This window comes from Enoplosus armatus, chromosome 8 (genome assembly GCF_043641665.1).
Source record: "Enoplosus armatus isolate fEnoArm2 chromosome 8, fEnoArm2.hap1, whole genome shotgun sequence".
Lineage (NCBI taxonomy): Eukaryota > Metazoa > Chordata > Actinopteri > Centrarchiformes > Enoplosidae > Enoplosus > Enoplosus armatus.
In genome coordinates this window covers 16,375,453-16,477,371 of record NC_092187.1, presented here as the reverse complement: position 1 = coordinate 16,477,371, position 101,919 = coordinate 16,375,453, and the positions used below count along the sequence as shown (strand labels likewise).

At 41.4% G+C, this 101,919-nt stretch overlaps 2 protein-coding genes across 5 annotated transcripts; one reads left to right on the top strand and one right to left on the bottom strand.

Annotated features, from left to right (window-relative positions):
• The first annotated feature begins 1,112 nt into the window (after nt 1-1,112).
• On the top strand, nt 1,113-52,913 carry LOC139288497 (dedicator of cytokinesis protein 3-like). The gene is made up of 54 exons (XM_070909802.1): nt 1,113-1,149; nt 8,391-8,474; nt 9,867-9,907; nt 11,817-11,872; nt 15,429-15,525; nt 17,030-17,178; nt 19,576-19,660; nt 20,910-20,951; nt 21,976-22,130; nt 22,315-22,396; nt 22,490-22,550; nt 22,638-22,785; nt 23,857-23,945; nt 25,411-25,536; nt 29,321-29,445; nt 29,587-29,749; nt 29,900-30,006; nt 32,707-32,878; nt 32,966-33,063; nt 33,550-33,633; nt 33,735-33,835; nt 33,964-34,045; nt 34,465-34,635; nt 35,298-35,490; nt 35,612-35,739; nt 35,972-36,118; nt 36,229-36,327; nt 36,437-36,531; nt 36,724-36,799; nt 36,947-37,047; nt 37,147-37,205; nt 37,340-37,488; nt 37,624-37,709; nt 37,824-37,850; nt 37,956-38,051; nt 38,153-38,213; nt 38,319-38,412; nt 40,947-41,095; nt 43,401-43,487; nt 43,749-43,853; nt 45,189-45,330; nt 45,791-45,957; nt 47,755-47,841; nt 47,993-48,172; nt 48,257-48,340; nt 48,449-48,565; nt 48,689-48,831; nt 49,444-49,579; nt 49,864-49,945; nt 50,229-50,344; nt 50,435-50,519; nt 50,606-50,728; nt 50,878-50,960; nt 52,305-52,913. The coding sequence occupies exons 1-54, from the start codon at nt 1,113-1,115 to the stop codon at nt 52,911-52,913; spliced, it is 6,261 nt and encodes a 2,086-aa protein (XP_070765903.1).
• A 5,294-nt stretch (nt 52,914-58,207) lies between these two features.
• Nucleotides 58,208-78,666, bottom strand: LOC139288616 (poly(rC)-binding protein 4-like). 4 transcript variants are annotated; one of them, XM_070909948.1, is made up of 13 exons: nt 78,481-78,666; nt 78,272-78,295; nt 76,914-76,946; nt 75,190-75,306; nt 70,864-70,995; nt 69,335-69,463; nt 68,010-68,105; nt 66,020-66,091; nt 63,941-63,982; nt 63,782-63,857; nt 63,219-63,268; nt 59,916-60,085; nt 58,208-58,553 (listed from the first exon to the last, which is right to left on the bottom strand). In XM_070909948.1, the coding sequence occupies exons 1-13, from the start codon at nt 78,586-78,588 to the stop codon at nt 58,208-58,210; spliced, it is 1,395 nt and encodes a 464-aa protein (XP_070766049.1). In that variant the 5' UTR covers nt 78,589-78,666. The 4 variants fall into 4 exon arrangements, with proteins under 4 accessions (XP_070766049.1, XP_070766050.1, XP_070766048.1 ...); XM_070909949.1 differs by having other exon boundaries at nt 63,941-63,997; nt 68,031-68,105; XM_070909947.1 differs by having other exon boundaries at nt 63,219-63,294; nt 63,778-63,857; nt 68,031-68,105.
• Between the last annotated feature and the right edge of the window lie 23,253 nt (nt 78,667-101,919).

Sequence of the window (101,919 nt, the reverse complement as noted above, 5' to 3'; positions counted from 1 at the left end):
TGTAGGTCTTGTGGGAAATCCACAGTTTGCCCAAACCCATCAGTCAAATTTCAAAAGGGAAAATCGGCCGTTAGGAATTAGTTGCATCTCATCTGTGTGGGAGCATGACCGCACTATGACAAAGCATCGCCTGGTAGTGGGTCCGTTTCTTTGAAATGACTCAACCGGGGGGTGCTTCCCCACATGGTCAGGCCCGATCTGTAACACCGGGGGCTACTTTATGGCCAACCGCCCCCCCCAAAGCAACACATTCAATCAAAAAAGACAGACTGCCAGCCAGCATCCAGCATCGTAGCGGGAGAAAATGCAGTTTGTGTTTGTGATGGATGCAACTGCCATGCAGGGAGAGAGAGAGAGAGAGGGAGAGAGAGAGAGGGAGAGAGAGAGGGCGAGTATATTTGCAAATGCTTGACACATCGGTGTTGACAAAACGAGTCATGTGACAACCATGAAGATGGCGCAGCTTATGGTATATTGCAGTTTTCTCAGTGTTTTCTTGCAGCAGCTCGACAGTTCGGACCGCTGAGACAATATCGCGACCTATTAGCTGCTAATCACCGAGCGCTTCAGCCCGTTCACGCTGGCCGAGCAGCCTATTGAGGATCAGCTGGACTCGAGCGCGATTGGCTGAAAATATAAGAAGAAAATAAAAAGGGGAAAAACAAAGAGAAAAACAAAGAAATGAAATGAATAAGCTTCGAAATGCGCTTCGTTCCGCTTGAAATGCGGCGGCAATAACACCTTTTGTGGAGACCAGAGACCAGCTCACCGTGTGCGTATACGAGCGCGCCTGCCTGCCTGCCTGAGTGTGTGTGTGTGTGTGTGTGTGTGTGTGTGTGTGTGCGTTATATTAGGTGGACACGGAGACTGCATCAGACTGGAGACACACGCCGGGACATAATAGAGCGGAGATATTGAGGCTTTGATGGTCCTTCCTCCCCCCTCTGCACACACACAAACGTCAGGATACCGATTCCAGTCGAGACATGTAGTCCCATGTATGAGCAGCCAGGATCATTTGTAGCCTTCAGCTCTCGTTTTTTTTTCCAGCAGCATCATCTCACGATATCGACATAATGTGGCTTGCTCTACCGGAGGGAAAATAACCAATTATGTGGATACCTACAGAAGAGGAGAAAATCGGAGTTGGTGAGTCAATTGCACCTTTTATTGTTAATTTACGACATTTGGCTTCCAGCTTTTTAATTGACTTGGATCGTACGGCGTTGTGATGGCAGTTTTTCTTGCGTAAGAAACACCCAATTTTGTTCATCGACACCCCGCATAGGCTGTGCAGCCCATTTCTCTCTTATTATGCCCATTACACCCAATGAAAAACACATACACTTATAATGGCTGATATACAAGGCCAGTGACTGCATAGAAAAGGGAAATTGCGTGGGATGATACAGCCTACAACCACCGCCACCTTAAAGATGCTATCGCAGTTTATACACAACCGCAGGCGGTGCTTTACACCAGGCTCCTACTCTTAGTTTTGTGGTTTTGTAGAAAAAAAAAAAGAAATGCGTCAGTGTAGCATTTTAGCCTTTTCTTCTTATGAGCATATCTGGAGGGGGGAGAGAGGAGAGAGGGGGGAAAAAAAACGCGATTCGTGTTGAAACCACGAGGGGGCATCGTGACTGCGTCCCTCCAACAGGTGTAGGCTGGAGTGAAGCTGGAGTCTACCTGTAGACAGAAAACTGCCCTGCTGCTGCTGCCGCTGCTGCTGCAACGACAGGGACTGCACTGTACCACACTGTACAGTTCCTCCCTGCATGTGTGCACTTTGACCCCCCAGAGAGAGGTGGAAGAGTCCAACGCAAGATCAGCATGTCTCCAGTCAGATTAGCCTTTAATGAAAAAAAAAAAAAGAAGCGAGCTGTATAGAGTCCAATGCCTAGAAGCTGCAGAAATAACGCCACAAGGTACCATACGGTCATTGTGAAGTGGCAGCTGAACCCCACAGCCACGGCAAAAGTGTCTATAGCGTATGATTATACTATAGAGGGTTTTCATTAGGGGGAGTGAGTCATGTCCAGATGCTCTACAGCTTGTTCCTTGCAGGGCTACTCGCACATGATACCTCCCCCCCCCCCCCCACCACCACCACCACCACATACACACACCCACACACATATACACTTTGTTTGGAGGCATTACATTTGTCATGATCGTTTCATAAAGACTGCAGGATGAGAGCCCCAATAGGCAATCCACCATAATATCGGCCCTTCAAGTGGCTGTACTGTAATCCTATGCATTTTATCGTTTGTTACCTTCATCCATCCGTCCATTTATCCACCATAGAATCACTGCAGGTCTTTTTTTTTTTTTTATTTTTTTACAAGCGCAAATATATTGGGGTGTTGTTTTTTTAAAACAGGGAGGGAGGCAGGAACGAGGTAGTTTTGTGTGGGGAAGCAACAGTTCGGCGCAGCCTCCGCATCAAGTCGGCGCGGAGTGACCTGGCGCTGTCCACGGTGCTGAAATGCGAGGACGCGGAGCCGCTGTGCACCTACACAGTACATACTGTACCTTGTTAAGGCAGCCCAAACTACTCAGTGTCCCCCCCTTCGCCTCATGTTGACACGCCAGATTCAATATTTCTCCAACATCATTGCAGATGAAGCCCACGCTGCTGGACCGCTACGTTAACCGGCAGCACGTAGCCTGTTATCACCTCTTCTGCTTGCCTCATCTGTATTATTAGTGGCACCATTTTGCATATTTCCCTATCCTATTTGCTCATTTTGCCTGTAAATTGCCTCTCTCGCCATTATCACCATACACCGATATGAAACCGAGTAGGCTTTTCTGTTCTCCTGTGTGATCTTAATGGGCTCCGTCTAAACAGGAAACAGTTGGAGGCCACCTCATGAAACGTTAATGCCCTTCTTAGAATCGCTGCCTATTCATTATTTTGTTCTTGGTTGTGTTTACGCAGGAAGTAATATTACTTGTGTAAATCACTTGTAGAGTGGCAGCAAAGGCCAGGAGTGAATGTGCTGTAGTGTGCTGCCCAGCTCTTTCCACTCTGGAGCCGCAACTGATGATTATTTTAATCACCAATTAATCTATAATGACTTGTTTTGTTCCTCAATTAATAATTCGTTTGTAAAATGTCAAAAGTATCCAAAAGAAAATACTCATTACACAATAAAAGATGAAAAATAAACTAATTGTGCGGTTGGAAATTATAGAATTTCATTTGTTAAATGACTAATATATTATCAAAATTATAACCATTAATTCATTTAATTCTCAATCCACTCTCCTTGAAATGGTTTGGTTCTGCAAGTTGAATCACCCCCCCCCCACCACCACTCTTATTTGCCAAAGGAGCCACTGATGGATTTCTCTCATATATACAGCAATATTGAGAGAATTTCGTAACCCTTTTATTGGAAAGAGCTCTGACTGTAAGTCTGTACCTGCCCACATGAGAGAGAGCGAAATGAATCAGCCGGCTTCATCTGTGGCCACATGGACGTGGCCCAGGCACAGAAACTACTGTAGCAGTGCATGAAATAATCAAGTAGACTAGGCCACCATTATCTGAAATGGACAGCGCTAGGATCAAACGTGCTCACGACAGAACAAAAGATAGAGCTAATGTTCAACTGAGAGCGGGATTAGAGAGATTAGTGTAGCCCAAAGTAGCATTTCACTGTGGTTTTAGCCATGGTTTTAACCCTTAATCTCATCCGCAGTGGAAAGTTGCTCAGCCTCATTTTGGTGAGCTCTTCTTCGATTCATCACAGGCTCTGGATCACGAAGCTCATTAGTACTGTAGTTTTACTGTACCTTAGCTGGCTTTAGCACATTAAATATACCCATTGTTGCATGTGTGATAGTCATGTATCATTGAAGAGTGCTTTATGATAAGATCATCATCTCGCAGCTACACAGACCCCTGCAGCTGGGTAGCATGCCTAGATTTCTGTGACACTGATTTGGGATCAGAAATGGTAAAATGCTTCTTTGCCTCTGTGGCAGAAATGCCTAGGATAGCAAGACTTCAGTGCAGTAATGTCTCTGCCTAAGTGAGTGTGCATTCAAGTCGTGCCGAACAACATGACTCAGTGGGCGAAGCCCAAAGAGCGTTGTGTAATTTTTAACTTAGCTAGATCTGGGACAGGACTACTCAAGCCAGGAAAGCAGGACCTTCATGGTCTGCATACTCACAGTGCATTACAGGAATGGTTTAAGCAGTTCAGCTTCAAATGCACCAGACACGATTTAGACTGGAGCTAAAAGGACTGAGGAAACCCAAGAAAGTGGGTTCATTTCAGTGCTGCAGTTTAGATGAGCACAGTGTCCTCTTTAATAGTTTCTCAGTACAGTCGGGCCATTAGCACCCAGTTGTTTAGAAAAAATAACAGAGAATTTATAAGCTATAATAGTGTTTACTGGTAGGTGTTTGATGACATCTCCCCGTTCTCTGCAGAATATTTCTCCCCTGTGGGCCGTTGTACAGTTAGCTACTGTATGAGTCTCTAAAGGTCATCAGGCCATGCATGCTGTGTTTTAAGCTTCACTATATTACATAGAGAGGAAAAACTCATTTCAAGACATGGCAGCATGTAATAATATTTACACTGGAGGGTGATTCTAGTCTCACTTCATCTGTTGTGAAAGAACAATATATATTTTTAAACATATTATAGCTTATTTATTGAATTTGGCTTGGCCATAAAAATGCACAAACTAATTATAATACAGAAATATCTGTTTTAATATTTCTCCTTTCAACTGAGCAAATTGCAGAGATGGGGAACAACAAAGTGAAAGATAGACGGGAAAGAGGTCAAAGGTCACCCTCAAACACACATTGTCTTAAGTACCCAATGTAGTGATTCTGTCTGGACATATTTGCATATTTTATCAGTGGTTTTGGTGTCAGTGCAGGAAAATTTGCAGATGTGACTCGAACACATTCAAAACTCTGAGTCTGCTAATGTGATGTGAGTGAATGCCTGTGATACATGACAAAACCTCTCAACATAGACACAATGTTTGTGGTGCTACAACTCTCTCTTTTAACACCGTGGAGAGCTCTGCATCACCACGTTTTTTCTGGGTTATTAGGCGCTGTTATGGAAAATCAACTCCAGCTTCTGTTCTCACTTCACGCCAACACAGAAATCTGGATTCTTAAGAGACTGTTTTCAGGCAATAAAAACTTTTGGTAGATTTCTGATGAATAAATCAACACAGGAAATAGAGAATGTTGTGTGCTCTGAGTTTATATTTTTGCCTGTTGACAATACATAGTAAATATCTACTTAGTGTATCTGCTCTATAATTAACTGTGAATCTGAGTCTTTAAATCTAGAGCATTTAAAGTAACCACACTTTTTACTTTATAATGAAACCTGCCTGGTTATAGGTTGTAGTTCTGCTTGTTTATCTTGTTTGGACTATAGGGCACTTCAAATGTTGTACTTCACTATATTTTACCAAGCTAGTTACTATGTAGAGGTGTGGGGCAACACAGTCAGTATCAAGTAATTACACTGAAAAATGAGCCAAAAACAACATTTCTATTGCCTGAAAATTTGCAGAGATTGTGTTAAAATCAGCCGATGATGATCACAGAAAGAAGTTTGATTTTAAAACGCACAAACTAAATTAAAGCAGACGTGTATTTTGGTGTGTGGAGTCCAACTGTGGAATTCACTGGGGGAATCATTTTAGATAATGTCCAAGTATTATTCAATAAAAAAAAAATGTGTACAGACCGAATCATTGAATGATGTGGGCTTGATGAGTAATATTTGTGTTTAGCCCTTGGTCATTGCGTGTATTTGTGCATCCAGGCACACACACACACACACACACACAAAAGGTTGTTTAAAGCACCGGCCGACCACATGTGGTAGGACATTTATGTTACTTGTTTTGAGAGATTTCTTTCTTTTCAAACCTTTTCAAACATGGAATTTGTATTGTGTTGTTTCAGATTGTAGCTACAAATACAAGTGAAATATCTATCTTAAACTGTCTTAAATCTATCTCAATTCATATTTTTGGAAAATCACAGTTTCTGTTAGTCTTTGTAAGAATGATTCATCTGTTTGCATGGCCTTGTTTTTGGCTTCTACATTTTCACTTTGCTTTAACTGCAACTGAAAATCACGACCAGATTACTCAAGGAATCCAGTCCCCATCATGTTGTTGTCTTACAGTGTACCTTGTTAAGGCAGCCCAAACTACTCAGTGTTCCCCCCTTCGCCTCATGTTGACACGCCAGGTTCAATATTTCTCCAACATCATTGCAGATGAAGCCCATGCTGCTGGACCGCTACGTTAACATGTCTACTGTAAGAGCTGCAGCTTCTCAGACATCAGTATCAGTTTTAACAACCCAGGGCCCAAAAATGAGGGGACCCCTGGAGTCTAGACCGAAGTGTGTTTTGTGGTCTTTATGTTAGGTTTTCACTTTTACTTCATACTGAATTTCTGAAACAAGGATTGGATTAAACCTACAAACCCCCAAACAAATAAAACATTCCTAAAAATAGGATGCTTGCTTTATTATCTGACACCAGCCGGAAGATTAAAATATGGCAATATGTTTTCTTTGCAGGCAGAACTGGCCTCAGTGGATGAGTGGGAAAAGTATATGACTGCCTTTTAAAAGCAGGCTAACCACACCAAACCTAAAATTTCAACCACAGATGTGTTAATGAGTAAATGAATACAGATGTTATGTTATGGATGGGTTGACATGTCTATTTGTAATACATGGAACAATGGAGGTGTGGTGAGGTGAGGGGAAAGTGGAGGACAGCAGGAGTCTCCTCCTGTGCTCAAGCCCCATGATTCCTACCAGTGAGTTACTAGTTACACAATAGCGGCCATAAGATGCCATGTGGACGATGAATGCCGCTAAATAGAGGGACAGTCTGGACTGATATACTGTTGCTGAGTAGAAATGTTTGCTTTTGCCAACATTTTCCACTGCCTGTCCCGTCAGCCCTTCCAACATCCTACGTTCAACATGTTGAAGTCTAAAGATGAATTTTTGTTGGTTAGGTTTTGAGGATATGCTAATGCTCTGCAGCTTTTAGGCACAATGAAAGAGTGTTTACAAAGCTTAGAGGTTTTTGTGAGGGAGGACTACGAAAATACGAGCCTGGGTGATGCGCCCATCTCTCTCGAACATGACAATCTCATCTTGTTCTGACGTGGCCTCCGCTAAAGAGTTTTCAAATGGTGTGAGTGCAGGTTTTTGCAATTCAAATGAAATAGGGGCCATTAAAGAATAGGACTCTCAAATAGGAGATACTTAGCCCTGGCTAGAAAAGGGCCGGAGGCAGACTGAAAAAGGTGACAAGGAGGCTCTTTAAGTCTATCCATCTCTCTCCCTCTAATACATGCCCAATACGCTTGACTTGAACTCTATAGTGCCATGCAGCATCCATAAGCTTGGCATTTTAAAACGGCCAGATCCCCGCAGCAGTTACAGTGAAGAAAGCCCTCCAGTTTGTGGATGATCTGTTGCCATAGTTACCCGAGCACAGGAACTGAGCACTTGTTACCCTCAAACAGGCAACGGAGCCGAGCCCAAGCCCCTCCTTCTCTTCCTCCCCCTCACTGGGTCCCCTGGCTAGTTCATTAGCATAATGATTCACACCAAACTCTCCTTGAAGGGCCACCATTTGTAGGTTTTTTAAAATCGTCAGTGGAGCCCTGTCATTATTAAACAAGTTTGTCTTTACCGAGGCTTGTGTACTGTATGTTACATGGCTCATATTGCAGTGCTGCACAGAGAAAAACAGGCTCCAGAGGCCATCCCATTGTGAAGGCCTTTACTGTGGCATCTATCCCCTAAGGAATAATCATCTTAATCAGAATTTGAGTCACAACATGTTTCTGTTTATGGTCAAAGACTGCAGGATGCTGCAAAAGCATGTGGCATGGAAGATTTATGCTAATACCGACTTATGATAAAGCAGCGTTTAGCCATACTACTTAACCGTTTGTGTGGGTTCTATTTTGGGAGACAGTTCAATTAACTTAACATTGCACAAAAATCAGGCCGCTTAAGAATTAATTGCCTATTAAAATGACTACCCACTTCAGGGTGGGAGCTTGTTTACAGTTTGCTAAGCAGTGGTTCCTGTGTGACACTGTGTTTAGATGTTTGCATTAAACAGCTTATTAAAAAGCCCTGCTACAACCCCAAAACACATGCTGTGTGGAGGCACAACAGCGTAGGGGATGTACCTTGTTTAATCAGAGGTCACCAAGATGAAACCAAGCATAGATCTCTATCCAGTAATTTCCCTTGACAGCCAGTGCTTGTATAAAACTCCTGTAAGGTCAAATATGTCTTCATCACTGTCTCATGATTTTTTTTTCTCTTCTCTTTTTCTGCACAGTGATCTGCAACTTCCGGTCACCAATATGTCAGGCCCTGGTCCTGGAGATTGGGGAAACTGTACAGATTCTGGAGAAGAGTGAAGGTAAAAGCAATCAGATCTCCTACAAATAAACAGAGGCACAATCATTGTTTGTAAATTAGAGCAGTTCCGTACTGCAGAAAGATATCAGGTATGTAAAGTGGACACGACTGTTGTGTGGTGAGTTCACACTCTACAGTTATTTAAAGGTATTTTTAGACTCAGCATTTAAATTTGACTACTTTTAGGCCAAATAAATAAAGAATTCTCTATTTCTCCACCAGGACCTTATTTCTAGCAGCATGGAAAGGGCTTCAAAACAGCCTTTACTGTAGCCCTTTATGTTGAGAAATATAATGTTAACACTTAATTTTACAGGTCCATAAGTTGCTAATAAATTCCCAGGAAGCTTCCTGTTAAGAACTATGAATGGTGGTACTAATTAAACGGAGGAATTTCCTTGAAAGAACTGAGACCTTAAATTATCACTGGAGCTAACTCAATGAATAAAATAGGAAAAATCCAAATAATTAAAATATTTTAGAGACTTTCTTTTTGGTGTCTGGGTCAGGGTGGCTGGTGGGACATTGACTCATGCCCTCAGTATTTCTAAAATCCTGGTTACAGCCCTGTTTTAACCACTGGTGTAGAGTAAACTGCACTTGATCGCAAAGTTTCAGGATGAACCAACAGAGGTCTTGAAACCCCTAAAACAAATTCTAAACTTTGACTTGTACCAACACCAGTCCTTATATACTGAGCTCATTTTATGAAACATTTAATGCAATCACATTACTTTGTCAGTACAGCCAAAGGTGTCTAGAAAGCCACTACTGGTTCCGTGATGTAGCCTAGCTAACTGCTAGCTAATGGAACCCCTGCTAACGTAACTGCTGCCACAGATCTATTTACTATTTAATTGGGGATAAATTAACTGACTACGAAGTATCCACGGCATCAGTTAAAATGGCATGTTTTGCTTTTGATTGTCAAGAAGACAGGCAAGCATATTTTTTTATCATTTTGTTCAAGCTGTTTTGTGGAAAACATACTGATACTTTCCCACAGACGGACCTGCTGCAGTGGTGCTTAGCTAGCTAGGCTAGGCTAGTCAAAGCTAATGCAAGTAGATAGCTATAGACGGTATGTTAAAACAACATAGTTTACTATTGTCAACAGGTAAACATGACTAAAATATATTTAAAAAACATTTGTAGCTCTCGTGATAAAATCAATGTTATAACAGCAGAGAATTTATTCACAATGACATTTAAAGTTAATTTGGGGTCTGGTAAAAACAAAAAAAAACTTGGCTGGGTTCACTTTGCCTTCAACTTCTTGTAGGATGTTATCAAGTAGCACAGCAAAATGGTGTAATGGCACATACTGCATACAATAACGTGTTTCATTGTGAGGTACTGAGGTTTTCTGATGTGCACTTTGCTCTTCATTCAGGTTGGTACAGAGGCTTTTCCACCAAGAAGCCTTCTATCAAGGTAATAATAACAGCATACACAAATCACTGTTTTGACACTGTGTTGATTCCTGCAGGCTACAAACAGTATTCTGCATTTAAATTAATTGAGAAATGACGAGTCACCAAAACATTCGTAAAACTGGTTGCATTGTGATACAAAGTGTTCTCCACATGAGGGTTTTTATCAAAGACCAATGAATTTTTGTGAATGATAATGTGATGTGAGAGATGTGCATCCCAGAAATAACTTCGTCTAGACAACAAAGACATTAATGACTGATTAACTTATTGAATAGAGCTTTGATTTGACAGAAATAGAAATCTCCTGACCTGAATTTCCAGAGGTGCTTTCATAAAGACACCGTTTTAACCAAGTTGTTCTGACTTCATAGCACAAAAGCACTGAATGTAGTGCCATGTTCAAGATGTTATTTACAAATGGTGAAAAAAATATAATAAAAGAGATACATTGTATCCATCACATGAGTATAATGCACATTTGGTATGAGGTACATGCCAGCCCTATCGTTTCTTTGAAATTGTAGTATGACACTGTGCAGTTTTCCCTCCTGTGCAGAATTCTTTGGAAAATCCAAATTTTGTTTTCCTTCCAGCCAGCAGATGGTGCAATTAGTAATCTGAAAACCAGTCTTTACACCAAAACAAGCAGTTTTTTGAAAGAATAAAATGCCAATTAAATTCTAATCCATGACACTAAAGAAATTGCATTTTTCAGCGACTTCAGGACACATGCAGCGCACACTTGTTGTGGTGTTATATCTTTCATCAAGGCAGAAAGAAAGTCAAGGTGGAAGGAGGGAGTGAGCGATTGAATCCAAACCTCTCAGTTCAGTCTGTTCATGCTGCATTATTATGATAAATCCTCTGCACAGTGCTCAGTAAGAAGAGACCATAGGTGCAGAGCTCAGAATAATACAACACCATCACGGCTGACAGAGATCAATACTCACTGCAGTAAGTGGTTGTTATATATGACTGACACATCTGCTTCCCATAGGATTGATTTTTCAGTAAAGACTGTTTATGACAGACTCCATCCTTGATAACCTGTAGCAGAGCCGGAGAGTCATTATACAAAGTCGGAGAACAAAAGATGTAAAGTTTGCACATCCACAATACAAATAGCAGTATCATCAGAAACACAAATACCAGATATATTATTAGAAGCATGAGAGCAGCAGGTAATTTCTGCTATTTCGTATGTCCACCCTGCTTTAAAATGAAATGCCAGGAGCTGAAGTGTTATGTGATGCTGCTGGGATGTTTTAAAGAAAGCACAAAAGCTGTCCAGTCCTGGTAAATGTAGGTGTTAGTGGCTACATGCTGTCCTTCTCTACTCTCATCAGCTATTTGCAGTTCTTACTAACACCCCTCCATTTTGTTATGTACTCCGCTGCCCACATTCATTCGCCCCCATACTCTCTCTCTGCTGAGAGAATTAGTTGTGCTCACTGTGGCCAATTCTTCACATCTGGCAGATTAGAATAAGAAAGATGAACTGCAAGGGTGGCAGTTGGCACCACTCAGTCTCTCATGCCCTTCCCATTGCTAAGCCAAGCCACAATAGGGCTCCTGCACATTGCTCTGCCTCTCTTCTCTGTTGTGTGTGCAAACACTATGGGCTTCACATCCTTTTCCCCTTTGCATGACAGAAAATGCACACAGCAAAGCAGAAATTGTCAGAATACAAATAAAGGAAGTTGCATATCCTTTAAAATATAATGTGTCGCCAGCAGAATTGTTAAATCTCTTTTTTTACAGTTGTGGCACTCAACACAGTTTAGGTTATTCTACCTAATAACACAAACGTAACACAATACTGTACATTTTAGTTACGTGTTGCAGGAGAATTAAGAACGTAATCCTGTCACACTCAGTAACATCTCTGCTCCCTCTTCTGTCCACAGGGTATTTTCCCAGTCAGCTATGTCCACTTGAAGAAATCCACAGTGACCAACAGAGGGTAAGTTGTATGATAAAGTGTTTTTATTTGAGCTTGCACAGCATCATAATTAGGGATGCACGCCACTTATCTAACATTTTTTCTTATTTTAGTTTGAACTTTTAGAACAAGTATGTACCCCATCCCAATACATCCACCAACATGCAATGAAAAATAGAACGGTTGCCAGAGTAGCAAATGATTGCCCATGCATGCCCAGATATACTGTCCACAATGTCCATATAGGCTGGTATCGTCTGAGTATGATTTAAAAGGTAGTTAAAATACCCTAAGCCACACTCAAGAGGGGCACATAAATCAAAATACACTACTTTACAAATGTACAGTATGAGTGAGATGAGGAGTACCTAATTTCCTCCAAATAAAGACAGGAAACCATGTCATTGAGTCACTTGAGCCAACCAGGAGGGGAGGTGTATTTCCATTCTCTCAAGATAACCCTTTTAGCTGTAACCACACAAAACATTAAAGCCTGCTGTGTCTCATATCTGACTCAACATTTAATCCCCAATCATCAATCAACAGCAAATATTCATAAATGTACTGCAGAGGGTCCACAAATATTTGGAAACTTAACAGGAGACAGGAATTCATACTAACCTCCACTATATATTCAGATCCAGTAACCAATACTCATTTGTCAGTGGAGCTCATAACAGTAATTTTTTTTAGATTTACAATTTTTGTTACTTGCCATGGCAAAACTTCCTGGAATCTAACACTGCACGGCATACAAAGCTATAAGAGAACAACGCATATCTTGTTGACAAAGTCTAAATATAAATACACGAAAAGACAGACTTGAGACTGTGTTGGTCGACATGTTTGGGGTGGACAATTTGTTGATATAGCAGTCCCTTTTAATATGTCTGACTGTATCAGGGCACTAGACTGTGAGCTGGGCTTGGATTGTTGGATTTACAGGATTTACATCAGTGTGCTGAAATATCTTAATTTGTGAGGTATTGAATTCTGCCATCAATCATAGCCAAGACTTACTTTTGTACTACCATTTTTACCACCTAATGTTCTGCATCATGATATACTTCAATGTCACAATATGAAACTAATGTGATTGCAGATTTTGTCCATATCGCCCACCCCTACGCCCAGTGTCAGTTACACCCAACAGGCACACTAAGATTAGGATGAAGGAACACCTTGTACATATATAAACATTACATTATCTGTGTCATTGACTGTTTAATATTATTAATTACTAGTTACATTTAGCAGCATATAGCATTTCATGTAGGAGCTCAAAATACTGGAGACCTGCTGTATACAACATCAGTAATGGTTCCTCTGTACAGATCCACCGGTACCAGACATTTATTAAGACATATTGGAGGATGATATGAGCAATGACGATAAAAAACAATTCTGTTTATTTTTTACTGGTCAGGAGCTCTCCTTCACTCGTAACACAGGGAGTGTGATGCACATTTATCAACTGATCAATGTAAGAGCATGACGATGTTTGTGACAATCCAATCTTCAAGAAAGTTATCGCCAGACAGCTGACGCATGCACGCACTCTCTCTCTCTCTCACACACACACACACACACACGTACACACAGCGGTCATCTACAGTTCCCGTCACAATGGCTGACCACGGCTGTAGAGGCCAGAATAAAGGCGAAGACAAAAACAGGCAGCAGAGCTCTTTATCAGCCTGAACTCATGGATGTTAAATCTGCAGGCTGGGATCTGTGGCTCAGTGTGGACTGGGAGTTTGCTGTTATATCACAACCCTCCAGTCTGAGCTGCCACATAGCAGGAGGACTCTCGTTTGCACTCAAACAATTAAAAGTGCAGACGTGGAAATTGACATTTTTATACTTCCTCGCCCCAGGAGTCGCACTCTGGGAAATCTGCTTTGCTGTCTCATGGAGTTAATGAGGTGACACACCTACTGCATATCTGTAGTTCTCCCAAAGTATCCCTGCCGCAGAAACTCACCCTGACTCATTGTGTAATGGATGGAGATGCTTCCCCTGTTGCAAAAACAATGATACAGTATTAAAGATAATTCTTTGCAGCATAGGTCAGAGCTTGGTGAGCAAAGTGCAAAGTGTCACAAGAGATCTAATGTGAATGTTTCCCTTTGAATGTGGTCACACAGGAAGGATGTGTGCTGTGGTTTTTACTGGAGTGCTCCACTCCAACTGCAGCCAAAGAAAATCTCATTACTCTTACAAGATATTACCTCTTTGTCATTTCATAGCAGATACTGCTTCAAAAAGATGGATTTAAGCAGTGACATACCTTTATGTGGTTTTGTATGTGTGTATATTTGTCAGTGTTGGGCAAGTTACTTGAAAATGTAATCTTTTACACATTACATATTAGTCACTTTTATAAGTAATTACATTGCTTTATTAATTACTCAACAGCAAAAATAACTTTTACATTACTCGTTACTTTACTTTTGTTCAGCCCAGCTCTGTAAAAAGTGCCTTTTAAACAACTCCAAAGCCTCCACATCCACATGTTATATCTTCTGTATTTAACATACTGTATGTAGACATAGAAAATGAGATGTTGTTGTTGTTTAACAAGCAGGCAGCCCATTGTTTTGAGATATTTACTGACCTTCAACAGCTAGCATAGCATTAGCCCCGGTGACTCCAACTGTGAACTAAACCTAAATGTCGTGTAATGTTAGCAAGCCAGTGACACAACATGTCAATAAGACAACTTTTGAGTTACCAGGGACAAAGTGCATTTTTCCTTTTTTGGTGGCGGCTAACTGCATCCCCACACATCCAGCCCCCACAGCAAGGTAGCATGTAGCTAACTACTGGTGTTACACCATATTCTGTCACTACTATTCTGTGTGTGTCCACAGGGGGAACTATTGTATGGATGTTACTTTGTACAAGTGGTGCTATGCTATTCTTTAAAACGAGTGAAAGAAGTACAAAGTACCTAACAATATTTACATGCTGCATAATTTTGTTCAATTTCTAGGCCAGTAGGGTCACACTTTCTGGTGACCTGTGTCAGAAACGTTCAATCTAATGGGCTTCTGTTGACCTGTACTGGGCACTTGGGACTTGCCATTTCTCTCACTGTCTCACCTAAATAACACAGAAAAATAAAAAATAAAATCCATCAGGGGTCAACAGTTCTGACACAGGTCATCAGAAAGCAGCCTCTAAATATTTTTGGGCTTTTATCCCTCATTTTTAAGACTGAATAACATTAATATCAACAACCACCTATACATAGTAACATCCATGTAACAGCACCCCTATGGACACACTTTATGATGGTCTCAGAATTTGGCGTAACATGTACCCCTACCAGTCTGTCCACCGAACACACAGATTTATATCTACCCTCCATCAAACTACCAGTAAGACAGCAAACAAATTGCTGAATGTTACTGGGATTATTAACTGTCATGTAATTATTAGCATTCATTTCACCACATACACTACAAATTACTTTTAAAAAATCACATTACTGGAATGCATTATAAAGTAATGCATTATCTCTGTGTGTGTCTTTATGTGCACTCACATTCATGTACATGTCTTTTTCCTTTAGGCTGTGCGAGACGGTGGTGCCCCTCGAGGACCCTATTATCACAGAGACCACCTCCACACTGCAGGAATGGGGTGTCTTGTGGAAGCAGCTCTATGTGGTCAGTGGCACTATATACCATTTCCAAGGGAATTGAGAGAAAAACGGCTTTTTCAAAAAGAAATTGCATCCATCGTTGTTTCATTTGCATCCTCCTCAGGGGATTCGATTGAATGGGCTTTTCCAGTATGTTTTTCCTCCCTGCACCTAATTCAACACCTGGTATAACCAGGTCGGCCAGAAAGAGTAGTGAATAGCCTGAGATACAGACCAAACATTCAGTGACAGCTCCTTTAGATATTTCCCCGTAGCATGTCGTTCTGACTGTCACCTTACATTTTCATGTACTATCTATGTAGGAACAGAAATGGTGGTTGGATGCAGATAATGGCCTACAGACCTGTCGTATGCAATTTCATGCTGTGTCATTCAGCCATGGATTGATCCTGGCCTGCCTCTCGTAGTTTCTGCATCATCTTTAAGATCCAGTACTGCTCACCACCTTCAGTCAGCTTTTACTTGCCGGGCAAAAGTGATTACTGGAAACCTAAAGCATCCTTAATCCTGCTACGTGTCGAGGGGGCAGGCAGAAGTGGTTGGTAGGGTTTTGAGTTTGGAGCTGAGTGGATACGTTGCAGAGCTGGCAGCGAGTTTTTACATAACCTCTCACTGAGGACTGCTCATGCTCTGAGCAACTAAGGAGCCCGAGGCATTGGTGTGGTGATGTAACTTCCTCTGAAGCTCGACTAATGTGAAGCGCTGATTTAACAGTGCTCGTTTTGGTGCTCACCCCCTGTGTGATATGGGCCATGTTGCCACAGTTGCATCCATAATAATAGGATGGAGCATTGGCTAGATGTTGATACATTTCACCTTATTGTTGCCAATTACAATTCATGGTATTACTTCTGGGAACAATGGCCTAAGCATAACTGTGTATTTGTCATAATGTATGTAATTAGTTCCGCAGAATAGACGTCCGAAAGGGCTCATCAACCCTGACAAAAATCTTTGTTTTTCAGCAGCTACCAGCCTTTGAGAACATGCAGTGTTTATCCTCATTAAATTTACATGGGCATTGTGGCGGCGCTTAATCTTTGCATTTGTGTAAACAAACCTGGGTGGTAATGTGGACTTGTCATACCATTAGGGAGAGAACAGAAAATTGCAGAATTAAAAGTGGTGTCCTTGGTCTACGAGAAATGGTGATGAAATTCATTACCGTGAGGAGGCCAAAGCAGACTTGCAATTTTTTTTTTGTTTCATTAGCAAAACCAGTGGGCTTTAAATCTCAGTAGCAACACATATTGTCCTGCTACATGCACAAGCTGGAAGAAGTGGCTAGACGGGGATTTTTGTCTTGATCATACTTTAACAGAATGTATGTCAGAGAACCACCTGCATGTAGACTGTTGTTTTTCTCAGTGTCCAGCTTTGTGGTTATAGAATGAAACAGATGACCTCAGGTAAATTCTGGAAAGAGTCTCATTAATAGTCTTTACATAAATGCTGCAGTAAAAGGAGATCACATATCCTAACTAAGTCTTTTTTGGATGCTTCAATAGAAACACAAGGTGGATCTGTTCCATAAGCTGCGCCATGTGATGAATGAGCTCATCGACCTGCGACGGCAGCTGATCCAGGGTCACCTCGCCCAGGACCAGACTCGTGAGATCAAGCGGCACATCACTGTGCGGCTTGACTGGGGCAATGAGTGAGTTACTCTTGTACTGAGTGCATTGTATCGAGACACAAACAGACGTTTGTTTTTAACTGTTGGCTACCAAAGAATACCATATTTCTTTGGCACTGGAAAGATTTACAACACTGGATGAGTGGGTGCATAATAGCATCCTCTATGATGTAATTTCATGGTCATTTAGCAGATGAGTCAATCTCAAGCGGCTTAAAGTCAATGCACATCCCCCTGGAGGAACTGTAAAGCCATATTCTTACGGTTGCCAGTTTCAAACTCCATCCAACTGAGCTGTGACAGGCATCCATAACAGAGATAAAGATGTGGGGGCTCCCGCTCGGCTGAGGAAGAGCTTTATGTGGAGGGGCCATCTGTCAGTTTAATATATGATTCATCACACAATTGCACATAAAAGTACACAGATATTCAACTTTGAACTGCATCCCTGCATTTGGTAAACATTAGTGTGTATCATGCTGGAACTATATGTGTTACGATATATGAACGACACTTAGAAGTGGAGCCTGAAATACACTGTATTTTGTTCACCATGCGTGTTGAGGTCAGTGCTCCCGTAGTGCACACTGACCTGAGAGCTGTAGTGATCTAATTTCATGGTCAAAAGATCACAGTGGCACTGGTCTTGCTCCATGATTTGAGGCTGAGCAATTTTGTGAAAGTGAATGGTTACAGTATGATATACAGCAGCATGAAGCAGAGGTGTGAGGCAACAAAGTACATTTACTTCAGTCCTGTACTTAACCTCTTTATTCCCACAGACTCTTTGCTGGGTCTTTTTAATACAAACCCATGTTGAGTGGTTAAGTACTGTTCAAAGCTGTAAATCCTCATTCCAACTGCAAGATCCCAGTGTTTCCAAAGATGCCAAAAATGTCTGACAGAGTTGTTGGAATAGAATAATGCGCAAGACTAATCATCCAGCAGCCATGAAAAATTGAGACTTCTGTTTGAATATTTCATTCAGTATCGCTGATACATCAAACTGTAGCTGGAAGCAAACTGATACAGAATACAGTTTATATGAACAGACGTTTAAGTGGTTAAGTACAGACACTTTTCCATTTTTGTGACATATTTTTACTCCACCACATTTCTGAGAGACATTTTGTGCTTATATTGTCAAAATTGTACCCGACTACATTCATCTGATAGCTAATTATTTTGCAAATCAAGGTTTCAGTGAAGAAAACATTTGATAATTTCATGATGCACTGCAGGAATTTGAACTGACTAACACTATCTAATGATGATGATGATAATAAGAAAAGTACGCATTATGCAGAATGGCCCCTTTCAGAATGATATATTATGTACATTACATCATTAATTATTGAAATGATGCATTAATGCATAAGCAGTATTTTAATGTTGTAGCTGGTCGAGGTGGAGCTACATTTAACAACTTTAAATACAGTTAGGTAGTTACTAAACAACAACATAGAACAGTTTGTGATATTTGATAAAGTAATACTGTGTTTTCTATGTAAAATCTTAAAGCAAAAGTTCTACATTTTGGGACAGACGCCACCATTAGCTACCACTATTTCTTGGCCCTGAGCAGTTGCCAGGCAACCAGCGGAGATCCCAGGAAGTTACTGTACTTAGCCAAGAGATAGTCTGGCACACAACCTCCCAGTAAAAAGCAAACTGTTGTTTTTACACTTAGGTTTTTGTACAGATTAAACAAACACGATATAACGTGTGAATCAGTGAGCTTTAGAGGTGCTGGTAGGCGGATTTTGTTACCTTTTGGACACAGCCAGGCTAGCTGTTTCATCCTGTTTCCATTCTTTTTGCTAAGCTAAGCTAACAGACTGTCACTTTATGTTTACCATACAAACATGAGAGTGGTATCAATCTTCTCATCTAACTCTCTGCCAGAAATCAAATAAACATATTCCCCAAAATGTCAAACTATTCCTTGAAAATGTAAACTACTAACTAAATAATTTACTTCATGTGTAAACTACAGATGTCAGATAAATGTAGTGGAGTGAAAAGTACAGTATTTTCCTCTGAAATGTACCACTATTGAGTATAAAGTAGCATGTAACAGAAATACTGTAATAATAATAATACTTATATGCAAGAACATCATATATATATATATATATATATATATATATATATATATATATATATATATATATATATATATATATATATATATATGTATACAGGCATGTTCATGAAGGGATGTTTGAAGATTTGATTTGGGATACATTACAAAGTTGAATGACACATGTTTGGACAATTATTAATATCTTAAAAAAATATAACTCCAAGTGAAAAAGAAGATTTTAGCTCAACATTTAAAACACTAAAAGTCTTTCTCATATTCCTTTCTTCACCGCTGTCTCCTTTGTGAAACACTTTTTATCCCTCTTTCACCAGGCACCTTGGCTTAGACCTTGTTCCCAGAAAGGAGTTTGAAATGGTGGATCCAGATCAGATTAGCACATCAGAGCTATACAAACTGGTATGTTGGGTGGGATTATTCTGGAACCAGTGCATGCTGTACAAATTCATTCCATGAATTATTAAGTACAATAAATTAATAAAGTGAATGTGTATTCTTTGTATTCTTAACACACTATGAGCTTCTTTTTTTTCATTGCACAGCCTTGTTTTACGTATAAGATATGTTGTTGGATGTGTAGGGATGTGTGAATGTACCGATTATCAAATCATCCATAAGAAGGTGACTCACAAGAGAGAGCACGATTCAGCTGTTGGAGCTGCCTCATGTGACCTGTTCTTTATGCTTATCTTACCGCCATATTGTGTGTGTCCCTTTCCTTGCATGCACGTGACTCTCACAAGCGTGATTGCCGGCGAGCGATGCAGATGTAATGCAAAGTGACAGGCCCAGGTGACGCTATGGGAAAATACATACAAATACATTTTTTATGGTCATTTTTTAAAATAAATTACATATTTTAGTCATGATTGCTTTAAACCACCCACCAGACTAGAGACATATTTCCATAAATAAATGATGCCTCAAATGTATTTTAGTGATATGGGACTTTCAAACTTATACACACACACACACACACACACACACACACACACACAGAGGAGACTTACTGAAGCAGATCCAATTTTAGAAATATGCGATTACAGCACAGATGTTATGAAATCTACTGCTGGAGACTGTTATCTAGGAGGGGGATCCTTTCTGGTCAGTAGTTGAAGCTCCATATGCTGATCAAAAACACTCTCCGACTGCCCTGCAGCCTCGCATTATCCCGTTGCCATGTTTCTCAGCTTTGCACGCAGAATGTTTCTGCACTAAATGCTCTGTCCAGAAACAACAGCGTAGCTCTTCCTTGCCAAAAAGCCTCCTGACTCTGTCGATGAAAGTGAGCTTGTTTTTGGCAGGGCACAGGGCCTTGGCACCTCTTCAGGTAGGGGAGTAGAGGAGTTCTTTTAGGCTGCTGAGCAGAGAGGTGTGTGTGGGCGATACTGGCTTTGTCCTCTCCTCTCCCACACGCTCACGTTTTGCCTCATGTGGGCTTCTTTTAGCGCTGCAGGAGCAGTAGTTTAGCCACTCGGCTACATACGTAGGTGAAAATGTTGTCAGATTTGAAGCATCGACAGAGGCATCGCTCAGGTAGTGTGTGTCTGAAGCTGCTATAAGGTAAATAAGTTCAATGCTGTGTGGGAAGAGTAAAGAATGGACCAACTGATCTGACATCTTTCCTTTGAACTTCGCTCTTTTTTAGCATGTATCCAGCAGACACTGTGGTCAGCAAAGCACAAACCAGGTATAGTCTTTTCAAAGCTGTTTGTTTACAAAATCATCATCACCTTTCATACTGTGCTCTCTTCAACTCTCATTTTATTTTTATTTTCCAAACACTCTGTACCAAATGAGTAACCTGAAGACACGGCACTCTGGCTGTGACACTATGGCACTATCTCTCTGTACTATTAGTTGCCTGTTGTCCTGGTGATCTATGAATTTCTCTAGTTGCACTGAGGATAAGAGCTTGTAGGGTTAAAAAAAACCTGTGATATGAAATTTAAATTACAAGGTGTCACTGCCTTAAAAGCCTGACACCAACGCAGCCAGAGCCTAGCCTGGCTTTGTTTGAAGGTAACAAAATATGCCGACAAGTACTAAAGCTCATTAATCAGCCTCCTGTAAAATCACTACGTGCCGTTTGTAGGCTTTGGCTTTTGTACGAATTAGACAAACAAGATATAACGTTAATTGCTGAACTTTAGAGGTGCTGGCACATGGTTGCCTTTAGACTGAGCAAAGCTAGCAGCTTCCTCCTCTTTCCAGTCTTTGTGCTAAGCTAAACTAACCAGCTGCTGGCAGATATCGATATTCTCATCTAACTCTCCCAACTTTCCCAAAATATGTATTCATTTAATAGGGACACTAACAGGGATCCTTTGCAACTGAGAAAAAAATGTACTATAAAATAGACATAATCACTGAAATCTGTTATGTTCACAATAGTTGCAGTTGTCATACATCATATAGATACAGAAGTTTACATCACAGGACTGCACCAAATACAGACCCACCAGAGCTGCAGTTTCCCATCATTCATTCATCATTTCATTATTTAGATGGCAACCTGTGTGTCTACTGAGTCTACTGTAAGTAGCATGTACAGAATGAAATACACTGTAGAGCATATATCAATGAATTATTCACCCCTTACTGTACCATCATTGATCTGTTAAATAAGCGTATCTATGTACAGTGGCAGGTACTTGGCCTTGCATGCAGTAAGATCCTGTCTTGTTAGCGGTCACTTTCTTTTTCGTTCCCAGGGTGACAGCACGAGACAGCGCCATGGTGACGGTTGCCGTGTCCCCGTGTCGCACCACCTTTTCATCAACCTGAAGAGCTTTACTTACAACAGCATCAGCGAGGATGCAGACGTCTTCTTCTTTCTGTACGACACCCGCGAGGCCAAACAGATCAGGTGCGCGGAGGAATCTCAGTGCACACCCAACAGCCCTGAATTATCCTACAGGGCGTGCTGTAATGCATGCAAGGGAAGAGGGACACAAACACACACGTCTACACACTGTCTCTGTCCAGCAGATTGACTGAGGCACTCTGTGGTTGACAAACACTCTGACACTGTGAACTGGCTTCTTTTGCAGTGAGAAGTTCATGGTGAAACTGAACAAAAATGGAGGACCAAAGAATCCAGAGAAGGTTGATCGTCTGTGTGCTCTCTTCACGGTAACACATTTTCCCTTCTAGACATGAATAAAATGATCTGTATTTCAACTCTTATAGGATTCCTTTAACATTTTTCATCCCATTTCTCTTCAGGACCTGAGCAGTAAAGACTTGAAGAGGGACCTATACATTGTTGCACACGTCATAAGAACTGGTAAATAAAGTACAGTGTGCAAAAACATACAAAACAGAGATTTTTGATTCATCAGTGGGGTTTTTTTCCTTTTCTTTTTTTTTCCAGGTCGTATGCTGCTGAACGACTCAAAGAAGGGCCCACCTCATGTGCAGTACAGACGACCTTATGGCTGCGCTGTTCTTGCCATGAGTGATGTTTTCCACACCATCACAGACCTCAAAGAGGAGAAGGACTTTGTGCTCAAAGTTTACACGTGAGTATACATGGGAACAAAAAAGGCATTTTAAAGTGTGAAACTTTATAATTTATAATATTATCATAAAATTGTCTGTATGCATTTCAGTTTCTCTGTCAGTGTAATTGCTTGGTAATTTCATGGCTTCTGTACTTTTGCAAATAAAGAGTCTATGCAGTGAGGCGGGAATGTGTGAATGTTCTGCAAATGTCTTGCATGACAACCTAGTGCTTCAGTTGTGTTGACGCCTGGTGCGTTTTGACCAGAATGATAATGAAGTGTCCTCTGGAAAATCAATAGCTGCTCACCCCGGGCCTGAGATAGGGCACTTGGCATGTTGTGAATCTGGCTGCTTCTGTTAGGCTTCGCCACAGAGAGCCACTCCTGTCCGCCGGCCAGCACAGCGAAGGAGGGAGACACAGAGAAGGAGAAGGGGAGAGACAGAGAGGGATGACACTTAGATAATTGAGCAAAGTTAGAGGACAAAGAAAAATAACACCAAGCTCAGCATTTTCTCTCGTCAGTCAACAGCTAGAACGTCTCCTTGTGTCTGTCCTCCTCAGCATCCGCTCCGGGTCAGAGGTCATTCATACGCTTCTTTGCCATCCTGTTGTGTTGCATCTTTTCTGTGTAGTATTTTCAGGATAACCACACAGCTCAGTGTGAAATAAAGATTTCAAGAATAGAAAGCTGTCGTTTTTTTGTTGTTGTTGGATTTCTCTGCTGAGGCGAAGAGCTCTTCCCTCTAAAAAGCAAGCAGTGATTCAGTGCTGAGCTGCCTCCAAACTGTCGGCTCCTATAACGCTCCAGTCTGTGCATTTCCCCATGCCATCCCAGGGGCCTACGGGCCCACAGTCATGAAAAAGGCTGGTAGAGAGCTGGCTGTCAGGTTTGCTTAGTGAGCTGTGCATTTGGGCTAATGTGCTGCTTGATAGCACCTCCCCCTGCTGCTACCTTTTCTCCAGGAGGAAATCGGCTCTGGGACACATGCTGTTCATGTAGTCCCCGTGCGCACAATCCTGATCCCTCCATCTGGACCCACTAATGGGTGCATTGTTAACAGCCCCACCCAACTGTCTTTCTCTCCAGATGCAACAATGAGAACGAGTGGTACCAGATACATGAGAACATCATCCGCAAGTCCAACACCAAGTACTCAGCTCCCAGCACCAACTATGGTAAATATGTTGTCTCTACAGATCTGTTCCCTGTTTGGTCTCCCCGGGGTTAGATTTGCACCTTTTTCCCTTTTGGTTGGACTTTAAAGAAAAAAAGGCAGGCCATGTTTGTTGCAGATGTTTTTATCCAAAGTTGCTCACTGTGAGTAAGAAGGTAGGAGGGGTCCAGGTCTTACTCAAGGACAATTGCCAACAGGTCATGTGACTGCTGATATACGTTGGCTCAAGAATAGGATATGTATCTAGACATACAGGCAGTTTGAGTTGCATTTTGCGATTTTGAGATTTCGACCTCCACCATGGAGATGAATGGAATTCAATTTGCTCAAAGCATTGAAAAATTACATTTGAAAATTCAACAGCAACATGTCTTTATGGACATAGTGTCATGGTGAACATGCTGTCTACAGTTTTTATAGGGGCCATTTCCTTGGTAAAAAAAGTAGTTCCAAAGAAAACTGTGGCCAGCAAGGTCTGTTGATTATTCTGAGAAAACAGGACATTGTTTCTGGAAAGACACGTTGCTATTGACTTAAAATAGAATGTATCAAACCAGAATGATCAACAATATCTTATAATAGAAGAGCAAGTGAACAAAATGTTTTTATAATATATATAATAACCTTTTAAGACATTCTTTGTGGTGATAAAGTGTTGGTCACTATGAATAGTGTTGGGTTGATATGAGAATATATACCAGAGATGATAAAAATGTATTAACTGTCCGCATCTTTAAGATTTCTCTATACTGTTTATACTGATGTAACTATTCCTTTAACATCTCTGGTTGTATTAGGTTATTGCTGGCAATGTTGTAAATTAATGAGCAGGACTGCTTTAATCGTTTGGTCTTTAAAATAGTTCCCAGAGTCTTCAAATTGCTTGTTTTGTCCATCCAAAACCCAAAGACATTCAGTTTTACATCACTGAAAACTTTGAAAACCAGCCAAATATTCACATTTGAGAAGCTGGAACCAGAGAATTTTATTTTTGTTTGGCTGTTATGAAAAGTCTTTGCTATTAAACAATCTTGCTGTGTGAAATTTACAAAATGGCCTCACTGTAAGCGTGAACTCTCCTCATTCACTGTTACTTGTCTTTTCATGAGCATCTCACAGTTTGATATATGACTCATGCCGCACAGAAATCTGTCACTAGATTTGTACCCATATTTTTTTCTTGCTTCTTTGCGTAATTCTACAACACCATTTCTCCTCCTTCCCTCTGTTCTCCTTGGCTCTGATCACGTCTCTCCATCCACTTTTCTGTCTGTCTTCTCCTCCCCCACATCCTGACTAATGTCCTTTAAATACCCCTCTGTCCCTCCCGTCTCCCTTCTTCTTCGTCTCTTCGCTTTCTTTCCTTCAATTCCACCATCCTCCCACAACCCCACACCTCTTCATTTGCCCTTTCCCCCCCATTTACGCACACACACATATGCCCCCACCCCTGTCCCCGTCCCCAGGCCTCATCATTTCTCTGCAGCTGCTGCGGGGTGAGCTGGAGCAGATCAGACGGGAGAACCAGGCTGTGTTCAACAGGGCCTTGGCACTCACGCGCAAACTGGGTTTCCCAGATGTCATCCTGCCAGGTAAGGAGGCAAAGAGCAGTGGGCAGTAGTGGGGACAGAGAGATTCAGGGAGGAGGTGGAGACCAGAGGCCAGATGGCTTGGAGGAATGAAAAGAGGGGAAGGTCACAGACCAGGGTACAGAGGATATAAGAAAAGCAAGGATGGGGGTTAAAGAGGGAACTGAAAGGAAATAGGATTACACAGATGTAGGAGAGAGCGGGGTGGGCTGTAGTGATGAGGAAATAGTCACATATAACTTGAATGGGTATAGGTATCTGTATTTTGCAGTGGTGGAAAGTAACTTAGTACATTTACTCAAGTACTGTACTTAAGTACAGTTTTGAAGTACTTGTACTTTACTTGAGTATTTCCATTTGATACTACTTTATACATCACTACAGAAACTCTACATTTGTCGGACAGCAATAGTTACTAGTTTCTTTTCAGATTAGGAATTTATGTTAAAAACATTGAATAAACTAGCATAGATAGCATTGAATAATACAATATTTGTGCCAAATGTGTACAATACTAGTGGCCTCTTGTCACATTTCAGATGTCTATTAGTTGTTTAAATTCCACCAAGGAGACATTTTCCCTCTAAACGTCTCAGATGGTCCATTTGATTAACAGTTTGAAGCCCAAAGAGGTGAATTATCCAGCATTTAATAAAACAAAGACTGGAGAAAAGTCCCAAAAAAGAACTGAAATTATTTCAGCAGAACTGTTTTTTCTTCTTTCCTACCTCCTTAATCATCACATGACCCATCAGATTTATCTTGTGACCCTTTGAGGGGATCTGACCCCTAGGTTGGGAACACTAAACCATTGTATATGATATGATAGTTAAAACTAGACACACTTTGACCAGCAACAACAGTAAAATGCCACTTTCTAATACAAATACAATCTAATAATGCAATAATGATGTATCAGTCACAGGGGGCAGTACTTTTTCTTTTGTTACTTTTCGTACATTTGGCTAGTTGTACTTCTGTTTTTTTACTCAGTAAGATTTTGAATGCAGGACTTTTACTTGTAATGGAGTATTCTAAAATTTTTGTATCGTTACCTTTACTTGAAGTAAAGGATCTGAGTACTTCTTCCACTACTGGTATTTTGGAGACTCTCAGTCCGTCACTCCGTATTTGCGTGATATCGGCATGTAGGTCAGGTACAGAGCAAAGTATGAAGAGCAGAGGTCTTCAAAGATAGAGAGATAGAAAAGGAGAGGTATGTGTTTATTTCGGTATATTTCATCAGCTAACATTGCTCTGCTTTGTGTCTACTGAGAATGTATGATCCTCCTCTCCTTTCCTCTCCTCTCCTCTCTTCTCTTCTCCTCTCCTCTCCTCTACTCTCTTCTCTTCTCTTCTCTTCTCTTCTCCTCTCCTCTCTTCTCCTCTCCTCTCTTCTCTCCTCTCCTCTCCTCTCTTCTCTTCTCTTCTCTTCTCTCCTCTCCTCTCCTCTCTTCTCTTCTCTTCTCTCCTCTCCTCTCCTCTCTTCTCTTCTCTTCTCTTCTCTTCTCTTCTCTTCTCTTCTCCTCTCTTCTCTTCTCTTCTCTTCTCTTCTCTCCTCTCCTCTCCTCTCTTCTCTTCTCTTTTCTTCTCTCCTCTCCTCTCCTCTCTTCTCTTCTCTTCTCTTCTCTTCTCTTCTCTTCTCTCCTCTCCTCTCCTCTCTTCTCTTCTCTCCTCTCTTCTCTTCTCTTCTCTCCTCTCCTCTCCTCTCCTCTCTTCTCTTCTCTTCTCTTCTCTTCTCTTCTCTTCTATTCTCTTCTCTTCTCTTCTCTTCTCTTTTCTTCTCTCCTCTCTTCTCCTCTCCTCTCTTCTCTTCTCTTCTCTTCTCTTCTCTTCTCTTCTCTTCTCCTCTCCTCTCCTCTCTTCTCTTCTCTTCTCTTCTCTTCTCTTCTATTCTCTTCTCTTCTCTTCTCTTCTCTTTTCTTCTCTCCTCTCTTCTCCTCTCCTCTCTTCTCTTCTCTTCTCTTCTCTTCTCTTCTCTTCTCTTCTCTTCTCTTCTATTCTCTTCTCTTCTCTTCTCTTCTCTTTTCTTCTCTTCTCTCCTCTCCTCTCCTCTCTTCTCTCTTCTCTTCTCTTCTCTTCTCTTCTCTTCTCTTCTCCTCTCCTCTCTTCTCTTCTCTTCTCTTCTCTTCTATTCTCTTCTCTTCTCTTCTCTTCTCTTCTCTTCTCTTCTCTTCTCTTCTCTTCTATTCTCTTCTCTTCTCTTCTCTTCTCTTTTCTTCTCTCCTCTCTTCTCCTCTCCTCTCTTCTCTCTCCTCTTCTCTTCTCTTCTCTTCTCTTCTCTCCTCTCTTCTCTTCTCTTCTCTTCTCTCTTCTCTTCTCTTCTCTTCTCTCTTCTCTTCTCTTCTCTTCTCCTCTCTTCTCCTCTCCTCTCCTCTCTTCTCCTCTCCTCTCCTCTCCTCCCTTCTCTTCTCAGGTCATTGTTTCTTCTCCTCCTTCTCTCCTCTTGTCTCCTCTCCAACTCCTTTCCAGTTAGCCTGAAATACCTCCCAGTATCACCCCTTGTGACTCATCCGTCCCCAAGGAAATGACTTGGATATAAATAACTATAATCTGATTTTATAAATAACTGCAATATCTTCCTCCACTGTTGCCACTGATATTTATTCCATTAAACACTGACCTCACAAAAGGTGCTGAGGCAGTCATGAGCTACGGTGTATTACAACTCAGCGGGGTCATTTCTCATTGACAAGAACAATGACGTGTGGTGCACATCTTAGTCCACACAGCAGCTTAATTTATGTTGACCACTCGCAGTTCATCTGTGGAGCAGAAGCTGACGTGCACATTATAACTTATTAACATCGCCAAGGCAGGAGACATGTTTGTTATCACAGTCTGGGAATTTCTGAGATGTCTTCGTCCTGTTGTCGAGGGTAACATTGAACCTCAAGCTAGAGAGGCTGAGACAACACTGTGGGGCAATGATTTTGCTCATGACGTCTTAGCTAGTGTGTCAAACTTAAGTGCTGATTTAGCGTTGCACTCCTATAACATTATCGGACTCATGATGGCCAGTAAAAAAAAAAAAAAAGAGTCAATATCGATGCAGCAGAACCAGAGATATTGTCTTTTTTTTTACTCCACACATTCCTCTTCCTTGTCAAAACCTGGCACCTACATTACCCACAATGCAACAAGACGGCAAACAGTTCTGTTGGAGATTTGGTTGTGATATGCTAGCAGCGGCTAATGTCTCGCGCTGCTAGCCTCAAGGAGAGATGAGGAGCGGGCTACAAAGGTCTGGTAACCTCATTTCTTTCTCCACACTGTGGATGTATTAAGAGAGCTGGATACAGGGCCCCCCTCATTCTGGGCCTTACTGCCAATTTCATCTATAAAACTGTTGACACCTGGAACTGCAAACAAAGTCAATAATTTTGTATCATGTTTTGTTTTTTTATCCATGGAAGTTTTATAATTGTAAAACTTTCCCAAAGCCTAGAAAAGCTGTTTTTATTCGTGTGACGTCATCCCAATTTAAAGTCTTTTGGCTGAGAGGGAACATGCGGGCCACAACACGGAAACAAACCTGGAAGATAGAAAACAGCAAGCAATTTTCATTCAATTCAACTTCTTATAATACATCCATGCTCCACACCCCCAGACTTTTTTCATTGTCAAACTGGTTGTTCCCAACTGACGTGCCACAAAAGGGAGCGAGCCACAAAAGGCTTTATATACGTTTTGTGTGCATTAGTAAGATATGTAAACAGACTCTGATATGTAAAATCAGTTTGTGTTAAGAGTTTTAATTAAAGTTTCTCCTGTGTCATTGTTCTAGGTGACACACGCAATGACCTGTATCTGACCCTGGAACGGGGGGAGTTTGAGAGGGGCGGCAAGAGCGTCCAGAAGAATATCGAAGTCACCCTCTATGTACTCTATGCCGACGGGGACACACTCAAAGTATGATTCATATGTCCATGAGTTATTATGTACTATATCATTAATATGTGAGTCATGATGAGTGTAACCTTCCTCCGATACATCCACACATTAATGCGATACGTCATTAAAGCCGATCTACCGTGCTCCTTTTCTTCTCAGGACTGCATCAGTTTGGGCAGCGGGGAGCCCAACACCACCGAATATCGCTCTTTTGTCCTTTACCACAACAACGGCCCTCGCTGGAGTGAGATGGTCAAGCTGCCCATTCCCATAGATCGTTTCAGGGGGTCCCACCTACGCTTTGAGTTCAGACACTGCTCCAGTGAGTCAGTAATGCAGCCCAGTGGCAGTCGTCCCCCATTGCATGAGTTTATTAGGACAGATTGGATCACGCTCTGAGTTATACAAGCATGGTTTGTGCTGTGTAGATACAGTATGATGATGCATGATATGATGATGTGCTTCCTTTCAGCTAAAGACAAAGGAGAGAAAAAACTGTTTGGTTTTGCCTTCACTCCTCTGATGAGAGAAGATGGGACCACACTGTCAGATGAGAGCCATGAGCTGTATGTGTACAAGGTATGCGCAGGTTTAACACTTTTTAGACGTATGGTGTATTGACTGCAAAAAACAACGCATAAAGTAATAAGTGTTGTTATTTAAAAATATTAACATTTTAAACATTTGTAACTGATGAAAGACACACTTTAACTCTGACATTTGTGTCTTTAGCTTTTAAATTAAAAGCTGAGTGCATTAAAGTGGCCTAGCTGAGTTTTTCTCTGTTGGTGGGGCGTCCCGTGCTGGGAGTCGGCTGCTGGCAGCTCTCTGTACGTTTTTATTGTATTTTGTCAGCAGTGGCCCCTGGGTCATGGTCTGCTCTGACTCTGACAACATGTAATGAAATGCACCATCCATTTTGTCTGTCTCTTTTTCACCAAAACAACACACAGTAGCTACTTTGTGATAGTCGAGCAGCCCTAAATTACCTCCGCTTTTAGGCCCTAAAACTCAGGAATGACCTCAGCAGTTGGATAGTTGTTGTTTAAGTATGATATAATTCACCAAGGAGCTTCAAAAGGATGTAATTAAGACGTGGAGATGTGGAGATTATAATGTACTGTATTTCAAGGCTGGTTATTTAACTAGCATCAATATACAGTGCATCCGGAAAGTATTCACGGCGCTTCACTTTTTCCACATTTTGTTATGTTACACCCTTATTCCAAAATGGATTAAATTAATTTTTTTTCCTCAAAATTCTACACACAACACCCCATAATGACAATGTGAAAAAAGTTTTTTTGAAATTTTTGCAAATTTATTAAAAATAAAAAACTAAGAAATCACATGTACATAAGTATTCACAGCCTTTGCCATGAAGCTCAAAATTGAGCTCAGGTGCATCCTGTTTCCACTGATCATCCTTGAGATGTTTCTGCAGCTTAATTGGAGTCCATCTGTGGTAAATTCAGTTGATTGGACATGATTTGGAAAGGCACACACCTGTCTATATAAGGTCCCACAGTTGACAGTGCATGTCAGAGCACAAACCAAGCATGAAGTCAAAGGAATTGTCTGTAGACCTCCGAGACAGGATTGTCTCGAGGCACAAATCTGGGGAAGGTTACAGAAAAGTTTCTGCTGCTTTGAAGGTCCCAATGAGCACAGTGGCCTCCATCATCCGTAAGTGGAAGAAGTTCGGAACCACCAGGACTCTTCCTAGAGCTGGCCGGCCATCTAAACTGAGTAATCGGGGGAGAAGGGCCTTAGTCAGGGAGGTGACCAAGAACCAGATGGTCACTCTGTCAGAGCTCCAGAGTTCCTCTGTGGAGAGAGGAGAACCTTCCAGAAGGACAACCATCTCTGCAGCAATCCACCAATCAGGCCTGTATGGTAGAGTGGCCAGACGGAAGCCACTCCTTAGTAAAAGGCACATAGCAGCCCGCCTGGAGTTTGCCAAAAGGCACCTGAAGGACTCTCAGACCATGAGAAACAAAATTCTCTGGTCTGATGAGACAAAGATTGAACTCTTTGGTGTGAATGCCAGGCGTCACGTTTGGAGGAAACCAGGCACCGCTCATCACCAGGCCAATACCATCCCTACAGTGAAGCATGGTGGTGGCAGCATCATGCTGTGGGGATGTTTTTCAGCGGCAGGAACTGGGAGACTAGTCAGGATAGAGGGAAAGATGAATGCAGCAAAGTACAGAGACATCCTGGATGAAAACCTGCTCCAGAGCGCTCTTGACCTCAGACTGGGGCGACGGTTTATCTTTCAGCAGGACAACGACCCTAAGCACACAGCCAAGATATCAAAGGAGTGGCTTCAGGACAACTCTGTGAATGTCCTTGAGTGGCCCAGCCAGAGCCCAGACTTGAATCCGATTGAACATCTCTGGAGAGATCTGAAAATGGCTGTGCACCGACGCTTCCCATCCAACCTGATGGAGCTTGAGAGGTGCTGCAAAGAGGAATGGGTGAAACTGCCCAAAGATAGGTGTGCCAAGCTTGTGGCATCATATTCAAAAAGACTTGAGGCTGTAATTGCTGCCAAAGGTGCATCAACAAAGTATTGAGCAAAGGCTGTAAATACTTATGTACATGTGATTTCTCAGGTTTTTTATTTTTAATAAATTTGCAAAAATCTCAAACAAACTTTTTTCACGTTGTCATTATGGGGTGTTGTGTGTAGAATTTTGAGGAAAAAAATGAATTTAATCCATTTTGGTATAAGGCTGCAACATAACAAAATGTGGAAAAAGTGAAGCGCTGTGAATACTTTCCGGATGCACTGTATAAATCTTAGAAACCTCTAAGATGATCCCAAACTCTAGGCAGCATATACAGTAGTATATCCCTGTGAGACATGCTAACATTTTTAGCATGCTAGCATTATGTATTCTGAACGTAACCTTTTAGCATGCCAAAGTAAAGCACCCTCAGAATAACGTTTTTGTGTGGTAGCACAAATTAGTATGCTGTTAAGCCAGAAAGCTACTATATAATATGCATATTGTGCTAATATGCTAAAGGGGTATGTCAACTTATTTTATTGGTCGAAGACAGCACAGGAAGCCAATCAAATGTTCCTGTGCTCAGAGGCCAGTCGCCTGCTGCAGTTGTAATCAGACCAGTTAATGTCGAGAGCCCCAACTGTCTATCCCATGATGATGATGATGATGATGATGATGATGGTGCATTGTTCCATTACATGACTCCAAACTGTCTCCAAACCTTAACAAATCTTCTCTTTCCCCTCTGGTATCCGTCCTCTAGTGTGATGAAAACGCCACCTTCAGTAACCAGGGACTGTACCTGAGTCTGCCCTGCTGTAAAGAGGACTTCAACAGCTGCCCCAACCTGCCGGCCAACCTGCCCTTCCAGCGAAGCCCCAAAGAAACCTTCTGGGTCTCCACCATACTCTGCTCCACCAAACTCACACAAAACGGTAATCTAACACCTTACATGCTCTTCTTTATATGTTTTCACTTCCAATTCAATTCAACTCAATTTTATTTTATTCTTTTTTTATCAGTGGACCTTCTGGCTCTTCTGAACTGGAAGGCCCATCCAGACAGGGTGTTGGACATCCTGGGGCGATTACGTCAAATTAGCGGAGAGGAGATTGTCAAGGTCACTGTCATCACATTATTTATGTATTGATGTAAAGGATGTAAATAATATTTACCTTCTGTGTAGCTGCATGATGTAGTGGGCTTCCTTGACTGCACACTACACAAAATATTTCAAAGATAAAACTTTAAGTGTGACTTTATTGATTGTAGGTGATATAATGGTTATAATATTGTATTCTTATATATTGATTGATCAGATTAGGTATTAAGTTTTTTTGTATTCACAATGCATGTTGGCTTTTTTATTTACTTTTTTTTTTACCTTATTTTATAGTGTTCACAAATAACCAAAGTAAAACATCACTTACTGTGTAAAAACATAAATAATATGGTTTAGAAGTCACTTTATCATTTCAGAATTAAAAAAAAAGGTTTAATTGCCATGTTTTTGGATGAAGGGGCTATCCTTTGTTTCTATTTTAGTTACCGGCAAAGCCTTTAATGTGATGGCTGTGCTGAGTGTTGTTCCTTTTTCTCCCCACAGTTCTTGCGAGATGTCCTGGATACGCTCTTCTGTCTTTTAGATGACAACACTGATAAATACGGGCCGCTGGTTTTCCAGTCACTGGTAGGGAAATTAAAGGAGCACAACTATACTCTACTCTGTGATTTATTTTGCCTGTAAGCAGAGGAAATAAGCATAACATCTATATATGTGTGTGTGTTTAGGTGTTCATCATTAACCTGCTCAGGGACAGCCGTTTCTACCACTTCAGACCTGTCATGGACTCCTACATCCAAAACCACTTTGCTGGAGCTTTGGCATACAAGTACAACATTTACTTAATTCTTTTCACTGAACATGTTCAAAGCACATGTAAAAATGTGAGTTTAGATACCTACGAAGTTACACTTGATATTGACTCATGTAATTTCAACAACAACAATGTGTCTGCAGAGAGCTGATTCGATGTCTGAAGTGGTACATGGACCGCTCGGCTGAGGTCGTCCGACAGGACCACATCCAGGAAGCCATGAGGGTAAAGTATCTAACGCACTTCCTTGCGGTCTGTTCTGGCTCCTTCTATTGGGATTAATTAGTAAGACATGAGGAAATGGTCGAACAGAAGGGCTGATATGGAGTAATGTATAAGGCCTCAGTGAGTGAGTTCCCTGCTGAGAGAAAGGAAGTTATAAAAAACCCTACAGATGGTGACGTGTACAGAGTGAAACATTTCCACATGGTCTTTGAATTTCCTTTTCCGATGAGATTATGTGAAGAGGTGTTCTGTTACGAGATCTGAAAATTGGAAACATTTCTTTTATGGATTTTCTCTGGATGATCAACCCCAACCCATTCAGTGCTCAGTGCTTACTTGTTGTTAGGGGACTTATGGTGTACAAAACGACCTCAGCTGACTGTGTGTCTCCGTCTGCATCCTGCCAATAACCCCCTCAGGCTCTAGAGTACCTGTTCAAGTTCATCGTCCAGTCTCGTATCCTGTACTCGAGAGCCACCTGCGGGATGGAGGAGGAGCAGTTCAGAGCGAGCATCCAAGAGCTCTTCCAGTCGATCCGCTTCGTCCTGAGTCTGGACAGCCGCAGCTCGGAGAACCTGGTGTTCACCCAGGTCAGATAGTTCACTCCTCGTGACAAACATTTCCACTGTTCTCTGCTCTGACGACGTACAGTATGTCACCTGCACGACCGTCCTATTTTATCTTTGGTTATAAATCTTTTTTTCTCTTTTATTCATCCTCTTAGTTTGCATTCATGATTCATGGATTAATTTCTGTTTGTTTCTCGTTTCATTCTTGTCACTTATTTCACTTTTCATCCATTGCATTCTGTTGACTGACGCCCCCACTGTTGCCCCATCCTTGGCTTGCTCTTGGACAGTTTAGGGGTGCGATCAGCTGCATGCCTTTCTGTGGTCATGCTCTGGGGCTCTCGTCCATCTCAGTAAGTCACAGCGCCCCCCTGTGTTGGTTCCGCAATGCAGCAGAGGCTGTGCGGCCAAACAAGATGATGCATTCTTAAGTAACTGATATGCAGTCAGTGCTTTAGATTTGACTATTGTGCTTATGGTTTGAGACTGAAGAGGGAGAAACTGTGGCTGTGAGATAAACTGTGGTACTACATTAAGATCTTGCTGCTCCTTTTAGAAGATAAAATAGCAGGCTTTATTTTGTTTTGTGTCAGTGTCACTCAGAAAAGAGCAATATTTGTTATAAGAGTTATACAGTATGCACACTACAAATTCCTTCTCTGCGTCCTTTGTTTCTCCCCTAGGCAGCACTTTTGAACAGCTTCCCTGATATATTTGATGAGCTGCTGCAGATGTTCACTGTTCAGGAGGTAGCCGAATATGTCAGGGGCACCCTCGGGAGCATGCCCAGCACAGTGGACATCGGCCAGTCTATGGATGTAGTCAAACTGCAGTCCATTGCTCGTACGGTCGAGAGCCGCCTCTTCTTCTTCCCTGGTGAGATGAATGTGAAGGTTTTCTTTCTCTGAAGATACCAAAACAACCATGCATGTAAGCCTAATGTTCATACAGTGCTTTTCAGTTTCATCCTCACTCTTTTCTTTTTCTTTTTCTTCAGAGTCTCGTAGTATTCTGCTGCCGGTGGTTCTGCATCACATCCACCTGCATCTGCGCCAGCAGAGGGAGCTGCTCATCTGTTCTGGGATCCTAAGCAGCATCTTTTCCATAATTAAGACCAGCTCCATGGTACAGTACTTTGTACCATATGCATACTTGACATATTTGACTGCAATTCCCATGTGATTACAAAACTAGTTAAATTTAATTAGTAAATACAATATAAAATGTCCTTTTGAAATATATTGGATCATGTAATACAGTTGTAGCTTGTTAGCACAAACACTAAGGCATTCCCATAAAGCTGCATGTTTGCATCTCTGACTCTGATTCCTTCTTCTACTTGCTCTCTGTGTCTCAGGAGTCTTCTGTTCAGGAGGAAGTGGAGATGATGGTGGAGAGCCTTCTGGACGTGCTGCTGCAGACTCTGCTGTCCATCATGAGCAAGTCTCACTCTGTGGAGACGTCCAGAGGACAACGCTGTCCCCAGTGCACTGCAGAGATAACGGTAAGCTTCCACTCAATGCGCCAATGCTCCATTCTCAATTTTGTGAATATTTTGAGTTGATTCATCTTTTTAAATATGTGTGCCCATACCTGTCATTGTCTTTCATACAGGGGGAGTATGTTTCCTGTCTTCTCTCTCTGCTCCGGCAGATGACAGAGATCCACTTTCACCATCTACTCAACAACTTCCACAGCAAGGAGGAGCTGAAGGTGAGAAGCTCTCTGAGTCACAGAGCTGAGCATGATTACAGCATTTTTACTGCGGCCTGCTTACTGCATACCTTGACTGCATACACTTTCTTAATATATTCTTTGGCAGGAGTTCCTGTTGAAGATCTTCTGCGTGTTCCGCAATCTGATGAAACTGACTATCTTCCCCCGAGACTGGAGTGTCATGAGGCTTCTAACTAGTCAGTGAGTCTGCTTTTCCATTTCTGTCATGCAGTCTTTGTCCCAGAGATGGTAAGGGAATACAGCCAACCATTAGATCAGTCTCTCTTCAGATAATCCTGCTCTGAAGGTGACGCTTGTGTTGCAAATTTTTTCATCTATTTTTGGCAGCTACCTCGTTTTGTAAGCTGACAGTGTAATGTTTGCTTTCTGCAGCATCATCGTGGTGACAACACAGTTCCTGTCTCCGGCGCTGCACAAGAACTTCTCAGAGGCAGATTTTGATTTCAAGGTGTGTGTGTGTCTGAACAGCGGGGACTAGCATTTTGGACAACCTGCAAAATATCTGATGCTTTCCCATAATTCAGTTTCTAAAACTACTGTTAATGACTCAACTTTACATTTATTTACTTTTGTTTTTGTCTGTGGTGTGTGTTAGGTGTGGAACTCCTTTTTTAGCCTCACCGTACTCTACATCAACCAGCCCAGTCTGCAGCTGGAGGCGCTTGGCCCAGCTAAGAGAAAGAAAGTCCTCGACAAGTAAGAAACTACCGTGTATTCATTGTGTGCGTTCTTCCCGACACAGGTTGATTATTTATCTAACTGTCTATACTTTACTCTCCACTCTTTTCTTTGTAGGTATGGAGATATGAGAGTGATGATGGCTTATGAGCTCTTCAGCATGTGGCAAAAATTAGGTGCGTTAGACGACAACAACTCCACACCCTCCTCCCCACACACATACATACATACAAGTATCACACATGCATTTACATTTTTATGAAATGAACCAGAACAGCGGCTCCAATCTATGTGAATCTGTGTAATCCAGGTGACAACAAGCCCCACTTCATCCCGGGAATGATGGGTCCCTTCCTTGGCGTCACCCTGGTGCCTCAGACCGAGGTTCGAAATATTATGATCCCAATTTTTCATGACATGATGGATTGGGAGCAGAGGAAGAACGGCAACTTCAAACAGGTCATTATGACATTATTATGTAATGAGCTGCAGATTGTGTGCCACGGCAGTTGTTGTGATAAAAAACTGACAGCTTTTTTGTCACATAACATACCCACATCTTTTGGCTGAATGTGTGTGTGTGTGTGTGTGTAGGTGGAAGCAGAGCTGATGGATAAGCTGGACAGCATGGTGTCGGATGGGAAAGGCGATGATAATCACAGAGAGCTCTTCAGCCTTTTGTAAGCATCAAACCTGTGTTTAGTGAGCCTGTGAAGTGATACTCAGAATAGTGCTGCTCTCATAGTATTTCCCTCTAACATGCTTCTCTGTGCTGTTTGGCTGTCACACTGCAGGACCCAGCTGTTTGGTCCTTATCCGAGGTGAGCTGTAATGCCCCCACAGCTAAGACTAAGAGACATGCTGATTCATATCTATTTACTTCCTGTGCTCGTCACCTCAACACCTTTCTGTATTTTCTGCTGCAGCCTGCTGGAGAAGATAGAGCAGGAGACCTGGAGAGAGACGGGGATCTCATTCGTCACATCAGTCACAAGACTTGTTGAGCGATTACTGGATTACAGGTATGCTGAGGTTAAGCCGCACATAATAGCACTAAAGGTTTATGTCAAGAAGGTGCAGAGCATTGAGAACCCCCCCCCCCTCCCCTATTTTTTATGTAAAGGGACTGCATGAAAGGAGATGAGATGGAGAACAAGAAAATTGGTGGTTCCGTCAACCTTATGGTGAGACATTCATGTATGTTTGTTTGTCTGTCTGGATTTTAGAAACACATTTCCACACATGGAATAAGATTCTAACCATCTGTTTTCTTTTCAATTAAACCCCAGAACTTCTACAAATCAGAGGTCAACAAGGAGGACATGTACATCCGTTACATCCACAAGCTGTGTGACCTGCATCTCCAAGCAGAGGACTTCACAGGTAACAGAGACACCGGGTCTTTTGTTGTGATGGTGCATGGTTTCCGGCGGAGCCTTTGTTCCGGGTAAAGTGGTATTTTTATCTGGTGAACACAGGTTTTGTAGCTTTGCAAAGCCAACCGACATTTTGGGCTGGCACTGTGAAGCAACAGGTTATGGCCTCGCTTTTGCTTTGCACCTGGAGAAGAAGTAGATCAGAGAAAGGCTTATGGCTGCAGGAAAAAACATGATATGTGGAGCAAAATCGTGGCTATATTTCGCCACACAGGTGATTTCACTTTATTTTAGCAGATTAGATGTCTTCTCAAGGTGTTGTCAGACCGTATTTCACTTCCCTTTAATTTCTATGAAGAACAGGGTGAGACTTATTCACGTCTGGTTGTGTTGAGTCTCAAGGCTTTCCCATGACCAGCCAGTTTGAGAGAAGGGGTGGGAAAATACAAATTGTTTATATCCTTGTTTTATAACTGCATAGTGAAATAATACAAACAGCAGAGATGGAGAGATGTTGCTTGGCTGTAGTGAGTGCAAGGACAGAGACAGATAAACGATAAGAAGCTGCATAATTTACAACTTTGTGGACTGCTGCTCGGCCCACGCTTTTTTCCACACCACGCAGGTAAATTTCGCCTGCTGAAATCCGGTTTGACTGCACCTTCAGGATTGTGTGGGTGTGTACAGACTGTGCTCACTATCCGGTTAATTTTGTTGCTCCTGTTAGGGCGGCACAAATGTTCATCATTAATCTTTATGATTCTTATTAGCACACGGAGCCCCGGTGACCTCCCATACTTCCCAGCATAGCCTCACCCACCTTCAACCTGAGTAGAGGTCTAATTAGAGAGTAACTGAGAACATGCATGAGTGTGCAGGGCCTTTAAAGGAGATAGTTTCAGGCCAGGGTACCTTTTTCTTTTTCAGCAAACAGTTCTCTGTAGATTATCAAAATAAGAACAGCAGGTCTGCCTTCAGCAATCAAAAGAGAGAGTCTGGTGGCATCACCTTATGAAAACTGGTGAAACTCCACCACAGCAGTCTGGATTCCCTGTTCAGCCACAGATGAGGAAGATAGAAGATAAGAAAATAGCATGATGAAAACAGAGACTTGCTAGGTAAATATCACAGTAGAGTGGAGACACAGTATGTGCTGGTAGTTCAACATTAAGACATTAGATTATTGCTCGACTGTCTGAGCACCAGCCCTTTTTATGTTTGTTGTGATTCATAGCACATTTGTCCATTATACATTAGAAAACGACAAAATTACATATTTGAAGGGCGGCTACAGTAAATTTTAATTAGGTCCCGTAAAGCCACTCTCAATCATGTAAGCAGGAAATCAGGGGAAGTTGTCAGTTTATGTAATTGTGTAAATGGCCTAAGTGTTCTTGCTTTACTCACATTATTGGCAGTGGAGGCTTTATTGTGAGCATGTAAATGTAGCCAAATATGACTAATTAAATGCAACCTTATTCATCACTTACGTAAAACAAACAACAGGCAGCTGGCAAGATAATTGAAACACATTTTAGTGTTCTGCAGGGTTGGCTGTGATTGTTTTTATTGTGTGAATCATTGTCTGCCTAAAAAAAACTTTCTTATCTTCAAAGAGGGGCATCGTGTGTCTTTGTTTTATTTTTTTTGTTGGTGTACCTAATGGTTATACTCATTGTCGATGAATCTGCTGATTATCTTTTCAATTCATCTATAAAATGTGAGAAAACGGTGAAAAATCACAATTTGTATGTATTTGTGTTTGTTTTGTCCTTTTAACAACCCAAAGATATTTCATTTATTATTTCATAAGACAAAGAAAAGAAGCAAATCTTCACAATTGAGAAGACTTTTCTGTCAATCGACCAATCGATGAATCATTTCAGCTGTACTCCATGTGACAACATATCTCCACAAAATCAGTTTTCACAACTCTTTTCTTCATTACAATCAACACTCAGGGGCAGGGGGTGTACTGCTTCACAGCCAAGACAGTCAAATCTCTAAGGAACTATTTCAACATGACAGGAGTCACTAAAATTGTGTTTCTATATGTCATTTGTCATTCAGACTTACTTCCAGTCACCCAACAATAAAGTCAAATATTACAGCTGACTGAATAAACTTATTCAAACACCAGTTTCGTCCCATATTCACAGAAAGTACCTTATATGTAAAAGTAATGTAAAACACAAAATGCATAAAATAAAGTAAAGACAAATGTCACAATAAAACAAATGTAAATTAGAAACTGTTTAGAAATGCAAAATAATCAACTGTATTTCCAAACTCAGTTTTATGAATTATGATTTTCATTTGAGGATTGTGCCAAAGCAACTGGGAAAAACTGCAGTAGGGACTGAGAGCAGCTGATCGCCATCTGTTCACAAAAAACTGGACCCAAAATGTCTGAAAGATATCACTGTGGCCACACTGTGCAAACTGTCCAACATCTGAAGCTTTACCAGATAGCAGATAATCACGATGATACACTTTTATTGTGATGACCTATGACCTGTCCCTCCTCCCCTTCAACCACAGAGGCAGCGTTCACCCTGCTGCTGTACTGGGAGCTGCTGCAGTGGGAGGACCGGCCCCTGAGGGATTTCCTCCACTACCCCTGTCAGAGCGAGTGGCAACGCAAGGAGAACCTGAGTCGTAAAATCCTCCACTACTTCAACAAGGGCAAGGCAAGTGAATGTTGATAGCTTTGCCTCTTGCTCCTGTTTTGACTGTCAAAAGTATTTCCAGGCCAGTATTTCAGGGGAATGTCTATCATTTCTGACCCACGCCAGCATTTGGCTGCGCTGCGAGCGAAGCTCACGCAGTAAAACGTGAAAATGGAGGCAAGGCCAAGTTAAAATTTATAATGATGGAACATATTAGTAGGTTTGTGCTGGACGAGTCACGTCAGGCACTAAATCAACTTAGATAAATGAAAGCCACATTAAGTTTTATAGCTTTTTTAAATGTGTTTTTTTTTTTTACAATGTTCAAGTGGCTGTTCTCATCTGCAGTGCAGCTGTTCCCAAACATAATTCAATTTTGCCCTCATTAACATCTGGAGTGAGACAGAATCTTGTCGTCTTTCTTATCAAAGTTTTTACCATATCTTACATCTTTTGCCAGCCCCCAGTGATTTGTATGGCTCTGCTATGATGCATCCTTTTTCATTTATTAGACAAATGTATTTTTCAAAAATAACTTTTGCTTGCACCCATTGAAGTAGATACCTTGAAGTACTGAGTTCCTTTACTGCTATAAAAGTAGTAATATCACAGTGTAAAAAGACTACATTATTAAAGTCTTAAATTCAAAATACTTAAATAAACTTTACTTAAATAAACGCACAGTACATTATTATATGCATATTATATTATTTTATTATTATTAAGGCTATATGTTAACGTTTAAATAGCACTTTGATGTTGTAGCTTGTGGAGGTGGAGTTATTTGAATCATATTTTACAAGATTATCATATGTTTTATTTGTGAAAACTTATCAATTATAGTGAGATAAATGTAGTGAAGTAAAAGTTTGAAGTAGCATAAAATGGAAATACTCAAATAAGTCCCTCAATACCACAGGTTTTATAGCTGAAGCAACATCCTTTCTACAGTGTTGAGAGCATAACCAGATGTGTGGATTATCAAAACAAAATCATCAAATTGTCATTGCTTTATCATTTATCTTATTTCATGAAAAAGCAAGTAGTGAATATCATATAATATAATATAAGTACAAACATGTAGCCTTTCGTCCCATTACCAGTAGGGTCAGATATCTGCTCGAATGTGATTTGCTTCCTCGAATAGCTCCTCCCTGACTGGTATTCATCCACAAAATTAAATTAGTTGACTGGTCTCCGTGCTTTGGAGAGGACAATGCCCTCCGGACTCTGGGAGCAGCTGAGAAGGAAATAAAAGTGGCCTCTCTCATTAACTCTGTGTCATCTCTAGTTGTTGTGTACCTGTGGAATCCCCTGCTGTGTGTTCAAATTCATCCAGGACAAACACCATTGAATTAATGGTGGGAAAATGATGTAGAGGCTGGACTTTGAAAAAAGAAAAATCTATATATATACTTCACATTGTGTCATTTCTTTTTTTTACTGCACAGTCAAGAAAAGTTCAAAAAAATTCAAATAAGGGTATAGAACATGTCAATTTTATTTAAAGAAATCTATATAGCTTCTCCTCTTTTAAACATGAATAGTTTTCTCTGCTAAATGTATTAAAATTACACAACAACAAAATCATTTTTAGATCACTTTCTTCCTTTGTCTTTCTTCTTCTTCTTCTTCCTCTTCTTCTTCTTCTTCTTCTTCTTGTGTTTAGATTTTTAACCTATGTTTAATGTATATGTTTCCTTAAGTACATAGTATATAGTACATGACATCTCTTTTTCATGTCATCACCTTGTCATTGTTGTTTTTTAATGTGTTGACAATAATATAGTTTTGTGGGGGGGAAACAGTTCAGCAAATGTAACGATAATAAATATGCAGCCCAATGATAAACAGTATTTATTAAGCAGCTCTTAAAACTATGTTACAAAGTGTGTTACATAGTAAAAACAAACATAAAACAAATCAGCACAACAATGGAATAAAATCTAATCGAATTTCTGCCCGTATGACATGTAAAAAACATAAAATCATACATTCACTTTTCACATAACAACTTCCTGGAAACAGAAAAAGAAGTCCGACATCAGATTGACCTCTTTGCAGTGATCGCACACATTTTGAAGCTATATTGAATTCCAAATATGATATTCCTGCTCTTCGCTCTGACCTTTGGAATATAATTATAGCTCAGTGGGCAAACAAGACTTGATATATTCTTCTCATGTTTAGGATGCTGCTGTATAAATCTGTCAGCTGTCTCTTCTTGTAGTAAATACGTGTATATGTATCAACTTTATATTTTGTATCTAGAATTCCTTATAGAGGATAATTAAGCTTTAATGATTTCTTCCATATGACTTTGCAGTGCTGGGAATATGGGATCTCTCTCTGCCGGGAGCTGGCTTTCCAGTACGAGACTTTATATGATTATCAGAGCCTCAGCTGGATACGGGTAAGTAAAGTCTTGCATGCTTCCTGTTTCTGCTGTTATTATCAAACAAGCATCCTCTGTGATGCTGGAAGGTGAGATTTGTCAGCTCCCTCTTTCATTGTCATCCTCTCATGCAGTGTGAAGTGCGCATGGCATCAAACACAATGTCCTAATTACCTGTTCACACCCACACTCATCAGGAAACGCAGAGGATTCAGTAATGTGTGTGATTAAATCATTATTCATCATGACTCTTTTTGCATGTTTGTCATTCTGTGACAGAAAATGGAGGCAGCGTACTATGACAACATCATTGAACAGCAGAGGATTGAACCAGAGTTCTTCCGAATGGGCTTCTATGGCAGGAAGTTTCCTTTCTTCCTCAGGGTAAGACTTATTAAATCTAGTCTCATCTCGTCTATCCTGACACAGTTATGATTCTGCTGATGCTACACGGATCCTTCATGCTTCAGCAGGAGACAATGTCAGCTTGTGCAAGACAGAAAGCCGGGACGGGAAGTGGATGTTGAAAATTAGACGAAACAAATGAGTAGCTGTGAATATAGCCAGGGAGTGATGCTGAATCTATTCCTAGCAGCCTAGTGCAGTTCTTACTTACCTGTATGTTACATACAGTGTACAAGTTGATCCAGTTTAGCACACTGGGACCTCCAGTTTGTAAGTGGTATATTGGTATGAGCTGGTAGAAAGATCAGCGGCAGGGTGTGCTAAATAATACGACTAAAAAAGGTGGGGCTGATTAGAAATGATGGAGCTGCATGGGTTTTCCCTCTACCAACTATTGATATCATGAACTTCATCATAGTCTCAATCTCATTTCATTTAGTGGTTCATTTAACTAATTCCAGTTTTCATCTAAATGTGAAATTTATTATTATTATGTCATTGATGCCTTATATAATCAATATTTTTATAATGACAATGTGAAAGGGATCACTCGTCGTGATAAACCTACAGATAATTATCGGTATCAACTTTATGGAGCTTTATAGTGAGTTTCAGCTCATTGTTTAGCTGTCCGGTCCGCAAGTTTACTGTTTTGGTTCACTCTCACGGCTCTCATAGCGTCATTTTTGGGAGCAGTAGGCAGCTGAAGGAAACTCTAAAAACCCACTGTACCCAACCTTCCCAGCACCAAACTGCAGAAAGACACAGTTAGCGACTAGCTGGTGAAAAAAGTGGAGCATTTAGCAGCTAAGGGGCCAGACATTTCTCTCAGAGCTTAACAGAGAGTGAATATTGGACTTACATTCACCAGGTGGCCAGACACACGACTCCAAATGAATGATAATGTTGTTCTGTAAGTGCAGGATGTGTAAACAAGCAACTGTTTGCTAACAAGTTTGCAATATCAACTTAAAAGGTGACGATATGTCAATGTTGTGTTCACAACTTGTTTCTGCTGCCCCCAAGTGGCCACCAAATCAGTTTAAGGCAGCAGGAGATGTATTATATTATTCAGCTGGACTGCATTAGGAATCCAACTACATTTTTGCGGTTTTATCTACTAGTATCAAAACACCTAAAGTAGTACAACTAATACTAAAACAGCCTAATACAATATACAACTATATAAAAATCCAGAGCACTACTTCACTGGTTAGTTTCTAGTTCACCAGAGGCCTCAGAGTCTTGTGCAACAGTCTCTCATCTGCGTTTCAGTCTGGAATAAATCCAGCTGTTGTCTTCCCCTTTCTGCAGAACAAGGAGTTTGTCTGTCGTGGTTATGACTACGAACGGCTCGAGGACTTCCAGCAAAGGATGCTGGGGGAATTTCCACAAGCCATCGCCATGCAGCATCCCAACCAACCTGACGACACCATCCTGCAGAGTGACGCTCAGTGTATCCTACTCAGCTTACGGGGCTAAAACTAACAATAATGTTTATTACAAATTACTGTATAGTTTATATTTTATTCTATTAAGACTCTGTTGACATGTAAATTTGCATGTTTGTCTGTGTAAAACCAAAAAGATATTACATTTCTAATGATCAAATCGTCACATTTGAGAAGGTGGAACTAGTGAATATTTGGCATTTTTTAATCGATTAATAAGATCGATCAATTGTTTCAGCATTCAGCATACTGCATTGCTGATGTATGTGTTAGAGATTGTTACAGATCAAATGGGAACACTGTTGAGGTTGATTTCCAGAGTCAGACAGTGAGAGCAAACACTCATTGCTTTTCCGTTGACTATCCATCCCACTCTTCCTCCTCTGTGAATATGCATGTCTGTCTGTCTGTCTGTCTGTCTGTCTGTCTGTCTGTCTGTCACTTCCTTGACACGCTGGCTTCTAGACTTGCAGATCTATGCGGTGACTCCAGTGTCAGACATCTCTGATGTGCCTCAGCTGGAGCGTGTGCCTGAGAGGATCAAGAGCTTCTACCGCATAAACAATGTCAGCCGCTTCCACTATGACAGGCCTTTCCACAAGGGGCCCAAGGACCGCGAGAACGAGTTCAGGGTACGGTGAGCCAGCAGTGCCGCTCTCAGTCCATTTCTGCCTCACAGTTTAGTTTAAAAAACATGAAATGGATCAAACTCTGTGGAAAGTGCAGTTAGATTCAGGCAGTGAGTTTTTTACATACATTTTTTAAAGGATACAGCAGGTCTTAAAGGTGATATAAGTCAAGTCTAGTGAGGTCAATTTTATATGTATAGCCCAAGACACCCTCTGTCCTTACACCCTCAGTCCTGATGATGAAAAACTCCACAAAAATGTATTAATTTCATGCAGGAAAAGATGGAAGAAACCTCAGGAAGAGCAACAGAGGAGGGATCCCTCTATAGATGTCGTGTGTACAGAACAGACCAACGTAAAATTACAGTACGTACAATCAGGATGACAAAATAAATACATAGATTCTAAACATATCTGAAAAATATAGATCTGCGACGATGTTGAGCAACTTCAGGTGTCGCCGTAAAACAAACGGGGTCAGGGAGAGGAAGTGGTTTTCAGAAATTTTACAGTATTCTCTGTGAGGATATAAGTACCAGGCTTGATAGAGAAATATAAGGCTTAAGAAGATCAGACAGGTATGAAGGGGCGAGCCCATTTACAATTTTGTACGTCATAAGAAGCACCTTAAAGTCTGATCTGACATGGATAGTGAGCCAGTGAAGGGAAGCTGAAATTGGTGTAACATGATAAAATCCTGACAACAGAACGTTACAATAATCAAGTCTGGATGAAACAAAGGCGTAAATTTGGTTTTCTGCATCAGCTACGGACAGAAAATACCTAATTTTAGCTGTGTTGGAGAGGATAGGATCAAATGTACCACCAAGACTCTTGGCTGTCAAATTTTCACCACAGATTTATCTGATGCACTGGTTTAGTCACATCTGATGAGCTAAACGTCACTGTGATATTGAGGGGGTCTTACAATACAATCACATACACTCACATGATTTTTGAGTCATTTATCCTTGACTCATTTGATCCTCTGTAGGTAGTAAGTTGTGATTTTGATATTAGGTATTCACCCAATGACTTCCTTGTGTAGCAGTCTTTCTAATTATGACTCATAGTAGTCCCTGCCTGAACCACAGGCACATTAGTCATACACACTGCAAAATGATAATGTTGTTGATAATCATAATGGTAATGTGGAAAGGTTTCCAAAATCATGGCAACATGAGCCAGAGTACGAAAACTGCATTAGGTCAACTGCAGCTTCTGTATTTACTGCAGGATTATTGTATTGTATTTAAGGCTACAACTAATTATTATGATTATTTTCATTATTGATTAATCTGTCAAGTTCCCATCACAAATTTTCCAGAGCCCATGAAAAAGCATCAATTTTTCACATTTGGAGAAATGGATGTTTATCAATGTACCTTGAGAAATTACAGTTTTAATTTTCTGTCAATCAACTAATCGATTCAAACAAAGTTTTTTTGATGTTGTCACTTTACTCACCCTCCTGTATCTAGTACAAGTACATCTAACAGTGATTAAAAAACCTACAACCTGCAGGGCTTTAGAGACTTGGACCAGACATGATACTGTACTGTAGTTTCCTCTGACATAGTAACCTAAATCTGGAATCAAACCACACCAGGGCTTTCCACTTTTACTCTTCACTGACTTGACCTACATGCTACACTAAAACACTGTTGTGAGGTATCACTTTGCCCTGCATGGTTATTTATCTACTACACACAGTCATTTCTCCACTAGACTGCATGATGTTACCAGAAGTGGTTGATAGTAGACTGCATAACCTCTGCTCTCTCTCTCCATGTTTAACAGAGTCTGTGGATCGAGAGAACAACCCTGATCCTCTCCCGTCCTCTCCCCGGGATCTCCCGTTGGGCGGAGGTGGAGAGGAGAGAAGTGGTGAGGAGCTCATTCTCTATCATCTTATAGTTTTCTCTCTTACAACAGATGTGAAGTCAGCTTTGTAGCCATTCTTCTGAGGGAGTGTGTGTTAGGTTGAATAAAGTGGAGTTTATCATGAATTAGGGTGAATGTGTATATTTATTTCCAGGTGGAGGTGAGCCCCCTGGAGAACGCCATTTATGTGGTGGAGAATAAGACCCAGGAGCTGCGGACTCTGATCAGCCAGTACCAACACAGACAGCATCATGGCAACATCAACCCGCTCAGCATGTGCCTAAATGGGGTCATTGATGCTGCTGTGAACGGAGGCATCGCCAGATATCAGGAGGTAGAGAGAAACTAATTTGATTTATGAACTGAACTGGTGTTTGTGAGAGATCCTCATCTTTTGACTCACTCTCTTCCACAACAGGCCTTCTTTGATAAGGACTACATCAGCAGTCACCCCGAGGATACAGAGAGGATCACACATCTGAAGGATCTGATGCAGGAACAGGTCAGACTGAGCTCTGAATTTCATCATACGTGGAACTGCTGGTTTAACAGACTCGCATGATAATGATGGTGCAAATGGTGCTTTTTTTAATCTGATTTGCTGGAACAGGTGCACATTCTCGGAGTGGGGCTGGCTGTTCACGAGAAGCTGGTGCATCCTGAGATGCGTCCCCTGCACAAAAAGCTTGTAGACCAGTTCCACATGATGAGGACAGGTTTACATCATGTGAGTAGTCCCACATGTGGCTCAGTTCTGACAAACAGGCACTTTGCCGCTTTTGCAGAGAGTTTGTTGCCATTTATGCAAGTGTTTCAATGCATGTGTGAGCAGTGTAAATATTCAGAGCAGTACATGGTTGGGTCCCAGCAGGGTGTGCCCGGCGTGGATCGGTTCGGCCCTGCAGGCTGCCAAGGGGTCAACTCTCCCAGAGGCATCCTCTCCTCCCACAGCCACATGAGCCCTGAGAGTGTGCGCCTCATACACAGACACAGGTCAGTCACACACACACACACACACACACACACACACACACACTACAGCCCAAACCATCACCAACCAAACTGTACTGCACCCCAAAATTGACAATGAAAAGTGTGGTCAGGCTTTAAAGTTCAGACTTAAAAGTATTTTTTAATTCCACCTTTCCATGCTGTTCATAGTCACTTGGGGCCAAAGCGTATCCCAGCATGCATTGGGCGAAAGGTCGCCTCTCTATCACAGGACCAACACATTTAAATAAACACCTTAACACCAGAATTTCTTTTGGGCAAATAGGAAGGATATGCAGGTCCCATTTAGAGTTGCAGCCCCACGTGGCCATTCACAAGATGGATGTATTGTACATTAAGACATTGCTTAGAGCAATTTTACTACTTTAACCAGCATATATATTAGAAGCTAAAGCTCTTTATAGGTCAATGATTTGAATCCAAAATGCAGTATGAACCAAACCCTTTAACTTAACCCCAAGTGTAACCACTATAACAGCACAGGATTAACGTCCTCTCTTGAAATGAAGACACACACACACACACACACACACATTCATGAACACACAGAGATAAATGTCTTTTAATGTCTCCAACACTGTCTCTGTCCTGCAGCCCTCTGAACCTTCAGGGTTCGATCCGTCACTCGTCCTCCTCCCTGTCCTCTCACACATCGAGCGAGGCAGGAAACCTCGTCATAATGACCGACGGCCTGATGGGGGAGCACCCCGAGGAGGCATTACACATGCAGGCAAGGCTTGAAATAAAAACACACACTGGCATGAACGTAGTGGAAATGGTATGAATTTGTATTACACATGATAGAGCACAAATCATGAAAACTGGTCTTTTCAGGATGTAATTATTATATAACATTACTTTTGTGATTATCAACATCGATACTGGAACTATAACTGTATTTAATGCTACTAATTTGTTTCCTGTCTTACAGACAAAGTATAAAATACAGATGCAAGATGTTCTCTAGTATAGAACAATGTTTTTGCTATATTTAAAATATATTTTGCTTTGCAGCCGAGCCCCTCCTCCTCCAGCCTTAGCTCAATTCGCTCCAACTCTTCCCAGATTATTAACTCTGCTCCCTCCAGTGCCAGAGGTAAGTAAGAGAGTCACACCAGAGATGGACACAGAGACTGATATGACTGTATACACCTCATAATTTCTATATCTGTGTATATTATATGTCTTTATGGAGGCTTTATCAATCGCAGATGCATGAGAGTTAGAGAATATGTTTCATAGCCATCTCATAAATTATATGTAGAAGGTAGCAAGGCATAAAATACCTGTATTTGTAGGATGACAAGGCATCTCTGTTACATATAATGAGGTTGCTGTAAGTAGAAATAGTAAATGTTCCATGTCTTTTGTCTGTCCAGGCTCTCCGTCCTTGCCTGATAAGGCCAAACACAACCGGGAAGTGATGATACTGTTGCCGTCTCATCGTGAGAGGGTCAACAACTCCATGTACTACAACATGGCAGAGAATGGACAGGTAGGACAGAGCTACAGCACCATCATGGTGTAGATCATACCAGATGCAAAATGTGTTTATAATTGTTATACGCTCTGCTGCTTTTTACAGAACAACCACATGCAGCGTGCCTTACTTCAGCAAGTGAGCCCCTGTAAGCCGTGTGCAGATCCTCACATGAATCTCCCGGAGAAAGGTAACACACAAACCAGGTGAAATGTTCAGTATGTACATGAGATGCATGCAGTGTATGTTGACATGTTTGTGTATTCTCTCCTCCAGTCTTTCCCAACGCTCCCAGCAGCTGGAGTCTGGATGGAGAGAACAGGGAGCAGGTGTCCTACATGCCAGCTTCTACTGGAGGGGTAATCATGCCCCCTGTCCCACCCAGGTCCTTCCCACCAGGTACTTCCTCCTTTTCCCTCATACTCATGGTTTTACGTGGGTTAGAGAAAACCTGACCTTGTAAGATGTAGGTGTAGAGATGCTTTTTCAACGGCATGAAACAGCAATGTATAAATTAATTATCACCTCATATGAATTTCACTTTGCAGGACACTTCCTGATGCACTGTGATGCGTTTCACCACCAGAACAGCGACCCTCCCCCTGCCCTGCCTGTCCGTTCGCTTCGAAAGGTACAGCCATCTGAGAAATATCATATGTGTAGTCTTGACAACAGAATTTGGACAAAATATCAGACACAAACAGCTTTGGAGCAAATGTTTGGTTTCACTATATTATGCATATTGATTGCTTAGTCAGTTTTGCTGAAGTAATTATAACTTTATTTCCTGAAACATGTTTTGGCTACCACGTTTTGGGTAAAAAGTGCTCATTCTGCAGAAATATGTCCCCTGTGACTGATGTATTATTATATATGACATTATTAGATTGTCAATACTGATGCATCAATGTGTGTGCAGCATTTTACTACTTTATATACAGATAGCTGGATTAGTCCAGTGGTTCCAATCCTAAAGGCCCAGAAGATAAATCTGAGGGGTTGTGACATGACGAGACTAATAGAGTATCTTTTGTAAAATATTGGATAATTTTACCTCTTTATGCCTCTTATTGTTATTTAAATGAAACAATATGACATCATAGACAAATGTGCCAAGAGGCCCAACTAGACACGTTTTGTCACAAGAGGTCACAAGACAAAAAGGTTCTTGTGTGTGTTGTATTTTATAAGCTTTAAGGTTTTATGTAAAATATCAATATGAAAAGTAACAACAGCTGTCAGGTAAATGTAGTGGAGTAAAAAGTACAATATTTCAAGTATGAAGTAGCAGAAAATGGAAATACTCAAGTAAAGTAAGAGTACCTCTAAAATATACTTTCATGAGTAAATGTACTCAGTTACTTTCCAGCACTGTTGTTGTGTTCATCTTCATTGGATTATGCACAGCCAAACTGTGACTCTATGTATTCCACCCACTTTTCTTCCTCCTCATCCGCCTCCTCATCCTCCTGCCTTTTCCCTTTTCATTCTTCTCGATATGATGTTGAAATTGTAATCTCAGCTTTGGGGAAACACATTTATAACTTTTCGAAATGAGACTTTCAGTCTTTTGTCATGGTAACCCTGCCTTCACGGAAGCTCCTATTTCCCAAGTTGTCAACTCCCACACGCTGCCTTCACTTACAGTCAGTTTATTAAATATACACTATTGCAGCGCCTGATGATTGAGAGTAGGCACAGTATTTTCTTTCACTCCAGTAGTCAAGTCATAATTACAAAGCCATTACAATGCCTCAGTGTTTGAAATACAGACAGTGTCAGAATGATGGAGTAGTTGTTGACTCTTTATCTTCTTTCATTTGCAACTTGTATTTCCGATATTTCTAACAGCATGTGAAGGCATAGTGTTGAAATTCAGGTTGTTGTGACAACACTGGGCACTCCGTCCTTTGCTGTAGATCAAGAGAAATATACTCATGACACCCATTGTCTCTCTGACTGTTTCTCTCGCCAGTCTCCTCTCCACCCGATCCCTGGCTCCCCCACCAGTCCTCAGTCAGCTCTGGGTGGCAGTAACTCCACCCTGTCAGGCAGCGCCAGCAGCGGGGTTTCCTCTCTGAGTGAGAGTAACTTCGGAGGCCAGTATCCAGACCCTGGCCCCATCAGGAATGATGCCTTAGAGCCTCTTCCCAGTCACCTGTGGTCCCCCCCTGACGAGTACCTGGCCTCTCCCTACCTGCACATCCACTACGGCGGACCAGAGATCGACTCCGTGGACCCGGTCCGTCCCTTCCACTACCGCAGCCCCGCCTCACACCCGCACACCCACCCGCATCCTCACGCTCACGCCCACCCCGGGCTGGACAGCCACTCCCACGGGCCGCCGCCCCACCACCACCCTCCCACTCACGGCCCTCACCACATCCCTTACCGCAGACCTCAGCCTCCAGCTGTGCCACCTAAACCCTACCTGAGAGAGGGCTGCATCCCTGAGGAGGACCTGCCCCCTCAGCCCATCCCGCTGCCCCGCAGGATCTTCCACTCCCCTCACGGCCACAGGGAGGACCAGGGGAAACACCCCTGGGAGCAGTGCATCAGCGAGGAGCACGAGGAGACTCAGTGATGAGGAGGCTCCAGCTATATTTCAATTAGAGCTTTCTTCTCCTTGTCTTCTTCCCTTCATTTGCACTGAGTTAAAGGAGCAGTAATAGGAAGAGTCTCATGTGAAGCAGTGGAGTGTGTTCATTTGACCCGTCCCGCTCTGTGATTTCATTTCAGTGCACATGAAGGAAAGAAAAGAAGGAGCGAGCCTCGATGAAAACTACAGAAACTACAGGCTCAGCTGCTGTCACTGCTCCGCGTGGCCTCTTCAATATAATTAAAAGAAAAAGATCTGTTGAACAATAAGACAGATCAACTTTGTTCAGAAATTGATATTGATTGTACACACTTGTACAACTCGTCTGTGAGCATGTTTTTTCATTTGAGAATAATACGACAACAGTTTTGTGAAATATGACAACCACGATCATAACCGACATGATCCCAGGTGCAGTATAAGCTCTGAACTCCCTTAATTTTGCTTTTCATGTCATGTTCACAACACGAGGCAACGACAGGAGGTTATTATTCACAGTGAAGTGACTCTGCTTTAAATGCTTCATATATATGAATTCTTATTTTGATAAATAAATACATAATACAAAATACATTATAGTGTTTTCAAAGGCTTATGTCCATTATGTTTTTCAAAACACTGTTAAGTGCTCCTTAATAGTGAATCATATCAAATGGCGCACTCTAATACGTGTTGCTGCCGGGCTCTAAGGTTGGACTTGCAGCTCTCCTCTTGGACCGGCATCTCAAGGGACATGAACTTCAGTCACTGACGATTTCCCCATCCGTACCACGCGTATGGAAACCTACGTGAATGTATTCAGATGAGATGTTCTATTTGTGTTGCACAAGCTGCAATGCTGTTTTTTTTTTTCTGTTTAAGTGCTTTAAGTTCAGTCTATGTTGAAGAAGTCTGTATTTGTCTCTTTTGTGTGACAAAGATATCTCGAGAGGAATGAGAGCGTTCGGCAGACTGAGAACAATGACGGACAGGTCTTGCGCCTGTCGTGTTTCGTGTTCATGGTGAATGAAGAAGGGATGGAACGAGGACTCTCCGAACCTCGACCACCTGCTGGACACTGAAACACCAACACCATTTTCTCTCTCTCTCTCTTTCTCCCTCCATCTTTTCCCTTCTCTGTATGGTTCCCCGACCATATTAAGCAGTGAGGGCTGAACCTGGACAGCTGCAGTGGCATTGCGTTGCGTCTGATGACACTGTCTTGACCCCCCCCCGCGCCCGCCCGCTGAGTGGCCAGTCGAGGAGCCCACTCAGACAGCGTTGGAATCGCCTACCTGCCTTAAGTGCACTCAAATGCAGTTTGACCTCTCGCACGGACTGTGAGAAGCTCATTTAGCGGCAGCCGCTCTCCTTTCCATTCACTATACGCTCCCTGAAGGAAGAAAAAAAAAGATATCTAACTAGTGATGTTTTTGTATGGTTTCGTCCCGCTTTGGTTTCAGGTTGTTGTTTGGTTTGTAGCGCTAATATTTCTTATTCTGCCTGCGGCTCTTTTCTCAATCACCTTCTGTTGTGTGAAAACTAATGATGTGTTTCAGAAGAACGCCGAAGCCCGGACTGAGAGAGAGGTTTACTTTTTGTGGAGCAGAAGAACAGCGCTGTTTATCACGATTTGGTGGGTTGGGAGGATATAGCTAATATTTTAACAATTACTTGTTTTCCTGGTTGTTTTTTTGCAGGTGGATGCTTTGTGTTACTGTACATCAAGTTGTCAGCTGACTAGACAACATCTATTTTTGTATGTGAGATCATCAGTTGTGTGAACATATTTCAGAAACCGTACCGAGACAGGAGGCCCAGGTACTGCATAAGCTGCTGTACTTTGTATGGAGATGGACCTGAGGTTAGATATATACAATGTGTGAGTATCTCTTGTGAGCTTGATGGCGTTGAGGTTAACTGGTGACTGAAGGGATACTCAAAATATAGGTACAATAGAATTTTTCAATGTAAATTCTGTTATTGTACATACAGCAGTATTGTGAAATATTTTTGAGAATTATTGCAGACGCCCCAAAAAGGTTTATCGTTGTTTTGTGTATATACATGTACTCCAGAGATCAATGTAATTGATAAATATCTATAATCAGTGTTTGAAAAAGGACAAATCCATTAGACTGTGGCTGTCTCCACCGTTCTTGACTTTGAGTCTTCTCATATAAATACTTTATACACTTTTCAATGTGCTTTCCTGTACATATGGTGTTAGCATGATCAAACAGTGTTTGGTTGTAAAAGTGGTTTTCCTACTCCCATAACTGCTGTGGTATGGAATTCATTAACGATGCCAAACATTAAAGACAATCTTTTATCAGCTCTAACTCTTCCTCCTTACCTTTGCTGTGCTGTGATTTGGTGGAGCAGTATGTCAAGTCGTCAGTAGAGGGCGCCGTTTGTCATGAAAATACATCAAAGTGGTGAGAATGCAGACTGTGTTTGTACTGCTTGCACTGTCTTCTGTGTGTGTGTGTTTCTGATTTAGGCTACCTTCAGGGACACAGTTCAGACTAAAGACTAGTTAATTGGGGACGGCTTGTCCAACTGGGGACAAAACCCACTGTAAGCTACCTGCTCCGCACCAAACAGCAGACAGACACAGTTAGCGACTAGCTGGTGAACACAGTGGAGCATTTAGCTAAATGTTTCCCTCAGGAGTTGGTAGAGACCAAAAAAAAAGCTAAAAAAAAGAGTGAATATTGGACTTACATTCACCAGGTGGCCAGAAACACAACTCCAAATGAATGATGATGTTGCTCCATAACTGCTCAATGAGTAAATAAGCAGCTGTTTGCTATGTTCACCATATCAAATTTAAAGATAATAAGTTAATGTTGTGTTCTCAACTTGTTTTTTTGCTGCCTTCAAATGGACAAAAAAAGATTAGTTATTGCAGGTTTAACTAAAAGTTTAACACCGTAAAAATACACGTAAGTAAAAGTCCTGCATTCAAAAATGTCCTCAAATAAAATGCTAAATGTACTTAAAGTATCAAAAATAGAAGTATTTGTATGTAATAATAATATTATTACTGATGCATTAACGTGAGCAGCAAGTAACAAGTAACTACAATGGTGTGGAGTAAAAATATACAATATTTCTCTCTGAAATGTTGTGCAGTTGGAGTGTAAAGTAGCCTAATATGAAAATAAAACTAAAAGTACCTCTAAATTGCACAGCAAATGTACTTCCATCACTAGCGTGCTTAAAGTGCAGGCTATGTATGCGTGTGTGTGTGTGTGTGACAGCATGTCACACAACCCCTGGGTCCACCACAGAAGAAAAGATAAGAAGAAACTCTTCAGTTGCCGTGACAGCTGAGGTCCCTGCTCCCACCGGCTCAAGCATCACGCTGTCACTAACATCGCACTTTGATATTCAAATGCAACATACAGTATCTTTTTTTGTTTGATGTACGGTGATACAGCCGGAGTTAAAGTGACGTCTGATTTGTTCATATAAAGAAAAAAAACAACGTGGTCTGTGTTATAAATACATGTATATGTATTTGTCTTCTTCAAAGTCACTTTACGCCGTCTCAGTAATGAGCAGTGATGTGTGGCCTACAGGTGGCACAAGAGACCCATTAAGACTTCCTGTAGGGTAGTCAGAAATAATCATCCAATCTGTTTAAAAATACAGAAGAGCACACGTTAAAAATCATCATCAAAGTAGGATTGCTGTATTGACGGTAGATACTCTCATATTTTAGCTCATTCAGTAGCATTTTAGCTGTATTTATATCTGTTTATTTTCCTTTCTTTAATGTTAAAACGTTCAATTATTGTGTTGTCATAATGAGAGGAAAGATAAGATAAGATAGATAGATAGAAAAGGCCTTTCATGCGACAAATCGAGAATCTCAAGGCTCCTCCGTGTCATATTTTCGGCCTTGCCACTCGCTGGACTTCAGCTGAATGACACTGAAGTTGTAGGCGTGGGCTGTGAGTCTGTCTGAAAGCGAGTGTCTTTGGTAACAATGAGGACTGTGCACTCTCAGTGTCTCGCATATCCATGATGCAGTCACAGGAAAAAAAAAAGAAAAAGGATGAAAGGATCCTAGCTGCCTCTCCAGAGGATGATGATGCTGTGGCGCATGCTGATGCAGACACAGAATTTCATTTTTACAGCATCACTGTGGCTCCTCTCACTTTTTCCTCTTTTGCCCTTTTCTTTCTTCTTCAGTAACTGTCTTAAAGTCTCGCTGTATTTTGTCGTACAGGACTTACAGTGAGTGAATTCAGTATAACAGTATGCCATTCTCCATTCGTTTTTTTGTGTGTTTGTGCACACTTGCATGCATTGCAGAGCATTGCTTGGCATGCAGGCAGAGCTCTTCCCTCTTCAGGGGTTGCACTGTCTCATTCTGCTGTTATTGTTTGGGGCACAAGAGAACAATGATGTGAAAAGCATCTCTTATAAATTCTGGCAACTGGAATGACAAGCTGCCATCCAGCCTGTGTTTGGAAGGAAACAAAAATAACCTGGATCTGGCATCGCATCTCTTTTTGTACGCCCGTTTCCTCTCCAACGTGTGTTCTCTTGCTGCTCTATTAATTTGACGTTGATTTGGTTCAAATGCCGTCTACTGTTTGAATGCCCACGAAGCAAATGAACACACACACACAGAAGAAAAAGATAAAAACTAGGAGACAAATACATCAGGAAACAAAGGCTTTTAATAAATGAAACAATACTAATAAATAAAGATTAAACAAGTTGCACATTCAAAATAAAATCCAACAAAAGGAACATAACACTGAACAGTAAAGTACAGTACCATATCACAGATTATTAAAAAAAAAAAAAAACCCTCCCCAGACATTTACAAATTTTCTTAAAAACTTCAAGAGGCAAACATAGACATTGTATAAAAGCATCATACAGTAGAGCATTTGTCATCTGAGTATAATTTACAAATTTATTGAAGGATAAATACTTATAGCTGATCTCTAACCTGAGATACACACGTGAAAACTGTTATTTAAACATGTGTTTCTCAGGTGAGGTTCCAGCCCTTTTTTTTTTAGTGATCAATAACAGTGATGAGGTGACGATGAAAGCAGTCCATCAAGTCATGGGAAACTCAACAAATTATCTATAACCGTAAATAACTTTTAATAGCTTTATCCACATCTCCATTGGTCTCTTCTCTGTTGGTGCGTCATAGAATAAAAGTCAAGAGTATCTCTGCCGGCGGATATGGCTACATCGGGTGTGTGTGGAGGAGCGCTGCAGCTGTCCTTCACCTGACTCTCCTGACACGGAGCTCATAGGCTGCATCAGTAAGGAGCAAACTTCTGTCTCTCTGGCTTTTTGATGCAGTTGGCTGAGGAGATTTTGGCGGTGTAGGCGGCCAGAGTGGTGTGGGAGGGCGCTGCAGTGACGGCGACGGTGGGGGCGGGGCTGGACAGAGTCAGAAAGGGGACGGACTTCACCCCCAGCAGGCCGGAGAGGGGCATGGCACCGTACGGGGTGCCCAGCATATGAGCCGGGGTCAGGGCGCCCATGGTGGCCAGGGTGGGTGCGGGGGAGGCAGCTGGGGAGGCTGGCTGGGTGAAGGCCATGTTGAGGTCGACCGGAGCTGCCATGGTGGCAGCCTGGGCCGTGGATTTGGCTGTCTCTAAACTATGAGGGCAGAGACAGGACGAGGGAGGATAGGGAGACAGGGAGAAAGGACAGAATGGAGATTAGAGGATTATACTGTTGCTGCAACAGTTTCTTTTAAATTACTGATAAGGGGAACTCCACCAATTTTACACATTAGTCTGTTTACAGGTCTTGGGGAGTACTACTACATCTGTGAAAAAAGTTGCATAAAGGTTTTTGTGGCTCCGAGGGAGCGGTGTGAGGAAGTGTCGGTTGGCGCTGAACTGGACTACAGGTATGAAGATGAAAATAAAAATCTGGAGGTGTGGAGTTACAAAGAAGTGAGAGTACCAGACCTCCATAGCCCGCTCCTCATCTCTGCTCGAGGCTAGTGGCTCGAGGCTACATTAGCCGCTACTAGCATAACACACCAACATATTTGATCGAACTGTCGGCGGCCTAGTTGCATTTTGGGTAATGTAGGCGCCAGATTTTGACAAGGAAGAAGAACATATGGAATAAAAAAGATAATATAACCGGTTCTGCTGCATCGATTTTTAGTTAAATCAGTGGATAAAAGATGCTAAAAATTAAGCAGATACTTTTTAAGTCTCATGCTTTTGAACTGGTGGCATGTTTCAGAAGTCCACTACAGAAAATGATACATTACTTCCCTTTGTGCTGTAAAACATTAAAAGTTAAATACAGTGGATTTTCATATGCTTAATAACTGTGATTGGTGCTGACAGTACTACCCTGCTGCACTACCCACACAAATCCCAAATAAGTCAGTTTCTGTTGGTTATTGGAGTTTTATAATAGTTTGTTCATAAGAGGTCTAACAGAGAATTTTAAGGGAAGTTCTATGACGTTTGCCCTCGTATTTTAATTTGTATAAAAAAAGAAACATAACTTGAAGTAAATATATCTACTATTTGTATTGTGAAAATGTGCTGCCCCCTTTTTTGTTGTATTTATGTTGCATTTCATTCGTACTTTGAGTCTTTATTCTCCTTTTTAATCAGTTTTTTGGTTTGAGCGATTTCATTTGTAATAACTACTCGTGTGCCCAGATTTGTTCTATTTCCTGTTCTTCAGTGACTTACTATAAGATGTTATCTTCAGTTGCATTATGATTATTTTCGTATTGGAAAAGTTAATTAAAAACAAGATGCCAGAGCTGCACTGCAAATACTGAATTCCAGCAAGACACTGCTGCTATGTCGTACAATACAACCAGGCTTTTTCTCATTCCCTCGAGGCCAATTACCAGCACCACAAGGACAAACCTCATTATCACTTATCACTCTATAGCATAACCTTTGACCCTTTTAAACCAATGCATTTCTCTCATGTCTGCACTTGCGGTGATTCATTAGACGGCTGTACTCTGGGCCTTACCAGGAGGTAATGAGGTACTGGGCCAAGTTGATGCTGACTGGTGTTCCTGTGATAGTGACATGGCGGTCACTCGTCCCGTCCAGCTGGCTGCCGATCTTGATCTGAGCTCCTGACACCTGCCTGATCTCGTTGATCTTAGTGCCCTGACGGCCGATGATCGAGCCGATCAGCTGCAAAAGAACAGAGGCGAGACAGATCGGTCAGTGTGACGGAAAGATGAATGACACACTGAAGAAGGACAGGGGACATGCTTTACAAGGAACGGGTTCAATAAATTGTTTGACTGAATGCAAGTTTTTTTCTTACTGTCGGTTGTTATGCTGATGAAAGTGATTCTGACAAAAAGGGCAAAAGCAAAACACTAGAACAATAAAGAAGTGTGCGGTGCTGTTGAGCTGACTTAATGCCGACCACTTCAAATATTGCAATAACATTGTCTTCAGTGGATTGGTCATCCATCATGCATGTCAAAAGCACTTCTTTTTTTCTCCCCTGAGTCTCCCTTAATTGCTTTTGCATGTGCACCGGTAAAAGAGACGAGAGAAGGCACATTTGCCTCTCATTAATCTGAGTGGCTAAAAGGTTATTGATTCCTCAGAGTGGTGATGACTTCCCAAACAAATCACTTCCCAAACACATGCCAGCAAGATGCATCTCCACACTAATGGAAAACATAATGGGAAAATAACTCAAATACATAATATACAGTCCCACCGGCTTGAGCGTTCTCTCTGCTGAGAGTAGATTAGACAATGACACGAGTTTTATTGCGTTCCAAAATACATTATCACTTTTGTTCCGCTTTCATTACCCAACCTGGACCCCTGCCTATTAGCACCAATAGATATTTAACAGAGCCAGAGCTCGGGGGGCTACGTATCAGCTCAAGTGCAGGGTGTCAGGGCTCAGCGACAGAGTTATGCTGCCAGATATATAGTGAGGGACAGACAGTGATGAAGTACTTGTAGTATGTGTGTGTGCTGGCAGCTTAACAGCGGCTGACACAAAGGTAGAAATACACACACACACACAAACACAGTGTTCGTGCTGCACTTGTCCCTGCATTTCACATTCCTTTCCTGAGAAGTAAGCAGCCTCTTCCACAATGTCTGATTTGTCACACAGCGACCTGGTTGGTCCGCCTGGCTATTATTGGCTCAGCAGTTTATTCAAGGGTGGAGGGAGGGAGGGGGCAGCCAGCCTAAAGAGCACCTCCAGAGACAATGGCCACTACAGACCTCAAATCAGAGATAACGTCTCTCCCCCACTGAGACCAAGAATCTCCACTGGACTCTGGGCTTTTTAAACCAGCTGTCAATAGACACCAGCTGTCAACAGCTCACCCACTTTGGTGTGTATGACCTCAGGCAGCATTCCTATATGAACAACCTTAAAAAAATGCAACCAGAGCTAAATCAATGACACAGAGCCACCACAGGTTTGCTTGCTGAAATCATTTTTCTTAAGCATGCAAATAACATTAACGCTGCAGGGAGCTCCAGGTCTTCAGCTATAAGTGACCTATATATTGTTGAGTTCCTGCTGAGGCAGTCATTTGAAAGGACACAGGAAGAAGGATGGGATGGTGAGGGTGAAGCCATTTTTCTTCCGGCTAAATCTTCCTCGTGCAGAAGTACAGTACATACTGCTGACTGGGTGTAAGCAGTTTCTCAATGCGTCTGTGTGTGTGCAGAAGTCTCCTCCTCCAGCGTTCAGTGTATGAGCACAGAGCGGGATTGTGTGGTCGGCGTGGCCGGGCCCGACGGGGGGACGGAGGGCTGAGGAGGCTCAGTCATGGCTATAAGTCCTCTCTTCTGGAACAATGGCTGGAGCTTACAGCTGTCCCTGTCACGTATAGCACTGGACTCCCTCATTCCTCTGATGCATTGTGCCACTCGCCATGTGGCGCTAGGAGGGAAAAAAAGCCTTCAGGCATTTTAGAAATGTTGTTGGAGGGTTGTGGCTATACTCCATACAGTACAGTGAAACCTAATCATTCCAATTCTTGTTTTTTTCCTCTTTCTATTATAAAACAAAGACAGCAAAGTGAAAATCTATTTTGTTGTCTGAAAATTGATAGTAGAGAGAATTTTAAAGTTTAAAGGATAAGACTATACATTTTCAATATTTTTCTTATTTTTAACAAATCCCATGAAAAGACCAAAGAATACACCCCAGAAATATCAAAAACACATCAGTGAGTCACACTGTTGCACTGGGTGACATGATCCTTTATTACCATGAAGATGGGCTCTGTATTTCTTCACTGAGTCAGTCCCACATACACCGCCCTGCTGCTGCACTATACTCTCTAGCACGTATAAATACGCAGACGAAAATAGTCCCCAGCAAATGCCCTATTTACTCCTGTAAGAGTAACTTTTGCTACAAAATACAGCGCCTGGCTGTTTTAGGACATTATTTAACCTTTTTAAAAAAATGAAACTATATACATTTGTGACCGGATATTAAAGATTTACGTCTTCATTAGGATGTAATGAGCTTGAGGAAGTTAGAAAGTATTGAGAGATGGACTTACACATTGTTTGTTTTGGTATTTTCATAGGATTTGTTGACAGTGAGAAAAACTCTGCTTAAAATGCTTATCCTTTAATATGAGCTGCAAATGAAACCATAAATTATAAATGGCTTCATTATAAATTATACTCTTGCTCATTTTTCTACATGAAATTCAATAGGAAGCTAATTACTACAATTAATAGCCAGATGTTCTCTGTCCAAGCCAGCCGAATATAATACCGGTGATCACCTGAAGGCAAGTGTAGTGTGACTTTATTTTGAAGTGAATCTATGCATTGTGATTTCTGCTCTCAGATTGGTGAGACATTTCATCAAGCCCTGGCAGAGGCTAAGTGAAGAGGGAAAGGATCTTTGTCTGTTTTCTTATTGGCTGTTTTGACAGCAGACAGCCTCTAAGTAGGTCAGGGAACATGAGAGGATTTACTGAGCACTCATGGGAGTCACTCTAAGACACTGCAACTGCAGCCCAGACAATAATGCGAAAGGATCCATATCATCTCAGAATCCCTTTAACCTTGGGTTAGTCTGAGGTTAGAATAATGAGGATAATTAGTAAGTTGCCAACATGTCTCTCGTCTCTTTTGATGTCACACCAGACGTCTTTGCAGCCGCAGCTGCTGCATCTAACATCACCTGCTCCTGTGCTGTGTACATGTGCGATGAGCGCTGATTTCCTGTGTTTTTTCTTCTTGTTGTTCAGATGGGAAAATATAAATGACACGAAGAATAAAAACTCTAAAGTTACGAGTTGCTTCTCCTTACATCATTGGGAATAAGCAGCTCCTGAGATGTCTGAGAGTTGGAGTCCATCCCTGATGAGAGAAAATACAAGCATCGACTGAATAAAATTGACATATCAGACATTTTAATATTCATTCAGCTCCACACAAACCGCCATTGAGATGCTGGAAAAGCCCTTTGAGTGGAGAACTGCTAGATATAGTAAAGCAGTTAATTTCCATTTTAATGGACTGATGTTTAACACGGCACTCATTCTTTTCCGTCACCCAGTTCTCTGACTCTGCAGAACGTATCATTTCACATAATAGTTTCTATGAGAGAGCTATAAAGCTGCTTCTCCTCCTTCCTCACTGACACAAGCACATAATCAGTACGGCTAATGACGGCAAGCCTTTAATTCTCACGTCTAAAGGCAGGTTGGAAATAATCTAGGACAAGTTACAGATGGAGGAGCAATGCGAAGAGGAAAAAAATGAAAACTGATTTATTTAAGAGAAATTGTTTAATTCACCCATTTGTTTGACTGTCAGAGCAGTGGGATATAATCCAGAGCAAATACTGACTATTATTACTGCAATACATACCAGGTATGATAGTTGAAGCAGGCTGGGCAATTGGACTCAGGCCTTGCTGCATTGACAGCTGATGTAGCTTGGCCAGCTGTAAAAGAGAAAGCAGATGTACACTAAACCATAAACTACTCACGTTATATTAAATTATAAAATTTCCACAAATGGTCATACCTCTGAGTGTGGAATGCCGTATTGGTTTTGCAAAGTGTAGGCCTGAAAGAGAGCATCCTGCATTAGGTAAATTACAGCCATAAAACATCCCACACAAGCAATAAATCTGCAGCCTCTTAATGGAAGTGCTTTGCTGTCAATACACGCCTGTTTTTCAGAATAAGAAAAATTAGTGTTTATATTTCGGCCCTGAACTTATGCAGAGATATTTCAACATGAACATAATTTGTCCAGGTTTTCAAATATCCATCTCTGAGATTTCTCCCTCCGCCGATACAATGGAGGTGAATGGAGTTTAGCTTGTGGTTCTCACAGCATTAAAACATATAAAAGATTCAACAGGAACATTTTCTTTCCAGACGCAGTGTCCCCGTTACTCTGGATAATCCACAGACCTCAGTGTGAACGGTTTTTATATGAACTGTTAAGTAACTCCTGTGAAAATTGATGGTGGACAGTTGGTGGCTGCAGTTTTATGAAATACACATGGCTGTTGGATTTTTCTCTTTTGAGTGTGTGACTGTGTGCGTGTGTTTTATTGAAATCATCTTTACTGCCCAATTGTTTGGGGTCCGACAGATCCCGCTGCTTTATGTGTACAAATAACAATAATAACCATTTTCCCCCTTTAATTAAAAAAACAATCCTTCTGACCTGTAATGCAGTGGTAACCCACATACTGGTCTCGATGAAGGTGATAAAATACAGAAATAACCATTAAGCATTGTTATTACACCAAATGAGGAAATATTTGATGTTTTATATGTACTACTGCCTATGGATAGTGTGTATACCTCTATTGTATTGGGGTGGTAACAAAAAAAGCACAAATATCTCAAAACCAGGGAAAATTAAGCTAAAGCTATCTGCATGGCAAGATACCACTTGAGCTAAGTGTAAAATGCATTTTCTTTTTTCTGTAATTTGGGTGAAGTGACCTTTTAAAGGATTTGCTAAAAGCATGTATTACTTGCAAATAGTTTTGTGCTGTAACAGATTATTTGTGCAATCCTTCCTGTCGGCTGCATGTGAAGTAAAATACAGCATGGGAGCTGCCAGTCTTGGAACATTGTCTTTGTTTTCTCTCTGAATAAACATGGTAGGATTTATTTATGTTAAATACTGACGAATAATGTTCAATATTTGACCTGTGCAATGCTCAGCCTTTTGCTTAATTTCTCTACTATTTTCTCTCTTGCACACTTTCAGTCCTCACATTTATTGTCCCTTTATTTCTACCTGCAACATCGCCCATCCCCCCATCATCTTAAATAATGCAGACTAACATATGTTAACCTATTCTCTCACTCCACCCATCGATATCCGAACACCTCTATCTATCTATCTATCTATCTATCTATCTATCTATCTATCTATCTATCTATCTATCTATCTATCTTAACTCAATTATTCTGCCTGACGCCGCCAGTCTGGCTTCTGTTACCAGTCCATCCTATATGGTCATAAACTGGGATGGAGAGCTTGGCCCTTTACAATGCACCAGTACATCAGAGCTGTGTTTATATAGGAGAACACAAGAACACCACAAATTAGCAGCAATAATCCTGCCATTTACAGCACGAGTGATCTAAATCAGGAACTCTTTATATTTCATTACCCACAGTCACATTTTTTTTCAACCTAGGGCTGATTTGTTCAGAGGCTGCTGTTTCCATTCTGATATTATGACGGCGTCTGCTATTGCTGTCATGGGAGGAATATTCCTAAAGCCGAAATGTTTCTGGTGCAGAGCTAGGCAGGACTAAAAAAGAGACGGCAGAGCTGTGGCGGTGGTGTGTGATGGCATCGTGTTTCAGGAGGGTTTATAGCTCTTATGACGGGGTAGAACAATAGCTGCAGCTTACGCTCAGCTGTTGTTTTTAATGCCTCATGCCAGATGATGGACTGTGTAAATTTGGACATGCCACACGACCCCTGCCTTCACTCACCACTCAGATCCCCACAGCCCTGAAACTCATTCCTGCCTCCCACAATGAAGTTTAACACCAACAATTGAAAAATGGGAGCTGATTTCTGGAGAGACTTTTATAGACTTCACGTTAATGATCGTCCAGTTACCTGCTGGAGGTCCAGGCCACCCTGGGTGACTGAGTACAGAGGGTGGGGTGCAAATTCTGACGCCTCAAACACCTACAAACACACAAGCAACACACAAGAGAAGCACAAAGGGAAAACATGTAGCTCATTACTTAAATATCTTCATGTTTATAAACTCTGGACAGTCATTATTTCAGCCATGCGAGTGGTGATTAGTAAGAGTAAATATGAGCTTACCAGCTGGAGCCCTCCATGGTAAATGTGATGTAAAAATAATGAATAGAAACTTCCAATTTCATTTTTTTTTCCTGGGCTTTCGCTACAGATCAAATTTGGTCTGAGATGGGCTCTCGAGGCTGCATTTCTGACACTTTAACACACCTAACAGGCTTATAGGCCATGACTCATCCGCAGACCCTTTCCCATTCCACATCATTTTCTCCTCTGACAGATTATACAAACATCCCTTATCACTGTGCAGCCTTCATTAAAGCCCTCTCCCAGTGACCAGGACCTCGCCCCGGGTTTAATTTGATAGCTTATTATGGGGAATATCAAAAACACAAAGCCATTCCATAAATTGACGAGAGTCTGAGGCAGCACAAACACTGTCAGAACTGCTGACAGCTATGCAGAATATCTGGCTGCTGCTGTAGCCAGAGGAGACGGCAGGTCTCCAGTCTCACTCGCTAATCTTGTGACTTGCTCCATGGGAGGGTGGATATCTGTCCCGGCATCTATACCACTCAAGCCCACCCTCACACACACACACACACACACAAAAACCACTCGATCCCCCACCAAGGAGCACCTACATAAGTCTTGTTTCCCCACAGGAGTGAGCCAAGACCTTCAATGAAAGATCTGATCATTGGTAATACCTTCTCCGATGACCGTTTATAGTTTCATGTATGTTGGGGAGGTGAGGGTGTCAGCCACAAATGCTGATCCAGTGGTTCTCAAACTTTTTTGCTCTGCTAGTGGTTTGGCTCTAGTGTAGTGACAATGTCGGTCTGCCTGTCAATCACTCTTGTGAAGTGGGTGTGAGTGTCGAAGCGTTGGTTTCAGAAAGTTACATGAAAATGTTGGACAGAACCCCCCAATTCTGATTTTGCGGGAGGAAGACATTTCCGTAGCTTTTTGAACATCCGACAAGCAGTTCTGATGAAGCCCCCTTAATGACATTCCCATCATCCTCAGTTGTCCTTTGTTTAGCATTTAGCTAAACTAAGATGTTGAACATGGTTGTACCTGCTAAACATCTGCATGTTGCTGATGTTGGCATTTGGCTCAAAGTCCACTGTGCCTAACTGCAGCCTTACAGAGTTGTTGGCTAATAGAATAGAATTTTGTTATGTAATGCCTTGTAAACCATTTAAAAAAATACTATTAATAACTATTAATAGTATTGGAAAATTAAATGTTATTATTTTAAATTAATTTTACTTAACATGAGCTTCTGTTGTGCAAATTTAAGCTTTGCTCAAAAGACATAGTTCTCCCACATTGTTGGCAGCGAACCTGAGATCAAGATCATCATATTTGTTACTGGTGTCAACGTCACGAACATCACCTCTTTTTCTTTTCATCTGTCAAAAATGTGTGTATTTCGCGGTCCACATTTAGTTTTGCTCTTTGAATTTAACTTGCTAACCTTAATTGTGATAGCCTCGCTAGCTTGAAAGCGCTTTTAATTTGATTATTTTTTTCAGTTCACACAATAGATTTTCTTTATTACACTTCAGCTCAACATATCTCCTCATGAAGTCATTGTGCTCAGTGTTTCTAATCTGATTTAGTTCACAACATTTCAGTTTCACTCTGGTTTTCATTCCCACAGTTCAACATATTATTTTACCAAAACTCTTAAATCATATCTATCTTCATTCAAGAACATTTCCCTCCCAGTCTAACCCCAACTCCCTACAACCGTAAAGGGGGACTTTACGGTCGTAGGGGCCCTACAGTTTGAGAACCACTGTGCTAGTGCATCATAGATAAGCTACCCAACTTGTGTGCTAAGATCTCTCACCTGGTTTCCCGCGATGAGGACTGTAGCTGGTGAAGGGCTCGGTCGATAGGGGATGGTGGCACCCTTTGGGGGAGACTAAGGAGTCAAAAATAGGACAACAAATCTTTATCTCACAGACATGAATAAACTCTACTCATCGACTCTAAAATGACGGCAGCACTTTTGTCAAAGAGAGCGGCACTAAGTGCAAATGGTGTTGAACTCTCTGGTACATTAAGATACCATAACAATTAATGACGAACTAAACTGCTAATGACACTGACATTATTCCCTTCCTTGTTTTCCTTTTGATAATATTAGTCATTCATTGAATAATTGAAGCAGTGTAGTGAGAGCTCTTTGTGGATAATAGCTCTGAGCTTTAGTTTGCATCGGAGCTGCAGGCTCTGCAGCTGTTTGCCCTCTGGATAAATCAAGCATCCACTGACAAGGAGACATTTGAAGATAAAATTCTTTAGACACCAATAAGAAAAGGAGATTATACAGTGTACATGACACTGTATATCTTATCGAGTAACTGCAATGTTGGAGATACTGTTTTGGGGTTTAAAATGTAGAGCATCTTTTCTGCGGGAGCAGTCACAGCAAATTCTTTGTATAACTTTGCATAATTTAAATCTTGGAGCCAAAAGCAAGAGGCCGCTGGTACAGAATCCTAATGAAACTTGCAAGCCTTTGAAGAAAGCCCTGGAAAACTGGATCAAACTAGCAATTAGTCAGTCAGGTCCAGCTGCAATGCCAAAACAAAAAGGACTTGTGCACTTCCATGAACACACAGGGAGAAACTGTGCTTTGGGTTGTTTTTCTCTCATCTTCTCCTCGATTTTCTCAAGAGAGCTGTTGTCTAAAGGTGGACAGATTTTGCTGCGGGCCAGTTTGTTTTCTGTTAGCAGCTTAGTGTCCTTTCCAGCAAAACTGAGCACTGACCTGAGAGCAGCACCTTTTGACTCCATCCGGCAGATTAAAACACAGGATGTCCAAACAATAAAGGAACTGTGCGCTTTCTTGACATTTCCTATGTTAAATGAGGATAATGCTCCAGAATCTGCAGCTCCCTGAATCTTGTCGACTTGTACGCAGCACTGTCATAGGCAGCATTACATAACAAAGAAGACTAATACAGCCTGGTTAAAATGCATTAACTTCTGCAGCAGTGGAATAGACAATGACTGCATGCTGGTGAACCTAAAACATGCATGTCAACAGTAATTATTTCCTTCACGTAGCTGCAGCGGCAGAGCTCTGACAAAATGTCAGCTAGGTGTGAGTTTGTGGCGTAAAGAGAGGAATGGTACGCTTCCTACCTCAAGGATTACTGTGCAGATGAGCTTGACACACTGGATTACAGAGTCCTGATTCCCAGATATCGTCACCCCTCGCTCAGTGGAGTTGGGCAGCAAATCCCCTGCCACCTGTATCTGAGCTCCAGTGCTCTGCAAATGATAGGGGTTTTAAAAAAAAGATTAGGTTTGATTCTGGAGATAAGACGAGTCGTGATTACAGTGCCACGGCTCCTTTCAGTGGCTCCCTGCTGGCTTTGCTGACCTTATATTTTTCCACCTCTACTGAAGGGGACCATGTAGTATGTTTAACGTCAAGTCCTGTCAGGTTAGAGATAAATGAAAAGTCACCCATGGTCTGTAGACGTAATTCTCCCCATTTTAGCTGATATATTCATAATATAGCACGTCTGCAGAGTGCTTTTTATAATCTATCTGCATCTGCTGATGTCTCTATCTGACTGCAGGGTTTTTTGGAGGCCATTATTGAACCCACACACATAACAAAATGCTTCTGTAAGAGAGCATGTGTCCTGTGGCAACCAAACAAACAGAACAAATCTGTAACTGAGACAAATTTGGGTTATGAACAAGACAAGAAAATCCGTCTAACCGCAGAAAATCGACCAGATGCCATTTCCGCCAAAGGTAGAGGCTAAAATGAGAGAGGTTCTATTTGTAGATCGGTACAGAGCTAAAGTCGGTGTCAGACGTCTCTGGCAACAGATCTGATAAGTTTAATCCTAATGTTCAACTGGGCCTCAATGTAGTCAGGGGTTTGTCCGCTGCTGAGACATACCATGTGTCGTGATAAGTGATCTGTCCGGACTGCTTTATCTCAATAATTTCCTGCCTTAATAGTCAAAATCCAATTTTAGTCTGATGTCAACCGAAATGCAGATACCTCAACTTTGGTCCAGACTGAAATAGCTCAACAACTACAGGACGGATTGACACAAAATTCTGCACAGACATTCATGTTCCCCAGAGGATGAATCCTAATGACTTTGGTGATTCACTGACTTTTCTTCTGGCACCAGCATGGGGTTGACGTTTGTGGTTTTGAGTGAAATGTCTATTGGAAACTATTGGAAGTAGCCTCTGACTTTTCATCTGTTTATGATCAAATACCTGCAAAATTTTATTATTATAATTATTATTATAATTGTAATTATAATTATTATAATTTTATAATTTAATTATTTCATACCATTTTATTGCCTTAGATATATATATAATATGACCACCACCTTTCTAACCTCATTACAGTATATGAATATGCTTGAACTGTAATTGCAGTGATTTTGAATAAGAGCATCTAATACATACCTAAAATGTCTTAGTGCAAGCACAAGGACTTGCAGTAATAGGACTAAAAGCACAGCACGGCAAAAAACCAGCAGTATTATGGAAAATGAAATATCTCTCCCTTCCAGCTACAGTTTTTTTCCTCATCTCCAGGAGCAGATTTGTGCTCTTCATATTTCAGTGTTTGACCAGCCTGTGCAGCGAGCACAGGGAGGATGGAGTAAATTTGTCTTCTGGCTGCTCACCTCTCTGATCTCCTTTATCTTGGCCCCTCCCTTCCCGATGAGAGAGCCACACTGGCTGGCAGGGATGACCAGCCGCAGGGTAACTGGTGGCTTTGAGCTGATGGTGCCGTTGGCCACCAGCGCAGTCAGGTCCTGGAGGGAGATATGTGGTGAGAGTTGGCAGGGAAGAAAGAGGAAAGAGCAGGAGGGTCCCAGAGGAAATGATCAGGAAGCAGAGGTCAAGGTGGAAATGGAGGGAGAGAAAAGCCACTGGAGGGTGTTAACTCCCACGATTATGACTGAACAGGCGTTGAATTTGAATCCAGCTCATTTTATCAGTCAATTTGGAATTCACATGAATCTAAACACACTTTCAATTTCAGTTTCATCAAGTCCTTACTCACTAAATAGCTTGGCTGAATGTTTTGAATACTGGAAATCAAACAGTAAGCACTGAGTGAAATTAAAACCTCCCTACTATGCCATGTCGTGATGAGCCAAGTCAACATATCACTGCTTATTAGCATTACCTCAAGATCCAAAACTATGACGACCAAAGCCGGCGCTATATAGACGATATAATGATTTGGGCTGAACCAATCACAGCGCAGCCAAGCTCAATTTCTACTCCATTAACACGAAGGGAATGACAGAAAAAGCTGATGGGATCCATACTGGAAGAGGCAGGTGGAGCTTTAGGTGGGAGGCAGAGAGAGCAAAGACCGATTGAGTATCTGCACCTCATTAACCTCTGCATCTGTATATTTCAGTATGTGCTGCAAAGGAAGTCCAGCAATGTATGTATTCCAGTCCAGTGTGGGGTCTGAAAAGGCTGTTCAATCATTCATATGAAACTGCTGAATTCTCCATGAAAGAGAAAACATTAATTACAGCACCGGTGGTGAGCAAATCGTGCTCTAAGGTTTTCACTCTGCTGCATAAAACTGAGCCAGAACACTTTGCACCTACTGCAAGCACACTGAAACCTGGTCACCTTGGGATTTCTTTCTAGATATATTTTGAAAAGGACTGAATGGGTGGAAAAATGTCGTTTTATATTGGTGGGTTACAAGAGTCGGATCCATGTAATCTGAAGGTACATACAAACACAGATACGCAGTGATTTACCATTATTGTCATTTGCTTAGTTCATTTTCTTCTAATTCAAGAAGCTGCCTTGAACCGAGGTTCAATTTAAAGGAACTGTAATTTTATTTCTTGTGAGAGTTAGATGAGCATATTGATGCCTTAAATATGAAGCTACAGCCAGCAGCCAGTTAGTTTAGCTAAGCTTTACTAAATTCACTTTCAAACTACATTTTGATGAACTACTAAAAAGGTAAGAACAAAGCTCCGTTTTTAATACAGAAACAAGTCTAGTTTCCTGTCCTGTAGACAGAAGATTGTGGAAGCAATGCTAGATTATGGTGATGTGATTTACAGACATGCGGCAACAGGGTTAGGGGTTAGCCCCTAAATGCTGTCAAACATTCAGGCCTTCGATTTATAACTCATATTATTATAACTCATCACTGTGTTCTTTAGCAAAATGTGGGCTGGCCATCTCTTTCCATTAGAAGAGAGCAGCATTTGTGTTTATTTATTCATAAAGGGCTTCTACAAATTGCCCTTATATTTTTTATATATTTCACTTATTGTCTGGAGAGCTGGAACACTTAACAGCCGCTCACAGGACCAGCGGGTGCTGCAGGTTCCTAGAACTGACACTGATCTGGGAAAGACTTTTAGATTCTTTGCACTACACATTTCTAATGAATTACAGTGTAATTTGAAGCTTTGAAGCTGATTGATTTAAGCTGTGACTGTTTTAACTTTTTAATTTTATTATCATTAATATTTTGTTATTCTTATTGTGTTATTGCTATGGTATTGTATTTCTCAAGATTGATATTGTACATTTTAAATTGTTTGTTTTATTGATCCACTTACAGTATGTACTTACTGTATGTACTCAGGTCTTTCTTGAAAATTAGATCTCAATCTCAATAAGACTTACCAGATGAACAAAAGTTTATTATAATTATAAAGACTGGAAACAGGGAAACAGCTAGACTGGCTACCTCTAAAGTTCACAGGTTAAGACGTTGTATTCTTTTTGTTTAATCTGTACAGGTGTAAAAACAACAAGATGCAGAGTCTTCATGCTAAGCTAAGCTAAATGTCTCCTGGCTCCAGCTTCATATTTAAATCACAGATATGAGACTGGTATCAGTCCGAATGGCTGCACCCCATTTATACATCATTTTAAAGGTATGCAACAAAAGGTAATGATACAACTCACTTATTTGACATCAAACACTCAGCGGATTCAGTTGAAGTTAAAATGTATATCAACGTGTGCAGCTAACAATGTCACAGCACCAGAAAGACTTGGTCTATGTCATCTATATGTATTGTATGTATTTGTAAGTTTAGACAAATTCAGTATGTGTATGAAGAACCTCACTGAGTTGCTGAGTGTTTTTACAGTGAAGGTAGCAAACATCCCATGTCTGCTCTGCCGTGGGTGGAGATTGAGCTTTTAATTAATGAACAGTGTGTCTCTGTGAAGCTTTGAAATGTAAATACGCTGCGCTGTCTCTCTTCCCATCAGAGTTCAACCCACAAACAAAAGTGTGACAGAATGCAAAAGCGCGCTGCTTGTTTTTGAATGGTTTGTGTTTGCAGAAAAATTAGCAAGAGTTTGACTTAAGAGGGGACAGTGTGGATGTGTAACCTCAAGGGATTTTTACTTATGAAGGGAGCTGCATAATGCTTCCAATAACTGTAAACTTTAAATTTGAAAAGCATATTCTGATGCGGCTCTTGTGCGACTCTGCTCCGTGTCTATATTTAGTGAGGCGGATCAGGCTCTCTGACGTCCCATCTCATTAGGAGAGGGGCACACAGCTCGTCTGTACAATCACAAGACTCTGGGCGTCATTTTCTTGATTTGATCTAAAAATATGAGCCACATCTTAACAACTGTGAACGTTCCCATACTTTCCTGTGACAAAGAGTTGCTGGGCTTAAATCCCCAAAGCATATTATGTTGCTGGTGGTATAACGACTCCAATACAGAAAGATTATGTGGCTTTCATGCATGCTGTGCCTCGACACCTGGGAACAAAATACATGTATGATACTGTAGAGCATGTACTGTGTTATTAGAACACCTTTTTTTCCCACAGATTATCACTTATAAATATGTGTTTTTGCACTCATGTGGCAGCAGTTGGGGAAAACTTCATCCATAAAACAAAGACAGAAACACACACAACTCACACAGGCGAACAGCCGAATGAAAGAACTAAGTGAGCTTGTGCTCCTGTGTCATCATACACTATTGAGACAGAAACAAACGCCAAGTACTCTGTGGCCAAAAAGCTGATTATTCTCCTTTGTTTTTAATTAGAGGTGTCAGACGTACAATAACTCAACTATGGTGGAAGCAGCTCGCAGTGGGTCAGCCAACACGTTGCCATGGAAACTCAAGAGTTTCAGGGTTGAAAAGAGGTGAGTGTGAAAGATCTTTAATGAATACCACACTGTGCTCCCAGGCAGCGTGTGTTTACTGAAGGCTGTCGACCTGAGCAGGGAGCACCTGTTTCCTTGCCAGCGTCTGCTGTGATGCTAAATCAGAGCGAAGACGTGTCTCATTCCACCGTATTCATTAGTGCGGTGATGGACAGTTACCATGGGGATTAATAGCGAGGAACCTGTCATCTATTACTCGATGAGGACGATGAGGAGATATACAAATCCTTCTCATTAACAGGTACAAATTAGTATCATTCACATTTTTTTAGGTGGACTGAACATGTGTTGCCCAGTAAAAGCATAAACGCATTTATGTGAAAAAAAAAAAAATACTGATCAGACAAATTACTGTTCAACACAAGTCATTCCACTTACAGCAGTCCAAATGTGTTTTACAACAGAAGCTCAATCCACTTATGTTCGTCTGCAGTGTAATCTTATCTGAAAGCACATCAAGTGCTGTGAAACATAGCTAGAAAGTTTTCCTTCCATCACGTCAGTTTAATCACGTCAGAGTATAATCGATAGCCATGAAAGCACATTAGTGGTAATGTTGCTCAGGAAATGATTTCTTGTAATAATATGGTGAAATGGCCTCTTACACTTTTTTCACAAACAAGCACTTTGGCTCCTCCGAGGTTTTTGACAACTTCCAAAAGCTACATACATTTTGTGATTGCACCCGCACTGGTTTCCTTGAGAGACATGAAATGATCTTGTTTTACAGCGAAATTGTTATGATGGCTTGTTTATGGGAGATGGCGACACGAGCCGATGTCGGTGGCATGCATTACAGTTAACAGTTACCTCCTCCAGTTTGTATGTGATCATGGTGAAAGCTCTGAAGACGCAGTCTGTGGAGCCGGTGATGGTGATTATCCTCTCTGGACAGGAGCCCTCTGAGATGTTGACCCGAGCGCTGCTCTGTGGGGAGAGAGGTCATTAGGTCATTGGGTAGTTTCATTTGCTTTGCCCTTTTTCTTATAATTCAAGGAAACTGCCATGAGATGAGGTTCAATTTAAAGGAATAGAAATATGGTTTTGCTTTCTTGCTGAGAGTTAGATGAGCAGATCGATACCTCTCATGTGTGTACAGCTAGCAGCTGCTTAACTTAGCTTAGCATGATGATTGGCAACGAGAGAAACAGCTAGTCTGGCTCTGTCCAAAAGTAAGTATGAAATCCACCTTCCAGCACCCCTCATAAAACCGTAACTTGTTTACACGTTTTTTCGTGTGGACGAAACAAACGAGATGTAACTGGTTACAGATTCCCCCTGTTTCCAGCTTTTATGCTAAGCTAAGCTAACCTCATCTCATGCCAATTTCTTGAATTACAAGAAAAAGGTATTTCCAAAATCTTTGACTATTCTGTTAATCTTCTTGTGGTTATAGGTTTCAAACAGCACACCCAATAGGTAGGAAATTCAAGTGACACGAGGTAAAGGAGGTGAGACTAAAAGCTGTACAGCCCATTTCTGTAGCTCTCCTCGGGGCATTGCCTCCTGACGATAAATCTCCTGCCCTCATCTCCTTCTATTTTGTGTCCTTGTATTTCTCTGAGTTAAAGTCACATGAGCAGAGACAGGACAGTGCTCTGACCTCTGGTACATTTTCTCCAGTCACTCCAGTGAGTCATGCTCCCACTGTGGCTGTAAGGCCTGGGGAGTTACTGACAGGATGAGGCTCATACAGTTGGGAAATAACAAAGGCCATAACTGGCTGGCTGGATGAATGGATGAATGGATGGATGGATGGCGACCATGGGTGAGTGGTTCATCCAGCAGCTCTGCAGGGCTGCATTGTCCCATGACCTCACTATTCCTCTGTTTATCCTTCTGCCTCATAAAGTACAACATAAAACCTTAGCAGCCAGAGAAAGAATCAAATGTACCGCCACAGTGTCAGCCTAATTACTTTTTAATACAAAGAGTTAACCAAGCGGCATTACTTTGGCTGCACCCTTGAGATTTATAAAGAGGGAATGGAGGAGCAGACACAGAAAAAGGAAGTTGTTTTAAGCAGGAAAAGAAACAGAAGAGGGATTTGGTGAGAGAGCAGCTGGAGGAGGGGCGATGAATCATGGCGAGAGAGGATTTAAATTGAAAAGGTGCCGTTATTGCCCAAAAGGCAATTCGGACGATGTACCTGCTCTGTATGCTTTTCAGACTCAAAGCTCCCAAATAGACAGAGAGAACTCAGCTTTATTATTAATACATACAACTGCCAGAAAGCCTGACCGGTATTAGAGGCCTTCTGAGATTGAATTATGTTTTCTCTTGAGATGAACCTACCAGACTTGTGTTCTAAGAGATGGCAGAAAATAAAACAAATGTGGTCGGTTCATGTCTTAGTACAAGAAACAGGGAACAAAGAGTGCTTATTTCAGATGTATGACACGCTGGTCGCTCAAAAATATACGTATCATCAACAGCAAATAGCATGAATCTCTATGCAGAAAGTAAATCATGCTAGCATTAATGTAGATGATGTGAAGTTGTTGTTTAAAAGCTCTAAATCGTGGACACTGTACCTCTTCTCGTATTCGTTTCACCGTCTCTCCTTTCTGGAAAAGAAGACAATGAAGGACAGCTTTAGACAGAATGAAATGTGCTTCATTTGAAAAATACTTACATCAGTGTCCCCGACCTCTAAGTGAAACCTGCCACTTCAAACCACGAACGTCTGATTGGAATTTAGCAGAACAAATTGCTGCTAGAGTTTCAACGTGCAATGTATCGCCGTGGCGTCCTCTGCACTGCTGTCTCAAAAAGATATCAAATACATCTGTGCGTCTGGAGGGGACGTACACCTGCTGTAATGGCTGTATATGTAGTGTGTGTGAAGACCTCCCGCCAGGGACAAGAACATTTTGTCAGACTTGTGTCACACTGCAGCACATCCTCTGCTGGTTTTTAGATTGCTTCTTCTCCTGTCCCCCATTTCCTTTTGGCTTAAGTCCATCCGAGCTGTCACACCTCTGTTCACACCTTCATGCATCCACTGATGCCCACTTCCTTACAACAGTATCAAAAACAGTATCATCTAACACGCTGGGCCACATTGTTATATATGTTGCATTCTAGGAAAACGTATTACATGTGGTCCATTGTGACTCTGGTGTCGGTCTCCTATTGACGGGAAAGAGATGAGAGGTTTGCCAAAGAGATAGGAAGGGAAAAAGGCTTGAAGGGTGGAGTGGCAAGTTATTAGTCCAAGTACTGCAGATCAAGTGCCTCTCTTTCGTCGAGCTGCACAGTATGTGCCAAGCTCATCTCTCAATTTCTCTATTTTCTCTCAGATATTTTGATTGCAACACATTGCAGCATCCATTGTGACATCTTTCTTTTCCAGGACTATTTTCAGCATTCATTTATTTGTCTTTTGTAGGTGTTGTATTACAAGGCGTGATAGCGGGAGCTACTGAAGCAACATTGAGCAGCCAGGCCCACCATAACACTGAAAGTGCCCACAAGGGGCCAATAGTAATATGTCTTTGGAGCTGAGTTTCAGCAGGAGGCTTGCAGTCAGTCCTCTAATGTTTTTGTGTGAAGGATAGCTGTGTTGCATTATGGGTGGTGGTGAGGTCTTAAGAGGGTTGGTTTAAGGCAATTACATTTAGGATGGGGACATTCAAAGCAACAATTGTTTGTTAGAGGGCTCTGTGCTCTGCGTTGATTCTACAAAGGCTTATTATGAATCCACATAAAAGGCATCAGTGAAGTATTTGGCTTAGAACAATGGCAAATAACTCAAGATTTACATAATATTAGACACATAGCATTTCAAGACATCGGCCTAATCTGATAAAGGAACATTATGTATTTTATGATTAATACCTTTACATATATGCAGTATTTTGTGTAGTAGAATAAAAACAGGAATTCTCACCTTTCCTATGATGCTGCCAACCTCCTAAAATACAAGGAAATAAAGGTAATTACAATTAAAAAAAGCCAAAACATTCGTAATCCTTGTAGTAACATGTCATTATTTATCAATTCTCTTAATTTATGGTATATTAGTTATGCTTAGCAAAGCCCACAGTGCTGCAGCGTGCATTCATTCATTCATAAACGATGCGAGCGAGAGGCTTGTACCTTTCCATGCATGAGCAGTCGCAGTGTGAGGGTCACTCCCAAGCCCCCGTCTCCAAAGTCCTGCTCACAGTTCATAGTGATGTGGGAGTGGCACGCAGGGAGACGCATGAACAAGGCTCATTCGCTGGTCACACAGTCAAACGAAGGCCGGCACTCGTTCTCTGGCTCTCCGAGGTCCTTCAGTGCTGCTCTAAGAGAGAAAAGAACAGAACAGAATCAGAATCAGAAATACTTTATTGATCCCCGGGGGGAAATTACACAAACGATCAGAAGTTAAAATAAATTGTTACTTATTTCAAAAGAATTTGCTCATCCGTCCTACCAAAGAGATGTGTGAATCAAGTCATGAACATATGCATTCATGCTCACAACACCCACCATTGTTTGCACCCAAGATGTAGCTCATGTGCACGCACACATACACACAGGAAAAAATTCAGTGTAATTATTCACTGAACATCACGTGACACTATTAAAACTAATGGTCGTGTTCTAGTTCTTCTCTTGGAAACCGCATGCGTGTACTATCTAACTGCATGGTTGACTGAATGATAATCCCCTGAGATCAAAGACATTCAGACGGATGGAGGACAAATCAAAGACAAAATCAAACACATGTATACCATCGAAAGGCCTTTGAAAGCACATTGAACTCAAGTAACTCTGTGGGCAACTTCTTCATTAGTTGATGTAATATTGATGGTGATTCATAACAAAGTCATAATGAAGACCATTGTGTGTGCAGGATATTGACCAGAAGCACGTCAGCGATGTTGCATCTCATCAGAGCAAACAGACTGTGGGTGTCCATCAATGACTAACACACACATCTGTCTTCATTAACTGACCGGCAGTTTCTCTCACAGTGAGCTGAGTGACTTTGGAAATTGGATGCAAAAAGAAAAAAAAAAAGAGAAAAGAAATGTCCTTTCAGACAAGCGTGGCATGAGGTTCATGCAAACTTAATCAAATTCAATTTGAAACAGTTTTCATAAAACTGAAAATGAAAATGAAAATTTGGAGCTTCTTTGGGGACCTGGTTTTATCTACTCCATCACAGTCAGTCGGAGAGAAAAAACAACAGCTATGGGCAGACAGAGCAGAATTTATTCACAGACAGCAAATGAGAAGCATCTGCATCTTCTGATTCCAGAATGACAATGTGGCAGCGACTACGTGCGCGTCATTTATGTGACATACGGTACGATGATTAATGAGCGAGTCACCTGGCTGCTCGCAGTCTCAGCGTGATGTGTATAATTAGTTCATGGAATCATTCGTTTCCTCTTGATTTATATTTGCTTATATTTGTCAGCGTGGACAGGGGAAGTAGACACAAAAATATGCCACTGTAGATGCTGCATGATTAGCAGAACTCAAAGGCAATGATAGTTTTGCTGACATTTTGCAGAGGGCAAATGCTTACAAATGCTTTCAATTAGGTTTGCAACTAACAAACATTTTCTCAATTCATTGATTTGTTTGGTCTCTAAAATGTCAGAAAATACGAAAGAAAATTATCATCACAATATCCTAGAAATCGAAGGTGAAGTCTTCAAATAGCTTGTTTTGTCCAAAACCCAAACAGATTCAGTTTATTGTCACATAAATCAAAGAAAAGCAGCAAATTCTTGGAGGAGCTGGATCCAGATAATGTTTGGCCTTTATACTAAATACAATAGCAAAGCCAGTATCAATGCATGTTGCATGCAGTACAAATGATATTTGGCTATATATATAAAATTGACTCGACTGCCAACGTCAGCATGCTAACATGCTCACAGTGACAATGCTAGCATGCTGATGTTTGCAGCTGCAGTATTTGGGGATTATCAAAGTCATTTGGATTGTGCACCAATCCATGTGGTGGATGTTAAGAAACGTCACTGGCTGGAAGAGAAAACCGGCTGGTGGCGCTAGATGAAAAGTCAGGGCATCACCACCAAAGCGATTAAGATTTGTCCACCGCGAATGTTTGTACAAAATGTTGTGCTGGTAAATGTTATGTCAAATATTTCAGTCTGGACCAAAGTGGTGGGCTGGCCAGCTGACCGACATTGCCAAGCTGCTGCTAGTGTAGCAAAAAATGACTTAAATAATTGATCACTGATTAATTTCTGTTGACTGACTAATTGATTAATCGACTTATTGTATCAGCGCTACTTTCAATACTATAATAAAATGCAATGGATTTTAATGATGCTCTTCAGATATTTGAGTAAAAACCACACCTGACAGTGGAATCCCTCATATTCAGAAACAACACAGTAACAAACTATCCTCTCCCTTTTGGACTCATCAAGGCCACTTGTTTGTCTGCCAAGTGCATTCCAACCCGCCTACAGTGCCACTGTATGCCAGCCTAGAGCTGCAATCCTACTGACTCCGCCTGACATATGTGTGTGTTTCTTATAAATCTGCATGCAGTCTGTAGATTTGGTGAGCTATGTGAGGAGATCATGTTTAATAAATGGGTGTTATTTTAGATGAGATCCAATTCCTGAGAGACTCGTTGTAGGCAGGTTTATTGCTTTTGCTTAGTGCACAAGGCCATCGGTGCTTCGCTGATTTATTTATGCACTGGATGCTTGCAAAGACACGTTCAAATGCTCACACACATCCCTCTTAAGATGTCACAGAGCTTGACTGCCTGTATGGGTTTTATATTCCCTCCATGGCCGCGGCACAGTCTGACATGCCAGGCCATCAAAATGTGGTAGTAAGTGGAGCAAAGTGTCATTTTACTGGATTAGATTGCACCGAATCAAACTTCCTTTTTGGAGAGAGATGCTCAGGATTGACTTACAAAACTATCAGTTAGAAGCTCATCTCCATACAATTTCCATAAATATCAAACAAAGCCCCTGGGGGATTGAGATAAACAAAAAAATGGAACATTTTGCTTGTTGTCAGCTACAGATTTAAGGCCAAGTAATCGTAACTTTAAGCTTGATCGATGCATCCTGAACACATGTGTTATCACAGAGCACATTTGTGTAACCCGAGGGCTAACGTCATTATGTTTAGGCACTGAAGGGCATGGCTAAAATGTTAGCACTTTATTGCATTAGGAGCTAATGGTTGGAGGAATCATTATGTGCTGCTCTGTGGGTTGATAACAAGGCATGTGCTCTGTGTCTGTGTGAGGGCGGTGAGCCTCTGAACTCCTCATTTCCAGAATCCCAAGCAGCAGCGTTCCAGGATGAACAGAGCCCCTCTGTTCTAAATTAGACCTGGTAACTCAGAACAGGGAATTAGCAAAGCGCAGACTGCAGCGCCAGGCTGCCAAAATACAGTCAGACCCGGAGAAAGAGAGGCAGAGATCCACTGTCCTGCTCCTCTGTCACTGACGGTGTAACCTTGGTCCTGCTGTGCCTGACTGAATCCAGTATGCAGGAGCTCCTTGTCACGAGTCACTGCTTGTATTCATCTTGAATTCACTGAATTAAGCACAACTTTGTGAAACCAAACGACTGACACAAAAACAAATGGCCATAAGAGGCAAGTCTTCACTCTGCTGCTGACTAATTAAAATAGCAACTAAGTTTAAACAATATCAAAGGAGAATTACAGTTTTTTGCAATTGGGGTCTTATAGTTGTATAATAATCGGTTAATTGGTAATACTGTACTCATAAAAGAATTGCTGATGTCAGGGAATGAATGAAGTCTGATGTGGCAAGAAACACCAGTGACCAGACAGTCAGATAGGTTGTAAACAAATCAACAGTTAAGCCAAAGGATCTAAATCACTTTATTTGGAGGTAACACCGAAAGTGAGTACATGTGAAATGTTGGTAATGATCCCTCATTACACACGAACGCTGTGTAGCACAAAACTACGGCAAGTATAGAAGGTCAAAGTTGTTTTTGATCCACATTTGCAGAAGTTTTTTTTCTGTGGCTTTCTGTGACACACTACAGCACACACTCGAGGAAAGAATTAGAGTTTAGGCGATAGAAAAATAATAATTAATTGACAATCGATTAAAATATATATATATGATAGATATTTGAAGACATTATCATGGATTCTGGGAAACTGGGAACTTTTGGACATTTTATAGACTAAACGAGCAATCGATTATAGAGACAATAATCGGCAGATTAATCGGCAATGAAAATAATCAGTAGTTGCAGCCCTAGAAAGAATAATACCTAATATAAACGTAAGATTAGTATATTCCACCTGTAATACACTATTCAAAACATACATAAAATTAATGTATGAACTCATCTATATTGATTCGTATATATCATATATAAAGTACAAAAATAAGACGCAGTTTATTGCCAAAAGATGTAATAAACCAGCAGACTAACCTATCCTTTAAGATATCGAGATGTGTGTTTTCGGTCTTCCATGAAGCATACATCAAAGATATCACGGATAAAAGCAACCAGCATACATCCCTTGACAGCTGCCAGCAACAGATATTTTTTCTTGGGATGTTTTCAGGAGCATCCACTCTAGAGAGACTGGTGAGATGAAAAGGATGTTGTACAACCCGCTTGTCTAGAGGACTGGACACCTGTTCTGAGACAATCTTGTCCCTCACACAACCGGCAAACAGACGGCTCTGGGCCGGCTTAGAGGAAATGAAGAAGGAATGAGGACACGCCTGGTCTCCATGGTGAAAGATAGAAACAGGGTTCCCCTCTGCATATGGGACATACAGGGGGTCGAGGGTATTGAGTGTGTGCTCGATAAACACACAGGGGCGGAGAGGATAGGGTGTCCCCCGGGTGGGCACATATAGAGCAGTAAGTGTGAGGGTGTCAACGTGTGTACGCGCACACGGTAAGGGCAAGAGGTGAAAGACACACACACACACACACACACACACACAGGCACATTCACAGGTCTGTGTGCACCAAAACAAAGCACACACATACCCACATACAGCTGCTGGGATGAAAGGAGCCAACAATTCACACACACTAACACACACAGAAAGTGTCCTGTTGAAACACAAGAGCGGACAGGCTTTGATCTGCTGAGAAGTTCCACAGGAGAACTTTCTGCAGCTATCTGTCATGAACAAACTCAAAGTACTGCCATGTTTGAGTACATGGGATGACACAATGAGAGCGTCGTCTACTCAGACGATGATAGAGGAAGAAAATCACATGCAACACAAGAGGGGAAAGAAATCGAGTCCTCTTCATAGGCTCCTCTTCACCAGTGGTCAGCCAGTTAAATGAGATCCTCAGGGATCAAACATGAACACACACAAGAACACACACACAAAGACACACGTAAAACAAGCCATTTGGAGTTTCTGTCTATGAATTTGACTACATGCTGAACCCAAGAGTATGTGCAGAGGCTCTCAATGGTGGAAGCTATTGGACTAACACAGCTGACGACTGCACACTCAAAAGACTCAGAATGCTTACATTTCAGCAGAATTATGACTTTATGCAGAGGCGTCTTGATTAAATGAACTCAATTCCATGTGAATGAAATATTCAAAGAGAGACTGCATGTTTGGATTGGCTTTAACCACATCACAGCCACGAGTCATGCTAGGATTCATCAGTTATATCGCTTTATGAGCCGAGCCGCATAGTGAGTTTAACACAGCTGAGAGACGGACTCCATATGCAACCTAAAACTCTTGAGCAAATGAAGCATACTTCAAACCTCCTCTCAGACTTTCATAAATTATATCCCATGCTCTTTCAGCCGTAGCTACAGTTAACTAGGCTGTTTTAAAGCCCCTGAAGAATATGTTTTTCTCAATGACATTAAATATACATGACTAAATACTCAACAAAGTAAAAAAGAAACAAATCCTTAGTGTTTAATACTCAAAGACCAATCTGCTTCCTCAGTGTGGGTGAACTGATTTACAGTGATGGCAACTTAAGCAAACAATCCCACAACTGTTTATATTTAATTTTCATTCAAATATTGGCAAATTGTGATTGGTGCAAGGAAATATATGACATCAATTTTCTCAACTGAACTCCTCCCCACCCCTTTAATCCATTGAGAAGTGCAGAAAAAAAAACACAAATACAGAAATCTTACACGGGAAAATCAGCAAAATTGGTCCAACTATGGCAGACAATTGTGTGTTAATGAAGGACCACATTGCTGATAGTAAGAAGCTGATTGAAAAAAGGTGCCTTTAACTTCAATATAAATATATCTTGCAGCTCTATCGTATGACACTTTGACAGGCCAAGACCACGAAAGCACTTGATTTAAGTGTGAAAAGGTTTCTTCAGCATGGCTGCACTTCCACACTCTCTCCACTGAGATGAGAGAGAAAAGAAAGGAGGCAGGAGGAGAGGGCTTCAGTTGTGAAACAGGAGAGGCTTGAAATTAAAGAGCAGTGTTTCATCTCTCAGCGTGTCTGTCTCAGCTCTGTCACATATAATGGGAGGGGTCAGGCCTCGGCGCAGAGGGGACTGTCCTCTCCTATCAGCCCCCGGCTTCATCTGGTGTTAAAGCATAACCGTGTCAGCCTGCAGTGCGAGCCGCCTGTCAACCACAAGGCCCCAGAGAGGGTTATCAGACCCCTGCGCCGCCTGCTGCTCTTGGTGCCAGATCGGCTTCCCTGCAGCAGAGAGGAGGCCAACAGCCACATTCACTGCGGCCCCTGCACCTAAATGTGGGCTGACGCTGATAAGGTTACCCTAAGGCAGTGTGTTTTTCATCCATAATCTGTGGTGTTGTAAAGAGCGAATAAAACTGCGAGATTTCTTGCAGATTGTATTAACAAATCTGCTGCAAAGTTGGAATGAAAGTTTCTAATTCGAAGTGCTGTGACAAAATTCTAGGCATCTTCTAAAACTGGCTGACATGACGAATTTGGAGCACTATCAAGTTGGTTATTAAATGAGGTTCTTATTTATATCATAATACTGTAATATCTCCCTCATCCCCCGAACATATTTTGGACTATATCTGAACTAAAAGTCTCTTATCTATACACAAGAGCAGATTATTGCTCACCATTACACCAACTGTCATTCCACTTTCAGCGACGTGACGATGTGCAAATTATTTTAACGGTCGCATTTGCAGAGTCTGTCATATCTCAAAGTGGCGTGAATCAATACTTTCAGGGCTTCTTCTTGTCACTGCAACTTACAATCATGTCAATCTGGCTGCCGAATCTGCATAATTACGAGTGACTTCAACAGCTAATGAACAGCAGCGTAATTGACACTCCATTATGGCAGTCTATCCTGAGCCATCAGTTTCTGTGACTGTCAGGCAGGAGTGGTGTTTAGTTAGTTCTGGCTTGGTGGTTATTAGTAAGCATATACCCTTGAAAGAACGTGGCCACTCTCCGACAAACATACATTGATCAAGTGTTGATGCAGTTGTTTTCACAAAGGATCTCGTCTCCTCATTAGGTAAACCCGAGTTCCTTCCTCCTTCTCATTATGGCCAGCAGGGATCAAACAACACAAACATACAGATAATGAACCTTACACGGCCGTGTTTCTGGGCTGTCAATTGTTATCTCCCAAGCGGCTGCTGGTTCCAGACACTCAGTGACACAGTCTGAGCCTGTGCTTACACTGGCTTTAGCTAGCATGGGGACAAGCCCACATACTCTACACTTGTCATTTTGCTTTCCTTATCTCAGTTTAGGTAGGTGGATCATTTTAATTGTCGATTAATCTGCTGATTATTTTCTCAACAGATTCTTCTGTCTATAAAATATAAAGTCTTCAAATTCTTTGTTTTATCCAACAATCAGTCCAAAAGATATTCAAATCACTATTATATATGACAAAGAAAAGCAGCAAATCATCACATTTAAGAGACCAAAACCAAAAGTGACTGAAGCGATTAATCGATTAATTGGCTAATTGCTGCAGCTCTATCTCAGCTGCAAACTAGTCTTTTTCATATTATAGATCTCTTACAGTAAATTTAGGCCAATCTGGTTTTGTACGTCACATGCTGCATTGCTGTTTTCATTCGATAAAACAGTTTGACTTCTCCAGAGTGTTTATCCCTCTGGATTCAGCACTGGAATTTTCTGGTCATTTGCCTTGCCTTGACTTACAATGGCATGCTTCTTATTATTAGAGAGCTTCTATTAGGACTGTATATCATTCTGAATGGTTTTTTTGGCATGGGGGAGAATACACTGGCAGGGTATTAACTCTAGCTTTTATCCCGTCCCTCTTACTGGATGAAGGTCACTCTCTCTATCTGCAAAATGACTTTCCTCTCTTCTCTTTCATCCCTGCTTTCCTCCCATCCTCCACACCAGGGCATGAGTCAGAGAATCTGACACCTCAGAGGAGAGGGGAGAGGGAGAAGAGAGCGGTCGCGAGAGAGAAGGGAGACAAATTGAGAAAGAAAGATGGAGGGATGGGGACAGTTGGAGGGAAGAGGGACGAGTCGATCGATATCTCGGAGAAACAAGTAACATGAGAAGATGCTGCTTCCTTAACATACAAGACACTGTATCAAAAATGGCAAATTGAATTCATCAAAGCACAGATGGTGCAGAGGTCCTCGCTCCGATTTAGCGTACAGGATCCTTTACAGTGCCGTACAGTATGGCTGCAAAATCCTATTGTTTACAGCATCATTACACTTAAGTTAGCCGAGTCGCTGGCATGTTATTTGGTACACAACAGTGCCGTGCACGTTGAGCTGAAACTACATATTACATAAGCTCCTCAACAAACCGAGCACAAACCCAAAAATAGTGCAGTCCCTGTTAAATATTTCAGGCACTCGGCAGCTGAAGGGGGGGGGGGATAAAAAGCTTCTCTCCTTCTTGGTCGCAATACAAAAACAGACACACACACACTGATGCAGATGGCCAATTGAAAGAAAACCTCCATTTAGTGTACTGTAGAGCAAAGCGGATTACTGTCAAGAAGGCAGTCTTTTAGCTTATTCGCTTGATATACGGCACTTACTCGCTGGAGTGGCGCACTTAGCATACACCTATCCTTATTTTTCTCGAGTCTGTACAGCATAGACAGCATGAAAGCTGCTCTTTGAGGGTAACTTCTGAACTAAAGAAATCACACTCATGAGACCCTTTGAGAGACACAACAGGAGAGTCATGGGGCCTGCTGGGTCAATCTTCAGAGCTCAACACAGTGCTATCTTTTCATAGCAAGGGGACAGCCTGCGGCTCAGTCAGCCACAGGGTCAGTCTTAAGAACAGCAGCAAGGGTCACATTCTGTTTCAGGAGAAAGGCTCTCTTCATAGCAGAACAAGAAGCTCCTAAACAAAAGGATCTACACTGTTTATTTGCATGGAAGCTGCCAGACCACAAATCAATAAGCATTCATGTGACTTTTTGCTTCATGTCTTTCTTGTACAACATCTCTGACTTCATGGTAAAACATAAGGATAATGAACTTGTGGCAAAAAAAAAAAAGAATCTATTTCAATCGACAAAGCTGGAAAAAGAGGGAGTTAAGCCTCAAGAGTGTGTAGTTATTAGATAGCGACAAACACAGGTTAATTGCTCAAATGCAGGTTAATTGCTACAGGGGATTTATCTCAAATATTGGAGAGGAAATTAATTTGCATCACAACAACGCTCCTGTGACAACAACTAAATCTAAATGAACGCCCGAGTGAAGATGATGATACTGATTTGCCTCGTAAAACGTGGAGTCCAAAAGCACTCCAAGTTATTAAGAGGCTTTAAGTCTGCGTGGCGGGGGCGAGGAACTGAGGGAAACTGTGGCTTAAGAAATCAAGAGGATAAATGAAAATCTGCAAGCAATTCAAGATGTTTTGTCAGTGGAAATAATTCTGCTCTCCTGTGTTGTTGTTGTTGTTGTTGTTGTTGTTGTCGTCGTTGGCTAAATTACCCCCAAAAGCTCTTCTTGTATTCTCCTTGTGAGAAAAAGGTAATTGAATATCTCTCTCTGCAGAACTGTTTAATGGGGTAAAGCTGCTGCACTGGGCTGCATTTACTTGATGACTGCAAACTAAAACTAAGCATTGTGCCTGTTCTCCACCCACCCACCCCCCCACCCTTCAGTCTGCCAGAACAGCATCTTAGTAGATGAGAGGGATTATTGGCAGTTCCCAGACGTTGGAGCAGCACGTGTCAGGTCTGGTTTCTGTTATTTATGAAGCCTCTCGGCCCCAGCCCTCACTCTGCAGCAGAGATGCAGGTGGGGTTTCATTATTGAGGATGCTCTTCCACTTCTTATTAGATCTCTGACTCTCAGAGTGCATTAAGGAATTGCGTTTGGACAGAGAGTCAGCAATACATGATGGTCGTGTCTTTGTGCCCCCCAGGAGTTCCTACTAAAACACACGTGTGCCTCTCACATCTGCCAAATTTGTGAGTCCTACTCTGAGTTCCCTTTTCAGGAATAAATAGTGTATGTGCGCTCAATCTGACACCCCCTTCACCACAAACACACACACACACACACACACACACACACTCAAAAGAAAATTGTATTCCTTATTGATCTCCGTTATGTGCTTGGGAAGATAAATCTGAATCATGTTCTCCTACTTCTCCAGTAAAACCGCCGTATGATGCATTACGTCCAAATGAATTCCTCCACAAGCAGCTTACAGTTACACCCTAAGTGATGTGCAATTCTCCAATTGTGTCCTTTATTTCTCTCCGCTTTTGTTTGAGCAGCGTATAAACACACTGGGGGTGCACATGCAAGATTCATGAGCATCTCCAGGCAGCAAGGATGATGATTTCCTGAATCAATCAGCTGGTCCACTATCAGATGCTCTTGTTTTATGGATTCTATTGTGCTGAAGAGTCTAAAGATGACCAGTCTTTTGAATTTCATATGGGCCCTGTTGTGCTAAAGTGGATACATATGGGACAGAAATATGCAAAACATGTGAGTGTTAATAACACCAGAAGTGGAAACAAGGCACATTTTCATTCCAGCTATTACAATCAAATAATGGATAAGCTTGTTGGTACACTCTATGCTAAATGAAACAAATCCTTAAAATTATGTTTACTGGCTGCGAATTGGGTCTAGCAAACAAAACACTTATCTGGAAACTACATGTACAAATAAACAAAACTGTCTGTTTAAGAGTGTCTACCTGCATTCAGTTTGCCAAATGTGACCAGAGAGTCTTACATTTAAAAGGTAAAATTAAGTAAAACATGTGCAGCCAAATCTGCATCTGCACCGAGTATTTGGTTTTCATCTGGGTCAGCTTCTCGAGACAGTTTTTCTATCCAGTGTAAGACTAATGCAATTAGGCATCTTCGTGAATAATGGTGCTGTCACACACACTCGCTGCCTCAGCACCGAGCAGGCGCCCACAACACCGGACTTGTTGAGAATGATCTTAGTGTTCAGGACTGGCCTGGCCAAACCGGGGTCCACTTTCATTATCATAAAACCGTCCGCACACAAGAGACCAGTTGTCTCCTCGGTCTTGCTGTGTCCCCTGCTCATCTGGCGACTTTCTGCCATATGCTGTCAGTTTATGGCTTCATTAATTCAGCTCCAACGTGTCTGGGGTTTCAGCCTGTGCTCATATGAGTGCGTCCAAGTAAAAACACAGGAGACTGTAGTAATTCAGAAGGACAGTGCGAAAGTAAACAGTTAAAAGGGCCTAATTTCGGATTTAATTCGGCGATTGTTCATTAACAAGAGTTTGTAGGCTATATTAAAATGACATGCCTCTCTGTTTGGTGAAATTCGAGGAATAAGACACTAAATCTGGATAGCGATCAAGAATGTCACCTATTGGATGAGAGCTGTTTCAAGTTGGAGAATTGGGAACATGCTGTCCAAAAAGGTGCCTTTCCAAATAATCTGAGTCACTCACCTGTTTTCATGTAAAAGGTCGCAGGCTGCGGTATCCCCATGGATCTGTGTTGGCCGGGATTTGTATCCACATAGAGTCCAATGACACGGACGCGTAGTGCGGACTGTCCTCCCGGTGTGTCAGCAGACCGGAGTGCAGGGCGCCTGTGCGCTGAGGAGGGGAGACACACACACACACACACGCACACACAGAGAGACGCAGGCGGCGGCCACCCAGCTCACCCTGATCACAATTAACCGAGGCAGCCCGTGGGTAAAAAAGCCCTTTGGCTCAGCTTCCTCCAAGCCTCCAGTGCGTTTGTGTCCCCGCCTCGGCCGGTGTGGTGTGATCCTGTCCCCGCAGGACCTCTACAGGGAGCGCAGCGCGCTTCTCCCTGTGCGTCGCGCCGCAGATTGACACATTCAGGATCGTTGAGCCTCGGTGTGAAATCATAGCGGGAAATTACATTTGCTGACTCAATCAGACTGGTCAGATATTTGCGCCATTACCTTGTCTCAATTATAGTGAGTGTTTTCATGGAGAAATTGACAGGGCCTAGCGGGGTGGCCATTTATATACATCACTGCTGCTTTTAATTCACAATTTATTTACTATACACCCCTTTAAACTCCAGTTAAGCGCAAGTCAAATAGGAGAAATTGTCGCAGGGTTTACTGTCAGACTACAGGCCAACAAAACATGTCGATCTAATCGAAATCCTTTTTAAATGTCCAAAATCCATTGGTTTAATCAAAGTTGGTGGCGCAAATGTAAAATTGAAGCTCTTTTGAAGTTTGTGGCGTGTATGAGATCAGCAACTTTCTCTCACACAGCGCCATCTAGTGTAAATGTCTTGATATCGCAACAATATTTTCTGAAAAAAAGGGAGACATATTCATGGATTTATGTTTTGTATTCTTCATCCTTAGTTTCTAGACCATCTAATATTACTGTAAATGATGCTGCTACAATATAAAGTCCAGGTATCTTTAGCAAGTGGCTGACATTATTTTCCTTTGAGACATTGTGAAAGAAACAACATTAAAGGGGCAGAATGATGTAAATCAGTCTGTTTCACTCCAAGCTGAATGTGTCTATTGACAGAACGGCTCATTAATTTAAAGAAACTGAAGCAAGACATCTAGACAGCTCCCACTGCTCCTGTGTGAAGGAGGGAGGGTCTGGGTAATTTGAGCATGACGTCTCCATCTATTGCACAAATTATCTCAGTTGTTTCACAGGTGCCTCTCATTCACTGCAAGAAGAAATCAGAAGAGGATGGATGTGAAGTGAACTTGTATTTATACTTCTAAATGAAAGAGCTTTATTCGTCACTGCTTGACATTTTTACTACTGCCTCCGTAAGCTGTTACATTGCTCTGATGGTGACATTTTCTCTTGGCTGGGAGTCAAAATAGAACTACATAAAGTAAATAAGATCATGTGTGGGCAAATGAGTAGATACACAGTTTGTTCTCATTATTAGCTGTTTATTTCCCAAATGTATGATGAGAATTATGACTTAGGGAGCTGCTGGGGTTCTGCACATTTTACAGGGTCACTTATTGAGACGAAAGAGATCCAATTATCTAGTATGATTACCACAACCATAACCCAGGACTGTGCCACTGAGTGAATGAAGCAATATTAGACCCTAACCTTGAGGGACGACACGTTACAGTATGTCTTAAATGTTTTGACAGGGACACATAACTTTGAAACAAGCAATGGACGAACAATATGGCCTTTTGTTGTTTATTCTCTCACCCATACAAAAGCAACGCTGCGGGAGTTTCCACATAATGGCACCCTATGAATCAAGCACTTAACCATATAACAGCTTCACTGAATAACTTGCTGCGGTCCATCGGACCCACTGACAGAGTGAGATGTTGTTTCTCAAACAGTAGGAGGTGCTGTGTGATTTCAAATCCATCTTGCAGAGACAGGGTGCTTTGTTAAAGGAAAAAAAAATAAAAAAAATGCAGCCACCACTAGGGGTGTGTGGGTCAGACCGCTGCCAGCCATCAGTCATGGTGATGTGGCTAAGGTGCACTGTGGGATATAACACAGCCATCAACTGGTAGAAAGAATAGTGATTGCGTCATTACACTTGCCACATATAATGCAGGAATATAATTAACGCAGTCAGATCTGCACTGAATCAAGCTGACAGAGCTGCACTAGGTATAGGATTTCTTGGAAATTAATTAGATTTCCTCCATGCTATGAGCGAGAGAGTGTGTAAATGTTTTATTTCTGCCAGAGTGTAAGGTGTGAGGGTAAACAAGAGAGAATTACACACACTCATTTTGGTTTAATTCTGTTTTGGATTCACTTTTCAGGGACTGAACCACACACTGGGGGCATGCATATGAATTCGGATAATTTCTAATTTAGTTTGGTTAAGCCTGAACTGCGTGCATGTGTTTTCACTGTAACATCATCATTTGTAAAATCAAATCGAGCTGGAAATTAGATAGTGATGTCAAATTCACAAAAGCCTTGCTCATGCTGAAATCAGCCATGGTATGCAGATCCCCAGTTGCTTTGGCAAACACAATGTATATCATCCCTGCTTGTCTGGGAGCATTCAGGCTTAACAAATATACCTCTCATACTAAATGGCACTGAAACAACAAGAGATGACACCAGGGCAACAACTACAATTACTCAGCCGTGGAACGTCTCTCCCTTCTTCTCTCCAATCGTCTCATGCACAAACAAACACGGCTTAACATTGCCTGCATTGAATTTCATGGCATTTCTTAACTTCGTCCTGACAAATGATGATTGAAGACATATTCTGCTTTTGTCTGCTTCCACATGCCAGAGCTCACAGTTGGTTCGCCTTTCATTAAAGTAACTTCTGCAGCAGCTTGATCTTCTTGAAAGCTGCAATCGTCTTTGATTTCCCTCTCAAGCTAGGAGCAATGGTTTGACATTTCTTTCTTTTGTTTACTTATCAAACATGAAAGAGATTTCTTGTACAAACTTAACAGTAACTTTTTTTTATAATTCACATGGTAAGACTACAGAAGCTACAGGTGTTTCAATGTCTGCTGAACCTGCTTAAAGAGATCCACAAATAAAATGTACAGACACATGCACAGTGAACTCCTATTTAGTGGCAATGACATGCATTTAGATGATTAGAAAGCACATTTCCATATATCTTTCCTTGAGGATGTATGGCTTTGCTTTGAAGCGCATGTATTATTTTGAACAATGGAAGGAGAAGGAGACATTGGACAGAACAGACTGGAGCTGGAATACTAATAGGAGATTTTGTATTAAATAGCTTACAGAACAAGGATTATGTTTGCCATGCTCTATGAGTGTTGTTCTGTGCCTTAAAAGGAAAAAATCTCATGCAGAACAGGCACTGAGGACAACAAGCTACCATGTGGTACCATATTTCCATTTATTTTGTATAAAAGTGTGACGTAGTGCTTCTTTTTCAATCAGTCAATGACCATTAATGCAGTTCATACAAATAAAGTAAAAAACATTTAACACTTAAGATACAGAAAAGGTGATGAATATACTGAGACAGAGAATGAGCAAAAAAAATGAAGATCAAATGAAATGAAATGACAAAAAGACAAGGTCAAAGCAGATACATATGTTACATATGGACCGTTGCGTGATATGTCACTGCACTATACAGATGATTAAACAATTATGTTTTAATTTATTCATTATAGCCAAAGATGAGAGATTATATTGTTTTAAGTGTGATGGTAAAGGCTTTGTCCTTAGATGTAACAGGAATCTCTGAACAGATGCACTACGACGCCACTGAGTGCCAAAAAAGTCTTTCATTTAAAGCTAAAGAGAGAACTGTTGCAGAGCCTTGTGGATTACAGACTTCCTGTAACACCCTCCATAGTTTTATAGAAGAGACAGATCATTACTGCATTTCCCTTTCATTTAATAAGAAAAAAAAAAGTCTGGTCCTGAACCTAGATAAATGAAGATTTGTTCAAAACCGTGCTCGAGCTTTAATCAAACCACTTAAAAAATGGAGATTTCATGCAGGTCCTCTTCTGCATTTCTATGATCATGCAGCAAAAAACGAATGTCTAACTGTTTAATGTCTTAATAACAAGACCACAGCCATGGCCCTGGGTCATAGGTACCTTAATTCAGTGTCTGTTAAAAAAAAAAAAAAAGCTGAGGATGAGATCATGGCAGATGTGAGAGGAAGTATTCCTCCAGGCTATGTCTCGAACAGGCCAAAGGATACTGTGTCATCTGCAGGTGCACAAATATGCAATGTAGGCAACATTATGACGATATGGTTTCTGGTGCTGTGGTTGGAAACAGCCTGTAGGCAGGAACTTGATCTGATAAGTATGGTTAAAAGTGTGGGAAGTTCTGGCATTCATTTCAAAGAGGTGCAAAGGAGGGAACGAGAACTACAAAAATAGATATGGAAATAAGAACATGACGGAATAACATATCTGACTGCTGTTGACAAAATGCAGAGCAGATTTAATACAATCTTGAAACTTAACCTCCTAATAACTTCCTACCCCAGGACCCTATCAAAGCTCTTGACTGTGACTTCAGAGACAGGGCTATCTGCTGAGTGTCATGTATCAGGTATGAAGAGCACCTTCAAACAGCTTTTGATCTTGAAAGTGCACTGAGGTGGGGAAACAGGTGATGAGATCTGTGCTGGAGCACAATACTGTACTTGTACACAATACACCACAATAGTGCGGCAACACCAACTATCCTGAAGTCCCTTTGTAACTTTGGCAAGTATTGAAAGTTTGCTGGTTGAACAATAAAAGAGCCTTTATTTGCTGACACTGAGATTGAAAGGAATATACATACTGATATTTAATCATGGATATATTTACAACTTCAAATAGCATAAGATCCACACCCCAGCAACTGAATAATGAGCTCCTCATATACTTGTTTGTGTCACATTTATTGAGAGATGTTTTCTCCCATGTCAGGCCTTCATCAGCGCCGATGATTTGCTGACATAAAGGATAAAAGGCTGAATGTTTGGAACTATGCAGCCAACAAAAGGACAAAACTATTTCCGAGAAACACTCTGTTAGAGAGCTAGTTAGCGTGCCAGTTTGTGCCTGTTTCTGTGTCCTGGGGTTTAATTATTGAAACCATTGTTTATTCATCGGTTTTTAACCCTTTGTTGTCCCACATACATTACATGCGTTCAACTGGAAGCTAACTAGCATAGCCACAATATTCTGTTATTGGCAACTGAACAGCTGAACTGGGGACTAGGGCTGGGTATTAAACCATATTTTTTGGAAACAACTGAAATGTCTCAGTGGAATTCATTATAGACAACTTGCAAGTACTGTCAAGTTGGTTACTCATTCTTTGATCAGATAGTCCATGAATTAAATCAGATTTTTCAGAAAATGATCTGGTATGGCTGCCTATGTTTGATATTGAGAACTTTGGCTTTGTTAATTCAACTTTTAAAAAGGGTTTTGTAGAAAAACATGCAGCATTGGTACTGAAACTCAAGTATTGCATCTGCCCACTGACTTGATGTTTAGGACACCAGACTCAATGCATAGACTATTTTCCATCAGCCAGTCTAAGCCTCCAGAAGTCTTTACAGTATGCATCCACCCATTTTGTAAATACTCAGAAATTCTTGTTGGCGTAACACAAACATTTTCGTGTTGGACACTAATTAACTATACAAATACAAAAGTCTTTGCACCAGCATTGCACTACTGCTTGGGAAGATGATTCTTTGCTTGGTATTATATTGCAGTGGAAAAATTGACAACTGTAAGAATAAAAACAATTCAGGCAGACAAATAGAACAAATACATTGTGATTTAAACACACATCTGAGCCTGAGGGGATAAAGGAAAAAGATCCTCAAGGTTTTGTTTGTCCGTACATGCCTATACACATTCCAGGAATGTGGAGAATGGCAAGCGACAAGAGAGGCCTTGTATTTGTAGGTCTATCTCCTGCCCACCCTGTAGATTAGCCTCTTATCTGTTAAATGAGACAGTGCCGACGGATTTGGATAACAGGACTTTGGCATTAGCACCACGCTCCCTGCACTGAGAGCTCTGCTGTATCACTGAGAGTCCCTGTGCCAGAGCTAAGCAACACAGACAGCCTTGGACCAAGCAGTGGGTGGATATGGGGAGCCACATAATAGGCAGCTTCAGATGCTGCCATTTCTTCTCCTTGAATGCAGCTGATGGGTTTTTTTCTCTGGTCATCCCTTATCATAGCTATGACTGTAACATGGGATTATGAGTGATACACCCGAGAGTCTAGATTCAATTCACACTCTCCCACATATCACCTGGATGGATGTGTGGCTGTGATTCCCGCAGCCGTTGACTCATTCCATCTCAGTCTGCGCTGTTGCCATGTGACTAGCCAGGCAATACGGCAGGCTGAAATGCATCCTCCAGCTCTGACTCATGATTTGATCTGGCTTTTAGTCTCCCTCACCCTGGGCCAGAATTGATAGGTAGTGTTAAGTGTACACCTGGGACCCCAAGTCTCTGCGCTTTCACCCCATTTCCATCCACCACCCTAAGCCCAGGGCGTATTAAGCAGGAGTACTGATCCACACACTTACTGAGACGGTGCTGCCTGCCATGTTAGGCGTGAGTGCCAGTCACCGTCAGGTCCATTGGACAAAACTGGAGCACATTCCTGAGACCTTACACGTTGCTTGCTAGTTAATAAATCTCTTAGTCCGCTGAGGACAGAAAACACAGGAAGGTGATGATTATCTAGACCAGAGAGGTAACAGGAGAGTCAGGTTACACTGAACAGGCTTGTCACTCTGTGCAGGGATTTGACTCTCCCAGATATGTAGGCCACATACTGTAGGTAAGTCTGACATGTAAGGTTATCTAGAAGAACTTTATTAAAATAACAAAACTTAGGAGTCTACACCAATGCTAGCAGCTCCGTGAGGCTGTACTTACACTAGGCACAGTTGTGCTTTGAGCTAAATGCTAACGTCAGCATGCTAATATGCTCACAATGTCACAATATTAACTTTCTGTTGTTAAGCAGGTACAGTATAATGTTTACCATGTACACAGTTTTGCATGTTAGCATGCTAACATTTGCTAATTAGCACTACACACAAAGTACAGCTTAGGCTGATGGGAACATCATCAGTTTGGCAAGTATTTTATCAGAAAGTTAGAATTTGGTGTTCCCAAAGGGGAACATTAATGTCTGAACCAAGTTTCATGAAAATCCTTCCAATAGTTGTCAAAGGAATTCACGAAAAGCCAAAAATGTCAACCTTGTGGTGGCACTAGAGGAAAAGTCAAAGGACCACCAAAGGCAGTCGGCTTCATCCACTGAGGACCATGAATGTTTGTTCCAATCATGGCAATCCATCTATTAGTTGTTGAGATATTTCAGTCTGGACCAAAGGTGAGGACAGACGGACATTGCCATCCATAGAACCGTGCTGCTTGCGTGGCTAAAAATGAGGATATTTATGTTGTCTTTCATATGTTTCTAAAGGCATAGCTATTAAACTGATTACTTTGGTCCAAATAAGGAATTGATGAGAGCTGGTAGGTGTATCGTTGTTAGAATGCACAACGAGTTTCCAAGGACTAAAATTTAGGACTGTGTAATCATATTATTGCACTGATGGATTGGGCTAAGGGTATTTCAGGTAACTGCTAAAGAGTCACAGTACACATTTAGGGGCTATTGAGGGAGTTTTGATTTGATTTCTGCTCTTTATTGGGGTCATCCTGTGGCCATTCTATTTGCTAATTTCAATATTTGCTGATGTCCTCTTGATGTGTTTCAGTCATTAGGTCTGTTTGTCTCTGATAACGAAACTATTACCCCAGTCACAGAGACCATTAGGGGCTTTTCCTCAGACTTCCATTTAACATGAGATCTCCTCAAGAGCTGCCTGTTTACCCTGTAATGGAGTGGCCTGATCTGCCACTGGTCGAACGTACAGTACTGCTAATGACCAATCCCCTGTAATTGCTTTCGGGTCTCTGATGGTGGATTAATTATGCAGTGTAATTTGCGAATTATCAGCTAACTTGCCTCAGCAAGACTTGGATGGGATTAATTTACACTGAGATACAAGTAAATGTGACAAGATGAAACTACAAGTCCCAATTTGCTTTTCAATAAGACATAACATTCGGTAAATAATTGGGGTTTTTTTACACAAAGAGGATATTTTCACTGGGCAGTGGCTTGCAAACCAACAGCATTTCAGTGAAAACATGCACAAGTGATGATGGTACCTTTTGCAAAACCTTATTTGTGCTGAGCAGTGAGAACAGATAACTGGGGGCAGGCACAAACAGGAATAGTGCTCTGGTCTAGGCACTGCGCTGAAAGGAAATCCTCCTTCTTCCTGTTCTATTATCAGCTCAACATAACAAGTGACGGAGTAAGCAGACACCCACTACAGACCAAAAACAAAACTTCGAACTGGTAAATGATGTGTTCCTGACACAGTCTATAAAGCGTTTCAATGCTGATCCTGACGAAATGGGGCTGAAAATTACTGTAGCCCTGTGCCTTTTCATGAGAGAGCCAAAGAAAAAAACTATAGGGCAGATATTCTGAATTATGATTGCGACAAAAAATGAGAGCACAACATATAAAAAGCAGAAAGGGTCTTTCCGTTTGTTATTGAGTGAAGCCGAGAAGGGTTGTCTAAAGTAATCTACCATTGTGAGAGAGGGGAGATTGGCTCCATTGAGGGTCTCACTACTCAGCCAACCCCCCTCAGCGGTCCAACAGTCCGCTCTGAATTACATTTCTAATAAGTCACTTGGAAGAAAATGTGGGGAGTCAGCTGATTCGTAATCCGCTCTCTTTCTCGCTCTGTGCTCACACATCAAGAGTCAGATTGAAATGTGCAATCACATGAAAGCCCCTCTGCGGTGGGGCTATCATGGTCTAGTAGACCTGCAGGTGTTTTTGTGTATGTGTGTTTTGGCAAAATGAGAGCTGGGCGATCCATTTACAATGGAAATCCCTCATCCTTAATATGCCTCAAGTGTAAACAATAGGATGAGAGAACAGCAACTGCTAGGAAATGCATGTATTCCTCTCAGCTGACATTGATACAATTTACATAATATGTCTGTGCTGATGGTGCATTCATTCGATTTAGAGACAATTAAGAAGTATAACACAGATACAAAAAACATTCCCTGAATGTGATGAATGAATCCATGGAACATCTATGTGATAATAAATTATTTAAATGTATTTTGACACAAAGTCTGAAGGAATTTCATCACCTGTGCATGTTCACTTTGAATACAACATTAATGTAGATACTTAATTTCTAATCTATTCTCTCAAGTCTACATGCCGATACTACATACATGCTCTTTTTTCATAGTGCCGCCTTGCAGGGGTAAACAAACAGTCAGAGGGGGATTCAGATGATTGACAGGTCTGCAAACTATTACAGACAGGCTCCGTTTCTCTATCTTAAAATCCTAATCATGGTTGCCAAGGGTTTTATTAGTATATGAAGGCCCTTTCTTTGTTGCCATGAGTCAATCTTTGCTCCAAGATATTCGCACAGTTTATAGTTTATGATAATGTATGATGATGGCATCACATAAATGGCGCCACATATTTCATGCAAATATTTTCTGGGGACTAAAAGACATCTAATCATTTGTTGGCAAAGAGAATGATAAGAGTGCCCATTTCCACTGTTTTATTGGGCAGTATAATGACATCTGTGATGGTTGTTTCAGTTTAAGTTCTTTTTTACTGTGCTGCCTTCCTCTTCTTCAACATTGGCTGTCAGTCTGTGAGATGTTCCTCTTTCTTTAAACTTCTCCCTCCTCTTTCAAGTATTGTTCCCAATAGAGCCCATGCCCTATTTAAAACTGTAATAATGCAGGCTAATATAACCAATCATTCATATAAGCTCAAAGAGATCGCAACAAAAAAACGTCACCTGCTTTGTGTGCATCTGCTCCACCTTAAAAAAGGGGAAAGTAGGAAAGTCGTCAAGGTGAAGAAAAGTAATCTCAAGGAATCTTTTGCAGTGCAGAGAGCAGGAAGTGGATTAAATGGCTGCTCCACAAATCCACAAACCAATACTAAATGTAAACATATACAGTATGTGTATACTGCAGGAATATATCAAAAGTTTCATAACACGTGTCACAATATTTCCATGATTGCTAAAACATTAATTGAGGTAACAGACAGTGAATATATTGAATTACGTGTTATGCCATTTTTCTGCAGAGGAGTTAATATATTTAAGCACAGACTGGACATAGATATATTTTAACTAGAATTCTTTCACCTGACAACACTTCATCGTTGAACGTTTGAACCCTTAAACAACCACATGCTTGCATCTTGTGACTAAAATCACAGTTGCCTTCGCTCAGCAGTCAAGTGTTTCCATGGGACTGAATGCACTGATGCAAATGCACATTACTGCAAAGTGTGTGCAACAAGGTTGTATGATAAGCCTTGTGTGCTGAGATACCCGACACAGCTTGTCAATAATATCCCACAATATTTCCTCACCCAGTTGATGGTTGTTTCCTCTGAAGTTTGATTTTCACTCATGACATTATGAGTATTGACACCAAAATCAATATGTGAGCTTGAATTTAGAAATCAGGTTTTTTTTCTGAGGGGATATAGAAATGTTTTGAAGATAAGCTGTAATACTGACATAATTTTTCACCTGCACAAACAGAAAATGAGTCACTCTGTTGTTAATCATTCCACCGCAGTTCTTTGAACAAATATAACCTTTAGAACGTGAACAGTCCTCATCTCAACTGTGGGACCAGAGTTTTTGACTTTAGAAAACATGAATGAATCCCATGGATACACTATGAAGCACAGATACGGTACCAGAGAGATCTTTTCAGGGGTGTATTTAACGTTAACGCTACCTATAGCACTACAGGACATTAATGTAGGTGGAAGTACCTTGGTGTTTGGTGTTTTTATTCATCATCACAGAGACACATTTTCATAAAAACAGGCTCTGCAGATAGATACTTAATACAAGTGTGTATTGCAAGGAAGGCCATGAGGTTAGGTTAGGTTATAGGATAACTTAAGGCCAGTGATGTCTTTCAAACTGGCGATTGTTTGTCTTGTGCTTTGTTTAATTCCCTTTGTTGCATAATGTCCTGCATCATTTTATTCTGTGCTGATTTTTGTTAGATAAAAGAATGCTCATTCTCTGTAAAGTCCTTTCAGATGTACTTGTGATGAAGCTCAGTAAAAAAAACCCTGACTTTTAAATCAGATACAATGGATTTTATTAAAACCTCCTTTGAGAAAGGCCGTGCTTAACACCTACCAGATTTAAATTGCCAAATGTGATAAGCGATGAGTATATCTGTGTGAGTAAACCTTTGTGCCTCATGCTACAAATAACAAATGAATGAATGAATTTCAATAATGCTTACTGTATTGTAAGAATACAAACTTAAGTAATCTGTATGCATGGCAGGAGATAAAGCCATGAAGGTCCTGGCCATGTTTGTTGGCTGATAGTTGCTATGCAAAGTCACAGGAGGAGGAAGCAAGGATATTAAACTATTCTATTGTCTATCTGTTTGTCTTGTCCTCTTTACATGAATAAAGGGCCAACATTGTGTCCTACATAAAACAAAGACACCCATGGTGACTTTCCT

Bases quoted from the DNA above. Each gene is read 5' to 3' on its own strand.
- LOC139288497 (XM_070909802.1), top strand. From the start codon at position 1,113: ATGTGGATACCTACAGAAGAGGAGAAAATCGGAGTTG. The intron at 32,879-32,965 runs GTAATCTAACAC...TTTTTTTATCAG, and splicing joins CACCAAACTCACACAAAACG to TGGACCTTCTGGCTCTTCTG. The intron at 48,566-48,688 runs GTGAGTAGTCCC...TATTCAGAGCAG, and splicing joins TGAGGACAGGTTTACATCAT to TACATGGTTGGGTCCCAGCA.
- LOC139288616 (XM_070909947.1), bottom strand. From the start codon at position 78,588: ATGCGTCTCCCTGCGTGCCACTCCCACATCACTATGAACTGTGAGCAG. The intron at 75,307-76,913 runs GTACAGTGTCCA...CTCTCCCCACAG, and splicing joins TGAAACGAATACGAGAAGAG to AGCAGCGCTCGGGTCAACAT. The intron at 60,086-63,218 runs GTAAGGAGAAGC...GTTCTTTTGCAG, and splicing joins AGCTGCTTATTCCCAATGAT to CTGATCGGCTCGATCATCGG.